This window comes from Corylus avellana, chromosome 5 (genome assembly GCF_965113065.1).
Source record: "Corylus avellana chromosome 5, dhCorAvel1.hap1.2, whole genome shotgun sequence".
Taxonomy (NCBI): Eukaryota; Viridiplantae; Streptophyta; class Magnoliopsida; order Fagales; family Betulaceae; genus Corylus; species Corylus avellana.
The window spans coordinates 8,660,791-8,804,969 of NC_142494.1; the positions used below are offsets into that span (position 1 = coordinate 8,660,791).

Below are 144,179 nucleotides of genomic sequence, written 5' to 3' on the forward strand. Positions count from 1 at the left end.
TCAATCTGCTTTCACCTACTCTATTAGACCAGTTATTGAACGTGCGGAAACCATGGGCAAGAAAGCAACTTCACTTCTGTCATCCTATAAAATAATACACATTTCCATTTTATGATCGTTTGAATTAAAAAATTAAAAAGTGCTCATTTTCGATCCATATTAACCTCCATGATTATACTAATTATTATTTCTGTCCAATATTATTGGTCACATATTACATTTTAGTTGTCTCAGAATATTGTCAAGTTTTAAAAAAAAAAAAAAAAAAAAATCAAAATTTACTAATTTATTAACTTTTATAAAAAAAAAAAAAAAAAATGACATGTATCATTTACATGTGAAAAACACGTGTTTTTTTTTTTTTTTTTAATTACAATGATAAAGTTGGAAGAAATTTTATTCCAAAAACATGTGTTTCTCACTCTTTTTTTTTTTTTTTTGAACAAATCTTCAAACTTTCATTAATATCATAGACAAAGCAATTGCTTTTCCAAAACAATATCACTAATACAATAAGGAGTCTCCTCAATCCAGAATGTATCTATGACTTGTTTAATAGGCACTTGGGCTAAAACATGGGCTTCTCTATTCGCTTCCCGACTGACATGTTGTATTTGCCAATTGGTAAAAGAATCTAGAATCACTAGGACATCATCCACTAGTTGCCCAAAATTACTTGCATCCCGTCCTCGCAAATGAATAGCATCATTGACCTGCTTGGCATCCCCCTCGATAATAATATTTTGGAGTCCTTGGTCATGGCAGTAACTCACTCCATAGAAAGCCGCCATCGTCTCAACTGCAACTGGTTCGACCAGTCCTAGTTTTGACATACTCTTTGCTGCTCTTACCTTACCCTTCGAGTCACGAATGACAATGCCAAAACCCAGTCTTCTCGTCGTTTTATTGAAAGCATCATCCACGTTTAGTTTGCACCATCCAACTAAAGGTTTCTCCCATTTTATTTTTCTAAGCTTATAAACACATTTTAAAAAAAAGAAAACCTTTTACAAACTGATGTGGCACAACATAATTGTGTTTTTCAAAATTTGAATTTATCTCATATCTAATCATGTTGTGCCACATCAGTTTGTAAAAGTTTTTTTTTTAAATGTGTTTATAAGCTTAGCATTCCTCTAAAGTTAAATATATATACCCTTTAAAAAAAAAAAAAAAAAAAAATCGGTATGATCCTCAAAACATGGAATTTTAGAAATTTTAATATGATTTAACATAAAATTCTAACGAATTGGTAAAATAAAATAAAAAATACACTAAATTGAGAATTTTTAAAGTTTAAAAGAGTAATTACAAAAATGACGGTAATTAAAAAAAGTTACGTAAAATTTCTAATAAAAAAAAGAAAGAAAGAAAGAAAAAGGACCTTAAAAAAGCATTGTCAAACTTCTATGATTGCCCCATGTTTATAGGCCCTTTGACTACCTTCTACTGACGTCTGTGCTTAAGTGGGATGTTTGTCCTTTGGTGAGGTATGGAGATCAACTGGTTTAGACACACACATACGTTATCCACTTGGAAGATATATACGTATGTGATTAATATGGGAAAACATGGTACAAAATTAAGGTTGGTTTTACATGTTACTTATGGTATTTTTTATTGATAGTGATAGTCCATAGAATGATAATATATATATATATTTTAGGGATAGGATTAATTTGTTGGTCACCCTCTTTAATTAGTGATTAACCTTTTGTTCCTAAACGCTTAGGAAAATATAAAAACCTCTTATCCCAGCAACCGGCTGCATCCATGGGGTAGGGCTCATGTGGAACAGGATCCTCAATCTCCAGTTCATTTGATTCAGTTAGTTATATTTGAAATGTATTTTTATCTTTTTAGTTTTTAATTGGATAAAAATATCTCTAAAATATAAATAATTGTATATTCTCCTGTTCAAACGAATTGAAAATGATCATAATTCCCCATTTACACCACTTCTAAGAGAGTGAAAGTGGGAGTGAGATGAGTCATCAAGAACCTCACTTTTCCCATAGCTTCTTCTTTGTATTTTTACTTTTACTCTAAAGATTATGCTAATATGGTAAAAATATACATGTAATAATAATGTTTTACATGTCTTACATGGTTTTTTATACATGTGACAAAAAATATGTAGTTTTTCAAATATTAATAATTGACAGAAAAAAAAAAAAAAAAAAAAAAAAAAACCATTATGATAAACGGTCAAAAAAAGTTGATCAAACCCAAAAGTCTTTTTTTAATTAATAAAAAAATTATTTTAAAAATAATAAGGAAAAATGGGTGAAGTGTAGTTAGTCTACCTCATAGATCTCAATTAAGAGATTGGAGTGTTGTAACTTGTAAGTCAAAGAAGCATCAACCACCATGGGAATATAATAGGTGTGTGGTGTCTATCACTAATTATTTAGTTTGAACACATGGCGTGGAATTCACAATTCACTTTGTCCCAATACTCAATAGAGTAGCATTACTTTCAGCAACTAGCCGCAAGCTTTGCTTTTGGGTGCAGGTTTGTCAAAACACACGTGCTTCGACATTTGTTTTACATTTCCCATTGCTTTTATCCTTCCAAATTTCCAATCATCACCTATGGAAAGCCATTAAAGTGATTGGGTGGTTGTGTTCTTCATTTTCAAATCAACGCATATTTCTGATCATGAATATTAACATTTACGATTATCCTTCTCTTAGCGCATTATGGAACGAGATTCTTTTCGGTTCATTTTATATTAAAGAATATTCACTTTATAATAAATTTTAAAGTCACAAATAAGACACGTATTCTACTACTAAAAAATAATAATAAAATATTATTTTATATTAAAATAGTAAGGGGTGACCATCTTTTTTAAAGATTTGGTCCTTAGGGTGGCTTCGGCCACTCAGACCCTAGCCCCCAACTGGGGTGATCCGGCCATCCCTTAATTTTTTATAATTCTGTTTTTTAATTATTTTTAAAATATATATAATATTTTATTATTATTTTTATTAATGGGACAAATGTCCTATTTATGGCATCACGATCTTTCTAGAGAGATCCTGACCATTAACTGGATATTCTCCAGTCCAAAATGGACTGAAGAGAATCATGTTCCACGCATTATTAGCCGTCTCACTAAATTTTATTCACAAAAATAATCAAATGTACACTTTTCTCTATTTTCACTACTTATTTTTTTAGAGCACTTACATCAACCTCACTATTTTAAGAATCTACTTTTATTATTTCATTTAAATATTATTTTTCAAAGATTTATTTATTCTTTCTCCAATTATTAAAGCAGCAAAGAGAAACCAAAAAGAAAAAGGGAGAGAAAGAAATAATTTTTTATTCAATTGGTGAGTGAAATATACTCACTATTTGCAATCTCACCAAAACTTTTTATTTTTTTTTATTTATTTATTTTTTTTATGAAAGTAGCTAAAAACTCTCATTTTTAGCCTCACCAAAATAACTAAAAATACTCACTAGTGAGTACTATTTACTCACTAATTGAATAAAAAAATGGTTTTTCTCTCCCAATTTTTTCTTTTATGTTTCTCTCTACTTCTTTAATAGTTAAAGAAAGAATAAACAAATCGTTAAAAAAAAAATTTTAATAGAATAGTGAAAGTGAATTTTTATAACAATAAGACTCTCGGGGATAATTAAAATAGGAAGAAAAAAAAAGTACTTTAGATGACCAAAAAAGAAAAAAAAAAAAAAAAAAGAAACTAAGGCCTCGTTTGTTTCGCGGAATGTCTAGTCCATTGGAAAATGATTAGCTACTACTGTGAATAGAAGAGTGTGGAATAGATTAGCTATTTCTATTCCTTTGTTTGGTTGTAATACTAGAATAGACTAGCTAATCATATTCCTTCGTTTGGTACAATGCAATATGTTGATGAATGGAATCATATTGTGATCAAATTTCCTAAAATACCCTTATAATACAAATACAATTTATATTATTAAGGACTTTCATTCTTTTTTTAAAAAAAAAACATAAACAACTTTACTATAATTTCTTTTTCTTTTTTGTTTTTAATTATGACAGTTATATGGCCTTTTTTTTTTGCAATTATGCTACAAAATTATTTATATAAAAAAAAATATAGTTGGAGAATGTACAGAGAATCAAAAGAAATAAAAAAACAGAATTTAAAAAAAAAAAACTAAGAAACGGTACAGAGAAGGGAGACGGCATAGAGAAAAGAAAAATTTCGTTTGCACTTGCAAAAAAACTGTACCAGAAGAATCAGAGAGAAAATAAAAAGAGAGATAAAAAAAAAGAGATAATGAAATATAGAGACGGAGAAAAGAGAAACGAAGATATATATATATATATATATATATATATATATATATATATATATATATATATATATAGAGAGAGAGAGAGAGAGAGAGAGAGAAATATAGAAGAATCAGAGAGATGACGAAATTTTATCCCACAAGTGGGGTTATTTTTGGCAATTTACATAATTAATTTAATCCAACAGGAAAGGATTAGCTAAGTCACTCGTTTTTTAGTGGCTTAACTAACCCTGTGTGTATGAGATTAGTAGTCCCATGGAAATAAATTATTATCAGGAATAGAGTGTTACCAAACAAAGGACTAGATATACCTAGTGTTAACTAGTCCAACCCAAGGATCTATTCCGTAAACCAAGCGGGGCGTAAGGAATCAAATTGAAGCCAAAACCATCCACAGAGATTTAAAAAAAAAAAAAAAAAAAAAAAAAAAAAAAAAAGAGTCAAACCAGTTTGGTTTTTATGGGTGAATTGTTTAGTCTAAATAAAACCATTTTCTTTGAATCGGGTCCGGGTTGGTAATTTGGTAGTGATAAGGCAGATATGTGGTTGCCAACTTGCCATTCTGTCTCTAAACAACCCTTTCATTTTCCTTTGAGGGCCCAAAAAAGCACAAAAAAAAGAAAAGAAAGAAAAAGACACTAGCTAGTCATTTTCCTAAGAAGTTTCAAACCTGTTTGTTCAAAGTCTCCGGCCTTCAAGTCCGGAGAGGGTGGGGTGGGGTCCCACCAATCTCTTTCCCCAAAAGAATCTCTCTTTATCTCTTTCACTTTGACCACCTCCAGAGTGGACTCGAGAGTAAAACATTTTTTCTTTTTCTAAAATTCATTTCCTACGCTTTTTGAATTTCCTAATCATATATGCCCTATTCCTTTTGAGCATTCACATTATACTATTTAAATCTTTCTTTTCTTTAAATTTTGAACACATGTCTACATTCACTTTCTTACCAATCTTTATTTTGAACGTATTAGAATATTATTATTATTATTATTTTTATATGTCCACATAAAGGAAGGGGAGGAATAATTCGAACTAGTGATCTCCGTTTCATTAGTCGTAATTCACAACCAATTGAGTTACCTCTTAGAGACAAATTAGAATATTTTTAATAGATAAATGTTTGGCATCTTTTTTTTTTTTTGCCTATTTTTTGTTTATTTTCTTATGCAAATTGTCTCACATATTCAATTATAGATTATTATGATTTTCTTTTTAATTTTCTTGTATATTTATTCACTTATCTATTAATATTAAAGTTTCTTGCTCACATCATATAAATATATAATTCCTTTATAAATATTAGGGGTGATAATTCGTATTTACGTGTTGGGTTCGGATCATGTTAAGGCGCGCATATGCATAAGACTATACAGGCTAACACTAACTCAACTCATTTAATTAAACAGGCCAACCCATCAACCTTAATCCTCTAATTTCATATTTAGTCCTTGTCGGGTTTATAGGTAATATCGAAATTGTCGGTCATTATGTCACGTATTAGGTTTGGATCGTGTCGAAGCATGTGTATAAAATTATATAGGTCCACTTTAACCAACCTGTATAATTAAACGGGTCAGACTTCTAACCCTAATTCTTTAATTTCATATAAAGTTCATATTAAAATCACGAATCGTGTCAAAAAAATTTCAACCCTATTAAATATCACTCTATTTTTGTCTCTCTGCTTCCATTATATATTTTCTACGTAGTAAAATAGGGTTCCTTCATATTGCTAATAATATGTAGCTTCTTCAACTATTTATTTTTATTCAACTGCCTCTTATTAAGCTAATAAAAAACTCTCCCTCTCTTTTCCTACTCTCTTTTATCCTTCTCTCTTTATAAAGAATGAGAATAAATACTTTAATAAAAAAAATTTAAAAATAAAACGTAGAGTTTTTCTTCGAATTGAGTTGGATGAATTTTTCTTAACTCAATTTATAAAAATGCATGTGTCTTTTCTTTTAATAACAAGTGAAATATTATTTATTTCAACTTTATTTATATTATAAAAAAATATTGTATCTCACATCTTCAAATTATATATATTATTTTTATAGGTTGAATTAGAAGGAGTTGTTTTAAGCATCTTTTTGGAAGAGAATTTTGTAAATTTTTAAATAAAAAACTTTAAAATTAGAATAAAATCTCTTTCTCCGTTTTTCCCTCGTAATCCACTGTCCAGTCCTCCAGGTGCACCTCCCAACAGGCCCCACCCCACCTCTTCTACAAAAATCCCACACTCCCCCCACACAACTCAGCTAAATCTCTCTCTCTCTCTCGATGTTTCCACTTCTCTTCCTCCTCCTCTTACTCTCTCCTTCGACGGCTGAGTCTCTGAGCCAAGACGGCCTTTTCCTGCAGCAAGTCAAGCGCAGTCTCTCTGACCCAGACGGCTCCCTCGCCACCTGGAACGACCGCGACGACACGCCATGCAACTGGTTCGGCGTCACCTGCGACAACGCCACCGCCGCTGCTCGCCGCGTCATCTCCCTCGACCTCTCCAACTCTCAGCTCGCCGGTCCTTTCCCGACCGTCCTATGCCGCCTCCCCTCTCTCTCGAGCCTCTCTCTCTTCAACAACCTCATCAACTCCAGCCTCCCACCCGATCTCTCCAGGTGTCAGCATCTCCAGTACCTCAACCTGTCGCAGAACCTCTTCGTGGGCCCCATCCCGGAGACCCTCTCTCAAATCCCGAACCTCCGGGTTTTGGAGCTCTCCGGGAACAACTTTTCCGGCGAGATCCCGGCGAGTTTTGGGGAGTTCCGGCATCTTGAAACGCTCGACGTGATTGAGAACCTTCTGAACGGCTCGATACCCATTTCTCTGAGCAACATTTCGAGTCTGAAGGAACTTATGCTCGCTTACAACCCGCTCTCGCCGAGCCCGATTCCGAGTGAATTCGGCAACCTGACGAGTCTAGAGTTTCTTTGGCTCGCTGGGTGTAATCTCGTGGATCAGATTCCGGCGAGTCTTGGCAGATTGACTCGCCTGAAAAACCTCGATTTGTCTTTGAACCGACTCACTGGGTCGATCCCGAGTTCGATAACAAAGTTGAAAAGTATAGTCCAGATTGAGCTATATAACAACTCGCTTTCCGGCGAGTTGCCGTCGGGGATGTCTAACTTGACGTCGTTGTCGATGTTCGACGCGTCGATGAACGAGTTGACTGGGGCGATTCCAGACGAGTTGTGCGGCTTGTCACTCGAGTCACTGAACCTGTACGAGAATCGCTTCGAAGGGTCTTTACCCGAGAACATAACTCGGTCAGCAAAGTTGTACGAACTCAGACTCTTTAACAACAAACTCAGTGGCCCATTACCGAGTCAGCTCGGCAGGAACTCGCCGTTGCAGCACGTTGACCTTTCGTACAATGGATTTTACGGTGAAATTCCAAACCATTTGTGTGAAAAGGGTGCGTTGGAAGACCTTCTTTTGATATACAATTCATTTTCTGGGAAAATTCCAGAGAGTCTGGGAAAATGCCAGAGCTTACACCGGGTTCGGTTGAAGCACAATAAGCTTTCGGGTACGGTTCCTGAAAGATTCTGGGGATTACCCCATGTGTATTTGCTTGAGCTTGAAGAGAATTCTCTGTCTGGAAACATTGCTACAATGATTTCCGGTGCATATAATCTGTCTTTGTTGAAGATTTCCAAAAACCAGTTTTCCGGGTTGATACCTGAGGAGATAGGGGCACTGAGCAATCTTCTTGAGTTTACTGGTAGTGAAAACAGGCTTTCCGGCCGAATTCCGGGGAGTTTGGTGAAGTTGAGTCAATTGGGCAGGCTTGATCTTCGCGATAATGAGCTTTCGGGCCAGATTCCGGTGGGAATTCGAGCTTGGAGGAAGCTCAATGAGCTTAATTTGGCGAACAACAAGTTAAACGGCGAAGTCCCAGGTGAAATTGGGAGCTTGCCGGTGCTTAATTATCTCGATCTTTCCGGGAACCTCTTTTCCGGGAAAATCCCACCGGAATTGCAAAATTTGAAGCTCAATTTGCTCAACTTATCGAATAACAGGTTGTCCGGAGACATCCCTCCTCTGTACGCTAATAAGAATTACAGGAGTAGCTTCGTCGGCAATCCGGGCTTGTGCGGTGACATTCCTGATCTTTGTCCTTCTGTCGGCGGAAGCAAAAACCAGAGCAGTTTGTGGATTCTTCGATCGATCTTCATGCTTGCCGGCATTGTTTTTGTCGTCGGCGTCTTATGGTTCTTTTCCAAGTATCGGACATTCAAGAAGAACAAGAAAGAAAGTGCTATTTCCAAGTGGAGGTCTTTCCACAAGCTTGGTTTCAGTGAGTTTGAAATCATTGGTGCTCTCAACGAAGAGAATGTGATCGGCACCGGAGCTTCCGGGAAAGTCTACAAGGTTGTGCTCAGCAATGGCGAGGTGGTGGTGGCGGTGAAGAAACTGTGGGGAGGAGGAGCAAAGAAGAAAGAGGACGGCGTCGGCGGCAGCGTTGATTCGGAGAGAGATGGGTTCGAAGCTGAAGTTGAAACATTGGGGAAGATCCGGCACAAGAATATTGTGAGGTTATGGTGCTGCTACGACACCGGCGATTGCAAGCTTCTGGTTTATGAATTCATGCCCAATGGAAGCTTGGGGGATTTGCTGCATAGCAGCAAGGGAGGCTCGTTGAATTGGCCGACAAGGTACAAGATTGCTCTGGATGCAGCCGAAGGGCTTTCCTATCTGCATCATGATTGTGTTCCTCCCATTGTTCATAGGGATGTGAAATCAAACAACATATTGTTGGATGGAGAGTTGAGAGCCAGAGTTGCAGATTTCGGAGTTGCTAAGGCTGTTGCACATGTCGGCAAAGAGGTGGACGTAGAAGCCATGTCTGTCATCGCAGGCTCCTGTGGTTACATTGCTCCAGGTTTGTTAGCATATTATGCAACTGTTTTTTTTTTTTCTTAAATAAATATATTTATATAGCATTTCTCATATGTTAACTTTAATTCAATTTTTTTAATTAAAAGAAATGCCGACTTTCAAGTCTACCCTTCGTCGTGGCATTGAAAATCACTATCGGATTTAAAATTTAATAGTAATTTTTACTGTCACGTTAGGGAGAAACATTTCTCTTTAATTAAACTGTCAAACACTTCATGTTGGGTTTGTGAGTCTTTGTCAAAATTTGCTAGCTTTAGTTAACATATGAGTAATGCTATATTTATATAGCATTACTCATATGTTAACTTTAATTCAATTTTTTTAATTAAAAGAAATGCCAACTTTCAAGTCTATACTTAGATGTGGCATTGAAAATCACTATCTGATTTAAAATTTAATAATAATTTTTACTGTCACGTTAGGGAGAAACATTTCTTTTTAATTAAACTTGTCAAACACTTCATGTTGGGTTTGTGAGTCTATGTCAAAATTTGCTAGCTTTAGTACCGAGTTTGGGTCGTGTCAAGTCAATGCATGAGTACACGATTATATAGATTAATCTTAATATAATTTATTTAATTAAACGAGTCATATATTTCAATTTTAACTTATTAATTTCGTGTTAATTTTATTTGTGGGTCATGTAAACTTATTTCTAATTGAATCTACTTTGATTTGAAACTGATGCAGAATATGCATACACGCTTCGGGTGAATGAGAAGAGCGACATATACAGCTTCGGAGTGGTGATTTTGGAGTTGGCGACAGGAAGGCTCCCGGTTGATCAAGAATTTGGAGAGAAAGACTTGGTAAAATGGGTGTATACCACCGTCGACCAGAAGGGAGTCGACCATGTAATCGACGCTAAACTAGGCTCTGAGTACAGGGAAGAGATCAGCAAAGTCGTTGACATCGGCCTTCTCTGCACCAGCCCGCTTCCCATTAACCGCCCTTCGATGCGGAAGGTGGTGAAGTTGCTGCAGGAGGCTGGCGCAGAGAGCAGGCCGAAGATTGCTAAGAAGGATGGGGAGCTCTCCCCTTACTATTATGAAGAGGCCTCTAATCAAGGAGCTGGAGTTTAAAGAATGAGAAATGTTATTTAGTAGATTGTTATACTTGTCATTGTCACGTTATTTAATTATATGACAGTCGTATAACAGTTTATTTAATAACATTACTCTTAAAGAATTCCCTTTATTCCAATTCCGTGGTGGTGCATGCTTTCATGGGGTGTAAGGAATTTGATGGAACCGATGGGAGAGAGATAAGAGAGTTCCACTTGAAATGATAGCTTAGGGCCCAATATTAGGACGTTAATGGGTGTAGCCATTAAAGTATAAAGTAGTTCCTCCTTTGTTAGGTGATTGTAACATGCAACTGAGAAAAATATCAATTATTATTATTGGGGACATATTTTCCGTGTTAGCTAAGGCAGTGACCCTCAAATCTGTCCTTGTACTGCTGTTGCTTTCCATCCTTTCTTTTCTTTTCTTTTTTTTTTTTTTTTTTTTTTAATTAAAAGGATGGGAAGGGGCGACCAATGTAGTTTTCTCCTTTGGGCGTGATCATCGGAGTTCTCATCCGCTGTGAAATGTTCGGTTTGAGCCATAGCTACTGCCTGGGAAGGCGAGCCCGTCATCACAACCCCACCAAAGTGTGAGCCGGTAGAGCCCCTTTATAGTAGCATTTAGTTCACGCATCTACTACCGCAAGCGGATTCGAACACGCGATAATTAGGTGATTGGAACATGCAAATGTAAGAAATGTCAAAACATGAATACTTGTTTTCATTAGCAAAAGCTGAGTTGTGATTCTCATGTCGTGTGAACTGTAAGAAAAGTAATACTATTTAACAGACTGTTATAAAAATTGGAACAGTTAAATTAACAAACAAAGGTTAATTTTTAATGTCATGTTATATTATAATAATCTAATAAATCCAAATTTTGGATATCTCATTTATGCCCTAAATTGTACTGTGAAATCACTAAGAGATTCCATGGCCGCCCTTCATTTAGTGAATTGGGCCCATTATTTAGCCTTGTGCCTTTGTCTTTGTCCCTCAGCAGTCAGCAGCAGTGGATTGCCAGTCCAATGGGTGAGAGATTAAGGGGGCTGTTGCTTGTTTTTATTTTCTTTGAAAATGACAAGAGGGGCACCAAAAAATGGTCCAAATTTGACTACCAGAGGCAATAAATTGTGGATCTGAATTCCCTAGAATTTCTTGGAGAATTCGAGATTATGGAATTAAGGATCCCGCCATTTATTTTAATTTAATGGTTATTGTCTTGTCACGTGTCCCACTTATAATAAAATAATATTTAATTTTTTTAAAAAAAATAATAAAATAAAAATAATTTACGGTTACTGGCTACCCCATATGGCAAGGAACCACCCCATTTTTGCCATGGGGCCACCCCCAACCGGCCTTTGGGGATGGCTTGCTACCCCAAAGTTTTTTTATTTTTTTATTTTTTTATTTTATTATTTCTTTTATATTTTATTTTTAAAATTTAAATATTATTTTATTATAAGTAGGATACGTGGCATAACAGTAGCCATTGAATTAAAATGAACAACCTAAATTCCTAATTTTAGAAACTAAAATTCTTCTAAAATTCAAGGGATCTACATAGAACTTTGTTTGGACAATTTGGTTGGCAATGAATGGAGTAGGGATTATCGTTACCATGTGGCATTGTTGGGTGCCATGTGGCTTTCAACTAGAACATTGTGCTTTGACAGTCAGTCAAAACGAAATTAACCCCTTGAGGAAATATATTTCAATTATATTTCTCATTTTAGTTTTGGGTTTTATGCAATTTAAGATTTTTGGTTTCGAATTTTCAGAAAGTATGATTATTTAATCCTTTAAATTAAAAAAAAAAAAAGAAAAAAAAAAAAGAGGATATTTTAAAGATGCCAGTCTCCAAGGCAACTTTTGGATAAAAGTATTTGAGGTTGATTCCATGTTCAAGCCAACATCAAATCCTTAGGCCTTTGTATGGCAAAAGCCAAAAGATTTGGTAGGGAGTTTGATTTGGAAGTGATTAATGGGATATAAAGTAAATATACATTTTGAATTTTTTATAAAAAATTGAAAAAGTTTTGTTTTATAGTGAGTTTTTTTATTTAATTAATAATAAAAAGTAATTGATGTGAGATAATAAATAAAAATATTAAAAAATTTAAAAAAAAAAAAAAAAAAAAAAAGGACAAGTTTTTGGCCTTTGCCAAACAAGGCGTTAATCTCTTTTGCCTTTTTTCTTCCCTTAATTTTGTCTTCTTTTCTCCAACTCTATCCAATTATTGCAGCATTTTTTTTTTTGGAGAAGTAAGTCCAATTATTGCAGTATATCAGCATTATAAGAGGAATTATCTTCAACCAAATGTGTTGGAAAATAAGATTTCTTATATGAGGTAAAAATAATCCTCATGGGAGAAATTATATCTAATACTATTGATGTAGTTAGGCGTGGACAGATTAATCGGTTATCGATTACCGAATTTAACCGAACCAATAGTAACCGTAACCGACAGTTATTGGTCGGTAATCGGTCAAAAATTTTATACCGATAAGCTTATCGGTCCGTAATTGGTCGGTTAATAATTTGTTATCGAAAAATTGATATGACCGATAAATTTTTTTAATTTTTAATTTTTTTTATAATTTTGTATTTATTATTGAAACCAAAACGACGTTGTTTTGGTTTTTATTTTATATTGTAATGGATCAATAAAATAACAAAAAAAAAAAAAAAAAAAGCTTCAATAAGCTATTTTAGTCAAAAATATACCCCAAAATAACTAATTTTTAATAACTTATTTTAGGCTTTAGCCCAACAAAACGTATTTGAGCCTCAAAAATAATTTATTTTTTGCCCAATTAGCAACCAGTTAAAGCCCAATAAAAGCCCACAAAAAACCAATTTAACCGACAAGTTAACCAATTACCGATATGACCGATAATTTTCGATAACATTTCTTATCGATCGGTAATTGGTTAGGATTTGGTTAACCGATAGCTTATCAGTTACCGACCGATAAGCCCATTAACCGGACCGATATGACCGATACCCAGCCCTAGATGCAGTAAACTGATGTCTATATGAATTTGAATATATGGAAGACACAACTTTATATAGATGGTAGAAAAATTATATTGAGAAATATTAGGTGTTCTCATGGTCGTAGGTGGATATTATTTTATAAAATTCAATTGAAAAAAATAAGGACCAGTTTTTTTTTTTGTTTTTATAAAATAATATGGGTAAAGTCCATTTAACCTCCTTAAACAACCACTCCAATAACAATTTACCCTTAAAACTATTAATTGCGACAATTTACTTCCCAAACTATTAAAACGATGACAATGTACCTCAAATTTTAACAAAATGATGAAACTACCCTTATTAAAATAAAAACAAAAATACTAAAAATTTTCAAGGGTAATTTCGTCATTTTGTTGGTACATTGTCATTATTTTGGTAGTTTATGGGATAAATTGTCTCAATTGATAGTTTGAGGGATAGATTATCATTAGAGTGGTAGTTTGAAGGGTTAAATAAACTTTACCCAAATAATATCCACCTAGGGCTGAGATAACACCTAATTTATTGGTCACCTTACATTGAACAATATCTTTCACTTCATTAAATTGTTTGATTTTATGAGTAAAGCATATGATGGGCCAGTAAAAGGAACCATGTCATACCCCCCTCTCTTGTCTATGTATCCAAAATGTCATTTTGATGAACTGGACTTTCAAGTTGAAAATCACTTGGAAAGAATAGTAACTAACAGTATAATAATGTCAAATAAATGTGGCTTTCCTACCAAACAAAACCATGTTGGGCAAAAAATCTATAACAAAGTTGTTAGGAAAACTTTACTTACATTCTCTCTCGAAGCATAAGTGATTTTGTAATCATAATTTTGAAGTTTAAAAATTTGCAATGTCGATTCTCGATATCCAATATTTTAGTTCCTTTTAATTTCGTCCATTTTTTGTTAAAATGCCTAAACTACCATAATTTTTTTAAAAAAAAAAAAAGAAAAAGAAAAATGGAAATTCTTTTAAAAGAAAAGAAAAAAAGTGAAAATTCTGGGTAAGTCGTGGCTGAGTCCGAGGCTCTTTTTTTTTTTTTTTTTTCATAATCATAAAAAGAGGGAGAATTTGGACATTTTTCCAAAACATGGGTGAAAGTGATAGAAACCGACCTCAACTAAATTTATGTCAAATACCAACTAAATTTCTGCCTTTGCGACTTGATAGCGGTCTCACTGTGTCTACATGGGCTTCTTTTACCAAGTTGCCCCTCTCACAGTTTTAGTATTCATCCTCTTTTACCTTCTCAAATCATCGTATGGATCCAGATCTACTATGAATAAAAAATTTATTCAGTCTTGATTATTATTTAACCATTATTTTTACTTCATCGTAATTATATATATCATATATTAGCCTACTAAATAGCATTATTCGTTTTTAAAAATTGAGCAATGTTATACAACTGTCATATAATATAAATAACTTTAATTGTGAAAATTAGTTATTGATTTTTTTTTTTACAAGCACTTATTGATAAAAAAACTAATTTTTATTAACAAATCATCTCAATTATATAACAAGTTTAATTACTATATAGCATGTCTCTTAAAAATTTATATAAGAATCATATTAAAAAAACAAAAAGTGATTTTTTATGTGCCTCCCACCTCCATATTAACTCGTTCCCCACACTCAACATGATGAGGCCCACCTATTAGACTTACTAGCCATGATGAGGCCAATGTCTGTGCACCAACCACAGGTGCGGCCTCACGTGTTTATCTTTTCCTTTTTCACGAAATTTTTTTTGCCTTTAGTTCTGACCTTTATGCATAACAAAGTACGTCCAACATCATTAGGTGACTAACCATTCATTAATCTCATCATAAAACCTTAACACAATCCATGGGTCTTCATTAGAACTCTTTAAATAGGGGGTTATTCATGCCAAACTAACAATATAACAAGGCCTTACCTACAAACATAAATTACCCATGCAATATCCAACATCTATAAGGGCATAATCAACCTAGAGGCTCGAAACCACAAGCTAAGAGCATTCCCAATGGAGAAGCCATATTTTTATGGGAATGCTCTAAGAGGCTAAGCTACGAAAATGAAACCAAACAATAGATAAACAACAAGATGATAGTCTAACAATACTAATAAAAACAAGGTCAGACTAAGAAAGTTATCTCATTTGAATAATAGACACATTCTCTCTCCTACCCCTCTCTCACACACACACACTGTATCCTTTTCTAAACTATAAGAAAACGTAAATGGAGGCTTAGGTTCATTGGGTTCTATCAACAGGCGAGCTAGGGCGAGTAGTGGGGCTAAGGTGTCCAATTTTTTTTTTTAAAAAAAAAACTTTCGGCAGACATCGGACGTTCGAATCCAATCTCGAATATTCCCATTCGATCATTCGAATCCAACTTCGAACGTTTTTCCCGACAAAAAATTCTTAAAAAGTCCAAGATCTTACACTTTATAAACCGATAACCATCCCTAACATCTTTAATTTATAATTAGAGAGTTTTTAATCCTAATTAAGCCTTAATGTAGTGAACAAAGACAAGTTGTGGGGTGTCGACATGCCTTGTTGGTTACCTGATTGAGGTAGTGGGTATGTGCTAGGTGGAACCCACTACTAGGAGCTGAAGACCTTGCTGGGGCTTATAAATAGAGGTTAAATACTTTATTAGTATTTGAGTTTGCACTTTTTTATTTTTATTTTTTATTTTTCATTTAGGGCTCAAATCGTATCATAAATGGTACTTGATGTACAGGAAAAGACAAACTTAATACCTTCATTAGGTTCCGTTAGCCCAAACTAATGGAATGCCATGTGTCGTCACTTAAAAAACTAAACCTAAAAGAAAAATTGAAAAATTTATGCCACCCCCATTTTGTTCATTGGGGGTGGCTCATCTAGGGGTGGCTAAACCACCCCCATAAATTTTCAATTTTTAATTTTTTAGGACACGTGACAGTTCTATGTGATGACACGTGTGACAGAACCTAATAGAGGTACTAAGTTGGTATTTTTCCGTAAGTCAAGTACCATTTATAATAAGATTTGAACCGTATGTGAGAAAAAATAAAAATGTGCAAACCCAAATACTAATAAAGTATTTAACCTTATAAATAGCTGCTTGGGAGTTTAGTTGCTGCTGTTGAGAATGTTGAGAGTGCTGCCAGAAGAGAGTTTTTGGTTGCTGTGAGAGCCCAAGGGTGTTGTGAGTGACTTGTGAGCAACATTAGAGTGTTGTGTGAGTGATGTATTCTCTTGTTGTCTCTTGTAAAGCCTTAGTGGCTAGTAGGGGTGGGAGTTGGATAATTCGGTTATGAAAATGAGGTTTTCGCATTTTGCACCGCCATTGTCGGCAAAATCGAAATTTTCACCGACTTATTCTGCCAACTTTTTGTTCTGTTACCAAATTGCGATTGGTAATGTCAGTAAGCAACGAAATTGAAAATTGGCCAGTAAAGTCGGTTCGGTTAGAAAATGTTATTCCGCCTACCGAACCGAGTTTGTCGGAAATAGAAAAAGTCTATTGCCTACCGGCCATCGGTTAAGCGGTGTCGGTCAGTTCTCGGTCAGTAGGCAGTCGATAATCGGTAGACGGTTAATTTGCCTACCCATAGTGGCTAGGCCATTCGAGTGCTCCATGTAAAGACTTGGTGGATGAGTGTAAAGACTCTAGTCACCCCTTGTACATTCGTTGGATTTGAGCGTAAAGGTTGTGAGGTATTGCTTTTATGAAATAGTTGTTGTATCCTTGTGTTTGTGCTGTGCATTGTAATTTACCTAACCTTTGTTGGTGAGAAGGCTTCCTAGGCACTGCTGTGTGCTTTGCTTGGGGAGTTGAGGGCTGCCTAAACATTGCTTGGTGATTTGGTCTAGGGCCATCAAGTGTCTCGTTTGAAGGTGAAAAATCAAACCTGTGACACCTACTCCAATGATAGTAATCTCGTAGAAGTAAACTCTTTTGTTATGTAATAAGGAAATTGATATACCTTGTATCCATCTTGTTGGCCTGGAGCTAAAGAGAGCCATTTTGGTTGAGCAATTAGACTCAAACCGTAGATCCTAGATCCTCTTGGGCCAAGAGGATCAGCCAGCCAGTTGTTCAAAGAGCAAAAGGGGAAGCATGGAGGGGATAATTCTGCTACCTCATCCTAACTATTCCAATATTCTCAAAAAAAGAATTAGGCAATGCTTTTAACCTGCTAGTAGGCACGTAGCACTACATGTCGCCTAATAACGATTATAGAACGCAAGGATTTCAACGCCACTACCCTGCCACGACCGTTCCTTACTAGCAAATGACACTTGATAAAGGACGTACACTACTATAGGACATAAACCGATTGCCACGCTTGACCAAGGTCGTAGCCTATCAGCTGGCGACACCGGCTAGAACCATACAAGGGGAAGAAATACTCTACGTAAGTAAGGAATGACAACCACTCTAAGTGCACATTCTACACAGCTTATTGTTATTACATTTTCGTTTCCATCAAAGAAAATTTCTTACAAATGTAAGCATCGAAGGTGTTCCCACCAAAATTTTGGGCAAGTCTCAGACATTTTCGGTTTGGAATTGGTTGTGCGAAATTGTTAAAAAATTAGATGCATATGAAGTATTTGATGAAAGTTTTTATTTAAATGAGCAAATGAAGTATTTACATATTGTTCATCATGCAAACTTAAAAGAGTTATTGAGCAAAAATTTGTAAGACACAATTTTTTTATGGGTTGACGAAGACTTGGGAGCTATTTCTTATGTGGGATTAAGACTAATGACCCGATAATTAATGTATTTAGGGTTCTAATAGAAGTATGACACAAACATGCTATTTTTGTATCCATTTTGATAATAGGGCTGATTTTATATTCCCAAAACAGGACAGATTTTGTGTTTGTTTTAAAAATAGAATTGATTTTCTTTCTACTTTTATCAACCTTTCTTATTTGAGCTATGAGTTTTGTTATTTCATGCTCTAGGCTTTGATCTCTCAACAATTTTAGAGATTTTTCTTCTTTCTTTTCTTTTGTTCCAATCACCTTGGTAATATATGGAAGCAACAAAAGTTTTGTTTCTTTTAATGGGTATTATACGAGGATCAAGTTGGTGGACTATTTTTGTCGTTTTGTTTTGATGGTTTCCTTTTCTAGGAGCTTCTTGCACCATTTAGGCCAAGTGGCTAATTATCTTTATGGTATATATATATATATATATATATATATAAATGCAAGTGCCTTACTTTATGTCACATCCGATTGGAAAATTTGTTTAATTATGATTTTTTAAATTATTTGAAGACTTAATCACAACCACACAAAACTTTATAGATTAGCCTAAAACTTCGAATGTCTTTCAAAAATCAAAGGGCTATGTTACTCTATAATTTAGTAGTGAAATAGTGTGCATTTATATATATATTTTTTTAAAATTAAATAATTCAATATCTTCGTAGTCGGGTTTTTACAACAAAAAAACACTTCAGATCTAAATCTAGATCGAAATCTTAAAGTATATTGACTTTGTTGTCATTTGTCTCACAAATATATATCTTTTGAATGTCGCTTACGACATTAAATTTTTTTCCTATGAACCACTACAACCAGCATCGTTGGTAGCTTTTCTGCAATCTCCTTTTATCTTGAAGAACCCTCTATGAGGTTGTTGGTGTTTTGATTTAATCTGGTTTTAGTAACTTTGTTTTGTTTCGTTGGCTGTCATAATTATTTTACTCGTTATTAAAAAATAAATAAATAAACACCCATTTTCTCGTCTCTCTCTCTCTTTCTCTTTCTCTGTGAAGGCTAAATTAACAGTGCCAGTGAAAAACCGTTTTCTGTCTGGTGATTTCCTTCCTCCTATATTTTGGTTTAGGGCTTTACTGAAGCTTCGGCATCAGAATTCAGAAGCACTGCTTCGGCCAGACACTTGGAAATGCTAGACCATCTCCCAATCGAGGTGATCGTCGAAATCCTCTCGCGGCTGCCGGTGAAGTCGCTGGTCAGATTCATTTGCGTTTCCAAGACATGGTACTCTCTGATCTCCAGCCCCCACTTCATTGCCACCCACCTCAATCGCGCTATCTCCGATCCCCAATACCCACCTTACCTTCTCTTGGGCCACTACGACGACGAGATGCAGAGAGCGCGCTTCACTCTTCATTCTTCCGATGACCCATTCCCTCGAAAGCATATTTACAAACAGGTGAACTACAGCTTCGCAGCACTGAATCAACTTCTGTATTATCTCAGAGATGAAGTAGAACGGAAAGGGGGTTTCTTCGAATGCGCATCGGATTTCACAGAATTCCATCGCCCGCCGAAGAGCAGCGGCCGATTTTTCAGCATAGTGGGTTCGTCTAACGGCCTTCTTTGTCTGGCCGATGACGTTTCCGGTTGCGATAGCTGTGAGTATGTTCTATGGAATCCTTCTATTCAAAAGGCCATACGCCTTCCGAGCCCTGAATCTCATGGCCCGCATATGCATTCTCTGGGTTTTGGTTATGATCCAGCAGCCGATGATTACAAGCTGGTGAGACTTGCGTATCTTGAGGGCAAGACTCGTATTCGTTTCAACACGGTTCCACCTCTGGTTGAGATTTACACGCTTCGCACCGGCGCGTGGCGCTCGGTTGCCGCCCCCGGCCCTCCCTATGTGATTGGCGAGCGGTCCTTTTCGGCTTTGGTGAATGGGGCGGTCCACTGGCTCGCACACACTCCGCTGTGCCAGCATGCTTTTCGCAATGTAATCGTGTCGTTCAATGTGGGGGATGATGCTTTTGGTGAAATGGCTGTGCCTGAGGAATTACAAGGGTATCTCTTGAACATGGCTGTTACGGTGCTTGATGGGTCTCTTGCGCTTGTCCCTTGTAATCGAAGGTCAGGAGACGAGTGCCATTCCGTGTGGGTGATGAAGGAGTACGGAACAGCAGAATCTTGGACTAAGCTGTTTGATATTGACATTGAAGGAGGATTGGAGAGGGTGATTGGCTTTACCGAGAATGGTGAAGTTCTTCTAGTCACCAAGGATGGAAAGCTGGTTTCTTACGAACCTAGTAGCCAAGAAACAATGGATCTTCACATTCGAGGCCTAACGGAGTCGTTTTATTTGGATACTTATGTGGAGAGCATTGTTCTGCTGAATGTAGCAGATGGAGTCCTGGGACGGCAGGCGACTCAGTCTGGTGCTAATTAAGCACAAAGAATAGCAAGTAAAGGCGAGATACTTGATCCTAGTTTTACTTGGTATAATGCTGTGGATATATTATGCTGGAAGTACACTGTTTTTTTCTTTGTGATGCCACTTGTTACTCACTTTAGTTTGTTTTTGGTTCTGTGCAATGTTGTCTTGGGTTGGGTGAATTTTGACAGATGCTGCTTGGTTTTTTTAGCATAATTTGCATCAATCAATGTTTTGGATAGTAGGTAATTGTTGTACATAAAAGTGTTCAGAATGTTTGAATGATTGTTGGTTGCTCAAGTAGTTTTTGTTCTCTTGGGTGTGGTAATCCGCAATGGAGAATGACAGGAATCAAAACCTTAAATTGCGTTGGAACTTGGACGAAAATGAATGTGGTAAATCATGCTCAAATTATGTCAGGTGTGTCTATCCTCTGACCAAAAGGAAGTTCCACCACTAAAGTAAGTAACATGTACTATAATGTTCTTAGTATCCTTCTAATGGTTGATGCTGCTAATTGTTTGTTTAATGGGCGCAGAGTTGGGTTTTTTTGTTGTCGTTTGGGGGATGGGATGAAGGTGAGGCCAAGTTTGTTGCAGCACCAGGGAGGTTTACTCTGATTTTTCAGAATGTTTTATGGTTGATTTGATACTTGGGAGTTATCTTAGATTCGTAATTGTGTGAGTGCATGCTTATGGTCTATTTTCCAAGGGCCAGTACATGTTCAGGCTGAATTCTCAAAACCACGCTCGTTGAATGTCTTTGTACATTAGTAAAACAGAGTATGAAGTTTACTGTTAGTTGATGTAGTTTTTGTTTTTCAAAAAAAAAAAAATCATCTCATGCGGTGAAAGATAGTTGCATGATATACTTGAAAAGTATTACGGTCATGAGCTCTCAGTCCTTATCCTTATCTTTGATGATGTTGCTTCACAAATATTGATTTTGTAGGGTCCTTCCATTTATACTCTTTTACTTTTGATGGTATTTTGGAAAGAGTAATGCTACAAATGCTCTCACTCCCCCACTTCTACTTCTACACTCCTTAATATGGCTTTTAAAATCACTTTTGAAACAAAATTTAATAGTGATCTATCTCAAATCCAATGATAATTTTAAAAGTCATATCAGGAAGTGAGAGTGTGTGTAGCATTTCTCTTTAGAAAATTGAGTGTTTTGTTATGTTTCTGTTCTACATCTTCTGAAATTCAGAAATAGAGCATTATACAGTGCCACCATTAAAGAATCTATCACTCTAGAGATTTTTTATTTTTTTGTTACAATAACTTTTATGCAGCAAAAAGTCTAAGTGGATAAGTCTAGAATATTTTGATTGTCTTTTGTTCATTGTATTCTAATCTTGACATTATACAAGATTTTCTGATTCTGAATTATGGGAAGAGGCCTAAGCTTGGAAGATCTTAAATTGGTTTTAGACATATTTTATACACTGTCCATAAGGCATAAACTTTGGCATAAGCAAGAGCAAGCGTTTTGATAATAATCACCACAGACTTGGCTCCTTATAATTATATATTACAGTGACAATCTCTGTAAGGGTTTGATCTGTGTTTCAACAATGCAATTGTAATCTTTTTTTTTTTTTTTTTAATTTGCTTGCATTAATTTTTGTCTATGTTGCATAATAACATGGATTGAGGCAGAATTGTCCAATTTAGGGAGCTAAAGAGTGTAGAGGTTTGCTCTGATGGTACTCCAGTTGTTCAATCCTCCTTTACTAGATGAGTGTAAACATGCAATTGTGAAAAAAAAAAAAAAAAACTCTACAACTCACAACATATTTTTCCATCAGCAAAAGCAGTGATCCTGTTGTTAGTGAACTTTGAAAAGATCCAAAAGTTTAATTCTCCCATTTCAACCCAGTAACTGTTAAAATATCTTGTAGTATAGTTGCTTTTTGCCCTTTATTGGGTGATTGGAGCGTGCAAATGTAATAAATGTCAACTATGAAAACATCGTTTTCAATTAGCAACAGTTATTCTCATAATTGGTTGATTTGGATAGAGCAATGGTACACTTTTAACTTTTTTTTGGCTTATTGACACGTGTTAGCAAGTTATTAATTTTTTTTAAAAAAATTAATATTATTTAATCACATATTGATACGTGTTAATAAATTATAAAAAATTTATAATTATGACGTCTTTCATTTGGAAATCTTGGATATACTCTCCGTTCATGTTCCTCTTGGCTTATATTGAAGTAGGGAAGCATCTATTGAGATAACGGTACGGATCCTACTACCTAATTAATCTGATCATAGTTGATCTAGATGACATTTATGATGGTAAAGGAGTCACCTTTGAAGATAACATTTTTTATTCGTAGGAGAACGATTCTTTCAATTTCAAATGAAAATGAATTGACAATTTTGCCCCTCTTAAAATAAGGAACCGGCTTCTTTATTTAAAATTAAATGGAGAGAATCCTATTCCTTATTCGTACGGAACTTACTTCTGAAATGTTAGATTTTATTAAATAAATTAAAATTATTTATTTTTTGTGTATTTCAAATAGTTATGAAAGATTTTTTCTACCCAAAGTTTTAAGTGCATTGTTGTGGGCAGTTAAAACTTAAAAGCATGTTTCATTTGCATGCTTCTCTTAGTGAGTTTTTATTTTTTATTTTTTATTTTTATTTTTTTTATGTAAGTACAAGAGACCTACAAAATCAAACCAGAAGAGAATGGTGGATCTTTCTCACCGACAATAGGAACAAAGGGGGGAGGAGGAGGAGCAGATGGAATGCTGCCAGAAAACATTTTGGCTGTGATTCAATATGCCATATGATGGGCACAGAAGTTTGCACTTTTATTAATTTTCCTAGCTTCCCAAGTGAAAAAAGCTGGAATAGTGTTGAGAATGTGGAAAATGATATGAGAGATTCTCCAATCTTGAACGATACCTCTTTCCTTGGATTTTGAGTGAACTGATTTTTGTTCTCCTTTTTTGTGGGCTTCGTAATTAGCCACGCCCATGCATATCTCTTAAAAATAATTTCATAAACTCCAGGTTGATGAGCTTTCAGTATTCCGAAAGCTTGAAAATGGTGGGTTAAGTTACACACTGTGTGTCCCTTTTAGTATGCAACAATTCCATCTCACTGGCCCTCACCCCCTCCCAACAAACAAAAAAAATCATAGCTCCACCACTTGCGAGAGATAGTGAAGTAAATACCTTTATAAGAAATCCAATGATAAAAAGAGGGCTAGCTACTGCCCACATTAAGCGGGTGGAAAATAAATTTTGGGTGCTAATAAGGCGTACTTTCGCAAGTACGCATCAAAGCGATGAGTATTGAGGAGTCATAAATTATTTCGAAAAATCAAGTAAAATGAAGTATCTCGATCAACCGAATTAGATCGATATAAAAACTCGAAAGCCTCGGTCGAAGTTTGTTTGGCTGAACTAGTGCAATACAAAAAATTGAGAGCTGATTGAAGGGATTACGATGCTAATTAAGGTGGCTATTAAGTGGGATATGGCTGTTATGGTTCATGACCATTAGATTGAATCAATTTGGGCCATTGAGATGAATCCAAAACTACTATAAATAGACCTTTTAAGGGTGTTTTCAATTACTCTAGAAAGTGTTATTCTAGATCGAGTACCCTTTGGAATTTATTGAATCATAAGAACGGTTTTGTCTAATCATATTGTCACTTTAGAAAGGGGACAATACGTTATAAATAAATCATCATTGTGATCAAGCCTTGAAGTCCTTAAATTTGTTGCCTTCATATTTTTCCTTTCCCTATCATATTTCTTCTACAATTTTAGAATGTATTTTACATTATGGAGGCTATATGCCGTCGATTCAAGTGATGAATCAGAACTTTGTTCGTCTTGATTGCTTTGATGGTCAAAACTTCACTCGACGACGCTTTGGAGACAATTCTCGATCATGCTCCAAAAGAAAGTGTCGAACCGAAGGAAAAGCGAAGAAAGAAAAAAGAGGTTGATTTCTTGTGCAAAGGTCATATACTCAACTCGTTGTCAAATAAACGAAAGATACCCTTATTTATAGAATTAAAAGAAAACAAAGAAAGAAAAATTGAAAAACAAAAAACACAAACACACCCACTGTGACGCCGTCGTGGGTCTTGAACTGACCCATAGCCCCACTTTCGCACGTACGTATCAAATCTTCAAAGTCTCTCACTTTCGTGTATCGAACTTTCTCTTCGTTCCAAATACCCTCTACCATTAGACATTGGAGTTAAATCAAACAGTAGAATGAGTAAAAAACCTTTATACTCAAAAATTTTTTAAAATTTTAAATTTACCCTTATTTATAAATAAAAAATTGTTATTATAATTATTATATTAAAAAAAAAGTGACCCATCAGAGGGTCACAAGTTTTGATCCTCCAATTGGTCACTTGGTGACCCACGGCGGCTCACAAGTTGTGACCCTTCATGGGTCACCTTAATGACCCTGGTGGGTCACAAGTGACCCACCGGGATCTTTCAAACTATTAGAATGTAGTGTTGTTCTGATTCGTGAAAGTGTTTGGATAGAATACCGGTAAATCCACTGGTCAAGAGTTTTTTTTTTTAAATATTATTTTTTAATAAAAAAAATTAACAGAAAATCCTGACGGAACGAAACGAAAGTTCAATATACCAAAGTGAGAGACTTTGAAGATTGTGGGAATGTTTGGAAAATGTGCATAAGTTCAGGGGGGTAAGTGAAGTTTTTCTTAATTATAATAATACTTTTTTTTATTTATAATTAAGGGCAAATTTGGAATTTTTAAAAATTTTAGGAGTATAAATATCTTTTACTCATTTTGCCGTTTTATTTAGCTGCAATATTTAACGGTAGGGGGTATTTAGAACGAAACGAAAGTTTGAGAGTTTTTGAACAATGAGGATGTCTGCAAAAAAGGGGAAAGTTTGGGGGTAAGTGAAGTTTTCACGAATTCTTTTTAGTTTTTTCGTTATATTAATTAATTAGTTTATTTATTTTTAAAATTTTAAGTTAAAGATAAATTTTTATTTTTATAAAAGTTACATTTTAATAAGAGGTATTTTTCTTATTAGCCGTTTAAGTGAACGAAAAAATTCTAATGATAAGGGAGAGATTAAAAGGAGCTAAAATATTAAGGGTATTGCAAAAGTCAACATAAATATAACAAGTTTTAACCATTTAAAAGTTTAAACTATGCATGAAAATATAATAAAATTAGGTCCAATTTGGCCCAAAATGGATAGGACCAATAGCTCAAAACAAAATCGTGGCCTAGCCCAAACCAACATTACTGACCGTAACCGATGGTCAGTGACGGAACGAAACACGTTCGACTGAAGTAAGTGAAATTACTGACTTCTCCAACTTTGGCGGAGTTCAAATCCTTAATTGTACTAGCCGACTTCAAGACTAACCATAATTAGAGGGCTATTATGCATTTCAACATTTTTTTCTAAATTTTATTTTCTAAATGATTTGGACCACACTTTCATTTAAGAAAAAAAAAAATATATATATATATAAATCTATTTATTTATTGAATGGACCAGATTATTTGGAAAAAGGAATTTGAAAAAAAATGTTAGGATGTATAATATTATCCTAATTGTAGGTTTTGTTTTGTTCTATTCTTTTTAACGATAAAAAGAAAAATCAGTAGCTTGGGGATCAAGTTTGGTTCCCCATTGTTTAGAGGTGTCAATCCGGTCCAATTTTTCGGCTTTTGGCCAAAACCGAAAACCAAAATCGGGATACCCCGATTTTCGGTTTTGAGAAACCGGGACGGGAGCCAAGACTCCGGTTAGCAGGGTTCCCGGTTACCAGCTAGTTTCGGTTTTATTCGGTAATTTTTGGCACCCGTACCATTGTCGCGTGAATTTCCCCATAAGAGAACCCCTGCTTCCTTCTTCAGCGCACGAAGCACGCTGCCCCCTTCCCTGTTGTGCTGCGACGCCGAGAGAGAGAAAAGAGAGTGGGTGGAAGGCCGGCCGGTGGGGACTGGAATTTCTCTTCAAGGTAACTCTCTCTTGTTTTAATCTTCTCTTCGCGTCCTCCGTTGCAAGCCCGTTTTCAAGGGCGAGTTTGTATCATTCATTCACTCGCTCGCTCGGTTGAAGGTGGAGTTGGGGTCTCCGTCCAAATCCGCTATTTCCCTGGTGCACCTTCTGGTGGTGGTTCCTAAGCCTCGTGGCTTCTGGGTTCGCCATTGCTGCTGAGAGACGAAGAAGCATAGTAGAAGAAGAGAAAGACTTCAGCTTTGAATTCCGTCTATCTCTGTGCCTGCTCCACTACCAGGTCAATTTCTTTTGTAAACCTGATTTTCTTCTTTCGGAGTTGTTGTTTGTGTTCTTGTGTGTTGTTTGGTTTGTGGGTGTTTCTTCTCTTTGGGGTTTAGATGAGGTATTTTGTATCTGAAAATTTGAAAGGCAAGGGCTTTGCAAAGGTACCCATTTTGGGGTTTCTTGTAGAGTTTATATCTTTGGGCTGTCATCGTGTGCTCACTGTTTGGTTGCTGGGGAAATTGAGGGAAAGTGAACAAAATGAGAAATTGGGTTTTATGGTTTCTTTTCTTGTTCTGTTAAAAAGAATAGAGGAAAAAAAAAAGAAAAGAAAAAAGAAGAAGAAGCATGAATTACTCTCTGAAACTCGTTTTGTTGGTTTCTTTCCTTGGTTGTTGAATCATGGCGAGTATGTGATGAGTAATGCTAGTCCTCCTTAGAAAAAAAATCGATAATGATCCTCTTAAATTTAATTGTGATTTTAAAAACCACATCAGGAGGACACAAGAGGACAAGAGTCCTCCTTCTAGCGTTACTCGAGATGGTGATATGACTTTTGATCTATATTCGGTTCTGTATTTCTGAGCAATGTTTTGGATTCTAATATGTGGGGGAAATGTGAAGGAAAAATACACATATCTCCCCTCACGATTGTTCCATCAATTGTCTCAATGTCCCGTGTCACTAAGGCTAGCAAAAAGGCAATAATGACTGTAAAAATTGTCAATAAGACAAATATATACTTATAAATTCAAAAAAGTAAAAATTAAAATAAAAAATTAAAAAAACCAAGCTACCCCTTGGCCAAATAGGTGTGGCTCGCTTTTTTATTTATTTTTATTTTTAAGATTCTTTTTAGATAATTTTATGAATGAAATTTTTGTTATTTGGGTGACATTGACATTTTTTGGTAATTTAGGGGAGAGACATTGACACAATTGGTAGTTTGGAAGGATATCGGTGGTAGTTTGAGGGGAGTATGGGTACTTTTTCCTGCACGGGAGAATTACATTTTACTTACCTATCAAAAATGTGTACTTTTTCTGAAAGTGAAATATTAGGTCTAAGTTGTTTTGGATTCTAATATATGCAAATCTCAGCTTATGTGAGCATGGTAGTTTTTAGGAAAAATTACACTTTATGCCCCCCAAAGCTTGGTGTGTTTTTCAATTCGACCTCCAACGTTTTAATTTTTGCAATCCACTGCCCCAAAGCTCCAATTTTTTGCAATTTGGCCATTCCGTCAGTCAAAGCCATTTTGACTGACGGAACAGTGATCACGTGACTTGCACGTGATCATTGCGGGCCTTTTTGTATCCAAAATGCCCCCACCCACACCTTACCCTCAGCAAACGACGTCGTTTGGTGTTGTTCCTTCGCTAGAGTTCGTTGATGGGTCACTGCTCGGAAATTTGCCTTTACCTGCAACAAGATAGCGAGCCCAAACGACGGAATCTCCTCCTCTGCCTCCTTTGTCGTTCAAAGACAGTCCCCTTTAACGGTAAATTAATTCAAACTTTGAATGTCCTTTTCTACAACCAGAAACCAGAGCACAACTCATTTTCTAGACAATATAATAACAAAAGAGTCTCCCAACTGGGAAGAATGTCCAAAATCTAGTGCCTGGCCAGGATGTTTCTTCAAGAATAATCTTATTCATTTTGTTGACATTCCTCCTAAAGGGATCGCACAAGTCAATTTGTTACTTGTATGTTTTGTTTGTCGGCGACATACAGATCTTCAGGAAACCATGTTCTGCATTTGGATTGGTTAGGTCTAAGCCCAAAGACAGATGTTGGGAGATGAGAGCATTCCAGAAAGTTAACGCGTTGCCCCATACCTTGTCCTCTTCCATGTGCTTGCCCCACGCCTTGTTCTCTTCCCATAGACGAGCCAAATCTAAGCAAAGCCAACCAAGTTCGAAGCCAGATTTTGGGGATTCAACGAACTCCGGCAAAGGAAAAGCACCAAACTTTGATTAACGAAAACCGTGATTCTGTGAAACTTGTAAGAATTAGAAAGCACTAAACTTGAGCATGAGATATTTGAGAGAAATTTGTTAGAAACTTAGACCATTAATCGTGTTACTTGTTAGAGAGAGATAGAGAGGGAGGGAAATAGAGAGACAAACCTGAGAACTGAACGGAAAGTTGGAGCGGTGGAGATCGGAGCGGCGTGGGTCACGTGGGTTGGGCGTGCGTGTGTGATGGAAAGGCATGGGGGCATTTTGGGCACAAAAAGCCAGCAGTGATCACGTGTGGTGCACGTGATTATTGTTTCGTCAGTCAAAACGGCTTTGACTGACAGAATGGCTGAATTGCAAAAAATTGAAACTTTGGGGGGGTGGGGGTAGATTGCAAAAATTGAAACATTGGAGGTCGAATTGAAAAACACCCCAAACTTTGGGGGGGTAAAGTGTAATTTTCCCTAGTTTTTAGTGTAATTTTTTTATTCTTGCAGGAAAAAATTATTTGGAATCATTGTCTGGATTAAGAATATAATAATTTTAATGCCAAGATTCTTATTTGCGTAATAATGAGTTGTAATCTTTGCCCTGCATCTTACAAAATCTTCATTTGCTTTTCCTTTTTTTTTTTTTTTTTTTTTTTTTTTTTTTTCTTAATTTCCTCCGTGAACTAGGTTCTATGTCCTCCAGAGTGTTTCCTACTCTTACTGCTGTTCTATGGAGTTAGTTGTGCTTTTCGGGCAATGTGACACTTTAATTATAGTCTAATGCTTCTCTTAAAGTGCTTCTGGCATTTTATAGTCTCTTGTAGACTTTTTGAAATAATTGAAAATATGTGGAAGACATGTGGCGAAGTGTGGTAATTACTTGGGTAGTCATGTTCATTAGGTCATTACCATGCATATGAAATTTCGTTAACATAGTCTATACATGTTCATTAGGTCATTACCATATATATAGAATTTAAAATATTTTTCTACTGTGTTAAACAGATTGACTTTTAAAGGGACAGGTGTGTGATCATCTGTTTCTTGCTCTTGTACTTTTGCCAAGATCCTTCTCTTTGTATTTTTGCATCGACTGTTTTACTAGAAGCACTTTTGTAGAGGCTGGTTGCAGATTTCTGTTTAGATTTGCATGCTATAATGTTTAACAATATTTTCACAGTGTCTTTGAATATAGTGTTCTACACAAAATGAGAATCTTCGAGTTTCTGTGGATATATAACATCAACTATCTTTATGGGCACTAAAAAAGTTCAGCTTTGACTCTGTGTTTTGTGGCCTTCACCCCTTCTATATTTTGGTTCAGGAATTCATTTAACTTTTTCTGCTTGAGCTTACCTAACCCCACTGTCTTCAATTGCCACAGAAAGAAAGACAATGTCAGAATATCTCCCAAACGAGGCGATCATTGAAATCCTCTCAAGACTGCCTGTGAAGTCGCTCATGAGATTCAGGTGTGTTTGCAAGACATGGTACTCTCTCATCTCCAGCCCATACTTTGTCGCCACCCACCTCAATCATGCTCTTTCCAATCCCCACCTTCTCCTTCACCATTTAGACTACCAACTTAATAAAGAAAGATTCACTCTCCATTCTTTCGATGAGCCATTCCCTCGCAACCATTTCACCAAACACCTGGACTACAGCTCCCCTGCCATACATATCCTCCTGCTTTCTCTCGATCAAGAAATAGAAGAGAAAGGGGGTTTCTTCGCATATCCATCAGATTTCATAGAATTGCGTTGTTTACATCAGAGAGTCAACAGTTTCTTGTACGTAGTTGGATCATCTAATGGCCTACTTTGTCTTGCGGATGATGTTTTCGGTAACAAAGTTGGGTTATTTGTTCTCTGGAACCCTTCTATTCAAAAAGCTATATCCCTTCCGGAGCCTAATATTGGATTTAGATCTTACGGTTCATTTATCCATTCTCTTGGCTTTGGGTATGACCGCAAGACCGATGATTACAAATTGGTGAGACTTGTGTATCTTGAAGGCACTACTAATATTCGTTTCAATGATGTTCCACCTCTAGTTGAGATTTATACACTCCGAACCGGCGCATGGCGCTCTGTTGAGGCCCCTGGTCCTCCCTATGTCATCGAGATGTGGTCCTCATCAGTTTTCTTGAATGGGGCAGTACACTGGCCAGCACACACTCCACGACAACAAGGTGCGTTTCATAATGTGATCGTGTTGTTTGATATGGAGGATGAGGCCTTTCTTGAAGTGGCTATGCCTAAGAGCTTGCAAGGAGCGGAACACTTGAACGTTACTGTGGCGACAGTTGATGGGTTGCTTGCGCTTGTCCCCTTTAATGAAAGTGGCAATGAGGAGTTTCACTCCGTGTGGGTGATGAAAGAGTATGGAGTAGCAGAATCTTGGACGAAGTTGTTTGATATTGACATTGGGGAACGATTGGAGAGGGTGATAGGCGTTACAAAGAATGGTGAAGTTCTACTGACCAAGGCTGGAAAGTTGTTTTCTTATGGACCCAGTAGCCAACAAACTTTGGATCTTCACATTTGTGGCCAAACAGACTCGTTTTCTTTGGATACCTATGTGGAGAGCCTTGTTCTACTGAATATAACAGATGGAGTTCTGGAAAACTAGGTGACTCAGTCTGGTTCTACTAAGCACAAGGTTAAAGGAGAGGTAGATAGATGATACATGACAAGTCTTAGAGGTTACTTTGTCATATGACTCTGGATGTTATGCTAAAAATACATTTATTTCTTTCCCATGCTCATTTTTACAAGGTGTTACTTTTTTCTTTTGTTTTGGTTCTGAGCTTTGTTGTGTTTGGGGGGATGAATTTTTTCAAATGCTGCTGGGTCTGTTGAGCATAATTTGTGTAAAATCCAAGTTTCGAATGATTGATAGGTAATCATGCTACAAAGAAAAATCTTCCTCATTTAAGATCAAGTATCCTGGATGTATTAATGATGATTGTTGGTTGCTCAAATATCCTGGTTAATTTCGAATGCATGAACACGTTTTCGAAGTTTTATATCCCTCTTTCCCATTGTGTTTCCTCATTTAAGGTCATCCTCAGGCATCCTGTCTTTCACTGCCTTAAATTTGAGTTCTTGTCACCATATGAAAGTGATTTTGGTTCATTGTTTTCTGCTATCATTTATAGTAAATATTGCAAGTCCATAATTCAAGTACATCTGGCTTGCTTCCCCCAGGCAGATAGAGAATGATATATTTTCATTATCATGCCAAAACCAGCAGATTGGTATAAAGTCGAGAGATCATTGGTGGGCCTTGAAGGGTATAAGAAACATAGAGAACATCAAATCATTTGAATGTGCTGTACACTTCTGCGCCTTTAGGGAAAAAAAACCAACTGAGAGAAGCATTTTTATTCTCCCTCATGAGAGAAGCATTTGTGTCTCCCCCATGGAAGTGCTTGCATTTTTGTGATGAAGATAATTTCATGAATATGCTAGAAAATATTAGTCCTTATCCTTGATGTTTCTTCCAAATATATGGATTTTCTGTGGTATGTTTCTGTTGTGCATTTCTGAAACTCAAAAGCAGTAGCGTTATAGAGTGGGTGTTTCCATTAAAGTATCTACTACTCCAGTTACTTTTTCCTCTTTTATTATGTGATTGTAGTATGCAAATGCGCAAAATGTATTTGTCTATCAGTAACGAACTGTGAACAGATGTTAGTTAGGATTGTGAAACTATGTATTCCTAGGCAAACAGCTTTATATCACTGAAGCCTTGATTTCCTTGTTATTATACATTTGTGCATGCATTTTCCCGTGTCTTTTGCAAGAGGCTTGACTGATTTGGTTTCAAGTCCCCCTCTACTACAAGTCCAGGTATTATAAGTCAAATCAATTGAGAGTCGTTTGCCATGTTCTGCAGAATATAGCAGATGGAGTTTTGGGAAGGCAGATGAGTTCGTCTGGTGGTAGTAATGGCACTAAGAATAGCAAGCAAAGGCGAGATATGCAATGCTGGTTTTACTTGTTTGCAGTTCTTCAATTAGTGTGCTTAAGATAATTCTGATATTGACCTCCATATCCCTTTATATGCACCCCTGCAAAATGCTTATCAAATTGCTGGTCCAAACCATCTGGTTTACAAAAATGAAGAAAGAGTACAGCAATGTGCATGGTTACAGTTTGTTAGGGGGGGGGGGGGGGGGGGGGGGGGGGGGGGAGAGAAGAGTTGGAGTCAAACTCAGTTGGTGTTGTCAGAATCTTGTATCCATAGGCGGCCGACCACCCTGTTGCGCCATTTGGTCATGCAATGGCACTGTCACATCTGGAAGTGAGGAGGGAGTAAAGGAGGGACTGTAGCATTACTCATTAGAACGGAATTTGTCTGATTCTTTTAGAATGTTATTGCTTTTCATTTTAGAAGGAGATGTTAAAAGTTATAGCAATGATTAATGAGGATTGTCTAATTCTTCAGTAAGTTGTATTGTGTTTTTTTAATAAATGAGAAGAACAAGGTACACCAAGACATTAAAAAAACAAAACACAAATACAAATGCCAAAAAAGAAACTTCTATTTTCACTGCAATCCAACCACACCCTTGGTGGAACTCCTTGTGAGTGGAGTCGTCAATTGGAAAAGCCGTTAGTAAAGCTGGTGGTTGTAGTTGCTCATGATGAAACATGTGGGTTCCAAAAAATGATACTTATTTTAACTTAACTCTTGTCCAACTTTTAAGAGGTAGATGTATAACAATGGAGGAGATATCTTCAAGGGAGGTGATGCAGGAAAAAAAATCAAGAATAAATTTTTTTAGGGCTTAGATTCAAATATGAAATTTCTCGTGCACCAAAAAATCTCCACATAAGAGAGCTAGAGGAGCTGTGATGAAAGTGATATGTTGTAAGAGATCAAAAGGGATGGCAGAGCATGTAGTCCACTTGCGGGGGTGAGACCGGTGGATGGTGGAGTGGAGGTCGGTGAAGGAGGAGGGGCACGGGGGGTGGTGAAAGTGGAAGGATTGTAGTGGATCTAACCTCTAATAACCCAAACAAAAGAAAATTTAGAGAAAAGAAAAAGAACATAATAACAAAGAGGAGACTTTCTTCACAAATTATTTTGGTTCTCAACTATCCTCCCCATTTGTTGTGCTCAACAATCTGTAGTACTTTTACTTTCAACACTGGAGTAGAAAATGGCGTCTTTGGGTATGCGGCTATTTTGCATTTTCTCAAGATGAGAAACAGAAGCACTACCGTGAAGAGTTCTAAAATAAACATCGGTTCTCAATGGTTTATAGGAAACAAGTGAGAAGATGGGTACTTTCTTTTTACTGTTAATGAATTTTCAAAATTAATACGGATATATATTTATTTTGTGGTTTGGGAATATTTTAAATGGAAGGTATTAAAAAATATTTAAATAAGGAAAGTCTCACAAGGGAAAAATAGAAAATCTAGTTGGCATTTATATACTTTAAGCATTTGCTTTAAAGCAATGCTTAGGTTTATGCACTTCTGCATATATTCAGAAATGTTAAAAATTATTATCTCAACTATCTTTGAACCATCTCTCTATAGTGAATGGGTGAATTTACCATTGAATTTTTGTAGGACCCACATGAGTCCACAAATCAATGGTGGATTAATTAAATTTGCAAAAAAAAAAAAGGTTGAGAAAATGATGTGTAGAATATCTCATAATCTAATCTAACAGTTTGAATTAAGTGTCCTTTAATTTCGTTTGTGTAAAACGCAATTAAACAACAGGAGATTTATGGGCTCTATTGTTAATGTTAGTTCTTGTGTTGGCTTAATTCAGTTCCAAAATGTAGAGACTACTGTTTATGGTCTCAAACATTGATATAGAATATTCAAAATCCAATCTCCACTGTTCATAATGTAGATTCATGTGTCATGAACGTCCTTGCAAAATTTCAGCACAATCAGACCACAAACGCCCATCGATCGGAGCTGTTGATCAAGGCTGGACAGCATTTCCAAAATGATGTTTTCTCCCCACTGCAGGCCATGTCCGGACACGGTGCTAGGCTGTCCGGACAGGCTTTCCAGAAACTCTATTTTTGCTCCGCAAGGCCCTGTCCGGACAGCCCATTAACCTGTCTGGACACCCCGTACCTATTTTGCCAAAAAATGTATTTTTAGTGGGCCTAGGTGTAGGGTGTAATGTACTGATATATATACATCATTATAGAAAAGAGGCATGAATTTTCGCCCCCAGAGAGTTCGTCAAAGGTTGTGCTAAGAGAGATTATATGTGGTTTGCGTTAAATTGAATCTCTTAAAGTTTTAGTTATTCCTTTGATAAATCTACGATTGAGAAGTCTATCAGAAGAGTTCGGTAAAAGAGAATCACATTGAAGAAGATTGTGAGCAAGGAAACGAGTTGTAGGCTTGTCGATCTTATAGAGCCAAGGTCTTGCAAAGGGTTGTAAGTGTTCCTAGTGTCTGTAATTTCTGGATAATCTTTTAATAGTGATTTCCTGGGTTTAGCTGTCCCGGAAAGGTTTTACTTTTATATCGGTTTCTAAAAGGTTTTCTCTTTGTAACCAAAATATCTGTGTCTGCCTCTTTATTGCTTTATATATTTTGGGTGATTGAATTGTTTATTGTTTCACAGTATTAATTCCGCATAAATTGTGATAAACAAGTTTTTGGAGTCGGCATAGCGTTTTTCAATTGGTATCAGAGCGGGTTCACTCTGTTTGGATTAAATTCCTGAGTGAGATCTGTTGACTCCTGTTTGTTATGAATACTTCTCAAGGGGAATATGATCTTATAAACTCCTTCAACAATTTGTTGGAAACATTTACTCTTTTGAGACATCAATACACAAATTGTTTGGAGGATTTTCAAGATCTTGAACATGTGAAAGAATCTATTGTTACTAAATTGTCTGAATCACATGCTTTAATTGATTTTTTAAAATATGAAAATGTTGTTTTAGGTTCTAAAGTTGATTTGTTAGAAAATAAATTAAAAGAGTCAAAAACTCAATTGGAACAATTCTCTAGCAATTCCCTTGAGAATATGTTGCATACTCAGAATTTTGATTGTGATAAATTTGAGTTAAGTTTTGATTGTCATGTTGCTTTGTCTTCTAACAATGATTCTACTTCCGAGATAATATTTGTTAAATCAGAAAAAATAGAAAACTCTTTGGTTAAAAGAGAAATAGCAGCTGCCTCGACCTCACAAGGTAAGAAAGTTAAGAAAATTCATATTGAACCTTGTGTATCTTACCCCAAGTATAGAGTCGTCCATCCTCCTAGGAATCTACCTCCTAAAAGGTTTATCCCTACCTGTCATCATTGTGAAAAAGTTGGTCACATTTGACCCAACTATTTTAAAGTGAAACCTCATGTGTATAAAAATAAAAATTATGTTTCTAGGAAAGAACCTTTGGGGTTATGCACAATGATGATGGGAGGTGTGTCTAGATTAGACAAGATTGAAAATGTTCACGTCTCTACACATTCTTTCAAGAAGGTTTGGGTTAGGAAGGATTATACCATTCATCTATTGAAAGGGGGTGGTAGTATCTCACCTAAATTTAGGTGAGTAAATAACATGTCTAGGAATGGTTATTTTGCTTATTTTTGAAAATCCTAGAGCATGTTGTTTTTCTTTACTTTGCATATTTTTGTTTTTGCTTTCTAGTTTATACATTGCAATTTTTTTTTTTTTTTTTTTTTGTTACACTTTTTGTATGAAGAGTGTATACATGTTTGTTTTGAGATTCTTGTTATGAGGCATATTCATAAAGGACTTTTCAAGAAATTCATATGTTATGATCTTTGAAAGGCTTATAGATGAGATATTGTGTGCGGACCACCAAGATTTTTGTCTACTTGCTAATCAAGTGTTCATGAATGTGTAATGTCTTGTGAAGACCTAGAAGTAGTTATTAAACCAAATCATTATTTTGTAGTGGGACCTATAAGATGTGATAAAAGTTTAATGCTAAAGAACATTCATGTATTGCCAGTTGTAATCTCAATTCAAATATGTTGTTTTTCTTTGCTGCCCTTCTTTGTGGTTTATTTGTGTTAATAAATTTTTGAGAAAGGAATTGGTGTTGCAAAGATGTTTGAAATGTTAAGATGGATATATGCTTTAAATGCTTTTTAATTGCTTAATTGGAAATCCTCTTAATTTATATACCTATGGAATACACTTATCATGCTTGAGTTGATTATCTTTATAATGAACTGACATTGATCCATTCAAGTATGTGTTATTGTGGTGCATTTCATTTATGCTATCTCTATGCACTTAAGCTTTAAGAAGGAATGTCAATCCATGACAAATTTGTTATGTTGAACAAACCATATGCTGGTTGACCAAATGCTGGTTAAGATTGACCAAATGCTGGTTGAACCTAGAACCAATAAATTCCAGTTCAAATCCTTATGTCTTGTACTTTAATTTTTATGAAAGACACGTTCTCAAAGAGAAAATCTAAAGTGAAATGTGCAAAATGCCAAAATATTCCAAAAATGGAATTTTCACTGTGTCAATTTTTTGTGCTTGGCTCATCTATAATTAAAATTCCGAATGTAGTTCTGAGCCTTGTGATAAGATTAAGGGGGAGAATATTAGATGAGGGTGACTAGGCCCTAGTAAGGTTTGACTTCTAACTTAACAAGATATGAATTTCTTTCATATGGTTTGGAAGTTTTAATGTGCCTTCTTTGTCAATAGATGTTTGTCCATTGCTTGACTCTTGACTGTGGCTTATCACACACAACACATATAGCATAAATAATGATGGTACATAATGGCATGACATGAGTTGCTACAATGATTTTGTTTATTCATCTTTTGATACTCTTGCATGCTTTGGGTATTTTTTTGGCACATTCAACAAGAGTTTCTCCTAATCTGTAATTTTTTATCATTTATTGGATATACTCTTCTTACGAATACTCTTGTTTGAAACATTTTTCCCTTGTTGATATTGAGTCACACATTGAGGGGGAGTTTTTAATGATGTTTCTTCATGATCTTGCATTACTTCATGCATGTTCTGTTATCTGTGATCATGAGTTTTATTTCTGTATTCCTGTTCCACATATGCCTTGATGTATTTAGTGAAGTGTTTTAGGAAACATGAAAACCTTTTGTCATTTTGTGACAAAAAGGGAGAGTAAATATGGGGAGATGATGGGATTGGCTCGGCATTTTGGTTTTGTCACCGAATTGCCAAAGTGGGAGTTTTTTAGTTTTTGTGTTGGCTTAATTCAGTTCCAAAATGCAGAGGCTACTGTTCACAGTCTCAAACACTGATATAGAATGCTCAGAATCCAATCTTCACCGTTTATAATGTAGATTCATGTGCCATGAACGTCCTTGCAAAATTTTAGCTCAATCGGACCATAAACGGCTATCGATCGGATTTGTTGATCAATGCTGGACAGCATTTCTAAAATGTTGTTTTCTCCCCACTATAGGCCATGTCCGAACACGGTGCTAGGCTGTTCGGACAAGCTTTCCAAAAACTCTATTTTTGCTCCGCAAGGCCCTGTACGAACAGCCCATTAACCTGTCCAAACACCCCGAACCTATTATGCCCAAAAACGTGTTTTTAGTGGGCGCAGGTCTAAGGTTTGATGTACTGATATATATACATTATTATAGAAGAGAGAGGCGCGAATTTTCGCCCCCAGAGAGTTCGTCGGAGGCTGTGCTAAGAGAGATCATATGTGGTGAGAGTTAAATTGAATCTCTTAGAGTTTTAGTTATTCATTTGATAAATCTACGGTTGAGAAGTCTATCAGAAGGGTCCAGTAAAGGAGAATCATGTTGAAGAAGATTGTGAGCAAGGAAACGAGTTGTAGGCTTGTCGATCTTACAGAGCCATGGTCTTATAAAAGGTTGTAAGTGTTTCTAGTGTCTGTAATCTTTGGATAATCTTTTGATAGTGATTTCCTGGGTTTAGCTGCCCCGGAGAGGTTTTACTTTTAGATCAGTTTCTAAAAGGTTTCCTTTTTGTAACCAAAATATATGTGTCTGCCTCTTTATTGCTTTATATATTTTGGGTGATTGAATTGTTTATTGCTTCATAGTATTTATTCCGCATAAATTGTGATAAACAAGTTTTTGGAGTCGACATAGTGTTTTTTCAGTTAATACTTTGAATACATTTCTGGTGAGAAAAATAATGGAAGAAAATTGAATTTTGATACTTAAATTTGCGTGTGACTATGGTAGGTTATAGAATTTTGATTTTAATTGTCTTCCATAATAATACGAGAAATGCTAAACATCTTCGGCTGTTGTGCAGAAGAGGAGATAAAATTGTTTGCGACTCTGGCAAGGAAGATTTGGTTTCAACGAAATTCGGTGCTTCATGGAGGCCTGTTTGATCACCCAAATGCTCTAGTCCACCAAGCTTTAGAATCGGTGGATGTTGCTGCTTCAGTTCACGAACGTCCAGTGGGAGGAGCAAGGAATGGGGTCCAAGTTAGCTGGCAAGTCCCACCTATTGGCTGGTATAAAATCAACTGAGATGCCGCAATATGTCACCAGCAGGGTAAAACGGGAATGGGAGCTGTTATTCGAGACTCTGAGGGGCATGTGATAGCCGTACGTTGCTTGGCGATGCATGGCTGTCTAGACCCTTTGTCAGTGGAGGCATGGGTAGGGACTCAAGCTATCAAGTTATGCACATAAATGGGACTCTCTAACCTCTATTTGGAGGGGGATGCGATGGGGGTGATAGAAGCTGTTAAAGCAGAAGCCATGAATTGGAGTAAAGTAGGACATTTAGTGGAAGTTATGAAAATATTGCTTTAAGGTTTCTCACAGTGGCGGATGCATGGAGTGGGTCGTATGTCCAATTGTGCCGCCCATACCATTGCTCGTCGTGCTGTTAGGGAGGGACTAGATATGACTTGGATGGGTGTTTATCCAGATTGTATTCGGGTTATTATCCTACGGGAGTGTATTGCTCCTGTAGTTTGATTGATTTATTAATACATACCCCAGATTTATCTCAAAAAAAAAAAAAAAATGCTAAACATCTCAAACTTTTGTTTCAAAAGTTGGTTTCCAAAATATGTGTCACTATCCCATGAGTTGGTGACATACTTTCCAAAATAATAAATCTTATGAGATTGTGATATATCATTTGAGAACTAACTTTTGAAAAAAAAAAAAAAAAAAAAAAATTGAGATGTGTAGCACTTCTCAAATAATACATTGGCCAACAAATCCAAGGGTTATGATATTACCGCATTAAATCTTGGCCTTTGATCATAAAAAGGTGTAAAAAGGAAAGTGTAAATTTCAATTTCAATTTCATATTTAAATGGTAAGGCCATATATTATTATATGGACAGAAAATGGTGCTAAGTATCTAAGCATTTAATATGCACATTAAATATTAAAGGTCATTATTAGCAGTTTACTAACTTTTTTTTTTTTTAACTGAAATGCGAGATTTTTATTAAAATCAATGAGCCAAACTAGATTGCTCAAGAGCAATGAGGTTCTGAATACAAGTAGGTGGACCTGAGGCCCACACCTTATCCATTAGTTGTTTCACTCCCATTCTCGTTAATTCATGAGCTGAACAATTCATCTGGGTAACCCCTTTATTTTTTTGGTTTTTTTTTTTTTTTTTTTTTTTTGAAATAAAAGTTGCGCATTCTCATTACGTATCAAAAGATAGAGCACTGATCTCCATTGAAACAAGGTCTTAAATACAATCAGGTGACTCATTGAGCTAGCACTTATCTAAATAAACTGATGTAGCCTCCTTAGACAAAGCATGAGCAACGCGGTTTCCTTCCCTATGAACGAACAACATCTTCCACTGATGTAGACTTTCCAACTCCCGTTTGATATCAGCCACCAAAAGTTCTGTTGTGCTCTAGTTCGTTTTTGTTAAATTCACCGCATTGATCACCACTTGAGCATCCCCTTCAAACTGCGTATTACGAAAGCCCATTTCCTTACATAATTTGATCGCCACCAACAGTACCCTTGCTTCCGCCACCGACGGTTCTAGACATCCCATCACGGTTTTACATAGAGCAGCTACCACATGCCCTTTCACATCCCGCACCACCACCCGAAAACCCAACCAGCCTTTGGATTTATGGATTGAAGCATCCCAATTAACCTTAAACCAGCTGGTACATGGGGCAGTCCAACGAATGGGCTGTGGTGCAGCAGACCTATAGGGTCTTACTTCTCCTAACCCAGTAGCCATGGAGAACTCTTCCATTGAACGAAGAGCTCTTTGGACCAAGATGGTACGATGGGTAAAAATACCTACATGTACGACATCATTTATGTGCAACCATATCTTCCGAGCAATTCCAGCAAAGCTGCGCACTTCATCTAGCCCACACTTAGCAAGAACTTTTTCGACAATTTGACAAAATTCAAGCCGTCAGTAGGCATCTTCTGAATTTTTGCATTCAGCACGCCCCAGACATCCACTGCAGAAGGACACTGCCAAAGGATGTGGATGGTAGTTTCCTCAGCAAGCCCACAGATTGGACATAAGGACTCTTCTATAATCTTTCGCCTATACAGGTTTGCTCGAGTAGGTAGTATATCATGACAGGCTCGCCATAAATTTTTTTTCTCAACATTGGATGTCTCAATCCCCAGATGCCACGCCATACTTGACATGCCTCGCTCCTCGTTGAGCATTCTGCCGCCCCCTTTGTTTCCAACTCCTTTTGTAGGTAATATGCACTTTTCACAGTAAAAAAACCATTTTTTGTGCCCCTCCATACTTGGCGATCCTCCATATTGGAAAAATTGATCGGCAAAGAGTGTATCAAGGTGACCTCCTCTAGTGTAAAAATATTTCCCAGCAAATCAGATTTCCACCACTTTGTATCCATGTCTGTAAGAGCACACACTCTAGCATCCGGATCCAGTATTCGTGGTGGAGATTGCACAAAACAAGTGGATTGACGAGGGATCCATTTATCCTTCCAAATTCGAACTTTTTCACCATTTCCAATCCTCCAAATCAGCCCCTCCTTAATTAGGTTGCACAAACTGTGGATACTCCGCCAAGCAAAAGAAGGGCGTGTCCCTAGTTGAGAATCTAAGAAATTCCCACCATGATAATATTTTGCTTCCATAATTTGTGCAAGGAAACTGTTCGGTGATTGCCAGAGTCGCCACCCTTGTTTAGCCAACAAAGCCTTATTAAAACTTCCAAAATCTCTATACCCCATCCCGCCATCGGTTTTTGATGCTCCCAATCTGCTCAACTCATCCAGTGCACTCTTGATTTATCTTGATGACCCCACTAGAATTTTTGCATGAGAGAATTGATTTTCATACATAAAGATTTGGGTAGCATGAACACGCTCATACTATACGTCGGAATAGCTTGGACAACCGCCTTTAATAAGATTTCATTTCCAGCTTGTGAAAGGAATTTTATCTTCCAGTCTTGAAGTCTCTTCCAAACTCATTCCTTGATACTTTTAAAGGCCGCCACTCTCGACTTACCCACCAACGCTGGGAGTCCCAAATAAGTATCATACCTTTGCGTAACTGGAATTCCGGCTGCTTCCACAATCCTTTCCTTATCCACCAAGGAAGTGTTCTTGCTAAAAAAGATGGCAGTTTTGTTATTGTTCAGCCGTTGCCCCGAAGACTCCTCGTAAATACGCAATAGGGTAGTTAACTTATTCTATTGAGTGAGAGTGGTCCTGCAAAAAAGTAAACTGTCATCGGCAAAAAATAAATGGCTCACACGGGGTTCGAATTTGGAAGTAGGAACACTCGTAAGTGACCCTTCGTTGTTTGCTTGAGTCAGCAGCGAACTGAAAACCTCTGCACAGAGAAGAAATAAGTATGGGGAGATTTGGTCCCTTTGCCGAAGTCCCCTTGTGGGAGAAATATTTCCACATGGATTACCATTCACCAAAAATGAGTATCTTACAGTGGAAACGCACATCATAATCAATTGTATCCACTGCTGTGCAAACCCCATTTTCCTCATTGTTTTCTCCAAAAAACCCCATTCAATCCCGTCATAGGCCTTACTTATATCCAATTTTATGGCCATGAAACCCTTCTTTCCTCCCATACGTGAGTGCATCGTATGTAGGGTTTCATAGGCTGCCAATATATTATTCGTTATTAGTCTGCCAGGGATAAAAGCACTTTGTGTGGGGGGTGGGGTAGAATTTTCTTAAGGCGGTTTGCTAGGCCTTTGGTATTTGAGGGTTAGACATGAGACTAAACATGAGACTAACGTTTTGTTTTTTCACCAAGGTTGGAATTAACGTTAAAAACTGAAATGGTGCTAAGTATCTAAGCATTTAATATGCACATTAAATATTAAAGGTCATTAATAGCAGTTTACTAACTAAGTGTAACTTTTTTTTTTTTTTTTTTTTTGGTTAAACATGAGACTAACGTTTTGTTTTTTCGCCAAGGTTAGAATTAACGTTAAAAACTGAAATGGTGCTAAGTATCTAAGTATTTAATATGCATATTAAATATTAAAGGTCATTAATAACAGTTTACTAACAAAGGGTAACCTTTTTTTTTTTTTTTTTTTTTTGTGGTTAAACATGAGACTAATGTTTTGTTTTTTTTACCAAGGTTAGAATTAACGTTAAAAATTGAAGAGCTAAGGTTGGCTTAGAAGAAGAAAAAAAAAATCACATCTAAACAAGGTTAGAAAATTTTAGTAAACCTAAAGAAGGTAAAGTTGATGAGTCATGTCAGAAGCAAACCTTTTTCTCTATTCTTTGTTTCTTAAGTTTTTTGCATATGCGGCTGAAAGACTATTGCTTTAGGAGGAGAAGAGATTTTTTGGCATATACGTGAAAACTGCTATCATATTAAGGTACTCTTCTTGATATTTTAACATTTGAGTCTTCGTGTTTTGGATAAATTTTATTAATTTTAATCTCTATTCAATTATCCCATTAACAGAGAGTTATCTAACATTTTGAATTTTTATTTTATTATTATTATTTTTTCTTCTTCTTCTAAGCCAACGTTAGCTCTTTACTTTTTATTTTTTATTTTTTAATCTAATCTGATGTTAGGTCTTCAGTTTTTAACGTTAATTCTAACCTTGGTGAAAAAACAAAACGTTAGTCTCATGTTTAACCAAAAGAAAAAGGAAAAGAAAAAAAAAAAAAAAAAAGGTTAACCTTAGTTAGTAAACTACTATTAATGACCATTAATATTTAATGTGTATATTAAATGCTTAGACACTTGATGCTAGGTGTTTTTCTAGTGTTCTCTTGGTGTCCTCTCAACTGTGATGTGACTTTTAAAATTACCGTTTATTAAAAGTTAATAATGATAATCTCAAATTCAACGATGATTTTAAAAGTCACATCATAGTTGAGAGGACACCATGAAAACATTAAAAAAAACACCTAACATTTTCCATTATGATATATGGCTGGCCACTAAGGATTTTGGTGAGAATTGGTTTTGCCATCTCACCTTACCTTTTATGTTTTTTTGCAATTTTCTTTTTAGTTTTTTGTTCCTTTTATTTTTTATTTTTACTTTTTAGAGGATAAATTTATATTTTTATAAATTTTGCAATAGGATAAGAGATATTTAGGTCCGTTTGTCAAACCATTTCTCAATCTTTTGCAGCCACTTTTTCTCAAAAAAATCAACATCAAAAAATATATATATATATATATATATATATATTTTTTTTTTCACTTGTTATGTCACATCATTTACTTTTTATTACTATTCAAAAAAAAAAGTACAAAAAAAAAAAAAAAAAAAATTCACTTTTCAATACAAAAAATTTAAAAGTTTATACTACATCAATCTATATTAGCTACCGTATCTAAGGAAAAAAGCTTTGCCAAATTGAACCTTACTACTAGTACTTATTAGTCGTTTGGGGTAAGTGAGTTAAAAAAAAAAAAAAATGTGGGTAGATTAAGGACCTTTAAAATAAAATAAATAAAAAGAAAAATGGGTAGCTTGGGGACCAAGTTTGGTCACTCTTGTTTAATAAAGGGGAGCCCCCGCTGTAGTTCTCACAAAATCCCTGCTTCCTTCTTCAGCGCCACGAAACACGCAGCCCCCTCTCCTGTTCTGCTGCGACAGCGAGAGAGAGAGAGAGAGAGAGAGAGAAGAGAGTGGGTGGAAGGCCAGTTGGTGGGGACTGGAATTTCTCTTGAAAGGTAACTTTCTCCTTGTTTTAATCTTCACTCGCTCGCTGGGTTGAAGGTGGATTCTAATAATATGCATGAGCTGAGCTGGAGCATGATAGTTTTTAATGTAATTCTTGTAGATGCACTTTTGTAGAGGTTGGTTGCAGATTTCTGTTGATATTTCATGCCGTATATTATCAACTATCTTCATGGGCACTAAAAAAGTTGAGCTTTGGCCGTGTATTTTGGTTCGGAATTCATTTCAACCACTGGTTATGCAGAAAGAAAGACGATGTCCGACTATCTCCCAAACGAGGTGATCATTGAAATCCTCTCAAGACTGCCTGTGAAGTCGCTCATCAGATTCAGATGCGTTTCCAAGACATGGTGCTCTCTCATCTCAAGTCCGCACTTCATTGTCACCCACCTCAATCGTGCTCTTTCCAATCCCCACCCACCCTACCTTCTCCTCCACCTTTACAGTAACAATATCATGAAAGAAAGCTTCACTCTCTATTCTTTCGATGACCCATTCCCTCGCAACCATTTCACCAAACACCTGGACTACACGTCCCCTGCTCCACATATACCTGGACTACACGTCCCCTGCTCCACATATCCTCCCGCCTTTCTCTGGATCAAGAAATGAAAGAGAAAGGGTGTTTCTTCGCACATCCATCAGATTTCATAGAATTGCATTGTTTACAGTTCCCCAACAATTCCTTCTACGTAATTGGATCATCTAATGGCCTACTTTGTCTCGCGGAGGATGTTTACGATGCTTAATGTCCCAATTTTGGGTTATTTGTTATGTGGAACCCTTCTATTCAAAAATCTATTTCCCTTCCGGAGCCTAACATTGGATTTGAGTATGACCGAAATTCTATCCAATGTCTTGGATTTGGGTATGACCCCAAAACCGATGATTACAAATTGGTGAGACTTGTGTATCGTTTCGACACTGTTCCACCTCTAGTCGAGATTTATACGCTTCGAACCCGTGCATGGCGCTCTCTTAAGGCCCCAGGTCCTCCCTATGCAATCATAACATGGTTTATATCAGTTTTCTTGAATGGGGCACTACACTGGCCAGCATACACTCCTGCACACCAAGGCACGTTTCACAATCTGATCGTGTCGTTTGATATGGAGGATGAGACCTTTTGTGAAGTGGCTATGCCTAAGAGTTTACAAGGAGTGGAAGACTTGACTGTTGCTGTTGCAGTAGTTGATGGGTTGCTTGCCCTTGTCCCTTGTAATAAATATGGCATGGCGAAGTTTCACTCCGTTTGGGTGATGAAAGAGTATGGAGTAGAGGAATCTTGGACGAAGCTGTATGATATTGACAATGGGGAAGGAGTGGATAGGGTGATAGGCTTTACAAAGAATGGTGAAGCTCTACTGATCAAGAATGAAAAGTTGTTTTCTTATTCACCTTGTACCCAACAAACTTTGGATCTTCACATTGGTGGCATATCATTATTGTTTTCTTTGGATACCTATGTGGAGAGCCTTGTTCCAGTGAACATAGCAGATGGAGTTTTGGGGAACTAGGCGGCTCCGTCAGGTGGTTGTGAGAGCGGAGGTGTAACGATCCGGATTAATTCTTAGGCCTAGCCTTGATAGATGAACTCAGAGTTGCGTTGGCTTGTTAGTGTGATCGATCGGTTTGTTCTATAAAATAGATATTTTCATGATTACATGATTGATTTAATATTAATTAGCATGTTGAGTACTAAGATGGCATATAAGGAGTTGGGGCCAATTCTCTGTAAAGCAAAATTTTATGTTTGCTCAAATACTACCTAATCATTTTGAGAAACCAAATAGCCAGCCCCACAAAATGCCAGTAACCTGCATCTTCTCACATTCACTTATTGCTCATGTACAAAGATGGTAATAATATAGAAAATATCACTTTTAGCATTTTCCTTTTGGAGGGTGCATCTATTTACATATTTCAAGCATTATATTTTAATTGAACTTTTTAATTTTTTTTAAAAGGCGATTATTAAGGTTATTAACCGCTAACCGCCAGCCTAGGTGGCTATGGTTAATGGTTATAACAGTAATAATCGCTAACTGTAACCGCCTTTTCACCCCTAACTTCTAAAATTTCTCGAGAGTTTTTTGACAAATTTGTCTTTTAACCCTATATAAAATGTCCACTAGGAGAATGATGTTGTAGATCCATGTAGTAGTTCAAAAGTTTGTTAAATTGGTATAAAAGTTTGGGAAGTCATCTCAAAATAAATTTTGCACTTTGAATATTACATCTTTTTATTGATTGATGAACAAGTTACTTATTTTTTAATCCTCCATTGCCACATTTAGACTTCTGCTTGAGCAAGACAAGTTTTTAAGTCTGCTTTTGTTTACCGCACATCGAAATCATGTCTCCGTTCGTTTCGGCATAAAATGATTTTTAGAAAATATTTTTTATATTTTCGAGTGTTTAGTGCGATGAAAAATAATAGTCAATGAAAAATATTTTCAGTTTGACCGAAAAGCTTCTTTAATTTTCGAAAAAGGGTTTACATTTTTGAAAACTGTAAACCATTTTCCGGACTTAAATAGTTTCTATTTCTTTGGGTATTTGAACCGTCAACAAAAAAAGTATAGATTCCTTCACAACCTCCTTTTGCTATGTTGGTCACTTTGTATAACCCATCATTGTTGGACAAACCTCGGACCTGTTCAAACAATGTTTACTTTCTCTAAATGATAAGAATGCCTACATCCTAGTAAACCTCTCTAAGTGAGATGCTGCATCCTGTTGGTATGATTTTGATATGACTACATTTCTCCTTCCAGTAAACTCTTCAAAATTTTAAGCAATTTCGTATAATTTTGCCCAGAAAAAAAAAAAGAAAAAAGAAAAAGAAAATTAAAATTATAAATTTTTGTGGAAGAGATGGTCGCATAAGGTGATCCCTTTCACGTCAGGAAGCAGCAAATATATTGTTAATTTTTTTTTATTTGTTGCCCCTTTTATTTCCCTTATATCGATCTTTCAAGTGACCATTTGTACACATAATTTGAAGCAAAAGTATCTCTTTAGTTTAGTTTTTTTTTTTTTTCTTTCGATTTTCTGTGAGAGAATTATTTTACTTTCTAATGGCTAGATGTCAAACTTGAAACAGTTATTTGATCAAAGACTTTGAATTTTAGGTGGGCGAATTGATGTTCTATGGCCTTTACCAAACATGATTGTTAAGTACTTGTTGCTATGATGTTGATAAGTACTTTCAATATAAATTGATAAATGTTTTGCACCACACTTTTATCTCATTTGATTGATGTGGCATTTCAAAATAGAACTTTTTTTTTTTGGGTTAAATTAATTAATGAATTGAAGGCTGATTTACAGTGTCACATAGGCAGAGTACGTAGGATATATAAAAGTATGGTGTATACTGTATAGCATTAGCATTATTCATAATTTTTTATTTTTTTTTAATTTTTTATTCAAACCCATGTTAGAAGTTTCATTGATGGCAAGAAGATTTGCCTTAACCTCACAAATTAAAGGATCTACTAAATAAGAGCTACTTTTCTTCGTTCATTCCATAGGAGTTACGACAAATAGCCGCGCACACGGAGAAGGAAGCGTGGATCGTTGTACTTTGAGTTCAGAATCATACTTATTTTTCACAGAAAAAAAGTTGGTGAAATTATAACGTTACTTAGAAACTGATGCGGCAATCAAGGGCGGAACTAGAATGTTTAGTTTGGAGGACAAAAAAAAAAAAAGAAATTCCTTGCGGGGACAAAAGTTAATTTTTAAATGTATATTTAATTTTTTTTTTTTTTTTAGGACCACCATTTGCCTTGATGGGGCTGAGCCCTCAAGCCAAGGGGCGGTTTCGCCCCCGGTGGCAATCCACAATTAGTGAAATAACTAAGAGAAATTAATAAGCTAATATTTTGTGCTTAATTATTTCATCAATTATGACTATTATATCAATTTATAAATAATTGTATAATAATAATAAATAAATAATAAATTAAAAAAAAAATTATAGTACCACTAAAATCATTTTTGAATTTTTCCTTTTGATCGGACAAATATGTTTGGATAGTAACCAAGTTAAAGCAAATGGGTAAGGTTTTAGACTCTGGTACTATAAGCACTGAACTGGATTGGTTATTCGATCCATTCCTATTTTTGGTTCATTGAAGTGCAAGTTTTTGACAATCAACCGAAATCATGATGCAAGAGTAATTCTATTTATCATTTCGATCCGTGCCTTTCCCCGTCCCTTATCCCATTCTTATCCCCTTAAAGCCTATATGACTTGATCCTTCAAATGTATTGGGGATACTGCATTGTAGAGTAATGTTATACATCACTCTTTCCGTCCCCTCCTATTTTCCCAAATGTTATAAAAAAGAACTATGTCGCATGAGCTTTGAGAAAATTACTCCATAGCGCAGTGTCCCAAGGAATTGACTCATTTTGAACGTTCAGTTATTACAGTTAAGTTAGTATCCAAATTCTACGGTTCAAAATCCAACCACTGCTAATTTTGAAAGAGAGAGAGAGAGAGAGAGAGAGGCTTGTAGGACAAAGCAAAATGAAAAGTTCACTATACCCAAGAATTTGGTGATACGTAGGTTAAAAAAGAAAAAGGAAAAAAGAAGTTATATGTATGCATGTGGCTTCTCCTTTATGTTGTCGTTAGCATGAATCTATCCTATCCTGAGGTTCCTATTAATCAACTTTAATAGGCCACGACCCCAACCATTAATCAACAATATTAGCTATAAAGATCAATCCCATATTCTTTCCTAAAAGGTAACAAATAATGGATTATATATGCTAGCTACTCAAATAAAAGGTAACAAATATGGGATGGGTATCCCATGCAATGTAAAAGTCTGTTTCGGCTCTACTTGGCTCGAGCAATCTGAGTAACTTGAGCGGGCGAGGCCTAAGTTATCTCAATACATGTAACGGACAACTTCGTTGCACTGAATTCTAGTCTCAATTCAAAAACGAATCCAATAAAAAATAAAAGTAGACGACACATAAGTTTGGGATTTTGTAATTGGTAAGAGAGGTCTTGCACGAAATTCACAAGCCTAAATCTTCAAAAGAAGGGAAAAGGAAAAATGAAGAAAAGATAAAGGAAGGAATAGAAAAAGAAAATAATTTAATTTACTAAAAAACTATACCAATCTTCTAATAAAGTTTCATGAGCAAGGCCATGAAACAGTACTAGGATATGAAAAAAAAAAAAAAAAACCTAGTGCTGTAGCTTGTACATTACCTTTACGCTTAGACAAAGGTTATGCAAGAAAAAATGGATTATTATTATTATTTATTCTATATTTTTTGTGTTAGTTTCAAGCTGACAATGATGTATCACATAAAAGCTACGTATACCCTAGCTGTATTTTGTTATTTATTATTATTATTATTATTGTTCTTTTGAATGAAGATCTTGGCTTTTACCCTACGAGAGGGAAAAAAATGGATAAAGGCTAAAAATTCCATAACCTGGGTCCACGAGTTGTCTATGAGATGCGAGGCATGATACACGTTGTAATAAAGAGTAACATCCTAATTAAATTGCAAAACTAATTCTGCTGAATTAATTAAACAGTTAATTGGGATATCATGATGGAATCCAATTCCACTTGTACGTACAAGAGTAGCTCATTCATTTCTTTGTTTTCTAGGCACTATTTCTTTGTATTTTTTTTCGTAAATTAATAATGTCTATGGCATGAAAATTTTCCCTCAATATCTAAGAAAGTTAAATGGCACTGATGAAGGTAACAAATTAAAGGAGAATAAAAAATAAAATAAAAATAAAAAAGATGCATATTAGTATATAATTCTTGTAAAATTAATGTTAGGGATATAATTCCTTCCTTAAAAAGAAGTGATGATCAGCGGTAGTTGCGGGATTTACTTGTCCTGGACAACTTAGAATGTAGGGTCTACTTGTTCGAAGCAGAAGACCAGCCTTACAACTCCCCATTCTTAGACGGCCACCTGAATTTATGTTTGAATTTTAAGGCAACCTAATAACAAAGGGTCTTGATCCATATCATGACATTCTAGTATAATTTTTGGACTTTTTCAATATCCATCTTACTCTTTCTCCCTAGATCTCTCTTATCATACCCAGATTTGAATCTTATTTATTTATTTTTGTCAAAGATATATAAGAATGGAGTTAGGGGCGGACCCATATATGTAATATTAGCTTAATTAATTAGGGGGCTTAATTAAGCCTCCTAAAATTTTATAAATTCCTTTCAATTAAATACATATTTTTTATAAAGTGAACCCTCAAAATTAAACTGTATTTTTATAGTTTTACGTCCGCATCAAAATTTCTGATTCCGCTCGCAACCTGACAGCAATAAGCAACTTCCAAAATTAGTTGAAGGTATAATTGAGATTAATTGTTTCTAAACAAGTTTCGAAATTACTTCTATTTCAACTCAAACTTCTGAATTTGCAATTGATATAAAAGAAAAATCTAAGATACATAACACATCTCCTAATGCAAATCCATTAGTTTTGTTTGTTTGGAGCGCAAGTTAGAAAGTCGTTGTCCTGGTTTAGGTATGCATATATAGACGAAATAGTCTTGGATTTAGTTGTTGGTTCTTATAATTTTTCTTCAAACCTTTTCCTTTCTTTTTTTTTTCCTCACAAATAATTTCAAATACTATATATATATATATATATATATATATATATATATATATATATATGCAGAATATTCAGGAGGTTATTATTGTCTCTTTTCTTGCTTCTTGTAATTAATGACGTGTGTGTACACCAACATTAAGAAGAAGATATATGAGACAAGAGAGGTTTCTTCACTTGCATGAGAAGTCTACGTGAAGGAATAGAATTGTAGTTGGCTGCTAATATTTGCCTTTCTTTTTTGGTTTTATTCTGGAATTCATATATATTTTAGCTTTAGGTACACTCTAGGACGACATTGGACCTAATTAACTCTCTCTCTCTCTTTCATGTTTGGTTGCCCCATCGCAACTCAAACCCTTTTCCCAACTGTTGTGTTTATTGTTTTTTTTTTTTTTAAAGATTTAAACCCATTTTAGCAAATGAAATTTGCCTTTAGTCAGAGTTAAAAGGAACTAAATTAAACTACTTTTATTCTTCTACAAGCTTTTATACTTATATAATATGTGCAAGCAAACCCAAACTTAAGATCCAAGCAACACTTTATTTTTCTCTGATATCTTTTCCCTTGCTATATATCAGAAAATAGATTTTCGTTTTGATTTTTTCTCTCTCTTAGGAATGAAGACAAGGAAGTTTATGGGAGGATTGTATTCAATCATAATTAAAAAGTAGAGGACTAAAAAGCGAGGAGGAATTGAATTCCTTCCCAACCCTCGAGAAGAACATGCATGAAGGGAGCAAGCTTTAGAAGAGACAAGTTTTGCTTTTCATTCCTTTTAATTATTCCCATCTCTCTCTTTTCTTAGGATTTTGTCTCTTCGGAGTGTCAGTGGAGGACGAACCAAGAAATAAAGAAAGATCCTCTGTGGGATGAACAAAAGAGGAAATTAAACAAGGAAATGACTCAATGCGATGATGACCAAATAATCATTGCAGCAAAATGCAAAGATAATCTCATAAGAGCTTGTCCTTCATGTGGTCATCAGATCAAATGTCAAGATAAGCAGGTACTTCTAAATATTCTTCAATCTCTCTCTCTCTCTCTCTCTCTCTCTCTCTCATTGTTTTTTGGGAAAGTCAGATTATTTTTTATGAGTTTTACATATAAATCATAAAAATAACTATATATACAGACTGGACTTCATGATTTGCCGGGGCTACCTGCTGGTGTGAAGTTTGATCCAACTGATCAAGAAATTCTTGAACATTTGGAGGGGAAGGTGCAGTCTGATGCTTGTGCTCACCCTCTCATCGACGAGTTCATCCCTACAATTGAAGGAGAGAATGGTATTTGTTACACCCACCCAGAGAAGTTGCCAGGTGAATTATTATTATTACAATTGTTTTTGTTTAAATAAGGTATAGATAGAATTATATGTATATGCATGGTGTTGTTTGTTTCCCCATGCAAAAACAAACGGAAAAGTTGATACTTTACAATATGGGGTTTTCAACAAAGAATTTAGCCAACATGATTATATTATTCTTCATTATATTGTGAAAATAATGAAGCAAACATGATTAATGTATTACATGTAACATGTAAGCACGATTTCTCGAAATTTAGTAAATTTCTAATTAGCCAATGAAGCCTTAGATTGCGCAGCAGAATTTGAAATAGATTAATTACCACAATTTTCTGAAGGAAAAGACCTCTAGCTAGTCTCCCATAGAAATATGCAAAACTCACTCAATCAATTTAATTGAAAAGTTAATCCATGTCTTCGTTTGAAAAATCCCTTCAACTAACACTAGTGCGCACATTTCTCATTAGAAATGAATAAACCTTCCAACTAATTTAATTACCATATGCATGCCATTTATATACCCTCTTCAAAATGAAAGAAAAAAAAAATAAAGACTCTTCAACTAACCTTAATAGGACAAGGTATATAGTATAGTGTCTTTGGAAGCTTAATACATTATTTCTATCGGTTTAAATTTTTGAAATAAATTGTATGAAAACAAAGATTCAAAACACTATCTCTGTCATTTACCTTCTTATTTCAATTAAATAATTCACTTGTTGGGTTAAGCTCACGTAAAGGGAAAAGTTAAAGTGTAATGATTAAATACACCAATTTTTATCGGCTCAAGCTTTTAGAAAGTGGTGAAACGCATGATTAACAAGTGATCATAAGCTCACACATAAAAGGAAACGTTAAAATTTAATGATTAACTACATCATTTTTTATCAACTTAAACTTTTAGAAAGCGGTGAAACATATGATTAACGTGTACGCTATTATTTGATGCTCCATTAACGTGATAATGCAGGAGTAAGCAAAGATGGCCTAGTCCGCCACTTCTTTCACCGACCTTCCAAAGCGTACACGACCGGAACTCGGAAACGGAGAAAGGTGCACACGGACATGGAAGGCGGCGAGACCCGCTGGCACAAAACAGGCAAGACTCGGCCAATTTCGGTCGGCGGCAATGTGAAAGGGTTCAAAAAGATACTTGTGCTCTACACCAACTATGGGAAGCAAAGAAAGCCTGAAAAGACAAATTGGGTGATGCACCAATACCACATAGGGAATAATGAAGAAGAGAAAGATGGAGAATTAGTGGTCTCAAAAGTTTTCTACCAAACCCAACCAAGACAATGTGGTTCCTTCATTAAGGACTCACTTTCTTCAAAACTAAAGGGACAAAATGGGCATGAGGGTGGCCTTAGAAACAATGCACTTTTTGAGTACTATAATTCATCTTTGATATCCTTTGATCAGGGCAGCCAAAATAGGGGAAGCAGTACTCCTCAACTACTTTCTCATTTTGCAGTCCATGATGGGTCTTCTTTTGTTTCTTGAAAGAAAGCTCAATGGAAAGAGCTTGATGGCAATTAAGAAGAGGAGGCATGGCAAATGATGCTTCCATCTTTTATATATATATATATATATATATATATATATATATATATATATGCAGTGATACAGTAATCTACCTTATATATTTCTAATATCTTTAGGAGGACAAAGAAGTGGGGGAATAAGCAGGACAATATCATGTAATATTGCTGAAGATTAGGCTATAGTTCTCTCTCTCTCTCGTGTCAGAAAATGTACATTCAAAGGGGTAATTACCTCTTGATGCCAGTGCTGACTTTAGTCGAATGGATTTTTAACTTGGTCTTTGGTATTTGATGTGCACTTTCTCACTCTTTGTAATGATTAAAATAAAAGTGTTAAGATTAAAGTACTTTTTTCTAGGGAGTACAATGAACTAGTACGATTGATGGTGAAAATGACTTGTTAATTAGTTCTCTATAATTAAGTAGAGTAACCACGTTTTTCTTTTTAATTTGTAATGTACCCTTTTTTGTTCCGTAAAAAAATAAATTTTTTTTGAGAAATTTCAGTAAGTCCTTCGAACTTTCAGCCGGTTTGACAAACATCCCTTGAATTACCAAAACTCTAACTTAGGCCCCCTAAACTTTGGTTTGCTCTCACTTTGGACCATTCTGATAGTTTTCAACGTTAAAGCCAAACAGTTTTTTTATGCCCATTTTACCCTCATCCCAAAACTACACCGTTTTGTACCCTAAAACTACAACACCTACCTAGCCCAAAACGACGTTGTTTTAGGCATTAAAATTTTTTTTTTCTTAAAAAAAAAAAAAAAAGAAAAAAGAAAAAGAAAAGAAAAGGACCAAATCGGGGTGGCTCCAGTCACCCCCTAGCTGGTCTGGGGGTGGTCGAACCATCCCCATGGCCAAGGGGGTGGTCCAGCCACCCACAAAAGGCCAAAAAAAAAGGGGGGGGGGGGGGGGGAGGGGGGGATCGGGTGCTTTTGGGGGTGGCCAAGGGCCTAGGGGTGGTTTCAACCACTCCTATACGACCGGTAGGGGGTGGCCGAAACCAACCCCGCGCCCCCCCCCCCCCCCCCCCCTTCCCTTTTTTTTTTTTTTTTTTTTTTAATATTATGCTCAAAACGACGTTGTTTTGGGTTGAGTGGTGATGTATTTTTGAAGCCTAAAACGGTGTAGTTTTGGTTGAAGGTATAATGAGCACAAAATATCAGTTTAACGGTGAAAACTAACAGATGGGGGAAAATGATAGAAATTGAAAGTTTAGGGGAGTAAAGTGAGAGAGTTTGAAGTATAAGGGGTGTTTGTCAAATCGGCTGAAAGTTTGGGCGAGCTTACTGATGTTTTCCCAATTTTTTTTAAAAAAGACTAAAATATCATTAAATTCAAAGAAAAAAAAGTGAGTCTTATGACCCACAGCAGTGTCATGGGTCTTGCAAAGACTCAACAGTGGTGGGTTAGGTGAAGACCAGTCAATTGTATATACCTACAGTGGTTGTGGGTATCGTGAAGACCCACTTTTTTATTAGGGAAAACTTCAGAAAACCCCCCTGAACTTTCAGCCTTTTTGAGATACTCCATCTGAATTTTCAAAACTCTCACTTAGGTCCCCTAAACTTTGGTTTTCTCTCACTTTGGACCTTTTTAACTTTTAATACCCATTTTACCCTCAATCAAAACTACGTCGTTTTGGACTTCAAAACTACACCGTTTTGGGCTTCAAAACTATATCACTACCTTACCCAAAACGACGTCGTTTTGAGTATAATATTTTTTAAAAAATAATAATAATAAAAAATAAAAAAAGAAATCGGAAGCCACCATCTTGGCCAAAATGGGGTGGCCGGACCACCCCATTTTTGGCCAAGGGGGTGGCTGAGCCACCCCCTGGCCGGTCTAGGAGTGGCCTCTGGGGGTGGCCGGACCACCCCCTTGGCCATGGGGATGGTCTAGCCACCCCCAAAAGGCCAAAAAAAAAAAAAAAAAAAAAAAAAAACCGGGGGGGGGGGGGGGGGGGGGAGGGGGAGATCGGGTGCATTTGGGGGTGGTCTGACCACCCCCAAGGGGCTAGGGGTGGTTTCAGCCACCCCATACGGCCGGTATGGGGTGGCCGAAACCACCCCAGCCCCTTGGGGGTGGTCCAGCCACCCCCAAAAGCACCCCGATCCCCTTTCTTCTTTTTTTTTTTTTGCCAAGGGGGGGGTGGCTTCAAATTTCTTTTTTTTTAAAAAAAAAAAAAAAAAAAATTTATTTATTTTGCTTTTCTTTTTTTTTTAAAAAAAAAAAAAATTAATGCCTAAAACGACGTCGTTTTGGGCTGGGTAGGTGTTGTAGTTTTAGGACACAAAACGACGTAGTTTTGGGAAGGGTAAAATAGGTATAAAAAGTCAAATTGTTTGACTTTAACGTTAAAAGGGTCCAAAGTAGAGAAAACCAAAGTTCAGGAGGACTAAGTGAGAGTTTTGAAAATTCAAGGGGAGGTATGTCAAAATGGCTGGAAGTTCAAGAGGACTTTCTGAAGTTTTCCCTTTTTATTATTATTTTTATTTTGTTTTTTTTATTAAGGGTACTTTTATTATTTTGGAGATATTGCAAATTTTTGGTATTTTGAGGAAGGAAGACATTGATGCAATCTTTAGTTTGGAAAAAACATTATCAATATGGTGTTAATTAGTTTAAGAAGAGTATATGTACTTTTTTCATAAAAATATAAATATAAAAAAGAAGAAGAAAAAAACGGGTAGAGGGGAGCAAGGTAGTGGGCCAATCCCAAATTGGCTAGAGGGGGCTACTGAACCAATCCCAAAGCTTTAGGAGTGGTTCGATGTGACTAGTCTTTTGAGGTGATAACACAGATGTGGCTAACGCTTTTCCTTGAGTCGTTACAAATGATATCAATGCCAATACCCAGCCTGAGATAGGGGGAGTGTGCACAAACTCATGAGGGTCGCCAACAAGAATGCTGGGTCCCAAGATGGAGTGATTGTGACGTCCCACGTTGTTTGGGTGTGAAAAAGATAATATCTTCATATAGAATATGCACTCTCTAAATGGTATGACCCTCATTTGGGATAAACCCAATAACAAAACCGTGCACGCTAAGGCCAAAAGCAGACAATATCATGTCACTTAGAGCAAGGTGTTACCTATGGTATTAGAGTCGAAGCCCAGCTTGAGATGGAGGAAACATGTACAAGCCCACGAGGGTTGCCAACAAAGACCCTAGGTCCCAAAAGAGGGTGATTATGACTTCCCACATTGTCTGGGCGTAAAAAAAATGATGTGTTTATATGAAATATACTATCTTTAAATGGTATGAGGCTTTTGAGGGTAAACCCAAGGACAAAACCATGCAGGTTGAAGCCCAAACCACTTGGAACGGGGTGCTACATATGATATTAGAGCTAAAGCCAAGCCTGAGATTGAGGGAACGTGCACAAGCCCATCAGGGTCGCCAGCGAGGACGCTTGGTCCCAAAAAAGGGTGATTATGGTATCCCAGATTGACTGGGTGTGAGAAATGAGGTATGCTTATATAAATCATGCTCTCTTTAAATGGTATAAAGTCTTTTGGGTTAAACCCAATAACAAAATCGTGAGAGGTAAGACTCAAAACAAACAATATCATATAATTAGAGCGGGGGATTACATTTTCTCTTTGGGACGAAAACCTAAAAATTCTTTATAACCCATGGTGCTCAGTGGGTCAATTAGAATAGGTTTGTAAGGGTAATGAACGAATTTTCTCCCATTCTTCGAACGGACAATATTTAAAATAAAAATAATTAATTAATTAAAAAAAAAAAAACCTGCCCAAAACAAGTGAGTAGTGGGTGTGGTTGCAAACACCACATGCATGCCTATTTAATATTATATATTATATAACTTATGTCTAATAAATTTTATATATATATTCCACTAAGAGAGAGAGAGAGAGAGAGAGAGAGAGAGAGGAGGAAAATGGTGGTTTGATAACTCTATCAATTTCGGCGTTTACAAACTGCTGGTAAATGGAATTAGGCTTTTATTGGCATCTGTTACGCCGGGAAATATAATTATTGAAAACACTATTAAGATTTTTGTATTTTATTAAAAATATTACTAAATATAAAGCTACATAATGTTTGGAAACATAACCATTCAAAAAATGTTAAGACAAGAAGCAATTAACTACAAAAGCTTTATTTTCTAGGAAATCAAAAATTTGTCCAAGCATCAAAAACATTTGCTCAGTACTCTCCAAAGCCATATACAATTGTCCAAATAGTCATGAGAATACTCCATTACAGCAGCCTCCAAATAGCCAAACAGCCATCACTCAAAGAACTCTTACACGACTGTCTCCTCGTCCTCGCCCTCAAACTCATCCTTATTCTCATTGTCGTCACGATTTTTACCTGCTATTGAACATTTACAAAAAAAGAAATATGTTAATTGAAAAAACAGAAGAAACGTGTATCATAGAAAAGCCAATAACTTATATATGCTCAACCCATTTAACATGACCAAATAGAAAAACGGCATTATAAAAGATGAGCATGTAGCATTAATCCAACAACACAAAAGAGGTTGTAATAAAAGAAAACCCAACAATCCAATGATTCTAATTCTTACATTGAACTTTATGTGAGGCAGAAATTCTTTTGATAAAATGACAACAGAATTTACCACAAGCTCAGAGCTTGAGAGTGAGAGGTTCAGTTCCCAACAGGAATACACTCAAAAACAGTGTAACGACCACACACATGTATATAAATCCACAATAAAACGAGGCTCAGATTGAATTTCAATTGAAAAAAGAAAATGGGGAACAAAGGGAAATGATAGACAGAAAATAGAAACATAGCAACTCCAAGCAGTGTACTGAGGGTGAGAGCTTACCTGGACAAGGAAGAGAACTTAACAGCACTACCAAAAAAAAAAAAAAGCCATCAATCTTCCCACAAAACGGCCATATAAATGTTGTCAAAATGGCAGTACAAAAAACCAGACAAACTCTAATTAAATAGCCTGTCTTCTCACAGAATTACCAACATAGTATTCCAGCAGCCAACAAAACAACATCCTATCCTATTGAGTTGCCCTCAGTATGACTGCTTTTTTTTTTTTTTTGAAGTTCTTTTTTTTGTATTCCCATTACTACATGCAAACCTCACAAACTCAATAACACCATTGAAATATTCTTTCGACTGTCGAGGCGGCTTTGTCATCCAACTTTATTCATAGCTTAACAAACAACATTTAAAATAAGAAAGAAGATTGGGATTAAAAAGTGGGATGGATTACCAATGTGGAGAGGAGTCTATAAATAATGCCTTCAAGCACTCTCATCACTTCCTCCGTGGGGAGAAGAGTTAGACGTATTTTCCTTTCAATTTTCATTTTAAAACATATCAATGTTTAGCAATCCCTTTATATGCGTCTTTAGAAAGGCATCACAAACTAACAATTTTTAATCTTGAAAACTTAAAAATTGCGGGACAAGAAGAGGCAACAAGATCCTAAATTTGAACCCTCATATTACATTCGTCTAATTATGCAGTCTATAAGAGGTATCATATCACAGCAGCGCCTATTCTGGGACAAGTTGGAACAGGAGTTGGTCATATTAAGGCCGACTTTTTCTATGTTTGCAGTTAGCAGAGTCATTTCATCTGTGTTGACAAACATAAATGGGAAGGCTCATGGCCATATTAGCAGCTAAAGTGAAAGTGACACCCCCAACCACGTCTAGATTATGAACCAAAGTTTTAGCTTATTTGAGTTCAAACCATCTTTTAGAGATATTGGAATTTCTAAGAATTGATGGGAAAGTGGATAGGGAATCTAGGCTGGTGGTGTCTTCGGCTGAGCCCCAATTGGCTCAACCAATGGCTTGCTCAGGTGAGTGCAATTAAGGAATTTGCACTGGTCTTACTCAAGTGCTGTATAGCTAAAAACACCTTTTCTGTGTTACCTTCGAAAAGATCCAAACAGGAAAAAGTAGAACCAAATAAGAAAAATTTGGAAGCATATCATGATTTGGGTCCGGAAACAAAGCACTTGATATTGACACGGATATGACAATTCAAAGAGTTCAAAAATCAAATTTGAACATGTTGGTGGCAACAAGTTTGAATGCCACAATTTCAGAGATGATCACCAAAATGCTTCAACTATTTTCAACATGGTGAATGTGTCAAGAATATAAGTTCATTACATCTTCCCCAATAGGGGAAAAAGGTTAACATACATACATATCATGATGTGCAAAGAGCCAAAGTGGTAATCAATGCGTTATCTTCTATGCAACCTTAGTGCTGATCCCCTATTTTTCCCTGGAGAAGACAGTAGAATGAAAATGCCAACACTACAGTAGTGCATTAGTCGAGTAATTGAATATATACATATTTGGTTCATAAGATTTGAACTTAACAATTACATGATTTGAGGAATTTTTGCTTCCATTATAACATAAAGTCTTGAGAGCAGAACCAACACTTGCATAAGAGCTAAAAAAATTGAGAAAAACTAACATAAAGTAACTTGCCTTCTTGCACTTGAAGCAGATCTATTTGCCAGCCCTCCCGGGACTCCATTTTTTGCGTTTAGAAGAATAAGGCTCTCTATGTATTTATCCAAATAAAACCAGCTCTCCACAAACCAAATTTTAGTTTCCAAGGAAGAAAATTTACAAAATCCCAGCCGAGTTTCTAGTTGGGTATTTGGTTCATACGAAAGAAGCTCTCCACATCTGTCAGTAACAAGAACTTCACCGTTTTTCCTGAAGCCTACCACCCTCTTTAATCCACCGATATGAATGTTGAATAGCTTAGTCCAAGATTCTCGAATGCCATACTCTTTCATGACCCATATATAAAAACACTCTTTCTCTTGTTCCTCCTCTCGTTCATTAAACCCTCGTTCATTAAACGGGACAAGACAAAGTAATCCATCACGCACCGCAACAGTCATATTCAAATACAATTTCCCAACAAAGCAGTTGGGCACTGCAATCTCACGAAAGACCTCATCACCCATATCAAACGCCACTATCACATTGCGAAAAGTAGGCTCATTTGGTGGAGTATGGGCGACCCAGTGGGATGCCCCATTGACAAAAACGGATAAGCAACGCTCATTGATAATATATGATGGAGCAGGGGAAGTAACAGCTCGCCAGCAGCCAGTGTTAAGCGTATAGATCTCGACCAGCGGTGGAACCTTCATGATATGCGGCTCATGATATGCAAGTCTGACCAGCTTAACATCATTGGTAGAGGGGTCATACCCAAATCCATGGGAATGCTTCAATATGCCGTCTGACTTTGACGAGACCAAGTTAGGCTCTGGAAGGCTTACAGCTTTATGAATGGAAGGGTTCCATAAAGTATAGCAATAGCCGTAAGAAGGATGATAATATTTCAAGCAGATTAGCCCATTCCACGAACCCAACATGTTGGGAAAATTGTTAGGAAAAACAGCTCTTTCAAGTGGGCAATTCAACTGGATGAAGTTACCATTATAACCAAATGACCCATCATCGGATCGCAGACTCAATTGCTCGAAACATCTAGGTGGTGTAAGACCAGTCCCTACCAATTGTCCGTACCGAAACAGAATCTTATTGTTGCCATCGCTTCGAGAAAGGGATCGGTTGGTGTGGGCGGCGATGAAGGCGTTGCTGGAGATCAGAGACAACCAGTCCTTGCAAACGCACCTGAACCTCACCAGTGACTTCACAGGGAGTCTTACGAGAATTTCCAACACAACTTCGTCTGGGAGATAATCTAACATTCTCCCTTTGCTTCTTCCTCTTCTTTCTTTGAGAATCCTCTAGTTTCGAAAATTACTGCTTCAATTTACGAATCAAAGCTCAAGTGCGCAGAGATTTAGGGGTGAGAATTCAGTTTTCTTGTGGGTAAAGTAAACGGCAGGAAGAAGAAGAAGAAGAAGAGAAGTTGAAAACAATGAAAAGGTATTGCGGCGGAGAATAAATCAAGTCTTTACAGTGATGGAGCGGCCTGGGCCGAGCTTTTCAATTGGACTGATTTTAAATAAGAAACCTCGTTTAGAGCATTCCTAATAGAAAGACTAAATGTTACTTTTATCTAAAATAGCTCTTCAAATATTTAAAAAACTCTTACATTGAATTAGTCAAAAGAAAATGTAAAATAGATATTTGATTGGAAGAGCTAAAAAAAAGTTAAATGTAGCAGCACTTTTCAAATGAGCTATTTTATTTTTCACTGTTTCTCACCTTTTTTTTTTTCTTTTTTTTTTTTTTTTTTTTTTTTTTTTTTTTTTTCAGATCTTTTCCTACTTTTTCTCTATATGTTCTCTTTTTCCTATTTTTCCTCTCACATGTTCTCTTTTTCCCAAAACTTTTATTGCTTTTAATAATATTTTAATAGAATAAATAGAAATATAGCTAATCGGATGTAGAGACATTTAAAAATGGTTTAACTAAACTAGATAAAAGTAAGTTTTGAAAAATCATTTTACTGGCTTAACTTAAACTAGATAAAAATAAGTTTTGAGAAGTCATTTTACATAAAAATATAGCTCCTCCATTGGGAATGCTCTTACAACCAACCAACTTAGTAAATTTATTTATATTTTTCTATTTTAACTTTTATTTTAAAGCATTTATATCTGACTTTTTATTTTATTTATTTATTTATTTTCACTGTTTCATTTTAATATTATTTTTTAATAATTTCTTTATTGAGATGAGAGAAAATATTAAAGATAATATATATAATATATATATATATATATATGCTTTATTTTTTATGAGTGATCAGATTACCAAATGTTTTTTCAAATTATTAAGACCAACACGGCACCCTTTACTCTTACGTTAGCATTCCTGCTAACCAAATGTTACTTGACTAGACCGATGAGAATGCCCTAAGTCCATTGTACTAGTTTTGCTAGTTTGTTGTGTCATTTAAAATACGTTACATCAACTTATGTGAAATAATGTGATAAATGAGTGTAAAAAATAGCATTATTCAAAAAAAGAAAAAATAAAACATATGAACTCTTGTGGGGTGTACCAAATAATAGTACTCCTTAATTAAGGGTATTTTTAGTATTATTATCGAAGACATTAACAATTTTTTGTAGTTTATGAGAGGTATTGACACAATCGATAATTTGGGTGAACATCGATAATAGAGTAACAGTTTGAGGAGGGTATGTATATTTTTCCAAATTTCCCTAAAGATACTTAGATTTGCTCGTTATATTAGTATAGACATATATACCATCTTTTGATAAACAAACCTTTCCCAAATCTGTCAACAAATAATTCAAAACACAAAATATTTTTAAATATAAAATCCCACTAAAAAACACTTTATCTCAAAACACATTTCAAAATCATTATCAAGCATACTTCTCTTTAGTCTTTTGTCATATATTATGTATAGGGTCGAAATAGTTTGGCCTCCTTAGGAAACTTTACATTGTTTATAATATCCAATACATATGAAATTAAGGACTATTGAGCATTTGAACTTTGTACACCTACGGATCTAATTCGTTTGACTTGGGAAAAATAAAGTAGTTTTATTTGGTATCCATCATTTACTTCATTACAAATCCATTTCTTTTATCATTTTTTGTTATATATACATAAGAACAATTTTTATGTTCAAATTCTAAAAGAATCATGCTCAAATTTCTAAGGCATATATAATCAATGATTTTGTATTTTTTTCTCTTTCATTTTTTCCTTAATAATTTATCTTTAGATCCAAAATAAGCGAGCAGCACTGTAGTAGGTTAAGGAACAAGATACTCTTTAGTTCAAATAGTTTATTTGAACTTGATAATATCTAGTTAATTATAGTGTAGGAGTATTTTTTTTATTTTATTTTTTTCACTTTTTGAGTGGATAAAAATATTCCTCCAATATAATTATCCAGTTCAAATCAACAAATCAACTACTCATTCCCCCATTTAATATTATATTATTATAATATAATATTAAATGGGTATACCCGTTTAATATTATAATATTAACCCTTATAAGTATACCCGCTTTTTCGATCCTGCCTCCAATATTTGAAAAGTGGCAAAAAAAAAAAAAAAAGGGTCCAAAATGTCCCCATTTTCCTTAAAAAATAAATGAATGTGGCTATCGTTGAAAGAAACTAATAATGCAGAAATAATAAGATAGCGACACGGAGATTTATGTGATTCAGTTTATGACCTACATTCACAGGATAAATCTCTAAAGCTGCATTAATCTCTTATTTCTCTGAATGAAGATTACAATATAACATGCTCCTATTTATAATACAATCATGTTGAATACAAATAAACTTTTATTCTAATTAGGTTAGCTAGATGATAGTCTTTAACTATAGCTAGACTTCAATTATAACTCAGTAATATTTTCAAAAGTGAATTTGAACTAGTAACTTTCACTTCATGAGACATAATCTTCAACCGATTGAGCTATCCTTGAAAACAAATAATTAAAAGACAAATGACGTAAAAATAGTGGCTTTTTTCTTGGTGTTTACAAAAATGCCAAAAAAAAGGTATAATATATCGGTGTTTTATAAACGCGGGAATGGTATTAATATGTCAACGTTTCGTAAATGTCACTATGTTGTCCACATTTTGTACATGCTGCTAATTATTTTGCATTTATAAATGCTGCTAATTCGTGAATTTTTTTTTTTTTTTTAAAAAAAATGCTGCTAATTTGTCGATGTTTATTCATTTTTGGCATTTACAAGTATTTTATTAAAAATATTTGTTTACATTCAATGTTGCTCTGTACATCAAGAATCCATTCATTCATTTGTTCAACAGAAGACTATTAATCAGAGAAATAAAAATGCTTGGAACTACCATCATATTACTAAATATAAGCTACTAAATGTTATGGAAACATAAACATGTAGAAAATGTTAGGGCAACAAGCAATTATCTACAAAAGCTTGATTTTTTTGGAGAAAAATAATAATAATAATAATAAAATCTGTCCAAACATTTGCTTAGCACACCCAGTCCAAATTAGCTCTTACCTTAGGCTAACCCTCTTTCTCATTGTCTTCATGATTGTTACCTGCAATTAAACATTAAAACTAAATAAATATTTTAACAAAAAAAATCTGACGCTCAGATTGGATTTCAACTGAGAAAAGAAAAGAAAAGAAAAGAAAAAACAACAACAAATGATAAACACTGAAGAGAGAGGGGCTTTAGGGGTTTGAAAACCCTACTGCCTACACACTCCAGAGTGTAAAAAAAATAAACCAACCATATAAATGTTGTGAAAATGGCAGTGCAAAAAACCATACAAACTCCCACTTAAACAGCCTGTCTTCTCACAAAAAACAGTTCACTAATATAGCATTCAAGTTGCCAACAAAACAACATCCTATCCTATTGAGTTGAGTTGGCCATAGCATGACTCTGTTTTTTTTTTTTTTTGGGGGGGGGGGGGGTTTGGGGGGTGGGTGGGAGAGGGGGAGGGGGAGTTCTTTGTTTTGTATTTCCATTGTTATATGCAAAGCGCAAAAACTCAATAACACCATTGGAATACTCTTTCGACTGTCGAGGCTTTGTCATCCAACTTTTGTCTATAGCTCAACTACACTAGAAATAAGAAAGAAGATTGGGATTAAAAGGTGGGATGAATTAATAATGCAGAGAGGGGTCTAAATAGTACTTTTAAGCACTCTCATCACTTCCCCCGTGGGGAGAGGAGTCAAATGTATTTTCCTCTCAATTTTCATTTTAAAAACCTACAATGTTTAGTGATCCCAGGTTATTTTTCTCCCTTTAGAAAGACATCAAAATAATAATTTTTTAAATCTTGAAAACTAAAGAATCACGAAACAAGTAGAGGCTACAATTACAAGATCCTAAATTTGAACTCTTTTATTACATTCTTCTAATTATGCAGTCTATAAGATGTATCATATCACAGAGCCCGTGCTGGAACAAGTTGGAACTGGAGTTGGTCATATTAAGGCTGACTTTTTCAACGTTAGCAGAGTCATTTCATTTGTTTTGACAAACATTCTTGGGAAGGCTGTCTAGATGATGAACCAAAGTTCTAGCTTATTTGAGTCCAAACCATCTTTTAGAGATATTGGAATTTCTAAGAATTGATGGGAAAGTGGATAGGGAATCTAGGCTGGTGGTATCTTCGGCTGAGCCCCTATTGGCTCAACCAATGGCATGATATTGACACGGGTATGACAATTAGAAGAGTTCAAAAATCAAATTTCAACATGTTGGTGGCAACAAGTTTTGAATGCCACAATTTCAGAGATGATCACCAAAATGCATCAACTATTTTCAGTTGATAAAATGCCATTTCAAATCCTAGGGGTTCCTATTACACAAACAACTGAAGACGTGAGAAGTTTTGAGAAAGGTAATCAAAGAGCAAGATCAAGCTGATAATATAGTGTTAACTTCCGATGTTCATATATTTAGTATTGTTGCCAAACCTGCAGACGCAGGCTTAATTGCTACAATTCATCCATTACCTCAGTTCAAACAAACAGAACTCTCAACATATTGAGAGTTCTACACAGGAGAACACATTTGAGCAATTAGTAATTGTCAACACTCTTTACAATTTTCTGTTACGAAGCATGATCACACACTAATCAAAACTTGGACTCGTCCAACCAGGCATACGAAACACAGAAAAGGGGAAGTTCGTCCTAGAAGCAAATCCACTAAAGAAAAAATGGCATACGAAATATATAAGCGAGTAGATTAAGTACAACATACAATTTAAGGGAGAACAACATGGTGAATGTGTCAAGAATATAAAAACATCAAATAAAGTTCATCACATCTTCCCCAAAAAGAGGAAAAAAGGTTAACACATATTATGATGTGCAAAAAGGCAACGAGGTACTCAAGTATGCAATTTGTAGAACTACAGACTACCATAATTAATGTGTTATCTTCTTATGCGACTTACTACTGATCCCCTAGTTTTCCCCTGGAACTCTTGGAGAAGACAGGAACTAAGTACCTGTAGAATGAAAATGCCAACACCACAATAGGGCATTTAGTCGATGAATTGTTTGTGTATATATTCATATTTTGGTTCATAAGATTCGCACTTTACATTTACCCCAATATCATCTCATGCCTTTCTCACTCGACACAATGATATTATATGAACCCATTTACTTAAGAATTTTTGTTTCCATTATTGTGTCAATTCTAAAATACAAACTTTTTGCAGAACTATAACATTTGTGTAAGTGCTAAAATAATTAAGAAAACTAACATAAAGTAACTTGCCTTTTCTTCGGAGTTTTCTTGCACTTGAATCAGAAGTATTTGCATTTAGTAGAATGAGGCTCTCCATGTATTTGTCCCAATAAAACCAGCTCTCCGTAAAACAAGTTCCACTTGCCGAGTGCCATGACATACCAAATCCCAGATAAGTTGCTAGTTGGATATTTGGTTCGTAAGAAAGAAGCTGCCCATTTCTGTCAGTAATAAGAAGTTCACCGTTTTTCCTGAAGGCTACCACCCTCTTTAATCTTACACTGATAGGAATGCTGAATAGCTTAGTCCAAGATTCTCCAACGCCATACTCTTTCATGATCCATATAGAAAAGGATTGTTCCGTCTCTCGTTCATTAAACGGGACAAGACAAAGTAATCCATCACGCACCGCAACACTCATACTCAAATACAACTTCCCAACAAAGCAGTTGGGCACTGCAATCTCACGAAAAACTTCATCACCCATATCAAACGCCACTATCACATTGCGAAAAGTGCCCTCATCCCGCGGAGTATGGGCGATCCAATGGGATGCCCCATTGACAAAAACGGATAAGCAACGCTCATTGACAATATATGATGGAGTAGGGGTATCAATGGGTCGCCAGCAGCCAGCGTTAAGCGTATAGATCTCGACCAGCGTTTGAATCTTGTTCCGATGCTCTTCACGATATACAAGTCTGACCAGCTTAACATCATTGGTAGAGGGGTCATACCCAAATCCATGGGAATGCTTCAACATGTATTGTGAATGTGATGAGAAGGTGAAATTAGGCTCTGGAAGTCTTAGAGCTCTATTAATGGAAGGGTTCCACAAACTATAGCCATTGCCGCAATTAGGATCATCATAAGCAAAGCAGAATAGCCCATTCCACGAACCCATTATGTTGGCAAGAACATCCAAACAAATATCCGTTTTGAACGGGAAGTTCAAGTCGATGAAGTTACTATTATGACCAAATGATCCATCATCAGAGCGAAGACTAAAGTGCTGGAATTGTTTAGGTTGTCGAAGACCAATACATGCCGATTGTCCGTACCGAAAGAAATTCTTATTGTTGTCATCGCTTCGAGAAAGAGATCGGTCGGTGTGGGCGGCGATGAAGGCGTTGCTGGAGATTAGAGAACACCATTCCTTGCAAACGCACCTCCAACTCACCAGTGACTTAACAGGGAGTCTTATGAGGATTTCGAACACAACTTCGATTGGGAGATAATCCAACATTTCGGCTGCTTCTTCTTCTTTCTTTGAGAACCCTCTTGTCTGGGAAATTATAGCTGAAAGTGCGCCAAGATGTAAGTAGATGTGAGAATTCAGTTTTACAGTAAAAGGACGGTAGAAGAAGAAGATGACACAACTAGGGCTGAGTTGGATTCGGTTTACACTTATTGAGTGGGCTGGGCCGAGCTTTCCAATTGGATTGATGTCACTATTAGCATAGGCCCATTCCTTTATAATTTATATGCGTAGCTCAAGCCTTTTGTAGTTGTATTGCAAAAGTTTAGACAATTTGTTGTGCAACTCTAGTTTGTTAGAATTAGTCGAGGATGCAATGTTAAAAAAAAAAAAAAAAAAAATTAATTAATTGAAGATGCTTAGTCAAAACCATAAAATAATAATAACAATGACCATATAATACGATTCCATAATCTTCTATTATCACCATCACATAGATTACTAAACCTAAGAGGTCACAATATGTAATTAGCTCTCTTACTCTTCTAGTTTTATTGTAACTCTAATACTTGTATTATTATAAATATTAATACAAACCACCAAAAGTAGTAATACGTTCAAAGCATTCTACATAGAGTTTATTAGTCTTTATAAGGAAAGTGAACTATATATCATCATTGTCCCAATGTTGTTACTTTAGTGGCTTCAGATAAATTCTTAAATTTGTTTGGAGTGAAAATTTGACTCTTGAAATAAGAATCGTCAATCCTATTAGTATTAGTCGTCTTGGATCTCACAGATACCCTGATAGGGCTGGGTCAAACTATGACTTAATCGAACTTGATGAAGCGCCTACAATTTTTTTTTTTTTTACCTTCTAAGCCCCCTCCTCATAGTGAGCAGGTGCTACTATTTCTTCTTGCTTAGAAATCAAATCAACACATATCATCCTCAATTTTTGTTTTTGTTTTTTTTCTTTTAATTTAAATTTACTTTGAAAATTTTTTCGGGTCAATTTATAAGACGTAGTCATAATATATTAATGGATATGTTTTGGGAACGATGATCATTGGTCCATTTTCATATCTAAGCGCTAGAATGGTATTAATATGATGACAGTTTCTAAATGTCGCTAGGTTGTCAGGATTTTGTAAGCGCCACTAATTTTTACGCTAAAAAAAAAAAAAAAAAAAAAAAAAAAGAGAAGAGACTTTTATCGGCATTTTGTAATGCATTTAACGTTGCTGCGTATATCCAAAATCCAAACATTCATTCAACAAAACACTATTAAACATGGAAATAAAAAACTGCTTGAAACGACCTCCATATTACTAAATATAATTATAAGCTACATAATGTTCTGGAAACATAACCATATAGAATATGTTAGATAACAAGCGATTAACTACAAAAGCTTGATTTTCTAGGAAAAAACAAAAGTCTGTCCAAGCACCCCAAACATTTACTCAGTATTGCCCAAAAACCCATATACACAATTGTCCAAATAGTCATGAGAATACTCCATTATAGCACCCATCTGTCCAAATAGTCTTCAGACTCATCACTCTCATTAACCTGCAATTGAACATTAAAAATAAAAATAAAAAAAAGAAAAAAGAAAACACGTGCAATATAGAAAAACCAAAAACTTGTACTTAACATAACCAGAAGGAAAAGCCGTGTTAAAAATAAAAAAAAAATAAAAAAAATAAAAAATAAAAAAAGAAAACAACTACCACCTCTTTTGACATGCTCCTCTCAAACTTCAAAACCTCTCATTTGGAACTGCTGAACTTTCAATTCCTATCACTTTGAACCCCTCAGTCAGTTTTAGCCATTAACTTTTAACCGCAAACCCTAAAAAGACTAAACTACTCCAAATTTTAGATTTTTTTGAGAAGAAAAAGTAAAAAGATCCGTGGGTCAGGCCAGACCCACGACTGGGTCTCAGCTGACCCACGGGTCTCCTGGCCTTTGAACCTCTTTTCTTTTCTTTTTTTTTTTTTTTCTTTTTTAATTTTTAATTTTTAATTTGAAATTAAGGATAAATTTAAAATTTTATAAAAAAGTCAAGGGTAATAACGTTATTGTCTCACTTTTAATATTCTAAAACTAATAGAGGGGTTCAAAGTGATAGAAATTGAAAGTTCAGGGGCCCAAAGTGAGAGGTTTAGAAGTTTGAGGGGGGCATGTTAAAAGGGGTGGTAGTTTAGGTATCCAAAGTGAAGTTTCTCAAAAAAAAAAAAAAATCGAGCAACCAAAAAGTAATTGAAAAGATTATACTAGCCGAAAGAGTGAGAGACTCAGTTCCCAACAGGAATACACTCAAAAACAGGGTAACGACCACACCCATGTATAATCCAACAATAAAATGAGGCAAAAGATGCAAAACCCAACAACCAAATGTAACAAACACAATCAATCATATAACTGTTGTCAAAATGGCAGGACAAAAAACCATGCAAACTGCCAATTAAACAGCCTGTCTTCTCACAGAATAACCAATATAGTATTTCAGCTGCCAACATAACAACATCCTATACATGCAAACTGCAAAAACTCAAGAACATTTGAAATAGGAAAGAAGATTGTTGGGATTAAAAGTTATAGGATGAATTAATAATGCAGAGAGCAGGGGTCCCTTGCTCTGCAGGGAGCGGATTTATATGTATTTTCCTTTCAATTTTCATATTAAAACATACCAATGTTTAGTGATCCCAACTTATTTTTCTCCCTTTATATGCATCTTTAGAAAGGCGTCACAAAATAATAAATTCTAATCTATCTTGAAAACTAAAGAAGTGCGGGATAAGAAGAGGCTACAATCACAAGATGCTAAATTTGAACTTTCTTACTACATTCTTCTAATTGTGCAGTCTATAAGATGTATCATATCATAGCGCCCATTCTCGGACAAGTTGGAACAGGAATTGGTCATATTAAGGCCGACTTTTTCTACGTTTGCAAAGTCATTTCATCTCTGTTGACGAACATACTTGGGATCCATGTCTAGATGACGATCCAAAGTTGTAGCTTATTTGAGTCCAAACCATCTTTTAGAGATATTGGAATTTCTAAGAATTGATGGGGTATCTTCAGCTGAGCCCCTATTGGCTCAACCAATGCCTTGCTCAGGTGACTAGGTGAGTGCAACTAAGGAACCCGCACTGGTCTTACTCAAGTGGTGCATAGCACAAAAGTTTAAAACACAAACAAAAAGTCTACGAAGATAAAGCATTTCATGATATTGACATGGATATGACAATTAGAAAAGTTCAAAAATCAAATTTCAACATGTTGGTGGCAACAAGTTTTGAATGCCACAATTTTAGAAAGGATCACCAAAATGCATCAAGTATTTTCAGTTGATAAAATACAATTTCAAATCCTAGGGGTTCCTATTACACAAACAACTGAAGATGAGAGAATTATTAAGGAAGGGTAATCAAGAGCAAGATCAAGCACATATTACTCCAAAAAGTACAACACACAATGGAAGGCAGAAGAACAACATGGTGAATGTGTCAAGGATATAAAAACATCAAGTAAGTTCATCACAGCTTCCCCAAAAAGAGGAAAAAGGTTAACATATATTATGGTGTGCAAAGAGCCAAAGAGGTAATCAATGTGTTATCTTCCCCAATTACCCTGTAGAATGAAAATACCAACACAACATATTTATATTTTATACATATTGTGGTTCATAAAACAATTAAGAAAAAACTTGCCTTTTGTTGCACTTGAATCAGAAGTATTTGCCAGCCCTCCCGAGACTCCATTTTTTGCATTTAGGGTCTCCAAGTATTTATCCCAAAAAAACAAGCTCTCCAAGTGTTTAGGTCCCGAGGATGAAAATTGACGAAATCCCAGCTGAGTTACTAGTTTGATATTTTCCGGTACGTACGAAAGAAGATCCCCATTTCTGTCAGTAACAAGAACTTCACAGCTTTTCCTGAAGGCTACCACCCTCCTTAATCCTTCACTGATATGAATGTCGAATAGCTTAGTCCAAGATTCTCCAGCGCCATACCCTTTCATGATCCATATAGAAAAAGACTGTTCTTTCTCTCGTTCATCGAACGGGTCAAGACAAAGTAATCCATCAAGAGCTCCGTTGATGTGGGTGTTGATGAAGTCGTTGCTCGAGATTAGGGAAAACCAGTCCTTGCAAACGCACCTGAACCTCACCAGTGGCTTCACAGGGAGTCTTACGAGGATTTCAGACACAAGTTCGAGTGGGAGAAAATCTGACATTTCCTTTGCTTCTTCTTCTTTCTCTGAGAATCCTCTAGTTTTGAGATTTCAATTTTACATTGGGTAAAGTAAAGGGAAGGTAGAAGAACAACAACAACAACCAGGGCCGAGTTGGATTCTCTTTACGAGTGGGCTGGGCCGAGCTTTCCAATTGGATTTATTTTAACATTAGCGTAGGCCCATTCGAAATAAGAAAGCCCACTGATTATAATATGAACTCTTGTGGACCAGATAATCTTTGGTCTGTGGTCCTCAATTTTTCTTTTTATTTATTTAGTTAAATCTATTTCGAAAATTTCTGTGTGAATTTTTAAGACATGCAGTCATAATATATTAATGGGCATTCAACCTTTTATCTAAGGAATCAACGCAAACGTTTCCCATAGACGATGCTAATCAGTTGATCTGGCACCATATTTCAAGTTGACATAATTTGCTTCGGAAAAGAAAACAAACACGGGTGACCTCGTCGGATGTGCTGAGAGAACACAAGGGTTTCGCTTAATATATATATATATATATATATATATATATTCCATTCATTGATAGCACTTTTTTAAAGTCATGGGTTTAGGATAAACTTCATTTTGAATCTTAACTCACTCATACAAGTGGAAGCATATATTTCCAAAATTTCATTCATTTTTATCAAGTGGAAGCATAAACTTCTTTTTGAATCTTAACTCACTCATACAAACGAGACTATGTAACCTTCTAACAAGAGACTGATAACATAGGATAAAAATGCTACATTTACCAAATTTTTTCGCCAAAAGTTAGCACACAAATAATGTGTCACCATCTTATAAGATAGTGACACATTTTTTAAAATAAGAAATCTCATAGAACGATAAAACATCACTTAAAAACTAACTTTTGGAGAAATTTTTTAGTAAATATAACATTTCTAACATAGAATATAAAATCTCACGCTTACCGTTGCCAACTTTTCGATTCTAGAGTAAATATTGCATGAGATGCTTTTGATTCAAGTATAAATATTGCATGAAATGCGTATGGTGTCATTCTTATACGCATTTCTTGTCCATATTTAAAAAATAAAAAAAATAAAAAAAATTCACCATTGAATATGTGGATCCTTATTTAATGATGAATCTGCACATTTCTTGTACGGATATTGACAAGAAATGTGTAGAAAAATGAAAACAAACATTTCTCAATATTGCATATCAATGCAAAGAAGAAACTGGCATGGATGCAAATAAACGATGTCTAGCCTCAACAGAACCCGGAGAAACTGCACAAATGAAATCATCAATGTAAAATGTGATAAATCATCAAACCAAAAGAAACAATAGCTATTAAAATCATCATTGTCAACAGGAATCCCATCACAGTACAACACAACCTAATGTTATGGAAACATAACCATATAGATTATAGAATATGTTTAGACAACAAGCGATTATCTACAAAGCTTGATTTTCTAGGAAAAAACATAATCTGTCCAAGCATCCAAACATTTACTCAGTATTGTCCAAATAGCCATGAGAATACTCCATTACAGCACCTATCTCTACAAATAGTCAAACAACTACGTGTCCACGTCTTCATACTCATTACTCACTCTCATCTTCATTGTCGTCATGGTTGTTACCTGCAATTGAACATTAAAAATAAAGAAAAATTTTAACCAAAAAAAAAAAAAAAAAAACAGAAAACGTGTAGCATAGAAAAACCAAAAACTTATACTCAACCCATTTAACATAATCAAATGGGAAAAACCACGTTAAAAAAAATAATTAAAAAAATAATAATAATAAAATAATAAAAAAATAAAAAAATAAAAAAACCAAGAAAACAACATCCTATACTATTGAGTTGCCCTCAGTATGACTGCTTTTTTTTTTTTTTTTATACGTTCTTCGTTTTGTATTCCCATTGTTACATGCAAACTGCAAAAAAGCAGTAACACTACTGAAATACTCTTTCAACTATTGTGGCTTTGTCATCAAACTTTTGTCCATATCTCAACTACATTTGAAATAGGAAAGAAGATTGGGATTAAAAGGTAGGATGAATTAATACTGCAGAGAGGGGTCCCTTCCTCTGTGGGGAGAGTAGTTATATGTATTTTCCTTATTTCCATTTTAAAACATACCAATGTTTATTGATCCCAACTTATTTTTCTGCCTGCGTCTTTAGAAAGGCATCAGAAAATTTAAAATATTAATCCTTAAAACTAAAGAATTGCCGGACAAGAAGAGGCTACAATCACAAGATCCTAAATTTGAACTCTCTTCCTATATTCTACAAATTATGCAGTCTATAAGATGTATCATATCATAGGGCCCATTCTGGGACAAGTTGGAACAGGCATTGGACATATTAAGGCCAACTTTTCCTACGTTTTCAGAGTCATACCATATATGTGTTGACAAAAGTTCGTGCGAAGGCTCATGATGACCATATTAGCAACTATAGTGAAAGTGAAATCCCTAGTCCATGCCTAGACGATGATCCAAAGTTGTAGCTTATTTGAATCCAAACAATCTTTTGGAGATACTGGAATTTCTAAGAATTGATGGGAAAGTAGATAGGGAATCTAGGCTGGTGGTATCTTCGGCTGAGCCCCTATTGGCCCAACCAATGGCTTGCTCAGGTGAGTGCAATTGAGGAATCTGCACTAGTCTTACTCAAGTGGTGTATAGCACAAAAGCTTAAAACAAGGACAAAAAATCAACAAAGATGGAGGTCAGGAAATAAAGCACTTCATGATATTGACAAGGATATGACAATTAGAAGAGTTCAAAAATCAAATTTCAACATGTTGGTAGCAACAAGTTTTGAACGCCCACAATTTTAGAAAGGATCACCAAAATGCATCAACTATTTTCAGTTGATAAAATACAATTTCAAATCATAGGGGTTCCTATTACACAAACTAAAGATGAGAGAAGTATTTAAGAAGAGTAATCAAAGAGCATGATCAAGCACATATTACTCCAAGGCAGAGTTCTACACAGGAGAACACACTTGAGAAATTAACAATTTTTTTTTTTTTTTATAAAGAAAAAGGCAAGCGGGAGAGACCAATTGTGACTATTTATTTGGGTGGAACTATAATAGCATCTACCCGTTGGAAGCCGCATAGGAGGGACCTAAACGGTGGGAACCACGGTGCTCCTTCAAGTTCGACTTGAGCCATAACCTGACCTAACCACACTATGCTATCAATGAGAACCAAAGTGGTTTATACTAATCAGGCATGAAGATTCTCATTGTGGGATTCGAACCCATGCCCTAGTGTGTACCTAACCACTTTGAAAATTTCCTTAGGGCCATTGAACCACCACCCTAGATGGTTTGAGAAATTAGCAATTACCAACCCTCTTTACAATTATTCTCTTACAAAGCATGATCACATACTAGTCAAAACTTGGACTGGTCCAACTAGGCTTACCAAAGACAAAAAGGGGGAAGTTTAGCAAATCCACTAAAGAAAAAATGGCACATGGAATATAAAACGAGTAGATTAAGTACAACATACAATTTAATGGCGAACAACTTGTTGAATGTGTCAAGAATATAAGAACATCAAATAAGTTCATTACATCTTCCCCAAAAGAAGATAAAGGTTAACATATATTATGATGTGCAAAGAGCCAAAGGTAATCAAGTATGCAAATTAAAGAACTACATACTATTATAATTAATGTGTTATCTTCTTATGCTACTATCTGCTGATCCCCTAGTTTTCCCCAAGTACCCTGGAGTAGACAGGAGCTAAGCACCTGTAGAATGAAAATGCCAACACTGTAGCAGTGCATTAGTCGATCAATTTTTGCATGTGTGTGTTCATAAGATTTGAACTTTACATTTACCCAATATCGTGCGCGCAATGCAATGATATTATATGAACCCGTTTACTGAAGAATAACATGATTTCAAGAAGTTCTGTTTCCATTATCACATTAAAGTGTGTGTGCGCGCACGATGCAATGATATTATATGAACCCGTTTACTTAAGAATAACATGATTTAAGGAAGTTCTGTTTCCATTATCATATTAAAGTCTGGAGACAGTAGCATATTATTGTGTCAGTTAAACATCTTGCAGAACAAAAATTTGTATACAAGTGCTAAAACAATTAAGAAAAACTAACATCAAGTAACTTGCCTTTTCTTCCTATTTTTCTTGCACTTGAATCAGAAGTATATGCCAGCCGCCCCGAGACTCTATTTTATGCATTTAGTAGAACAAGGCTCTCCAAGTATTTATCCAAAAAAAACCATCTCTCCACAAACCCATTTTTATTTCCCGAGTATGAATATTTACGAAATCCAAGCTGAGTTACTTGTTGGATATTTGGTTCGTACGAAAGAAGCTCCCCATTTCTGTCAGTAACTACAACTTCACCATTTTTCCTGAAAGCTACTACCCTCTTTAATCCTTGACTGATATCAATGTTGAATAGCTTAGTCCAAGATTCTCCAATGCCATACTCTTTCATGATCCATATAGAAAAAGACTGTTCCTGCTCATGTTCATTAAATGGGACAAGACAAAGTAATCCATCACGCACCGCAACAGTCATATTCAAATACAACTTCCCAACAAAGCAGTTGGGTACTTCAATCTCACGAAAAACTTCATCACCCATATCAAACGCCACTATCACATTGCGAAAAGTGTGCTCATGTGGTGGAGTATGGGCGACCCAGTGGGATGCCCCATTGACAAAAGCGGATAAGCAACGCTCATTGACAATATATGATGGAGCAGGGGCAGCAATGGGTCGCCAGCAGCCAGTGTTAAGCGTATAAATCTCGACCAGAACCTTGAAATGAAGTCCATGATATGCAAGTCTGACCAGCTTAACATCATTGGTAGATGGGTCATGCCCAAATCCATGGAAATGCTTATAAATGCCGTGTGATGAGACCGTGAAGTTAGGCTCTGGAAGGCTTAGAGCTCTATGAATGGAAGGGTTCCATAGCCTATAGGCGCTGTGAGCAGGGTGATCAAAAGCAAAGCAGATTAGGCCATTCCATGAGCCCACTATGTTGTAATAAACATCGAAGAAAGCACCTTGATGAGGGTATTTCAACCGGATTAAGTTACCAAATGATCCATCATCAGAGCGCAGACTAAAGTGCTCGAATTGTCTATGTCCTAGAATATTAAAGAAAATCACTTGTCCGTACCGAAATAGAAGTCGGCTGCTCGTATTGTTGTCACCGCTTCGAGAGAGAGCTCGGTTGGTGTGGGCGGCGATGAAGGCGTTGCTGGAGATTAGAGAACACCAGTCCTTGCAAACGCACCTGAACCTCACCAGTGACTTCACAGGGAGTCTTATGAGGATTTCGACCACCACTTCGTTTGGGAGAGGAGCTAACATTTCCTTTGCTTCTTCTTCTTCTTCTTCTTCATCCATTTCGACCCCAACTTCGTTTGAGAGATCTTCTTCCATAAAGAATCTTCTTCTAGTTTTGGAAATCAGAGAGAGTAATCCCGAAAGCAGCAGCTTCAATTAACAAATTAACATCTTTGGAAATTGGAATCCACGAATTGGAAGTTTGGGGAAGATGATGATGACAGATGTTCGTTTACCAATGAAACAATGGAGGTAGAAGAAGTCTGAACTTCCAGAAGGCATTGGGATTTGAGGGGCTGGCGGTGATGGAGTGGGCTGGGCCGAGCTTTCCAATTGGATTGATTTGAACATTAGCAAAGGCCCATTAGTTTTTATTTTTTAACTCAAGCCTTTTCTAATAAGAAAGCCCACTCTTGTGGGCTGCACCGCGCTATTATGTAATTATCAGCGGTCCATTTTGCGAATTTTTTATATTTCATCGAGCTCTTCAAATGCAGTTATCGTCGGTGCACTCTTATTTTCAGCGATTCTTTGTTCAGACTACATTGGTTACGAGAGAATTAGGCTGAATTGAGGAGTCATGCAGAATAGATGATCCAACTTCATCTCTTCAAATAGAATCATGGTCGCATTGACTTTCTCTCTTTGTCTTTTGCTTGGCCTTCTAGTCATGTACAGCTTGCTGCTGTTTACAACACCATTGTTGTTAATATTAAAAGGGATAATAAACCTCGCGTAATAAACTCTGCAAGATGAACAAAGACAGAGCACACATATAAACACAAAGACTAATTGGCCTAAAATATAATTCTTTTTATACAAAGAACTTGCTTTCAGTATTAATTTAGTTGGCTGAACCATCATAGAAATCCTTGATGGGAAAGTAGATAGGGAACCTAGGCTGGTGGTATCTTCGGTTGAGCCCCTATTGGCTCAACCACACATAGAAAGGAAACATGCATTGGGGCAAATTTGAAGAGCCGCATGGCTTTTCAGCATTTAGATAGAATCATAGAAACCACATTCATTATCATATCCTTAATTCGACTATATAATAAGAACACTCATGTAAAAGTTATTGTAGCTAGCCCTGTAGCAAAAAATTCTAAAAAAAACTCCTTATTTAATTAGTCAAAATAACTAAGGATTTGTTGAATTGATCGATATGGTGCTAAATAAATTTGCTAAGTATGTTAGCTCAATAACGCATAATTTATATTAATTAAAAAAAATCATTATCTTTTTATTTTTTCTTTTTCTTTTTTTGTGAATAATGAAAATAGATAAAGAAAAGTGAATAGATAAAATATTGAGTCTAGGTGGTTTAAACAAGTGGAACTCACAACAATGTTGCGGGTCTTGCGAGGAACCACGGTGGCCATGGGTATGGTTAAGACCCACAATATTTGTCACAACTTTTTCCTTATTATTATTATTTTTTTAAAAAAAAATTGTTAAGGATATTTTTGTTATTTTGGGGACATTGCAAATTGTGTTAATTTGATAATGGGGTATGTGTATTTTTCCCATTAAAATATATGGGAAAACTTTACAAAACTCTAATTAACTTTCACACGTTTTGAAATCAACCCTTGAAGTTCAAAAACTCACAATTTAGGATATTGAACTTTTAATTTTTTGCAATATCCTACTTGGATAGATTTTCCATTAAATATTTTTAAAATTTCCAAAATACCACTATTTGTTTTGATAAAAAATAAAAATAAAAAATTACAAAGATTCAGGTGTATGTATTTTTACAAATTCCAGTCAAAATAGGTGACCGAACCACCACAAAACTTCAAAAGTGATTCGACCACCGACAAAAATTTGGCTTTTTTTAATATTTAAGGAAGATCTCTCTCTTTTTCTCTCTTATTCATTTTTTGTTTTTCTTTATTTCATTTTTTGCCAAATACATCACAGGTTAAATGAATGGGACGTATAAAAGTACTTGTCCAATCAGTGGCGGAGCCACGTGGTACCTTGGGGGTGCCGTGGCACCCGCAAGGATTAATTTTTTTTTTTTTTTAAACCCACAGCACCCTCAAACTTAACACACATCACATGTTTGATGTAATATCTCAATGATGTATAGTTGGTCAAATTTCCTTTGTTTTTCTTGGAGTGATTATGGCCAGAGACCGTAAAGTGCAGTTTTAGACACTTTTTTTTTTTTTTTTTTTTTTGTATTTTTATCTTTTTGATATAGTGTCGACATGTTACATTTCTAATATATCAATTTCAGCACATATTTATGAACTTTTATAGATATTTTGTGTGATACATATATTGTGTGAATTACCAAATTTTTTAGGGTGAAGAAAATTTTTAGGACGCAAAAAAAATTTTAGCGGCACCTCCAATATAAAATAGCTGGCTCCGCCACTGTGCCCAATGGAGGTGGATGCAACTCTCAGCCCCATACAAGTAGGCAATTCCTAAAATCGACCCCCCATGTGGAGTCATATAGCGCCGACAAAAAAAAAAAAAAAAAAAAATGTCAACCAAAAAATGCCAACTCTTATTCCTCGGTGCGTAAGGATGCCCGCAACAAAGATGTTAGGGAAAAGTAACCTTCTAAACTCATTGTTCTTTAACATCTTTACCACTATTGCAGCCACGGAGGGTGGTGCCTTGCCTAGTTAGGTTCTCCGTTAACTCTAATTCCACTCACCAAACCCATTAAAAGTACAACAAAAAGTAATAAGAAGCCCAAAAAAAATTTACATCTCTCAACAACCCATAATTCCTCCGTTCATTAATATTCCATAACAGGTTTGAAATTGTGAGATGCAATAATGTCACTTTTTTAACATGGACGGCTCTTAGAACATACGATACGTAGTGCAATTTTGAATACTACAAAAGGCTTTAACTTCCCTTATTAGATACCAATTAATTTATAGATAAAATGATCAAAGATCATTGATTCGAGTAGAATGATTACTTTATTTTCTATGATCTTAAGTTCTTGGTGTAATTATTATTTTGTCCGATACTTGCATCAATTTTTTTTTAAAGATTTGACATGATTGCTTTAATTTTATGACCCAAAAAAGTCAGCGCAAGTCTATCGCCGACAAAATTTTAGAATTACTAGGGTATGGTTTTATTTTATTTTATTTTTAAGGGGAAGACATTTTATACTCATTCATTTATGAAAAGATCGCGAGCAAAAGCTCTTATAAACAAAGCAACAAGCCCTGAAGCAAATCATAGCCGAAACTACGAGGTTACAAACATCAAGGATACATACATTATAAATTTAACATTCAAGACCTATTAATGACATCAACATCCGCTAACCTATGACTAGTTTTCAGTTTTAACAACATATCTGCTCCAGATAGACTCAATCAAATATATAGGTACCTCTTATTCCATGGCCCTAAGAGCAGAAAACCCTCATGCTGAAACTCATCATCTTCGACTCCATATGCAGGATACCGTTCACATCCACAACCCAAGGGTCTGGACCAAAAGCGAATACCCCACATATCATCAAGCGGGCAGATCAAGAGAGAGAATAGAACCTTATTACAAGCAACAAAAACAAGAACAAAAAACCACAAGAAAATAGAAGAAACAGGCAGGAAACGAATAGGGAAAAAATGGAAAAGAAATACAAGGAAAAAAGAGACAAAAGCCGAAAAACCCCAAAAATAGAAAGTGAAGCCGGAAGAAAACAGGCCTCAGAGCGAGGCTATTGGAAAGCGACGCAAGAAGGCGATGGACATGGACGAAGCCGGAGAGCTAGTGGGAAGAGCGCGAGTCGACGTGGGTTTGACGGGGATGGTAGATCGGACTTAGACCAGTCAAATCCAAGAGCCAATCCAGAATCAGAAAATGACTTGGCAAATCTAATCTCAGGGGTTGTAGGTGTAGTGACCCAAATAATTAATTAAGATTTGTGTAAGTTTTAATTATTGGCTAAATGTTCGGTGATCAAAATGGATTCAAAGTGTGCCAAATCACTATGGCGTCTGGACGGGACTCATAGCCGTTCGGATGGGATTTCGAAATCGTACAATGAATTTCTCCCGAGAGCCTCGTCTGCAACCCCGTCTACAAGTCCGTCCGAACACGCCGCACCAAAAGAACGGAGAAAGCGATGTTGCCCTAAAGCCCGTCCGAACAAGCCCATTTACCGTTTGAACGGCTCGTAGTCTGCTAGGTTTAATTTAAGTGTAATTGAGTCCTAATTAGACTAGGGGTCTTTGTATTATATATATAGATCTCTACAGATCTGTAAAAACGTGAATTTCTGCATTTAGAATTCGCTGTCGTGTGCTAAGAAAGTTTATGATATAGAGAGTCAGTTCTCTCTCTTAGAGTGATCGTTTGTTTTTACTTGTTGATTGTTGAAATGAAGTCAACCAGAGTTTCAGTGAAGGGAGATCATGTAGAAGAATTGTGCCAACTGTCTCTGGAAAGGGCTACTGCGGTAGAAGGCAAGTGGGTCGCTTGTCTTATACAAGATCGTGTCAATTGCAAAGGTTTTGTAAGTGTGAACGTCTTGTAATCTTTTATTCTTTTACTGAGTTAGTTGATTTCCTGGGTTTGGCTGCCACGAAGAGGTTTTACAATTAGAGAGTTCTCTAATTGGTTTCCTCTTTGTAACCAAAATATATGTGTTCTTTATTGTTCATTGTATATCTGTTTTTGGTTAATTATTATTTGTTAGTCCGTTAATTTATCATGTTGCTTTCATGGATTTAATTCATTGCGTGTTTGAATATTCTAAATATGTATGAGATAAAAAATTGTTTCAATGGACTTGTTTTTGTGGTTACCTAAAGCTTGAACGTATGTGGTACGTTTTACCTATGCTTAATTCTTATGCACACTTAAGCTTAATTTGAGATAATTTTTTTTAAAAAGTGAGGTATGTTAGGTAACTACATGAGGTGTTTTTGACTAGTCATATTTTTTTTCAAATTGACTATATGCTAGTTGAACTTAGGGCTTACAAATTCCTACATTCTTTCTTATGTATAAAGCACCAATTGTTTAAGGACACTCTCTCAAAGAAAAAAAGAATCAAAATACTGAAACAAAATCAAAAGAACATGTTTCTTATGGAATTTATTTTCACTATGTCAAACTTGTGTTATTTTTTTTCAAAAGAGGATTGTATTGGATAAGAGTGGCTAGGCCCTAGTATGATAAGGTTTGACTTTTGATTGAATTTACTTGTCAAAACCTCGTGTTGGTGAAACTTTCTCCTCTTTTTGTAAACTGGTATTTTTTTTTTCTCATTAAATGGCTTACATACACAACACACAAGCATGGGTTGAATGGATCATTTTTCTTGGCTTGGGCTAAACAATATGAGTTTCTTACTATTTCTAGTCTCATGTATATTTTGCATATTTGGAGTATGTTTGAGATATTCATTGCTAAAATACATGAGTTGTTGATGTGTGTATCATGTGTGTTCATTTGACTTTTGAGGGGGAGAATTTTTTTTAAAAAGTTTCTTGTTGATTATTAAGTCTTATATTGAGGGGGAGTTTCTGTTATTCATGATCTTGTTGTATTCTTCATGCATTTTCCTATATGTGATCATGAGTATTTGATTATTGTTTTTCCTGTTCCATATATGCCTTGATGTTTTTGTGTTGAGTGTTTCAAGAAACATGATACCTTTTGTCAATTTGTAACAAAAAGGGGAGTATAAAATTGGGGAGAGGATGGTGACTCGTCCGATTGATTTTGTCTCCGAAATTACCAAAGGGGGAGTTTGTAAGTTTTAATTATTGGCTAAATGTTCGGTGATCAAAATGGATTCAAAGTGTACCAAATCACTATGGGGTCCGGACGGGACTCGTAGCCGTCCGGACAGGATTTCAAAATCGCACAATGAATTTCTCCCGAGAGCCCCGTCTGCAAGTCCGTGCGTACACGCAGCGCCAAAAGAATGGAGAAAGCGATGTTGCCCTAGAGCCCGTCCGAACAAGCCCATTTACCGTCCGGAGGGCCCGTAGTCTGCTAGATTTAATTTAAATGTAATTGAGTCCTAATTAGACTAGGGGTCTTTGTATTATATATATAGATCTCTACAGATCTGTTAAAACACGAATTTCTGCATCTAGAATTCGCCGCCGTGTGCTTAAAAAAGAGTCTATGATATAGAGAGTCAGTTCTCTCTCTTAGAGTGATCGTTTGTTTTTACTTGTTGATTGTTGAAGTGAAGTCAACCGGAGTTCTGGTGAAGGGAAATCACGTAGAAGAATTATGCCAGCTGTCTCTGGAAAGGACTACTGCAGTAGAAGGCAAGTGAGTCGCTTGTCTTATACAAGATCGTGTCAATTGCAAAGGTTTTGTAAGTGTAAACGACTTGTAATCCTTTATTCTTTTATTGAGTTAGTTGATTTCCTAGGTTTGGCTGCCCCGAAGAGGTTTTACAATTAGAGAGTTCTTTAATTGGTTTCCTCTTCGTAATCAAAATATCTGTGTTTTTTATTGTTCATTGCATATCTGTTTTTGGTTAATTATAATTTGTTAGATTAGATCTATTTTCGCATAATATTGTGTGAAACACCTATACATTCAGAATATGTGTCGTTTGGCGTCGTATATAGATTTTTCAATTTGGTAGCTTAGTTAGAGGGTTAATTTGGGCTTTGAGCCACTAGGGACAGCTGTAAAGGCATTTTGAGAATTTTGGACTTTAGGACCGGATGTACGCTAGGAGACCACCGTACGTATGCTCTTGTCTTTAAGTGAGAACGTACACCCGGGGACCATTGTACGTACGCTCTTGTCTTTAAGTGAGGACGTGCCCTGGGAGACCATCAGACATATTTTGCCAATAGTACACCGTACTCTACAAATAGTATATGGACGTACGCCTATATAACACTAGACGTACGCTACTTTTGGGTTAACCCCTGGATAATACCTGGACGTACGCTACAGCCTTTGGACTACTAGGTAAATAGTATCGGACGTACGCCCCTATAGTACCGGATGTCCTCTACTTTTCAGAATAGTTGCTAGCGCCCTCTGCTTTTTCTCACCTATAAATACCCTTTTACCTTCGACCTCTGACACCCATTTTCGCCCCTAGGCTCTCTAAAACCCCTGTGTGAGTGTCTTTGTGAGTCTTGGAGAAGGAGAGGTGATTCTTGGAGGTTTTAGTTTTAAGGAGGTAATCTTCTAAGCTTAGTTTATTCCTTAGTCATTATATTGAGTGCTTTTCATAGTTAGCTTAGTTGTTAGTTTGTAGCTTCTACTTATGTTGTTGCTCTTAATCTTGGTTTAAGCATGGGTTAGCGTTTTGATTCTTGTTGGGCATATTTCCTTTTGCATGGAGGTGTTATTTTAAGATAGGAGGCCTTAGGAATCCTTTTGGTAACTTTAGAACCAGTTTGGGAGGATAGGAGGACGGTTGAACCAAATGAGGTTCTACCTGAACCTTCTGGGCGAACGTACAGCCACGAGACTGAACGTACGGTCGTGGACTCGAACGTGGACGTATGGTCAGAAGTGTTCCAAGGAACGCCACTTTGGTCAGTCGTCCGATAGCCTCTGTTTTCATGGTCTAGATTCGTTTTAGTTGGATTTAAAACTAATGATAGGTCTTTTCTCAGTATTCGAGGTTATGGAGCCTTAAGGGAATTAAGCCTTACGACCCGGGTGAGTACAAACTCACATGGATGCTTGTTGTTACTTTTCCTGCATTGCACGTCTATTTTATATATATTAAACATGCATATTTTGCAACTCTCATGAAATACATTTTGGAACTACTGTGAACTCTCTTTTATGAAAATGTGTGTTGATTAATAAGATAACAATGAGAAAAACTATGCATGTAAAAGACTAATAAGATTAATTGCATTGTATAACATGGTACATTGGTACGTGCGGGATAACGGCCATGGGTTTACTATACAAGTTAGCTTTATGGTCAAATATGTGTGTGTGTGGGCTTTGGATCCAATGGTTTCGTGACCAAGCGAAGCCATTCCTTAATGGATGGTCACTATAGGACGTACATCATTAGTGGTGTGGGCCACCTGAAATTGGACTCGGTCGTACCACTAATATTACGCATGGTAGTGTACAATATCTGGGGCACCGGTGTTGTATTACAGGTCCCTCGGAACAGCGCTAACTCTGTTGAGAAGTGGTAATATCTTAGATAGACCATCTTGTTGAACTATTACTGTTACTCATGATTATAAGCATATATTATATCTATATCATATCCATGATAAACTGTCATTTCATAATGTTACATGTGCTTTATAAACAATTGAGTTTACTATTTAATGACGGGTACGTCCTATACATTTATACTCACTAAGTCGTCGGACTTACCATTATATTATTTCTCTCTTTTCTCCATATGTACAACTATGCGGTTATAAATAGTTTAACAGATGTGGATACCATGAAGCATCTAGTTATTGTGGAGGATTCAACCCAGGAGATGCTTGAAGACTTATTATGAGCTTAGTCGGTTGCTCATGGTAATTAGTATGTTGCGTTATGTTGTAGACTTAGAACTTTTATGCATGTCTGCATATTAAGGTATAATATGAATCCATTGTAAAGATGATGATATATATAGTATTTTAGCTACTTTGATGATCGGCAGCAGAAGATGAGGGGAGGAGGGGGAGATCGAAGGTTCTCCTCCTCCTTCTGTGCGGCACTCTCTGATAGGAGAAGAAACCCTTAAGTTACAATAATGAAAAGAGAAAAGTTAATGCCCGTTTAGTTTTATAAATTACCAACACTTATAAGCATCGATAAATGCTTTTGTGCCATAGCTTGACAAATCAGCATGGTACAACTCAAAAAAAGAAGAAGCAAAAACACCACATCTTTCCTTTCCTTGTCAATCACTCCTAAGCGTTAAAAAAAAAACCATTTGTCTTCCTTTTACTCTCTTCCTTTACCCACCGCCACCTAGCCAAGATGCGGCTACCTAGCTAGGATGCGGATGCCTAGCCCATCCACCTTTTCCCGCCGCTTGTCCCTTGCTGCCACTTCACCCGAACTGCCGTCTTTGCAATCAGTACCTCCACGGTGACCGAGATAGATAGATAGAGAGAGCGAGAGAGAGGGAGAAATTAACCGGTGTGGGCGGCGTTGTGTGCCTTAGGCGGCGTAGAGGAGCAACGGTGAAATTGGCGGTGGAGCAAAACCGGCTGTGATTCTTAGATTCCAACTGTGGGCTGTTTCGTTTGGGCTAGCCAGCATCATTTGGGCCAACTGGACAACATCGTCTAGGCTGGGTGGCGACAACCAGGCTGGCGGCGATGGGGGTAGATGAAGAGGAAGAGAATAGATGAAAATTTTTTATTTATTTATTTATTTTTAACGCATAAGGGATTGAAGATGAGAAATTCCTTGTTTGGGAAGCAAGATTTTCCAACTCAAACTCAATTTTTTTTCTACATTCATGTTTGACAATTTTTTAAACTCAACTCAACTCAACTCAAAAATTTTCAACTTAACTCAAAAACTTTCAACCCAATTAATAAAAATCATAAATAAGGATTGAAAAAAATAAATAAATAAATTTAGAGTGGCCAAAAGACCTCAGGTGGTAGCTAGACCACTCCTAAGAATCTGAAGGTGACTGATCCACCCCCAAAGGTGGATCGGCCTCCCTTGAAGGCCAAAGTTAATGGGAGTGGTTGAGCCACCCCCACCCTGTCTAATTTAGGGGTGGCAAACCACCTCCAAGTAATGGCTAGAGGTGGTTGAACCACCCCCATTAGCTTCGGGGGTGGTCATTCCACGCACTAGGGGTGGATCGACTATGTCCAAATAGCCGTTGGGGGTGGCTCAACCACCCCCAAGTAGTTTTTGGGGTGGCTCTGGTGGTGACTTAGCCACCTTTAGACACTTAGGGGTGGATCAGTGGTAGTTTGGCCACCTCTAGGGGTGGTTCAAAATTGCCCATAATTTTTTTTTAAAAAAGTTTAATTTTGTTTTTTTTAATATTTTAATATTTTTTTTAATTATATATATTTTTATAATTTTTACACAATCTCAACTCTTTTTTCTCCTCGATATTCACATTAAAAAAAACTCAAAAATGAATTGAGTAATGGGCCAATTTTTTCCCATTATCTGGACAGACTATATATTTTTTTCTTACCAAAAAAATGCCCAAATCAAGCTAGTAGCATGATACGGGCATGCAGTTGCATTATATATAATTTAGGAAAAAATATAAAATGCCCCCCAATCTAACAGTCATTTGCGACAGAGCTCCACAATGTTCAAAAGGTACTAAAGTAGCCAATCAAACTACCAAAATGTATCAAAAATGCTACTTATTTTTTTTTATATTCATATAATACCCATATTCTTTTAAAAAAATAAAATAATTAAATAATTAAAAAAACCAAATAATTTTTTAAAAAGAAAAAAAAATGGGCGAATAAATACCAAAAAAAAAAAAAAAGGAATAAATAAAAAATTAATCACTGTAATTAGCCTAAATTACAAATCGCTTCATATTATATGAAAGTAAAATCAAAGGTTCTTGAGATATTCCAAAAAAACAATTTAGTTTCTGGAATCAAATTTCGTTAAAAAAATGTGGCGAATTCTGTTAAATGTGACGTCAATGCCAATAAAAATGGCGACATGTGTCATTCTTGATAATATATATATATTAAACTTAAAAAAAAAAAAAAAGGGAATGCCACCCCTTTCATTTTTTTTCTTCGTTCTTTTGCTTTCTTTAAAAATAAATATATAGTTTTTTTATTTTTTATTTTTTTTTATTTTATTAATTTTTTATTTAAGTTTTTAAAAGAATAAGAGTATTATTGGAATATAAAAAAAAATATGTGGCCTTTTGGATACACTTTGGTAATTTGATGGGCTATTTTAGCATATTTTGAATATTGTGGGACTCTTTGAACACCGACCGATAGTTTGGGAGAATTTTTTATATTTTTTCCTATAATTTATGTATAATAGAACTTATATATATATATTAAAATATCTTCCATTAGAGAGGGAAAATGTAGGCCGAATCGAAGTGAAGCTACGAGGAGTGCTGGTGATAAAGGCTCGGAGAGAACTGCATTTGGAGGAGCTGAATTTGGGGAAGCTTGTTGAAGCTCTAAATGCCTCAAGCCGTAAGCTCTCTTCAATGGGCTTGATAACTCTATCAATGGCTCCCTTAGTTTGGTTCAGCCACATAATCACATAGGTCTTTTTGGGTTAATTATCCTTTTAGTACCTAAGTTTTTTTTTAAATTTTTTTTTTTTTAAATTTAATTTATTTATTTTTTTTCATATAGGTTTTAAATCGTATCACAAATAGTATCTAATTTATAAGAAAAGACCAACTTAGTACTTCTGTTACATTTTGTTACCCAAACTAACGAACTGGCACATGTTATCACATAAAAATGCCACATAGGGTAATCCGACTACCCCATTTTGGCCAATAGGGATGACCAGCCACCCCCCAGAGGCCATGGTGGTTGTCGAACCACCCTTGCGGCCGATCTGGGGGTTGTTCGACTACTCCCATAGCCTCTGAGGTGGCTTTATCACCTTCATTGGACTATCGGGTAGTTCAGCCACCCACAGATTGGCCGCGAACCACCCTCATTTAGCCAGTTTGGGAGTACTATGGCAAAAGGGAATGACTCGGCCATCCTCCACTTATATATATAATTTTTGTTCTAAGTTTTAGGTTTACTTTAGTTTAGTTTTTTATTTTAATTTCTTTTTTTATTATTATTATTTTTTATTTTTTACTATTTACTTTGTACATAAACGTTTTGTTTTAAGTTTAGGTGACTCAACCACCCCAAACACATTTGGGGTGGTTATGGTCACTCCCATTTTGACATATGGGGTGGTTCATGAACACGAGTGATACCCTATACCGGCTGAATAGGGGTAGCCAAGCCATCCCGACCAAATATTTTTATCTACATTTAACGTTGCTATGTACATCCAAAATCCAAACATTGATTTAATAAAACACTATTAAACATAAAAAAAAATAAAAATAAAAAAATCTGGCCAAGCATTCAAACAGTTGCTCAGTACTGTCCAAATAGTCATATACAATTTGTCCAAATAGTCATGAGAATACCCCATTACAGCAATCATCTGTCCAAATAGCCAAACGACAATCATCACTCAAAGAGCTCTTACTTGTCACGGTCCTCAAGACTTACTCTCATCTTCATTGTCAGCATGATTGGTAATGGTACCTGCAACTAAAGAAATATTTTAACCAAAAAAGGAAAGGAAAAAACCTGTATTATAGAAAAACCAAAAACTTGTGCTCAACCCATTTAACATAACCAAATGGAAAAACTGCGTTATTAAAAAAAGAAAAAAACAAATCGAGCAACCAAAACAAAAAATAATTGAAAAGATTATAGTAGCCAAAAGTCTCTCATGAGAGACTCAGTTCCCAACAGGAATACACTCAAAAACAGGGTAACGACCACACACATGTATAATCCAACAATAAAATGAGGCAAAAGATGCAAAACCAAAAGCAACAAACACAATCAATCATATAAATGTTGTCAAAAAGGCAGGACCAAACTGCCAATCAAACTGCCATATGTGCTGACAAACATACGTGTGAAGGCTCATGGCCATATTAGCAGCTACAGTAGTGAAAGTGAAATCCCCAGTCCATGTCTAGACGATGATCTTTAAGAGATACTGGAATTTCTAAGAAGTGTAGGAAAATAGGATTGTGGTATCTTTGGCTGAGCCCCAATGGCGTGCAAGCACAGATATAATTGTAACAGTTCAGCCTTATATGTTTTAGGGTTTAATATAGGATTTCTTGTTCACTACTTCTTCTTTCTCTATAAATAAAAAGCTATGTAAACATATCAATCAGACTCAATACAATATAGTCTTTATATGCTTTCGCTCTCTCTTCTCTCTCTCCGTCTTCCGCTATCCAATATATATTTAACAATATATTTAACACAAACAAACAAAGCTTAATTTCAACATATTACTCCAAGGTAGAGTTTCTACACAGGAGAACAATTTAAGAAATTAGCAATTATCAACCCTCTTTACAATCTCATACAAAGCATGATCACATACTAGTCAAAACTTGGACTGGTCCAACCAGGCTTACGAAAGACAGAAGAAGGGGAGAGTTCGTCCTAGAAGGGAGAACAACATGGTACAGAGAATATATAAGCGAGTAAATTAAGTACAACATACAATTTAATGGAGAACAACATGGTGAATGTGTCAAGAAAATAAAAATAAAAAAAAAAACATCAAATAAGTTCATCACATATTCCCCAAAAGAAGAAAAAGGTTAACATATAGTATGATGTGCAAAGAGCCAAAGAGGTAATCGAGTATGCAAACTTGCCTTTTCTTGCACTTGCATAAGAAGCATTTGCCATCCCTCCCGAGACTCCATCTTTTGCATTTAGTAGAACGAGACTCTCCAAGTATTTATCCCAAAAAAATAAACACTCCACAAACCTAGTTTTAATTTCCGAGGCTGAAAATTTACAAAATTTTATCTGAGTAACACGTTGGATATTTGGTTCATACGAAAGAAGCTCCACATTTTTATTAGTAACTAGAACTTCACCGTTTTGCCTGAAGGCTACCACCCTCTTTAATCCACTTATATGAATGTTGAATAGCTTAGTCCAAGATTCTCCAATGCCATACTCTTTCATGATCCATATAGAAATAGACTGTTCCTGCTCTTGTTGATTAAACGGGACAAGACAAAGTAATCCATCACGCACCGCAACAGTCATATTCAAATAAAATTTCCCAACAAAGCAGTTGGGCATTGCAATCTCACGAAACATCTCATCACCCATATCAAACGCCACTATCACATTGCGAAAAGTGCGCTCACCTGGGGCAGTAAGGGCGACCCAGTGGGATGCCCTATTGACAAAAACGGATAAGCAACGGTCACGGACAATATATGAGGGAGCAGGGGAAGTAATAGCTCGCCAGCAGCCAGTGTTAAGCGTATAGATCTCGACCAGCGGGGGAACCTTCGGGATAGGCAGCCCATGATATGCAAGTCTGACCAGCTTAACATCATTGGTAGATGGGTCATACCCAAATCCATGGAAATGCTTACAAATGTGGAGTGACTTTGACCACAAGGTGAAGTTAGGGTCAGGAAGGCTTAGAGCTCTATGAATGGAAGGGTTCCATAGACTATAGCCATATCTGCGATAAGGATTATCATAAGCAAAGCAGAATAGCGCATTCCACGAACCCACTATGTTGGGAAGAATATCTAAAGTTGAAGTTATGTCGAATGGGTATTTCAAGTGGATGAAGTTTCTATTACGACCAAATGATCCATCATCAGAGCGCAGACTAAAGTAGTGGAAGTGTCTAGGTGGAAAATATTTCAAGAAAACCGTTCCGACGTACCGAAAGAGAACTCGGTTGCTCTTATTGATGTAATCGCTTCGAGAGAGAGCTCGGCTGGTGTGGGCGGCGATGAAGGCGTTGCTGGAGATTAGAGAAAACCAGTCCTTGCAAACGCACCTGAATCTCACCAGTGACTTCACAGGAAGTCTTATGAGGATTTCTTCCACAACTTCGTTTGGGAGAGAATTAACTTTTTCCTTCTTGGAGAATCTTCTTCTTCTTCTTCTTCTTCTTCTAGTTTTGGAAATCAAAGAGAGGCGCGAAAGCAGCAGCTTCAATCTACGAATTAACATCTGATGATGACAGATTCGAACACCCTTTGTGATTACCCTTTCAACACTTGAACAGGGGGCGTTCTATATATGGAGGTGGCCGATGAACAATAGCAAATGTGCAAGGGAAGATGTAGGTGTGAGTATTCTGTGTTAGTCTTTACAGTGATGAACCTTAAAAAGCGCTCTGAAAAAGACTCTGTTTATTTGTTAATTAAAAACCTCCACCTCCACCTCTGGTCTCTTTACACTCTGTTTATTCTTTGCTTTTTATTTATTTATTATTTATTTGTTTTTGTTTTTCTTTTTCTTGGAGTTTTGAATTATTTATTATTTATTTGTTTTTTATTTCTTGGAGTGTTGAAGATCAGATCTGCAATCACCCATCCACCTTTGTCATCCAATGCCTCTTCTCTTCCTTTGCGGGTATGATCCTAACAATTATGATATACCACATGCGTCACATTGGCCAGCATGAGCTTCATAGTCTCTTAACTCTTTTATGAACAACATTTGGGCTTCAACGAAATATACCTCTCTATCTTAGAAAGATATCTCACAACTCTTGTAAATATATCTCTTAGTCAGAGGCGGAGCCACATGGCCCATTGGAGGGTTGCTCGCCTTGCTAAGGGGCCATGTTTTCCCCAAAAAAATTTTTAAAAATTAAAATTTTATCCCTAAATTTTTTAATTTTGCCCCCTCAAAACTTTAAATGCTAGTACCACCCATGCACTTAGTACTTTCAATTCCCTTGAAAGTTGGTAAGGAAGTAAGAACTTGTTATGGAAATATCCATCATGGGCTGCAACTACTAGTTTCACTGGCTGCATTCCTGCTTGGCTTCTACCTTCAAAGTCTCTATGCAAAGCGGTAAAATGCTAGCTCTCTGTCTAGAATGGTGTTTTTCATTTATTTGCTTGTATTTTGCGTTAATAAAAAATACAGTTATGTAGTTTGGAGGTTAGGGAGTAGGGACTATACAATCAGTCCATTTCAATTTCTTTTCTTTCTCAGTTCGAATTCCAAACAATATAATTTCAGCCCTATCTTTCTAAACTTTCTTATCTTTTTATATTTCATCTGCCTTTTAAAATGCAGTCATAGTCAATTTACCTTTATTTTCAACCGTTGTTCCACCAGACTGCATCGCATACATTATCAAGGTAACCCTTTTCTCAGCCTTTTGATCAAAGAATTATGAGACTAGATTTGTATGGAGCCGGTTACCCTTTTTATTTTAGTTTTAACCTTCCTATTATAGATTTTTTTATTTTTTTATTTTTTAATGTTATCACTTATCATTGTCTTGCATAGGAAAATAAAAGTATACTATGGTTAATATATTTATCATAATCTATTCTATAGCCATACAAATTATTATTGCCAATTTGCCGTCTCGTGCATTATTCACCGTTAAAAAGTTTACTCAGGTTTGTTCGTTATATATGCGTAGACATCCTCCTTCTTTGATAATGGTTTTTAAAATACTTTTTCTATTTTTAAAACCAAAAAACTCACTTTTTTCTAAAATCATTAACAAACAATTCAAAACACAAAACATTTTTGAAACGTGGATTAAAAAAAAATCTCATCTAAACACTTCTCAAATTCATTATCAAACACACTTGTTCTACCTGTCTCTAGTCTTTTACATATTTATGTATAGGGTTGAAACAATTTAGGCCTTCGGCAGGGACTTTGACAAATTACATTGCTTAAAAAAAAATTAAATACATAAGAAATTAGGGATTATTGAGCATTCAAACTTTGCACACCTAATAGATTCGTTTGATTTGGGAAAAATAGAATATGTTTATTTGGTATTTATTTACTTCATTATAGTTCCATTTGATAAATAATCAATCTTTCCCTTTTCCCCCTCTCCCGCTTTGATTAAATAATAATAATAATAATAAATTTTTTTAAAAAAAAGATAAATAATAGATCAATGTTTTATCATTTGTTTTGGTTACATATATACTAACGAAACTTTTTTATGTTCAAATTGTAAAAGAATATATAATCAATCACATAAACTCCCACTCTCATATTTCCACTTTCACACTTCCTGACATGGTTTTTAAGAATCACTATTGCATTAAAATTTAATAGTAATCCATCTGAAATCCAATGCTACTATTAAAAGCACCGTCAAGGAGTGTGAGAGTGACAGTGTGTCTAACATTACTCTTTCTAATCACATGGACTTCTCCAATAGGCAATACAGAACTACCATTTCAGAAACTCTTATGTGGTGCTTTTTAAAGTTTAATGGTCTAAGTGCAAATAGACTAGCTGTCACAGAATCTAGGTTTTCTCCCAAGTATCAAAACTACCCAACAAACATGATGAAGAAGAATTACAATAAAGCTCCATGGTACGTAGCTGCCATAAGACTAAACCTCTTCTTCACTTTTTAGCTCCAAGCTATTTCATCGCTTCATACCCCAACTTATGCTCAAATAAACATACTGCAAATACTCGGTGGAAGTTTTTTCCTTTTCTTTTCTTTTTTCTTCATGAGGATACACACACTTGACACACTCTAAGCTTGAGAATATCTCTCCAGTTAATTTTCTTCAAAGGTTCAAATCAATTAAATGTTCTGATTCTTGTCATTTGACCATTCACAAACATAAAATATCATTCTAGCTGTGCTTACATATTCTTTTATTATTTCTACATTTATGGATTACATGATCCCTGTCATTGACGAAAAAGAAAAAAGAAAGTAACGAATGCATTACTGCCAGTCTGCAACCGATTATGGATAGCTTACCTTTTCCTGCTTGCTCGCATTTGACCCATGGCATTTGTCCCAACCTGGAAAGACAGTTAACCCACATGAGAGAATACAGAATGAAAACGCTAAAACTAGAAAAAGGGGCATGTACTGACAGATCGGAGGAAATGAAAACGAATACAATAGTGAGTTTTTATGCTGGATACATTTTGATTTTCGCATAAGCCCATCAATCACTGAAACAAAGTCCAAGACCTGAAACTGAAAATGTTCCAACTCCTAAAACAATGGAGCAAAGCTGACATCTGTATCTTCGTTTTTCTCTTTCTACTTTTCTTTCTCCTTGTGCTAACCAAAGGAAGATGAAGTCACCTACCCTCACAAAACTCCACCTGCAGACTGCTACATTCAGTAGAACAAAGCTCTCCACATAAGTATCCAAATAAAGGAGGCTACGAATGTGAAGATCCAAAGTTCGTTGGCTACTAGGTATGTAAGAAAACAACTTTCCATCCTTGGTCACTAGAACTTCACCATTCTTTGTAAAGCCCATCACCCTCTCCAGTCCTCCCCTCAAAGAGATTTGACACAACTCAAACCTTTTATGTGCAGCTTTATCATCACAACTTGATAATATAACACACATATCCATCCAAACACACTGGCTTCTTCAAGTTGACTCATGCCTTAGGTGCTAAGGCCTGAGAGCCCGTTTGGTTTGCGGAATGGGTATTCCATTCGGAAAAAGAATAGGTATTACTGGGAATATAAAATGTTAGAATGGAATAATTATTCCAATTCTTTAGTTTGGCAGCAGCACATATTTCATAATTGGAATTGAATTAAAATAACTAAAATGCCTATTTGATTTCTAATTTTTTTTAAAACTCAAATTAAAAAATAAAAAAGAAAAAGGGTTAAACGTGTGGTGGACGACCACCCCAATGGGTTGACCGGCCACCCACAGCATGCACTGGGGGTGGCTGCCGGTGCCATCAAGGGTGGCCACAACCACTCCTGGAGACCTTTGGGGGTGGTCGAAGACACCCCTAAAGGCCGTTGGGGGTCGCTGCGGCCACCCCCATTGTGAATCGAGGTGGCTAGGCCGCCCAAGAATTTCACCGAGGGTGGTCTTGGCTCCCCCAGTGGCCCTAGGAGCGGCCACCCCCAAAGGGCCTCACCAGTCCACTGCGAGGCCCTCTGGGAGTGGCCGGCCACCTATTTGGGCGGTCGGCCACCCACCTGATTTTTTTTGCTTTTATTTTTATTTTTTTAAGTTTGAGGAAAAAAAAAAGAAGTTATTTTTGGAAAATCTTGTCCTTGCCCTTAGGAATAGCATGAGAGGAATGACTATTCGTGTGTATAAGGGATTATTGATTCCAATGGGAATCACTATTCCTATGAATAGACCGTTGTCAAACAAAAATATGATTATTTCATAGGAATAGCTATCTCATTCCAAGGGGCTATTCCGTGAACCAAACAGGCCCGAGAGCCTCACCACCAAAACTTGCTATGACCTAACTTCCGGTAAAAAATAAGACAAAGTTTACCACTATAATATCCAATAATAAGGGGGCCAATTGTGTGGTTACTATTATCCAAAAGCTTGCTCTTACTGAAGTATTTTATGTCCTCTCAACAGGGTATACGGAAACAATTGTGAATGAGCATAATTACCGAAACACATGATAAATTGGTCATCCATTCAATTGTCCAGCCAGATACATTCTTTGATCCCCATAGAATGAGCATGACAAGCACACTCATATGAATTCTAGTCGAGTACAGCAGGTTCTACCGTACTTCTAGACCCAAAAAAGCAAGGATTTTTTGTTTAATTGGCACAAAAGGCAAGGATTCGATAGCACAAACAAAAGAACAGCTAGCAATTTCTCTCTCTCACTCACACAATGCATCCGCACTCTAACTCCAATACGGAAAAAAAAAAAAAACATAAATTATATTAGAACATTCTACTATGATTCAAGATGCAAGAAAAGGAAGGGTTCAATAAAGCAACTAAAACACCAGCAATGCCTTTTGGATGCAGCATAAGAAACAAGCAGCCAATAGAAGCAATTACATGTTGAAAGAAAATTAACCATATTTACTAGTGATTAACATCTAAAACCAATTCAGCAATGATCTACCTTCCAATATTATACCGAATATCAATAAATCTTCTTCCAAGGAGGTGGGCAGATTAGAAATCACGAAAAATATTGGAGTAAAGAAAAAAAACGTACCTGGAGATGTAAATCCAATCTTGAAACGAGCGGCCAGCACTAAGAGCTCTAAAACAATACAATAGTGCATTAGTCTATTTATGTTTTGTATATATACATATTTTGGTTCATAAAACAATTAAGAAAAACTAACATCAAAGAGCTCTAACTTGTCCTGGTCCTCAAGACTGAGTCTCATCTTCATTGTAATCATTGCTAACTGCAACTGAACAATAAAAATAAAGAAATATTTTAACAAAAAAAGAGAAAGAAAAAACGTGTATCATTGAAAACCAAACACTTGTGCTCAACAGCCTCAACCCATTTAAAAATAACCAAATGGAAAAACTGCGTTATAAAAGTAAATAAAAAATGAAACAAATCGAGCAATTAAAAAATAATTACAGAAATTTCCTCCAAATCGATATGGAGCAAATATCTTTCAACCCATGTAAAATAGTGTCAAATGTCTATAAACATTTAAAAGGTACATTAAATTCTTAATCTCATTAATAGTAGTTTACTAATTTAGATTAAATTTAACATGCTTTTTAAATGTTTATAGACACTTGGCACTATTTTACATGGGTTGGAGAATATTTCCTCTATATCGGTTTGGAGGAAATTTCTGTCCAAAAATAATTGAAAAGATTATACTAGCCAAAAGAGTGAGACTTAGTTCCCAAGAGGAATACACTCAAAAACAGGGTAACGACCACAGCCAGGTATAATCCAACAATAAAATGAGGCAAAAGATGCCAAACCCAACAACCAAAAGCAACAAACACAATCAATCATATAAATGTTGTCAAAAAGGCAGGACCAAAAACCATACAAACTGCCAATCAAACTGCCATATGTGCTGACAAACATACGTGTGAAGGCTCATGGCCATATTAGCAGCTATAGTGAAATTGAAATCCCCAGTCCATGTCTAGACGATGAGCCAAAGTTGTAGCTTATTTGATTCCAAGCCATCTTTAAGAGATACTGGAATTTCTAAGAATTGATAGGAAAATAGATAGAGAATCTATAGGCTGAGCCCCCAATGGCTTGCTCAGGTGAGAGCAATTAAGGAACCTGCACTAGTCTTACTCAAGTATGTGTATGGCACAAAAGCATAAAACAAGGACGAAAAATCTACAAAGATGGAGGTCAGGAAATAAAGCACTTGATGATATTGACACGCATATGACAATTAGAAGAGTTCAAAAATCAAATTTCAACATGTTGGTGGCAACAAGTTTTTAATGCCACAATTTTAGAAAGGATCACCAAAATGCATCAGGTATTTTCAGTTGATAAAATACCATGTCAAATCATAGGGATTTCTATTATACAAACAACTGAAGATGAGAGAAGTATTTAAGAAGGGTAATCAAAGAGCAAGTTCCAGCTGATAATTAGTATTATATTTAGTATTATTGCCAAACCTGCAAACACAGGCTTAATAGTTACAGTTCAGCCTTGACCTCAATTCAAACAAACAAAGCTTTCAACATATTACTCGAGGGTAAATTGTTTCTACACAGGAGAACAGTTTGAGGAATTAGCAATTATCAACCCTCTTTACAATTTTCTCTTACAAAGCATGATCACATAGTTTTGACTGGTCCAACCAGGCTTACCAAAGACAGGAAGGGGGGAGTTTGTCCCAGAAGCAAATCCACTAAAGAAAAAATGGTACAGGGAATATATAAGCGAGTAGATTAAGTACAACATACAATTTAAGGGAGAACAACATGGTGAATGTGTCAAGAAAAAAAAAAAACATCAAATAAGTTCATCACATATTCCCCAAAAGAAGAAAAAGGTCAACATATATTATGATGTGCAAAGAGCCAAGAAGGTAATCAAGTATGCAAATTATAGACCTACACAGTATTATAATTAATGTGTTATCTTCTTATACTACCTTACTACTGATCCCTAGTTTTCCCCAACTACCCTGGAGAAGACAGTAACTAAGCACCTATAGAATGAAAATGCCAACACAACAGTAGTGCAATAGTCGGTGAATTATTTGTATATATTCATATTTTGGTTCATAAGTGAAAAACGCTTTGCCGACTCCAAAAACTTGTTTATCACAATTTATGCGGAATTAATATTATGAAGCAATAAACAATTCAATCATCCAAAATATATAAAGCAATAAAGAGGCAGAAACAAATATTTTGGTTACGAAGAGGAAACCTTTTAGAAACCAATCTAAAAGTAAAATCTCTCCGGGGCAGCCAAACTCAGGAAATCACTATCAAAATATTATCCACAGATTACAGACACTAGGAACACTTACAACCCTTTGCAAGACCTTGGCTCTGTAAGATCGACAAGCCTACAACTTGTCTCCTTGCTCACAATCTTCTTCAATGTGATTCTCCTTTACCGGACCCTTCCGATAGACTTCTCAACCGTAGATTTATCAAAGGAATAACTAAAACCCTAAGAGATTCAATTTAATGCTCACCACATATGATCTCTCTTAGCACAGCCTCCGACGAACTCTCTGGGGGTGAAAATTCGTCTTTCTATCTTCTATAATGATGTATATATACCCCCAACAAAACCCTAGACCTAACCCACTTAAAATCATGTTTTTTAGCCTAAAACTTACAGGGTGTCCGGACAGGTTAATGGGCAGTCCGGACAGGGCTTTACGGAGCAGAAATTTAGTTTCTGAAAATGCGGTCCGGACCTGGGGAATTGCGGTCCGGACCCAACCTGTCCAGTCTTGATCAACAGCTCCGATCGATGGGCGTTTGTGGTCCGATTGAGCTGAAATTTTGCATGGACGTTCATAACACATGAATCTACATTATGAACGGTGGAGATTGGATTCTGAGCATTCTATATCAGTGTTTGAGCTCGTGAACAGTAGCATCTGCATTTTGGAACTGAATTAAGCCAACACAAGAACTAACAAACTCCCCATTTGGCAATTCAGTGACAAAACCAAAATGTCGAGCCAATCCCATCATCTCCCCATATTTACTCCCCCTTTTTGTCACAGAATGACAAAAGGTCTTCATGTTTCCTGAAACACTTCACAAAATACATCAAGGCATATGTGGAACAAGAAGACATAAATAAAACGCATGATAAAAAACATGACGTAGAATGCGTGATCATAAAGAAACATCAGCAAAACTCCCCCTCAATGTATGGCTCAATTAACAACAAGAAACTGAAAATGCAAAGCATGTTTCTCCCCCTCAAAAGTTAAATGAACACACATGATAACACATCAATGACTCATGTATTGCACAATGAATATCCAAACATGCTCCAAATATGCAAAATATACATGAGACTAAAAATGGCAAGAAACTCATATTGCTTAACCCAAGCAAAGAAAAATGTTTCATTCATCTCATGCTTGTGTGGTGTGTGTGTAAGCCATCCAAAGAGAAAAAATTTTAACTTACAAAATGAGGAGAAAGTTTCACCACTATGAGGTTTTAACAAGTATATCAAATCAAAAGTCAAACCTTATCATACTAGGGCCTAGCCACTCTCATCCTATACATTTCTCTTTGTAAAATATTTTGCACAAGTTTGACACAGTGAAATAAATTCCTTTTGGAATATGATCTTTTGATTTTATTTGTTTCACTATTTTGTTTATTTTTCTCTTTGAGAAAGTGTCCTTAAACTTTTGGTACTTATCACAAAAGAGAAAGTAGGAATTTTTAAGCCCTTGGTTCAACTAGCATATGGTCAATTTGAAAAATATGACTAGTCAAAAACCTCATATGGTTGCCTAACAGACCTCACAAATAAAGTGAAACAAAACCTCAATTTAAGCTTAACTGTGCACAAGAAATAAAGCATAGGCAAAAAGTATCACATAAGCTCAGGCTTTAGGTAACCACAAAAACAAGTCAATTGACACAAATTTTCATCTCATGCATATTAAGAACATTCCAGGACGCAAGGAATTAAATTCATAAAAAGCAACATGAGAAATTAATGAACTATCTAGATGCATAAGACAAAATAAAGAAAAGAAAAAAAAAACAACCAAAGTAAAATATTTTTGTCTTTTTGTTATTTTTCACAAAAGAAATGCACACAAACAAAATACAATTTCAAAACAAAATAAAACAAAAATGCCATGAAAAATGAAAAACAACATGCTCTAGGATATGCAAAGATATGCAAGAAAATCAATCCTAGGCATGTGGGTGACTTACCTAACATAAGGTGAGATCATCACCACTCCCCCTCAAGGGGTGAATGGTATCATCCTTCCTAATCCAAACTTGAGAAATCTTAGGTCTAGACTTATGACTTTGCTCAAACTTATCTAGCCTAGATAGCACTTCTCTCATCATTATGACCAAACCCTCACTTTCTTTCCTAGAATAGGAATTTTCATTTATATGCACATGAGGTTTCAAATTAAAACAGTGAGATCGAATGTGACCCACTTTGCCACAGTGATGACATGTAAGGACAAACCTTTGTGAAGGTAATTTCCTAGGAGGATGCATGACTCTAGGTGTAGGGCAAAATGCATGAGGCTCAATGTAGATTTTCTTACCTTTATTACCTTGAGGAGTCGGAGCAACTACTTACTTTTCTTCACTTGAAGATTCTTCTACTTTCACTGGTTTAACAAAAACAGTCTTTGAAGTAGAAGCACGGTTAGAAGACAAAGAAGCAGTTTTATCAAATCCTAAGCCAGATCTGTCGCTAGATTGCTTTTGAATATGCAACATTTTATCAAGCTTTTCACTAGAGAATTTACTCAAGTGATTTCTAGATGCAATCAAATCATTTTGAAGGGATTTATTTTTAGCAATTAACACATGATTTTCAGATTTGAGAGTATTGCAAACAACATGTGAATCACTCAAAGATTTCAACAAATTATCCCTTTCAAGCTCAAGATTCTTAAAATCCTTAACAATTTTCAAGTTAGTATTTCTAAGCATAGAAAACTTTTCCATTAAATTGTTAAAGGAGTTTTGAAGATCATTAACCCTATTTGATTCATTATCAGGGGCAGACTGAACATCTGATTGATTAGAATCATCAGAATCATAGGATGCAACAAAAGCCATATAATTATGAGTTTCTTCCTCATCAGTGTCACTCAATGTAATATTGAAGGCTTTTTGACCTTTTGGCTTATTACTCTTGAGGTTAGCACAATCCTTTTGCACATGACCATAGCCAGAACACTTATAACATTTTGGACCACGTGGGTCTCTTTCATTTCTTCCCTGAGTACTCTTTTTTTGTTTTCCAAATTTCTTGGAAATTCTATGTTCATTCCTAAAATACTTTCTAGCTATCAATGCAAGTTCCTCATCATCTAGTGAATCCTCATCAGATAACTCATCAGAGTTCTTCCTAAGAGTTCTAAAGGCAATATCCTTATTTTTCCTAGGTTGAGGCAAGGAAAACTCATAAGTTTGAAGAGCACCAACTAACTCTTCTATCCTCATGGTATTAAGATCAGTGCATGACTCAATAGCAGTTACCTTCATTCTTAATCTTTCAGGGAGTGATCTCATAACTTTTCTAATAAGCTTAGTGTCAGAAACTTTCTTTCCTAGATTTATCATGGAATTTCTAATTTCACTAAGTTTACTAAAAAATTCATTGAATGTCTCATCCTCTAACATTTTAATATCCTCAAACTGAAAAACTAACATTTGAAGTTTTGAAGCTTTAACAAGATTAGTTCCTTCATACGTAGTTTCTAGGATCTCTCATGCATCCTTGGCACTATCACAATTTGAAATTCTGGAGAACTCAATTTGTGAAATTGCCAAGCATAGAGCATTCATAGCTTTGTCATTCGCCATACGAGTTTGTTTTTCAACATTAGACCATTCAGCTGTTGGCTTATCTGGAGCTTTAAATCCAGATTCAATGACATGCCAAACGTCTATAGATTTTAAGAAAAATCTCATACGGGATTTCCAATAGCCATAATTTGATCCATCTAAATTAGGCACAGTGTTAAGGGTTTGAGACATCTTAAACAAGAAACAAAGATCACACTCAGGAATTTAATCCTTCACGGAGTGAACCCGCTCTGATACCAATTGAAAAACGCTTTGCCAACTCCAAAAACTTGTTTGTCACAATTTATGCAGAATTAATATTATGAAGCAATAAACAATTCAATCACCCACAATATATAAAGCAATAAAGAGGCAGAAACAGATATTTTGGTTACGAAGAGGAAACCTTTTAGAAACCGATCTAAAAGTAAAACCTCTCCGGGGCAACCAAACCCAGGAAATCACTATCAAAAGATTATCCAGAGATTACAAACACTAAGAACACTTACAACCCTTTGCAAGACCTTGGCTCTGTAAGATCGATAAGCCTACAACTCGTCTCCTTACTCACAATCTTCTTCAATATGATTCTCCTTTACCGGACCCTTCCGATAGACTTCTCAACCGTAGATTTATCAAAGGAATAACTAAAACTCTAAGAGATTCAATTTAATGCTCACCACATATGATCTCTCTTAGCACAGCCTCCGACGAATTCTCTGGGGTTGAAAATTCGTCCTTCTATCTTCTATAATGATGTATATATACCCCCAACAAAACCCTAGACCTAACCCACTTAAAATCATGTTTTTTAGCCTAAAACTTACGGGGTGTCCGGACAGGTTAATGGGCTGTCTAGACAGGGCTTTACAGAGCAAAAATTTAGTTTCTAGAAATGCGGTCCGGACCTGGGGAATTGCGGTCCGGACCCGGCCTGTCCAGTCTTGATCAACAGCTCCGATCAATGGGCGTTTGTGGTCCGATTGAGCTGAAATTTTGCAGGAACGTTCATAACACATGAATCTACATTATGAACGGTGGAGATTGGATTCTGAGCATTCTATATCAGTGTTTGAGCATGTGAACAGTAGCATCTGCATTTTGAAACTGAATTAAGCCAACACAAGAACTAACAATAAGATAAATTTACATTTATTCCAATATCATCTCATGCCTTTCTCATATATATATATATATATATATATATATATATATACATAACAATAACATGATTTCAGGAAGTTTTGTTTCCATTATGACAAAAAGTCTTGAGAGAGTAGCATATTATTGTGTCAATTTTAAAATACAAACTTCTTGCAGAACTAAATTTTGTATAAGTGCTAAAACAATTAAGAAAAACTAAAATCAAGTAACTTGCCTTTTCTTCCTATTTTCCTTGCACTTGGATCAGAAGTATTTTCCTATATTTATCCCATCTTTTGCATCTAGTAGAATGAGTCTCTCCAAGTATTTATCCCCAAAAAACATGCTCTCCGCAAACTTATATTTATTTCCCGAGGATGAATATTTACGAAATCCCAGCTGAGTTACATGTTGGATATTTGGTTTGTAAGAAAGAAGCTCCCCCTTTCTGTCAATAACTAGAACTTCACCGTTTTTCCTGAAGACTACCACCCTCTTTAATCCTTGACTGATATGAATGTCGAATAACTTAGTCCAAGATTCTCCAATGCCATACTCTTTCATGATCCATATAGAAAAAGACTCTTCCTGCTCATGTTCATTAAATGGGACAAGACAAAGTAATCCATCACGCACCGCAACAGTCATATTCAAATTCAACTTCCCAACAAAGCAGTTGGGCACTTCAATCTCATGAAATACTTCATCACCCATATCAAATGCCACTATCACATTGCGAAAAGTGCGCTCATGTGGTGGAGTAAGGGCGACCCAATGGGATGCCCCATTGACAAAAAGGGATAAGCAACGCTCATTGACAATATATGATGGAGCAGGGGCAGCAATGTCTCGCCAACAGCCAATGTTAAGCGTATAAATCTCAACCAGTTGTGGAACCTTCATGAAATGCCCTTCAAGATATGCAAGTCTGACCAGCTTAACATCATTTGTAGATGGGTCATACCCAAATCCATGGAAATGGTTAGAAATGCCGTGGGATGAGACATTGAAGTTAGGCTGTGGAAGGCTTAGAGCTCTATGAATGGAAGGGTTCCATAGACTATAGCCATATGGCCCATATCTGCGATTAGGATCATCATAAGCAAAGCAGAGTAGCCCATTCCACGAACCTACTATGTTGGGAAGTGCAGTAAAAGAAGAATTTGTGTTGAATGGGCAGTTCAAGTGGATGAAGTTACTATTACGACCAAATGATCCATCCTTAGAGCGCAGACTAAAGTTGTGGTATTGTCTAAATACAACCATATCAAAGAAAACTGTTTGCACGCACCGAAAGAGAATTCGGCTGCTCCTATTGATGTAATCGCTTCGAGAGAGAGTTCGGCTGGTGTGGGCAGCGATGAAGGCGTTGCTGGAGATTAGAGAAAACCAGTCCTTGCAAATGCACCTGAACCTCGCCAGTGACTTCACAGGGAGTCTTATGAGGATTTCGACCACCACTTCTTTTGGGACATAATCTAACATTTCCTTTGCTTCTTCTTCTTCTTCTTCTTCCATTTCTTCCTTCTTAGATAATCTTCTTCTTCTAGTTTTTGAAATCAAAGAGAGGCGCGAAAGAGCAGCTTCAATCTACGAATTAACATCTTTGGAATCCGCAAACTAGTAGTTTGAGCAAGATGATTATGACAGATACGAACACCCTTTGTGATTGCCCTTTCAACACTTGCACAGGGGGCGTTCTATATATGCAGGTGGCCGATGAACAATAGCAAATGTGCAAGGGAAGATGTAGGTGTGAGTATTCTGTGTTACAGTGGGTGAAGTAAATGGAAGGTAGAAGAAGAAGAAGAAAGAAGCTGAAAAGGGATGAGGTGGTGGACCGAATAAACAAAGCCTTTGTTGATATTTGTTAAAAACCTCTGGTCTCTTTACACACTGTTTATTCTTTGCTTTTTATTTATTTATTATTTATTTGTTTTTTTGGCCTGGAGTTTTGAAGATCAGATCTGCAACCACCCATCCACCTTTGTCATCAACGTGCCTCTTCTCCACCTTTTATGGGTCTCCTCTCTTTCACCCTATGTCTCTAGTCCTAACAATGATAGCTTCACGTGCCACCACTACCATGAGTCTTTTACAGCAGATTCGTACTCTTTTGAATATCTCAAATCCGGATCTGGGCTTCAACAAAATTCAAGCTGGTTAGGCTTCAAACTCACTATCTTTGAAAAAAAATTAACGACTGTTATAAATATACCTCTTAGTATTTCCAATTCCCTTGAAAGTGGAAAGGAACTATAAGTTATATAGGATTCTCTTGTAATTAGTACTTGCTATGGAAATCTCCATCATGGGCCGCAACTACTAGTTTCGCTTGTTGCATTCCAGCTCAACTTCTACCTTCAAACTCTCTCCCCGAAGCAGTGATGTGCTAGCTCATTTCAGCCCCTATCTTCCTAAATTTTGATAATGGTTTTGAAAACACTTCTATTTTCAAAACCAAAAATCACACTTTTCTCAAAACCATTAGCAAACAATTCAAAACATAAAACCCTTTTGAAATGTGGATTAAAAAAAAAAAAATCTCATCTAAACACTTCAAATTCATGATCAAAATACTTGTCCTACTTGTCTCTAGTCTTTCACATATTTATGTATAAGGTTGAAACAATTTGGCCTTCGGCAGGGGCTTTGACAAATTACATTGCTTAAAAAATCCAATACATAAGAAATTAGGGATTATGGAGCATTCAAACTTTGTACACCTAATAAAATCGTTTGATTTGGAAAAACAGAATAGGTTTATTTGGTATTTATTTACTTCATTATAGTTCCATTTGATAAATAATAAATCAATGTTTTATCATTTTTTTGGTTACATATATTATATCTACATACGAAAACTTTTTATGTTCAAATTCCAAAAGTATATATAATCAATCACATGCAAACAATCATTAATCCATTATGTTCACAATCTGGGAAGCAAACCTCTGTTGTAAGAATGCAAACAATCTCATTAATCCATTATGGACACAATCTGAACAGCAAACCTCTATTATAAGAAGGCAAAAAGCTCCTGCCACTTTGCTGCATAATAACTAAATGCTTCATATGCTGATACGCTGTAGCAGACCATCAAGAATCTGTGCAATTTGATTAAGGCGCCGTTTGGTTTGCGGAATAAACTCTTGGAATGAACTAGCTAATCCTAGGTATAGCTATTTCTTTATTTAGTAACACATTATTCCTAGGAATAGTCCATTCTCATGGAACTACTAATCTCATACACACAGAATTAAATAATCCTCTAAAAAATTAGTGGCTTTGCGAATCATTTTCTGTGGTATTAAATTACTAGTGTAAGTTTCCACAAAACCCCCACCCTCTCGACACCCACATCCGTCTTCTCAAACTGCAACGTCTTCTCTACAAGGTATGTCTTTCTCCATCTCTTCTATCTCTCATCTCTCGCTATTTCGAACAATTTTTTTTTCTTACTTCGATATCTTTTCTCTCTGTTTCGTTGTCTCTTTTCTTCTTCTCTATTTCGATCTCTCTGTTTCTCCGTTTCTCTACAAAGAAACACTTTTTCATCACTCTCTCTATTTCTCTACCAGTTTTTTTTTTTTTATTTTTTTTTTATTCTTTTTTTGTGGCATCCTCTGATTATCACATACCAGTTTTTTTGATGATCCATTTTTTGATTACTGGATCAAAAAAATTGATCTGTGATGTTTTGATTCTGTGATGGTTTTTTTATTCCATGTTTTGATTATGTGATGTTTTTTTATTCCTAATTTGATACTGTTTTTTTATTTTGTTTCTACTATTCCCATACACAAGGGAGCTCTAGGGGGAATTCCTCACATACGGGAAACAGAAACAGAAGCACACTATTCCTCACATACAGGAACGAGAAATGAAAACAGAAGCATGTTGTTGTTCAAGCAGAGAGGAGAAAGACCCATACGTATTTGGGGTAGGGACGAGCTTGAGGAATACTAGGCCACTAACTTTTTTAATTATATATTTTAATTAAAAGTAATATAAATGGTGACATCAGAATTCAATAACAATTGTTGTTGTATATATATTGTTAGAAGCAAAAAAACCTCATGAATGAAATTTGACTCTAGTGTGTGTTGTTTGTGTTCTTATACCTTATAATATAGAAGTGTGTTGTTTATTTACAGTTATGGGATGATTAAGTTTTGTTAGGGGTAAACACCAATTTTAGATGCTCATTAGAATTAATCTACCCCTCTTTATACAAATTAAATAATCACACAGTAGCAAAATAATAATCAAGCAAAACCCACAAGCAAGACACCAAGATTTTTATGGGAAAACCCTCAAATGCGAAGATAAAAACCACGGAACCTAATCCAGTTAAATCCTCCACTATCAACAATAATGAGTTTACAATTGTCTTCCCTATAAGAATATCTAGAGGTTATCACCACATCAAGAATACATGCATTCTTGGATTAAACATAAATTCATCACCCTAAAGTGGATTCCAACAAGAATAAAGAAAGATCTCACCAGGTAGGTATTAACAACCAAGCGACTAGAGAGGAATTCCAACGATCGACACTAGTTAATATGTAGCTTTCGTCGTCAGGAGCAACACTCTAAAATTGCATCAAGATTGGACCACAAATGAACCTTCGATCTCTGACAAATGTGGTTAGGCAAACCCTTTTTCTTTTTCTTTTTCTCTCTCTCTCTCTCCCTGTGCCGCACTCTTTCTTTCTTCTCCTTATTTTTCTCTTCTTTTGTCTCACTCAAGAAACACACGTATAAGTGTTTCTTTTATACTGCAAAACAAAAACCTATTGTTTTGTTATAGGCTTATAGCCCATGTGGTCCCCACATAAGAGGGACCACCCAATATCTCCCCATCCCAACTATGTGGGGGGCTCCACCAAGCCCACCACACTTCTGCAAATTTCAAGCTTTTTGTATAGACAACAATTTTGTCATCATATCTGACCCATTTTCATCAGTATGAATTTTCTCAATCTGTAACAGCTTATCCTCCAGTGCATCACAAATCCAATGACACTTAACATCGATATGTTTCGATCTTGAATGAAAAGTTGAATTCTTATTAAGATGGATGACACTCTGACCCTCACAGTAAAGCACATACCTCTCTTGCTGTAGACCCAGTTCTTGTAAGAACTTTTTCATTCATAACAATTCTTTGGTCGCTTAAGTGATAGCAATGTACTCTTCCTCTATGGTAGACAAAGCAACACACTTTTGCAATCTGGGCTGCCATGACACTGCTCCCACTGAATAAGTAATCAGATACCCTGAAGTAGATTTTCTAGAATCAATATCCCCAGCCATATCTGCGCCTGTAAACCCATCAAGCACCTGTTGACCACTGCCGAAGCACAAACATACTCTTGAAGTACTTCTGAGATACCTGAGAATCTATTTCACAGCTGCCCAATGTTCTTTGACAGGATTAGAAAGGAACCGACTAATAACTCCAACAGCATGAGCGATATCAGGCCTCGTACACACCATGGTGTACATTAAGCTACCCACGGCTGATGTGTAAGGCACTTTCTTCATTTCATCTTTTTCTTTCTCACTTGTAGGACTTTGCTTTGAACTCAACTTCAAATGACCTGCAAGTGTAGAGCTCACCGGTTTTGCCTTACTCATGTTGAACCTATCCAATACCTTCTCGATATAACTCTCTTGCAATAACCACAATTTTCCTTTCTTCTTATCACGAGAGATCTTCATACCAAGGATCTACTTTGCGGGTCTCAAGTCCTTCATATTAAAGGACTTACTCAACTCTTTCTTCAGATTGTCAATTTTACTAGTGTCACGACAAACTATCAACATGTCGTCCACATATAGTAAGAGAATAATAAATTCTCCATCAAAGAATTTCTTCACAAATACATAATGATCTGTTGTAGTTCTGTAATACCCATGATCAACCATAAAGGAATCAAACTTCTTATACCACTGTCTCGGTGCCTGCTTGAGTCCGTACAAGCTCTTTTTTAACCGACACACTAGATGTTCTTTGCCTTTAGCTGTGAACCCTTCTGGTTGCTCTATATAAATTTCTTCTCCCAAGTCACCATGGACGAAAGCAGTTTTCACATCAAGCTGTTCGATCTCCAAATTCATTTTGGCAGCCAAACCCAAAACAACTCTAATAGAAGACATCTTTACCACGGATGAGAAAATTTCATCAAAATCAATGCCCTTCTTTTGACCAAACCCTTTTACTACCAGTCATGCCGTGTACCTTGGTTGTGATCTGTTTGGTTCAATCTTGTATCTGAATGCCCATTTATTCTTGAGTGCTCTCTTGCCCTTAGGCAGTTCCACCAAATCATATGTATGTGTGATTCTCATGCAAGGATTTCAACTCGTCTTACATGGCTTCTAACCATTGATTTTTCTGGTTATATAGCATAACCTCTTAATAACTTTCTAGCTCTCCCCCATCAGAAAGCAACACATACTTATTAACTGAATACGTTCTGGAAGGCTGTCGGTCTCTGGTAGGTCTCCACAAAAGAATCTCAGCAGATGGTTTTGAAGAAGCTTGCTCTAGGTGCTCTTCTGACTCCACATTATCAATTGCAGGCTCATCATTTTCACCAACTGTATCAACCTGTTCTTGTACATCTCTCATGTGTTCACACAAGGAGGAATAACTGGATCCAAATCAACACGATATTCACTGAGAGACTCTGCATTTTTCTGATCCAAATCTTCAATGGTTTGATTTTCAAATAATACATCTCTGCTTAGTATGATTTTCTTATTAATTGGATCCCACAATCTATAACCAAACTCCTCGTACCCATAACCCATGAAGATACATTGCTTGACTTTGCTATCAAGCTTTAACCTCTCATCTCTATGAATATGGACGAATGCCTTGCAACCAAACACTCTCAAGTGCTCAAAAGAAACATATTTTCCTATCCAAACCCTTTGAGGAATGTCACCATCCAAAGGAACTGAAGGAGAAAGATTTATCAAGTCAACTGTTGTCCTAATTGCCTCACCCCAAAAATGTTTAGGCAATTTTACAAGAGAGAGCATACACCTGATTCTCTCACAGATGGTTATGTTCATTCTCTCTGCTACGCCATTATGCTGCGGAGTCTTGGGCACAGTTTTCTCAAGCTTGATCCCATGACTTTTGCAATACTCTTCAAATGGTCCTCTGTATTCACTACCATTGTTTGCACAGACACATTTTAACTGCCTTTTAGTTTCTCTTTCAACCTTCATATGAAAGACTTTGAATACACCCAATACATGATCTTTGGTTTTCAAAGCAAACACTCATACCTTTCTAGAGTGGTCATCAATTAAAGTCACATAATAAAGTGCACCACCTAGAGTTTTAGTGTTCAAAATGCAAACATCAGTGTGAACTAAATCAAGAATAGTAGACTTTCTTGATGAAGAAGATTTTTGAAATGAAACTCTTCTTTGTTTTCCAACAAGACAATGAGTACAGGGCGTTAGTGACGTACCTTTATTATTAGGTAGGAGCTGTTCCTTGGCAAGAATATAAAATCCCTTCTCACTCGTGACCAAGCCTCTTGTGCCATCGCTGAGTGGAGTTTTTATTCCTAACAACAATCGCATATCCCTTGACTAGTCTTGCATCTGTCTTGTAGAGAGTGTTAGTCTTCTTTCCCCTGGCCAAGATAAGATAACCCTTGCTCAGTTTCCACTGTCCACCTCCAAGGTAATTGTGGTAGCTTTCATCATCAAGTTTCCCAATAAAAATCAAGTTGAAGTGCATTTCAAAAACATGTCTGACATTCTTAAGAATCATTTTACACTCGATGCTGGTTTCTAGCTGTATATCTCCCATGCCCCCAACTTTACACTTTGCTTCATTTCCCATCCTAACCCAACCAAAATCGCCACTAGTGTAGTAAGAGAAGAAATCTCTATGTGGAGTAATATGAAAAGATGTTGTATCAACTACCCACGTAGACTCATCACATGCGAGATTTGTATAAGCTTCATCAAAATCAAATACTACATCACCATCAGATGCAATTGTTGCAGTGTCTTTTCCTTCTTGACGTTCTTCGTCTTTTCCTTTCAACTTTTTCCCTATAAACTTTCTGCAGTTTCTTCTTATATGTCCAAGCTTGCCACAATGAAAACATTTTATGTTTATTTTTTAATAGAACTTTCCTCTTGACTAGTCACGGTTGTCATACTTGCGAGGTTTTCTGCTTTTACTTCTCCCCTGCCTTTCTATAACAAGTGCCTCTAAATGAGAAGAAATACATTGTTCTTTTCTTCTTGCTTCTTCATTGAACATGCTGTCTTTTACCATACCCATAGTTATCATACCGTTGGGAGCCGAATTACTGAGCGACACCACCAAGGTTTCCCAACTGTCTGGCAAAGAATTCAACACAAGTAATGCTTGCACCTCATCATCTAATGCAAGTTTCATGGTAAACAACTCATTCAACAATTCCTGCAAATTACTCAAATGCTCTGTAACACTATGCTCATCTTTGTACTTCAAATTCTCAAGACTTCTTATCACAAAGACTGTTTTGAGCAGTCTTTCGTTCAAAAAGACTCTAACTTCTGCCAAATATTGTAAGCATCAACTTCTTTGACTACATGATGAAAGACACTTTGATTAACCCACTGCCTAATATATCCAACGGCTTTCCTATTCAATTTCTTCCAACCATCGTTGATTGTAGCAATTGTTTTGACACCTTTCAACTCAATGGGGTCAAACAACTCCTTGCAATACAAAATATCTTCTATCCTAGTCTTCAAAATTGAATAATTGGAAGCTGTGAGTTTAACCACGCTATTAGATGACTCTTCTATTTAATATACACAAGAACTCCACACTGACAATGAACCAAAAGCTCTGATACCACTTTGTTAGGAGTGAACACCAATTTCAGATGCTCAACGGAATTAATCTACTGCTTTTTGTGCAAATTAAATAGTCACACAGTAGCAAAATAATAATCAAGCAAGACACCAAGATTTTTACGTGAAAAAACCTCCAATGCGAATGTAAAAACCACGGGATCTAGTCTAATTAAATCTTCCACTATCAACAATAATGAGTTTACAATTATCTTCCCTAAAGAAATATCTAGAGGTTATCACCACATCAAGAATACATGCATTCTTGGATTAAACATAAATTCATCACCCTAAAGAGGATTCCAACAAGAATAAAGAAAGATCTCACCAAGTAGGTATTAACAACCAAGTGACTAGAGAGGAATTCCAATGATTGACACCCGTCAAAACGTAGCTTTCGTCGTCAGAAGCAACACTCTAAAATTGCATTAAGATCGGACCACAAACAAACTTCCAACCTCTGACGGATGTGGTTAGGGAAACCCTTTTTCTTTTTCTTTCTCTCTCTCTCTCCCTGCGCCCCACTCTTTCTTTCTTCTCCTTATTTTTCTCTTCTTTTGTCTCACTCAAGAAACACACGTATAAGTGTTTCTTTTATACTACAAAACAAAACCCTATTGTTTAAGCCTATGTGGTCCCCACAAAAGAGGGACCACCTAACAAGTTTAGCTACAAGGAACATGATAAAGAAAAGGAAGACTTCGGTGTTGATGTTTTAGATAGACATGTTCTCGGTTGTTGTTGCTTTCTTTGAATTGTTGTGTTTTGGTAGAATGCCATATTCGAAAGAAATCATTGAATAATTTTTATTCAAGGCAAGGAGATCTTTACCTTTTAATATATGAGGATGATGAAATTTGTCATAACCATTTAAGAATGTGGATAGAAATGCATTCAACAGTTTATGCAATATGCTTGAAGCAAGAGGTGGATTAAAAGCCACAAAACACATGCTAGCAGATGAGCAAGTTGCAATGTTTTTATACATCTTAGCTCATCACGTAAAGCATAGAATTATAAAACGTCAATTTAGGCGCTTAGGATAGACAATTAGTAGGCATTTCAAAAGCGTATTGCATGCAGTTATACGGTTACACGCAGAGTTTTTTAAGAAACCGGAGCCAATTCCCGAAAACTCTATAGATAAATGGTTTAAGCTATATGATAATGCACTTTTTGCTAAGTTTATGTCATCCAACTAAGATATTACATACTTATATTTTGTTTTTATATATAAAGAATTGTTTATGTGCATTAGATGGAACACATATTAGGGTGAGGGTACTTTTAGACGATAAACATAGATACCGCAATAGAAAGGGAGAGATCACCACAAATGTACAAGGCGTACGCTCACAAGACATGCATTTTATCTACGTTTTAGCTGGTTGGGAAGGCTCTGCTGCAGATAGTAGAGTGCTTCGAGATGCAATAAATAGGAGAAACGGATTGATAGTACCTCACGGTAAGGAAAATACATTTTCCAATTTAATTATTTTAATAATCATTCTGTGTACTAAAGCCGTTTTTTTTTTATTATTAAAAAAACAAAAAACATTTATAGATTACTACTATATTGTTGATGTTGGCTACACAAATTGCAAGGGTTTTCTTGCACCGTATGGAGGGTAGCGATACCACCTAAATGACTAGAGAGTTGGACATCAACCAACTACTGCAGAAGAATTCTTTAACATGATACATTTGTCGGCTAGGAATACTCTTGAGAGATGTTTTTCGTTGCTTAAATTACATTGGGCTATTTTAAGGAGTCCATCATTTTATCCAATTAAGATATATAATCAGATTATTACAGCAGTTTGTCTTCTGCATAACTACATATGAAGGGTGATGCCTATAGATCTATTAGAGGAAGAATTGGACCAACAACCACACACATACCAGAAATAATAATGATCTAATAACACAAATTGAGGCTTTAGATGAATGCAATGCATGAAGAGCAACTATGGCAAATGAAATGTTTAATTCGTTGAGGGGAATTAGGCTAGGCAATAGATCATGTTACAAAATATTACCAGATGTAACAATTATTTAAATATGTTATGTGTGGATGGCAATTGACCATGTTACGATGTACTATATTATGGGTCAGTCTTTTTCTTAAAATATTGAAACTTTTCTTTGGATGTTGGCAATTGGTCTCTATTGTTGATGTTAGCCATATTAGTATGCATATTTTCTTTGATAATTATAATTTTATTACTTTATGTATCATTGTTCTTCATTTTTTTTTTATAGATATGGTTTCATCAACATTAGATTCTCAAGATTCTGTTAGAAGGAAATTGGCTTCTTAAGAAATCAAACATGTTCAGGATTTGGTAGAGCACTACAATGAAGGAAACGATGGACAAAAGACTAGGCTTCAACCAGGTTATCTTAGAATTTTGGAGGTGAATCTCTCGAAGACATTACCAAATGCTAGAATTAAAGCAAAATCACATATAGAATCAAGACTGAAATCTTTGAAAATGGATTTTGAAGTAATCCATGCAATGTTGTGTGGTCTTGATACAAGTGGATTTGGGCGGGACAATGTTAGAAAATGTGTGGTTCATGAAGATGTTGTGCGGCAAGTATATGTGCAGGTAAATTTTTAACATGTTGCGAATTATATATTTATAATCTTATTATGTGTATAATATATTAATTGGAAATTATCATATTTGATGGTTTTATATAGTCATAAAGGGGCAGCTACTTTTAAAAATAAATATTTTTCTTATATGAGGATCTTTGCATTGTCTATGTAGAAGACCATGCTACTAGCAGATATGCTCAAGCACACATTGACATTTGTGAAGAGTTACAATATGAGAAATGTGATGAAAACAATATTGGCCAAAACAAGAAAGATGGGTTGGAAGAGTTTAACTAAGACGTGTTGTGCACACAGTTGCCCACCAATGGCAATGGAGAAGGACTTTCGGGTCGAAAAGGAAAAAAACCTAATAAGAGTACCAAAAATAACATTGCCCACACAATTCGAGAAGATGGAAACCAACTTGCGACGAATTTAATTACTGCATTAAATAATCTTAGCAAGGCAGTTACAAGGACGGTAGAGCGAGATAATAAATTAAAAGTTAATGAGCTATCAAAAATAATTGGTCTTAAAAGTAAGGATCATCTCAAAGCAGCAAGATTGATTGTTTGTCAGCATGAAATAATGGATCTATTCTATTAAAAGTTAATGATGAGTTTCAAAAATAATTGGTCTAAACAGTAAGGATCATCTCAAAGTAGCAAGATTGATTGTTTGTTAGCATGACATAATGGATCTATTCTATTAAAAGTTAATGATTAGTTTCAAAAATAATTGGTCTAAACAGTAAGGATCATCTCAAAGTAGCAAGATTGATTGTTTGTCAGCATGAGATAATAGATCTATTCTTCAACGTTCCAGATTATGACAAGGAAAAATTGGTGCGTAGAATTAGTAATGACGCACGAGGAGTTGCTGAAAAGCACATAAACCATCTTGATACTATTTTGTAGGAACTCAATTCAAATCAAGTTGTTGCTAATGCACCTCACCAAATTGTCACCTAATACTCAATATAATTTAAAAATAAAATAAAATAAAAAACAAATATCAAAAAATCACTTATGATCACCAGACATCTTAACCATCAAAAAATGGTATAGCAATCGTTCTTAATTAAAAAATGTAAACATGCATGCAAACTAAAAAAGCCAATTTTCAACAACTCATGTGTCATTAATAATTCCACGCACCAATTTTTCCTTTGTCATAATCTGGAACGCTAAAGAGTAGATTCATTATCTCATGCTGACAAACAATGAATCATGCTGCTTTGAGACGATCCTTACTACTAAGACCAATTATTTTTGATAGCTCATCATTAACTTTTAATCTATTCTCTCGTTCTACCGTCCTTGTAACTGCCTTGCTAAGATTATCTGATGCAGTAATTAAATTCGTCGCAAGCTGGTTACCAACTTCTCAAATTGTGTGGGCGATTTTATTTTTGGTACTCTTATTAGGCTTTTTTTCTTTTCTAACCGAAAAGTCCCTTCTCCTCCATTGACATTGGTGGGCAACTGTGTGCACGACACGTCTTCATTAAACTCTTACAACCCATCTTTCTCGTTTTGGCCAATACCGTTTTCATCACATTTTTCATGTTTTAACTCTTCACAAATGTCAATGGGTGCTTGAGGATCTCTGCCAATGGCATGGTCTTTTGCATAGACAATGCAAAGATCCTCATATAAGGAAAAATATTTATTTTTAAAATTAGCTACCCCTTTATGACTATACAAAACCATCAAATATGATAATGTCCAACTAATATATTATACACATAATAAGATTATAAATATATAATTCACAACATGTTAAAAACTTACCTGCACATATGTTTGTTACACAGCATCTTCAGCAACCACACATTTTCTAACGTTGCCCCGCCCAAATCGACTTGCATTAGGACAACACAACATTGCATGGATTACTTGAAAATCCATTTTCAAAGTTTCCAATCTTGATTCTATATATGATTTTGTTTTGATTCCAACATTTGGTAATGTCCTTTGAGAGCTTCACCTTCAAGATTCGAAGTTAACTTGGTTGAAGCCCAATCTTTTGTCTATCGTTTCTTTCATTGTAGTGCTCTACCGAAGCCTGAACAAGTTTGATATCTTTTTCAGGAGCTTATTTTCTTCTAACGGAATCTTGAGAATCCAATGTTGATGAAACCATATCGAAAAAAAAAAAAAATGAAAAACAATGATACAAAAAGTATAAAATTATAATTATCAAGGAAAATATGCATACTAATATGGCTAACATCAACAATAGAGATCAATTGTCAACATCCAAAGAAAAGTTTCAATATATTAAAAAAAAGACTGACCCATAACATAGTATATCGTAACATGGTCAATTGCCATCCACACAAAACATATTTAAATAATTGTTACGTATAGTAATATTTCGTAACATGATCAATTGTCCCGCCTAATTCCCCTCCATGAATTAAACATTTCATTTTTCATAGTTGTTCTTCAAGCACTCCATTCATCTAAAGCCTCAATTTGTGTTACTGGATCTTGTTGGTTCAATTCTTCCTCTAATAGATCCATAGGCATCACCTTTTGTACGCAGTTAGGCAGAAAACATGCTATAATAATCCGATTATGTATCTTAATAATATAAAACGATGGACTCCTTAAAATAGCCCAACGTAATTTAAGCAACTAAAAACATCTCTCAATAGTATTCCTAGTGAACGAATGTTTCATGTTAAAGAATTCTTCTGCATTAGTTGGTTAATGTCCAACTCTTCAGTCATTTAGGTGGTATCGCTGCCCTCCATACGGTGCAAGAAAACCCTTGCAATTTGTGTAGCCAGCATCAACAAGATAGTAGTAACCTATAAATGTTTTTATTTTATTTTTTTTATTTTATATATATATAATGGCTTTAGTATAAAGAAGGATTATTTAAATAATTAAATTGGCAAATGTCTTTCCCCTATTTATTGCATCTCGAAGCACTCTACCATTTGCAGCAAAGCCTTCCTAACCAGCTAAAACGTAGATAAAATGCATGTCTTGTGAGCACACACCTAGTACGTTTGTAGTGGTCTCTCCCTTTCTGTTGCAGTATCTAGGTTTATCGTCTAAAGGTACCCTCACCCTAATATGTGTTTCGTCTAATGCACCTAAACAATTCTTTATATATAAAAACAAAATATAAGTATGTAAATTATAATTGGATGACATAAACTTAGCAAAAAAATGCATTATAATAACTTAAACCATTTCCATCTCTCATCTGAAGAGTTTTCAGGAACTAGCTCTGGCTTCTTAAGAAACTCTACATGTAATTGTATAACTGCATGTAATACGCTTTTGAAATGCCTACTAATTGTCTCTCCTAATCGCCTAAATTGACGTTTTATAATTCTATTATTTACATGATGAGCTAAGATGTATAAAAACATTGCAATTTGCTCATCTACTAGGATGTGTTTTGTGGCTTTCAATCCACTTCTTGCTTCAAGCATATTACATAAATTACTGAATGCATTTGTATCCATTCTTAAATGGTTATGGCAAATTTCATCATCCTCATATATTAAACAGTAAAGATCTCCTTGCCTTGAATATGCCTCGAATAAAAATCAATCAATGATTTCTTTCGAATATGATATTCTACCAAAACACATAACAATTGAAAGAAAGCAACAACAACCGCAAACATATCCATCCAAAACATCAACACCAAAATCTTCCTCTTCTTTATCATGTTCCTTGTAGCTAAACTTAATCGTGCCATAACTGTAAACAACACATGTCTATATTATAAGGTATAAGAACACAAACAACACTCACTAGAGTCAAATTTCATTCACGAGGTTTTTTTGCTTCTAACAATATATATACAACAACAATTGTTATTGAATTCTAATGTCACCATTTATATTACTTTTAATTAAAATATATAATTAAAAAAGTTAGTGGCCCAGCTCGTCCCTACCCCAAGCCAAGCAGAGAGGAGAAAGACCCATATGTATTAAGAGAGTTTTCTTTGTTGGAGATGAAGTTTTAAGAATCACAATCAAAAACAGCGTGCTTATGTTTCTGTTGCCCGTTCCTGTATGTAAGGAATTCCCCCTAGTGATCCTTTGTTTACGGAAATAATAGAAACATAATCAAAATAGGAATCAAAAGCATCACAGAATCAAAACATGGAATCAAAAAAAACATCACAGATCAAGTTTTTTATGCAGTAACCAAAAAACAGATCACCAAAAAAACTGGTATGTGATAATCAGAGGATGCCATAACAAAAAACTGGTAGAGAAACAGAGAGAGATAGAGAAATAGAGAGAGAGAGGGACAAAAAATTGTTTCTTTGTAGAGAAACGGAGAAAGAGAGAGAGGGAGATCGAAATAAAGAAGAAGAAAAGAGACAACAAAACAGAGAAAAGAGAGATCAAAGTAAGAAAAAAAAATTGTTTGAAATAGAGAGAGGGGGTGAGAGATGAGAGATAGAAGAGATGGAGGTAGACATACCTTGCAGAGAAGATGTTGCAATTTGAGAAGACGGTTGTTGGGTGTCAAGAGGGTGGGAGTTTTGTGGCAACTTACACAAGTAATTTAATCCCACAGGAAAGGAAAGGCCACTCATTTCTTAGAGGATTAATTGTGTGTATGAGATTAGTAATCACATGGAAATAGACTATTCCCAGGAATAGTATGTTACCAAATAAAGAAATAACGATACCTAAGTTAGCTACTCCATTCCATGGGTCCATTCCGCAAACCAAACAGGACCTAAATGGAAATCAAGAAAATACAAGAGTAAATCGGGAATCAAGAAAATATTGAAGTAAGAAATAAAATTCAAAAAGCATACCAAAATTTGGCATGATATCACAAAAGGTTTGTGTAAGTTGTGGTGAACTCTATAATATCATCATTACAAACACAGAGGTAAATAACAAGCCACTTAAGTAGAAATTTCACGAGTCAAAACTTTATAATGTCGTTTGCAAAACTTATGAAAATGACACAATTGCATCCTAATTGATAAATGCTACACGCACACCCGCTCCCACACTCCCACTCCCACTCCCTAACGCAACCTTTAAAACCACTATTGGATCAAAATCTAACAGTAATCCATCACAAATCCAATGATAATTTTAAAAGCCACGTCAAGGAGTGTGAGAGTTAAAGTGTATATAGCATTACTCTTCCTAATCACATGAACTTCTCCAATAGGCAATAGGAAACTACCCTTTCAGAAACTGTCTTATGCCTTACTACACTGTGTACCATGTGTTCAATCACAGTAAGTAAAAGCCCAAACGTTGTTGCGAGACAACATAAATTATTCCTTATTTATCTAGCTGATGATTATCCATCTACAATTGGCTTATGAGGGATTATCCCAAGTGTTGCAACTAGGCCGCCTTAGTTCTTTTCCTAGATGACAATGTAACAAGATTGCTCTGATCTTCCAGCTTCATTATTTATCCATCTACAATTGGCTTACGAGGAATTATCCCAAGTCTTGCAACTAGGCCGCCTCAGTTCTTTTCCTAGATGACAATGTAAAAAGATTGCTCTGATCTTCCAGCTTCATTATTTATCCATCTACAATTGGCTTACGAGGAATTATCCCAAGTCTTGCAACTAGGCCGCCTCAGTTCTTTTCCTAGATGACAATGTAAAAAGATTGCTCTGATCTTCCAGCTTCATTATTTATCCATCTACAATTGGCTTACGAGGAATTATCCCAAGTCTTGCAACTAGGCCGCCTCAGTTCTTTTCCTAGATGACAATGTAAAAAGATTGCTCTGATCTTCCAGCTTCATTATATGATGCAAAACAAAATGGTAGGTGGACTGTTGTTATCACAAAGAAAGAGACAAGGATGGATGATGGGGCCAAGTAGTTGATTGTCGAAAACCTAATTGTGCGACACAGGAGATCCGGTGGCAGCATCTATCTGTCTATATCACTATATAGAGCAGCAAGTTCTATGGTGACATAATTTTCGGTCCATTTCAATGCCATTCTAACAGAGGGTGTAACTTAAAATCAAAAAGTAGTTGAAGAGGTGGAGTGCCACTTTTTAAAGTTTAGTGACCCAAGTGCAAATAGACTAGCTGTCACACAATCTAAGTTTTCTCTTTAAGTATCAAAACAACCCAACAAACATGATGAAGAAGAATTAGACTAAAGCTCCATGGTAGCTGGCATAGGACTAAGCCTCTTCTTCACTTTTTTGCTCCAAGTTATTTCATCACTTCATACCCAACTTATACTAAAACTGCAAATACTCCGCTAGTGGAAGTTTTCTCCTTTTCTTTTTTCTTTATGAGGATACACATACATGACACACTCTAAGCTTGAGCATATCTCTCCAGTTAATTTTCTTCCAAGTTCCTAAACAATTAAATGTTCTGATTCTTGTCATTTGACCAATCACAAAGATAAAAGCATTATAGGCTTCTAGCTGCTAACATTTTCTTTTATTATTTCTACATTTATGAATAACATGATCCCTGTCATTGAAGAAGAAAAAAAGAAAGTAACAAATGTATTACTGCAAGTCTGCAATCGACTATTGAACTAGAGAAAAAGGGTTACGTACTGACTGAGGAGATGAAAACGAATACAATAGCGAGTTTTATGCGGGATACATTTTGATTTTCACATAAGCCCACCAATCACTGAAACAAAGTCCAAGACCTGAAACTGAAACATCTATAAAAATGAAAATTTTCGAAGGGCTAAAACAATGGGGCAAAGCTGACATCTGTATGTTTCTTTTTCTCTTCCTACTTTTCTTTCTCCTTGTGCTTACCAACAGAAGACGAAGTCGCCTGCCCTCCCAAAACTCCACCAGTAGACTGCTACATTCAGTAGAACAAAGCTCTCCACATAAGTATCCAAATAAAGCAAGCTACGAATGTGAAGATCCAAAGTTCGTTGGCTACTAGGTATGTAAGAAAACAACTTTCCATCCTTGGTCACTAAAACTTCACCATTCTTTATAATGCCCATCACCCTCTCCAATCCTCCCCTGGAAGAGATTTGACACAACTCAATCCTTTTATGTTCTTTACCATCACAACTTGATAATATAAGAAACATAACCATCCAAATATATTGTCTCTTCAGAATGACTCACGCCCTAGGTGCCAAGGCCTGAGATCCTCACCACCAAAACTTACTATGAACTAACTTCCAGTAAAAAATAATATCCAATGATAAGGGGGCCAATTGTGGGGTTACTATTATCCAAATGCTTGCTCTTGCTGAAGTATTTAATGTCCTCTCAACAGGGTATACGGAAACAATTGTGAATGAGAATAATTACCGAAACACATGGTAAATTGGTCATTCATTTAATTGTCCAGCCAGATACATTCTTTGACCCGCATAGGATGAGCATGACAAGCACACTATATGCATTCTAGTAAAGTACAGCAGGTTCTACCGAACTTCTAGACCCAAAAAAGGAAGGATCTTTTTGTTTAATTGGCACAAAAGGCAAGGATTCGGTTGTACAAACAAAAGAACAAATACAAAAATAACAAAAGTTATATTAGAACATTTGCGTGACACAGGTTCTACTATGATTCAAGATGCAAGAAAAGGATTCAATAAAGCAAGTAAAACATCAGCAATGCCTTTCGGATGCAGCATAAGAAACAAGCAGCCTATAAAAGCAATTACATGTTGAAAGAAAATTAAAATTAACCATATTTACTTGTGATTAATATCTAAAACCAATTCAGCTATGATCTTCCAATATTATACCGCATATCAATAAATGTTCTTCCAAGGAGGTGGGCAAATTGGAAATCAAGAAAAATATTGGAGTAAAGAATAAAACGGACCTTGAGACGTAAATCCAATCTTGAAACGAGCGGCCAGCACGCCAGAAAGGGTCATAACTATCATAACCATCAGATCAAAAGCTTCTTTTGCCTCTGCCAGCATCCCCTCTTTGCGAAGCGCGTCCCCAAATATGCTGACAGAGGCAAAAGAAGTTTTTGATCTAATGAATCTATGAAACGCAATTCTCTTAAATCTCCTTGGAATGGCGGTGGAGGAGAGAAGTTAGGATGGGTATTAGGGTTTAGAAAGAACGGAATTTGAGGTGGGTGCCGGCGAGATCCGAGAGCGCCATATATTTATAATTTATTATTAATCGGTGACTTAATTTTTGAATTTAACTAAATATCTTTTTGTTAAAGATTTCTATCCTACTTTATAATTGTCAAATTATATATATATATTGTTAAATTTATTAATTTTAAATTTTGATAATAAAATAGATATTATCATTTTTATTTGAAATGGAGATGAATCTTGTTTAGGGTGAGATTTTAATTTCTTATAGCCAAAAAAAAAAAAAAAAAAAAAATCTTATATATTTATTAATAGGTGATTATTCAAATTCAACTAAAGATGTATTTTCTTTTTTCTTTTTTTTTTTTTAACTAAAAAGATGTATTTGTTAAAGATTGCTCTCCTTTTGGAACTTTATCATAATAATTCGAGTATTAAAGTTAGATTCTAAATCACATTCAAGGCTTTTTAACAGGTAAAACAAATCTTTTTAAAAAAACAAAAACAAAAAAAACAAAAAACAAAAAACAAAAAAGGAGGAAAATAAATCAAGTGGTTTATTAATTTCTCATATATTTATTAGTCGGTGACTATTTGATTTCAACTAAATAAGTATTTGTAAAGATTGCTATCCTTATGGAGCTTTACTTGAATTCAAGTAAATATGTATTTGTAACGATTGCGATCCTTATGGATCTTTATTTGAATTCAACTAAACATGGAATGGAATGAAAAATGAAAAGAAAAAAAAAAAAGAATTCAAGTAAATATGTATTTGTTAAGATTGCTATCCTTATAGAGCTTTATCATTATAGTTAGAGTCAGATTCTAAATCACATTCGTGGCATTTTTTGATAGCTTATGCATTTTTTATAGTGCTGTAAAAAAATAAAATAAAATAAAAAATAAAAAGTGTAATTTTTTTTTAACCATTCAAATTTGATTTTAATTTTTTTTGTGAAAAGAAAAAAAAAATTGACATTTTTTATAAGACATTATATCTAGCCAAACATGTTAAAAAATATTTTTTTATCATGCACAAGAGGAGGAAATGGATTCGAACTAGTGATCTTCGTTTCATTAAGCGTGGTCACAGCCAATTGAACTACCTCTTTGGGATGCGAAATCGTAATTTTAGTTTAAATTCGCGTTTTTTTCAAATAAACATCTTATAGCCTGCTTATAGAAATCACATTTTTTTTTTTTCTGTTTTAAATTAATTTATTTTTAAATCGCAATACCAAATGACTTATGTTTGTGATATCTTTTAAGAACGCAAATTATTCTTGCGAAATCGCAATCCCAATCGCATCAGATTGTTTCTCTAAGCTTCTTTTTTTTTTAGTATGCTTAAACACGAGCCAAACTAGGCTCAAGAGATGTAACTTATTGCATCAACCCCATCTCCCGGTCAGAAAGTCATGATTTTTCCATTGTTGTATTTGAAAAATTAAAGAATTTGTGAATTTGTGAGCTTCTTTTAAAGAGTATATTACTGATTTTTGTTTAAACTAATAACTTCTATTCAGCATATGCTCTCAAAAGCATTAAAACAGATTTTTTTTTTTTTTTAACATGCATGCACAAGAGGGGAGAGATAAATTCAAACTGCTGATCTCCGTTTCATTAGGCATAGTCCCAGCCAATTAACCTACCTCTTGGGAACATAATATGTTATTTTAATTCCACTATTATCTTATTTTTGCATTTGATTATGATTTTCTTAAGTCATATGAGCACTAGCAACAAATACCCAATAGCATTTCCTCTTCCTTGTATATAAGGAAAATCTTCAAAAAAAAAAAAAAAAAAATCACAAAAAGTATCCTGCATCACTTGGAATGTTAGAGTGCTTTCCCATGCATTGAAAATCACTTTAGCTTCCTTTATTCATATTTTAATACAAACATTTTTCTCTCCTCTTTTTACTTTTTATTGGAGATTATGTTAAAATTTTATAAAAAAATGTGAAGGTAAGTTGGAAACTTATATTTTAGAGGAAAATTCATACATCTCAAATTACCACCTAATTGATAATGCCTCTTCAAAACTTTTAAGTACAACAATGTCCCCTCAAACCCAAACTACTAAAAATTGTCAATGTCCCACCCAATGACGAAAATACCCTTAATAAAAAAAATGAGTGAAAATTAAAATTAAAAAATAATAAAAAAAAAAAATCGTTTTTTGTTAAAGAAAGAAAAAAAAAATCAAATTTAATTTCGAAAAAAAAAAAAAAAATTGGACCATTTTTGTCTTTTCCCTACTTTGGGAGACATCAATTGTGTGATAGTTTAAGATGAGTATTTTGACTTTTTCATATATTTTATAAAGAAATAATATTTTAATAGTATGCAAAGACACGGGAAATTAATCAAATTATTGTAGTATATTTGGATAGAAAAAGAAAAAGTAGTTTTGTTTATTAAATTTAGGGAAAATAAAAGAGAAACTGCAGATAGTGCCCTAATACCTTCATATTCAAACCATTTTATACACGTGATGGTGCTTGCTACTAAAGAAAAACATGTATAAATCCAGTCGAAATCCCTAAAAGATGCTCAGAAAAAAACCAGATAGAGAGAGAGATTTTGGTTGAATTTCACATGTTGCAACACACTGCCAAAAAAACACTTGCAGAAAGCTTTTTCAAGCTTTTGCAGTCACCCTTTTTTTTTTCACCGCATTTAGTGCATAAATAATGCATCCTGAAAATAATTAGGGTGCCTACTGCTACAATAAGAGCATATTCAGAGCCTCTTACCTTACCCAAACTCCAACCAAATTGAGCTGCAAGTTGAATTGAGAAACAATCCTGCCCTAAAATCAAAAGACAAAACAAAGAAGATTCACCAACCAAAGACAACATTTACTTTTGACATAATTCAACTTGCATAGGATGACACAATCATAATATGAACTCTGCTATTCAACATTTTACCCTTTTCAGAACTGTTTCTGCCATAGATACTCTTCCATCAAATTTACAATTTACAGGAGCTTGACTGAGGATAACTCTAAAGTTGAATGTCTACACCACCATACACAATCAAGCACCAGATTCTATCTTTAATTTATAAGCAATACCTCAGAAATGCATTAAAACACTCCATTGTGCAACATTCGCTCTAAATTAAAATAACTAGAGCTCCTAGGACCTGAAGAGGATGATAACCAGAAAAAGGGTACACAGGACAAGCCATGATCATTTCGATTCTAGTTTCTTCCTATTGCTTTACTCCAAGAACATGAAAGCCTACGCTAATTCATTTAATTATCCTTCACCATCTAGCATGTATACACTAATACACATTACCAAAATATGTATAAAGAAATGTATGAATAGGATAAATAACTGCAAAATCAATTACAGATTCCAATGCTGCCGCCTCTGGGTGTGTTGGATCACAAAACTAACAAAACTAGATTAACAATTCTTCTCAAAACCAAGAAAAACAGATAGAAAATTACTTATTTAACTTATATGGTAAATAGAGTCGCAATCTCATTCGAACAGGACTACTAACTTGCTCAGACAAGTAGCACGATAATTCTCCTCCAGACAGGACTACTAACTCGCTCGGACGAGTAGCACGATACTTCTCCTCGTCTGGACTTGTTCCGAATGAGCTACCAAACCACCATCTCGGATCCATTCCAAAAAAAAGCTACCTGGACCCTTTCTAGGGTTCTCCCTATAAACTCGTTCGGACGGGTTTTAGACCTCTTCCAGACACCAATGTCCTTCCTTATTTTCCTCCTGAAATCAAACAACAACTAGTCTACACCATATTCACTCGGTTAGAATCAGAGTAACCTCAAACAGAAGTGTAGAACCAAACCCAACAGCATCAAACTTACAATTTTTGGAACAAGCTTCAGAACCCAGGAACCGGAAAGGAAGAATTATTTACTTAGCTAATCAATTTGTTGTCCTAAGGTGGAAGTAATGCATTTAGCTATATCCTTAATTTTGCTCCCACTGATTCCAATTTATCAGAAATTTCCAGAATCTAATTGCACACACTCTAAGAAAATCAAATCACAACACCCAATTCATCTCCGATTTGCAATTCACAATTATAAAAAAATCAAATAGCAAATTCCATCAAGATTCCACAAAATTTACCAAACGCGGCCAGAGGGCTACTAACCCTCCTTCTTCTTCTTCTTTCTCAGAACATAAACATCGGCTTCCTCGTACGCGTAGTCCGGGTGAAGATCCTGGTGCGGAACCTTCTCGATATCAAACACTGTCTGGCACAGCTCCCAGAAGAGCTTGTCGGCCTCCGGGGATCTGAGTTGGTAGCCGAGCAAAACGACGCCGTCGTCGGCCATAAGGGACTCCATGGTGGACACGAGCGGGACCACGGTCTCCTCGATGTAAACGACGTCGGTGGCGATGACGTAGTGGAAGGGCGGGTTAAGGGACTTGATCTGGTCGGGGTTGTTCCAGTAGAGGATGGAGTGCTTGAGGGTTTTGGCGAGGACGGGTTTGTTGCGCTTGAGGTTGCGTTTCAGCGCGGGCATCACGGGGGCTATGTCGGTCAGCACCAGGTCGGTGAGTCCCAGGAGGTGGAAACCCATGCCGGCGGCCCCGCATCCGGCACCCAGTTCCACGGCGCGCTTGCCGCGGAAGTCCAGGAGGTCGGAGTAGGGGTTTTTATTGGTGGGAGTTGGAGTCGAGGTTGGGATTGGGGTTGAGGTGGGTGGGGCCCAGCGGTCGGCGAACTTGACGAGAACGAGGGAGCAGGGCCACACGGAGGTGCCGACGTGGAAGGAGCCGTTGTCCTGCTGGATGGAAAGGAGGGAGTTGCGCACGGGGAGCTCGATTTCTGGGGAGTCTGTGAACTTCATTTTCTTTGTCGGGGATCAGTTGCTCGGTCTGACTTCCGACACCGTTAAGGTGGCTTCAATTTGTGCGTGGTTGCGGGATGCGGATCCACGTGGACCACGTCACTTTCATAGTTTCACTTCTTCAAATTGCTATTTTGGGCAGTTTAGATAGAGGCGGTGGAAGTCTAGAGCAGAATTGGTATCCACCGTAATTACTTGCGTAAATTGCTAGTAATTTAGGTGTTGATCGGTAAACAACAATGGCTTTACAATGCACTGTTTATGATTGGTGAAAAAAAATATGAGTGTAATAATTAGTATAGAAAAGTGAAAAAGTTGTATTGAAAAGTGAAAAAATTTTGTTTTGTAGTAATTTTTTTATTTAAATAGTAGTAAAAAGTGAATGATGTGAAATAAAAAGTAAATTATGTAATATAAAAAGTGAAAATGTTTTTATGTTGATTTTTTTGAAAAATGAGATGAAAGATGTGGGGAAATGTGATATTGTTTAACAAACAACACCTTAGGCAAAATTGTTACCAAAATTAAGCACTTAAGTTAATTAAACACTTAATTGCTAGCAATTTAAACACTTAATTGCCTAGATTTCAATCCGTCTAGAGCAGGGACCCGGACCTGAACAAGTGGGTTTCGCAATCTATTACTAGATCTATGCAATTGTTTAAATCGCTAATAATTCAGGCAATTAAGTGTAATAAATCTTTGTTCATGCATGCAGGTGTGTGTGATGTGGTTTTGAGGTAATGGGTGGGGTGGGGTTTTTTTTTTTTAAAGGGGAAGGGGCGACTAATGTAACTTTTTTCCTTAAGCATGACCATCGGGGTTCGTGTAGGGTGGGTTTGGAGAAGATATATACATGCCAACGGTTATTAATCGTAACAACTATTCACATACGAAGATGCGGTTAGCAAAAACAATTGAGAAGTGTTAGAGAGTTAAACAAATGAACTTAGAAAAATTTTAAAACTAACGTGGCAAATCGTGAGCGGCAGACAAGAAAGAGAATTGCTTCTTCTTCTTTTTTAATTTAAAAACCATTGTTACGTTAATTTGAAAATTTTTCTAGATTCATTTATTTGGGTCTCTCGCACTTCTCAAAACAATTAATAGCATATGCTGATGTGAATATCAATTTTAGGCTATGCGGATGTGATTAATAACAGCATCTGCATTCCCTCTTATATATATGTTAGAATATCTTATATTATTTTTTAGGATTTATTGTATTTTCTATTAGGGTTTATTTCCTACCTTAATTAGTATAGGGTTTTTTTTTTTTTTTTTTTACATGTCCACACAAGGGAAGGAAGAGAGAAAATTCGAACTAGTAATCGCCGATTCATGAGGCGTGATCCACAGCCAATTGAGCTACCCCTTGGGGACTAATATAGGATTTCTTGCTTATCACTCATAGCATCTTTATAAATAGATGCTTCTGTAATTTTTTTTTTTTAATTTTAATTTTAATTTTACTAACTGCCCTTTGTGATTTGTATGTTTCTATTTTATGGATGTACCCATTATGGGATGTTTGTATTTTCTTTGTTATTTTTTAAATTAGAATGTGGAATTAAGATATGAATTTCATCTAAAACATTAGGGCTTTAAAAAAAAGTTAAACATGCCCAAAAAACTAAAAACATATTCAAAATTGTATAAAATATTTCCTAATAGCAAAAGACCGAAAGAATGCCCAAAATATTAAAATAGGCCCAAAACGTCCATTACCTTATATACAAATAGTGATTGATAATCACATGATGCACATGTCGATGCAATTATGTGAAAATGATAACCACATAATACACACTTCTTGGAGAATTTGAAGGGAAATAAGTAGGCCCGTGTCTGATTTGGGGCAAGGGGATTGGACTTAAGGTTTGTACGAGGCTTTCATTAGTGAGAGTGGTGAAAAGGTTTTGGGTTTGGGGTTCGGCTTAACAAAGGGCTTGGTTTGATGATGGTGTATATATCTCATTCTCTAATGGACCAGGTTTGAGCTTTTAAGCTCTTCAAGCTGAGAATTCATAACATTAGGGATTAGCATCGCACCACTTCCCTTTGAGCTTTTAAGCTCTTCAAGCTGAGAATTCATAACATTAGGGATTAGCATCGCACCACTTCCCTTTGCTTCAAGCACAAATCCTTCAACTTCTCAGCCTCCAAATCCTATAGAATATTGTGGTATAATCAGCTTACAAGTAGAAGAGAATGCTGTAACAGCATATTTGGAATTGTGTTTTTAGAAATAGAGCTTTTAAGTCTTTTCACACAATTTGCCGGCCACTCACACAGATTACACGAGAGGATTGCTCAAACAGATTAACTTAGGGAGAAAAACACTCTTTCTTCTTTTCTGCTTTTTTTCTTACAATTTTTTTCATGTATCTATTTACATATTTTTTTCCTCTCTTATACCTCTCTTTCTCTATTCCTCGGGATCTGTTCTGTCGCTGCACTAGACCTCGACACGTGTCATCTGGAGATTGGGAGCTAGGTGAGCGAGTCAAGTCCGTCTGACCTCCGTACAGACGCATGGATCCTTCTGCGTATGGCAGGGCTCTGACAGGACAAGGATGTGACAGAATTCGTCTGACATGATAGCTCCTTTATCCTAATTAGACGTTTACTTTCTCTTTTATCAAGGTTCAGCTAACCCTCTCAATGAGCCCCTCTTGTGAACGTGATGCCAGAGTTGGATTTTGGCAAAGGCTTCGGGGTTCGCAAAAGTAGCGAGCCTGACATGCAAACCTGGACTTTGGTGTTTCGCTATTTAAGACGGACGTGGGTGTGAGTGGCTTTTGGGGTACCTGGTCTTGCATCCTTGGGCCGCTGGGCCGACCTATGCTGTGGATAGGGCCCTTACGCCATAGGCGCTTTGGGCCTTGCGAATGGTTTGGGCCTTCCATAGCTCGGGATGTCTAGGTCCAGTAATTCTTCTGTTGGGCCAAGTCAAATGAAGCTTTTGTCAAAAGTGTGTTTTGATTATTTTTGAGCTTTTTGAACATTTAAAAGTACTTTCAATTTTTTTTACTAAATAGATACTGTTTTCTTCGAACGAACTTTTGAAATGTTAAACGCACATTTAGGCTCCTCAAACACACACCCAAACAGGCCCTTAAGCTTTTGCTAAAAGTGAGCTTTGGCTATTTTTAGGTTCTTTAGACCTTTAAAAGTTTAATCTTTTTTACCAAATGAGTACTTTTTTTCTTCAAACGGATTTTTTGAGTATTAAACGCATTTTTAAACCCCTCAAATACACACCTAAATATACCCTAATACAAACATCAATGACATTCAAACATTTTAACTATTGTCTCAACACATTGTGGAAACCCAAGGAAAGTTTTGATTGCAACCGATTTTTGTTTTTATATGGCAATATATAAATGAAATGTAAAGATATTCCATTGAATAAGACACTGTTTGGTGGATCTGGAAACCATGGCACTTGCAGTTTCATTTGGGTTTAGATTTGGGTTTGGTTTCAAAATTGCAAAACCCAATGTATTATATAAGTTTTAGGCCGCAATAATTTGAGATGTTTTTGGGCCTGTACTCAGACCATTTCATCCGGGCTCAGAATCTGGTTTCAAAAGGCAGTGACAACCATGAAATTCTGGGCTGGCCTTTAATTAATTTGTCAGCCTGATACAACAGGCCGCTCAATGAATGTGCGGGCCGGTCGGGTACAATTTTTGTTGAGTAATAAATCTGCTTCTACCAACCCAGTACCGACCTACGCCAATTCAATTTTACTCGTTAGTCACCCTTAATCTCATATCCCCATGCACTCAGTTTTCTTTTAATCTGACATTTCTGCGTTTTTTCTTTTCACACCTAGTTAATGTGCCAGCATTTGTCCTTTTTATATCCAACGGCTACAATTGCTTTGATTTGCGGGCTACTCATCCTTACAGCTCTCCTCAGCCGCACATCTATATCCAACGGTTCTAGGTGCCTCGAATTGCTGTATGTAAGAAAACAAAAAAAGAAAAAGAAAAGAAAAAAAAAATTCCAACGGCCAAAGGAGATAAGACTTGCGCGAGATAAAGCTGGCAAGTTAAGATTTGTTGAGATTTGGAAATCTTTCTCCCTTGGAAAGTGGAGCGATGCGCATGTGATATTTACTGATGGTATAATCCCATGTGATGCCCAATAATCAAGTCATCCAATAGGATTGGCTACTATTGTTGATCTAGTTTGATGGTTTAACATCTGAAGTAGTATATTGTTGTAGCCATACACGTGTAACAATTAAAAGTGAATGCAATGCTATGTCCACACTGTAACCCAGCTCATCCTCAATTGAAAAAATTTGACAACTGCCTCCTCGATTCTCTTAATTTACCCATAATCGTTGGATTATGCATTTTCCATGTGTGCCTTTGTTAGCCGTCTGATTATGGTTCACTTACAATGCTTATAATGCTCACATGTAGCATATCATCTTGTCTTTACCTGGTATACTCCACTTACGGCAAAGATGGCTCCTTCAAATGAAAATCTAGCATCCAACGGTTGATGATAAATTGTGAACATAATTAACAAAATTTCCACAGTTACGTTAATAACCCAAAGTAAACGATTGAGGATGACATACTTAAACGATGCGTTTAAATTTCCTCATCTCTTTCACGTATACAACTCTTGCATTCAAATATATTCCTTATTGCATCAAATCCTCAGTTCGTACCCCAAACCTTTCCCTTCACCATCCTCTCAGTGTCTTCTCTCCAATGCCTAAGCTGTATAAACCGAGGGCGTCTTCTCCGCCGTCCCTACTCTGCATAACCTTACAACTTAATTACTCCCTACATGTACGGGAGTTGAGTTGATGCGCACAGTAATCTTGAGGTGTTCTTAATCCCTTCGTTCCCACAAGTCAGATACAATGGTTGAATCCTCCTGCACTTGTAGCTGTCATAGTAAAGTTGGTCGTAAGCGTAAAACTCGCAACTCGGCCACCTCAACCGTTACAGCACCGAGGACACGATCGTGGAAGGTAAGGTCCACAATTGCATCCTCTCACTGGACCTTTTTCTTTGAATTTGTTTTTTTTAAAAAAAAAAAAAAAAAAATTGAGGTCATTGTAACTGTAAACCTTTGATGCCATTCTAACACATTCTTACTTACATTGGTAGGCATACTGTACCAGGAGCACGAAATACAATCGCCCTTTTGTTCCATCGACACCGCCCTCGAAAATCCGCAAAATGGTTCCAACTTGTAGTAAATATAGCCTTGAGTTGTTTAGTATACTGTAATATTATCATGAATATTTTTTTCAATTGTGTTTGCCTCTGTCGATTTATATGTTGAGATTAAAGCTATGTTAGTAATTTTGTCTAGTGTATGTAGGAAAAAATTTGAATTTTGAGCATAAATAATTTTTTTTTTTTTGGTTATCCCTTCCATGACTTCAATCCCCACTAGATGGCTAACCAGGATGCATCATGGCCTCTCAATATTGAGACGAAATTCGTTGAAATGTTGGTGGAGCTCATGAACCAAGGCCGACTAGTGGATGGCCATAAGCACCCAAATCAATGGTTTCCCATTGCCTCACAATTGTCGGACATGTTTGGAGTGACATACACTGCAAGACAATGCAGTGACAAGTATAAAAGACTGCGGATGAATCACCGTGAATTTTCTGACCTTCTGATGAGCGAAACAGGGTTCGGATGGGACCCTATTTCAAACACTGTTACCGGGACTGAGACCCAGTGGCAGCAGTACATGAGGGTAAGTGTACCAACACCTATCCTCTTTACTTATAGATTTTTTGACCAATAGGTAATTCCTTTTAATATTGTATCCCGTAGGTAGGGGTGGGCAAATTAACCGTTACCGTTTAACCGGCCGTCTACCGGCTTCGACCGAACCGATATAAACCGTAGCCGATATGCCGATATCCTTATCGGTTAAAAAAAGTATACTGGAAATTTGGTCCGGTCCGGTCCGGTCCGGTTAAGATTTGCTTATCGGTTAACCGGTTTAACCGATAAGAACCGGTATACTGTTCACCAAGGGAAAACGGCGCCGTTTTAGTGTAGTTTTAAAATCCCATTTTTTCGGTTTTTGCCCTCTCACTCTGTGTCTCTGTTAGTCGAATAAGTGAATAAGAAATTAAAAAGAATTGCCGAATTGGATATCGTCAAATCCCTAACTCCCCAGGACCCCAGCTGACCGTCACCCACAAAGGCACAAACCCACTCTTCCACTTTGCGCCGCTCTCTCCCCAGACCCAATCGGCCAGTCCCCACTCCCAGACTCCCAGTCCAGTCCGGCTGAGTCCCCTCTCTCGCCTCTCTCGCAACTCGCAACTCACAAGCCGGCGAAGCCGCGTCTCTCAGACTCTCACTTTCTCGGTCGCTCGCCTCTCTCGCGGCATCGCCTCTCGCAAGCCGAGTCTCTCAGACTCTCACTCTCTCGGTCTCTCCCCTCTCTCGCCAGACTCGAAGTCTGGAACGGTGGAACGACTCGAACCCACTCAACCCATCCTTCTTTCCTTGGTGTCACATCAGCGGAATACTCTTATAGAGGGAAAGTGCACCTCACAAGCAAGAGAAGCTCGAAACGGGACGGTAATGATTTCTTTTTTACTCTGTTAGATTTTTCTTTAAAGCCCAGCTGAGTCTTAATTCTCATTTGTTGTTTCCTTTCAGACCGATCTTTCTGTTCGAGATCCAGAACTCGTAACTAGCGCTCAGACAAGGAGGGAATCGGGCTCTAAGCAAGAAAAGCAGTTCTGTGAACCCACTGTAACTTCGGTGCACCGTGCATTGCTCACTTGCTCAGTTGCTGAGTCGCCTCTCTGTTACAGAACTTACAGGTAAACCCATTACAATTTACACATGCATCTTGAATCATTGATTTGCATTTTGCACTATTAGGTGAAAAACTCAGTTTTATGAACACCATAAATCAGCAAATTAATTTTGCTAATTAAAACCAACCATTAGTTTGAGTTTTAGTCATAGCCCATAGGTCAAACATTGTCACATTAGCTAATTAATTTCAACTATTACTTTTTACTTCAGTTCATATGGCTGCACCTCGACCTTCGACATCAACTAGTGCTTCTTGTCCCATAGGCATAGATGATAGTGAAACCTTTGATGAAGACACATTTGATGAAGAAATCTTTGATGATATTGATGAATCTGATGAGCTTGATACCCAAGGGATTAGATGTGCTTGTTCTAGGGGTTTTAGGGCAGCACCTCATGGTCGTACTCGTGGTCGACGACCCCCAATCCCTTGTAAAAAAAGATTAAGAACAAAAAGATCTTCAGTATGGGACCATTTTACTAAAGATGCAAATAGTTCTGAAGAGGCTCCTATTGCAAGTTGTAACTATTGTGGGGCTCAGTATAAATGTCATGGGACAAACAATGGCACCTCTAGCATGTTGTACCATTTCAAAAAATGCCAAAAGTATAAGAGCTTAAAAGCAAAAACAGATGGCTCTCAATCTAAATTCACCTATATGGCCGGGCAGAGTCAGAGTGATGGTAGTATTGGTAATAACTTAATTGTTAGGAAGTATTCTGAAAAACTTATTAGGGAGACTCTTTGTGAAATGATCATTGTTGATGAATTTCCCTTTTCAATTGTGGAGAAGATGGGTGTTAAGAAAATGTTTAAGGTTCTTGAGCCTCGTTTTGAGCTTCCTTCTCGCTACACAGTGATGAAGGATTGTGTTAAGTTGTTTATGACCAAAAAAGAAATAATCAAAAAGAAGTTGATGATGGTTGGTCAAAGGGTTTGTTTGACAACTGACACTTGGACTTCGATTCAGAATATGAATTACATGGTTGTAACGGGACATTTTATTGACTCTACTTGGAAATATCATAAAAGAATATTGGCATTTCGCCAAGTGTCGGATCACAAGGCAATAACGATTACTAAGGAAATAGAGCAATGTTTGGTGGAATGGGGGATTACTCGTGTGTTGGCGATAACACTTGACAATGCAAGTGCTAATGATAAAGCAATGAGTGAGTTTAGTAAAAGAAATATGTCCAATGATGATGTTATTTGTCGCCATGAGTTTGTTCATGTGAGGTGTTGTGCCCATGTTCTAAATTTAATTGTGAAGGAGGGTATGAAGGGTGCACATAATTCAATTGAAAGGGTCCGAAATATGGTGAAATATGTGAAGGGATCCCCCCAAAGATTAGCCCTCTTTAAGTCTTGTGTAGAAAGGAAGAATCTTGGGTGTCGGTCTTCCTTGACTCTTGATGTTTCCACTAGATGGAACTCTACTTATACCATGTTGGAGGCGGCACAAAAGTATGAAAGGGCATTTAATCTTATGTTAGATGAAGATTCTAATTTTGTACATTATTTGAATGATGATTGTGGAGGGAGGGATGTGTTGGGGGCTCCAAATGAAGATGATTGGAATAAGGTTCGACACATTGTTAAATTCTTGCGTGTATTTTATGACGAAACAATTCAGATGTCGGGTTCCTTGTATTCAACTTCTAACTTGTTTTTTGGTATTCTTCAAAATGTTTATCATTGTTTGGATGAGTATTGTGAAAGTAGTGATTATTCATTGAGTACCATGGCAATGCAAATGAAAGAGAAATATGATAAGTATTGGGGAAATTTTTTGTCTATTAACCCCTTGTTGTTTGTTGCTTCGGTGCTTGATCCACGTTACAAGATAAATGTCTTGGAATTTTGGTTCCAAACGAATGTGGGTCTAGAAAAAGCAGAAGAAATTGTTACCAAATTAAAGAATGTCTTGAGCCGGTTATATGAGCAATATGCTAAGAATGAAAGTGGAAGTGGGGCTAGCTTGGCTAGGTTTGGAAATGAAGAGCGTAGTTGCACAAGTTCCGAAAGTGTGGGTACTAATAAGAAAGATGCTTTAGCTATTTACCATTCATTTCGGGCGTCCAAAAATGTGATGATGTGTCGGACAGAGATAGAGCAATATTATACGGAAGAGGTGGAGACTCCAAGTGACAACTTTGATATTTTAATGTGGTGGAGGGTAAATAAGGTAAAGTTTCCGGTTCTTGCCGAGATAGCACGAGATGTCCTGGCAATTCCACTTACTTCTGTTGCTTCTGAGTCGGCCTTTAGCACCGGAGGTCGCATCATAGATCCTTTTCGGAGTTCTTTGGCTCCGAAAACAGTGGAAGCTCTTATTTGTTGTCAAAATTGGTTGAGATCTTCTCCCAATTTTCAGTATGTTGAGTCACTCTTGCCTGACATTGAAGATGAAGAAAGCTACAAGCTTGAGTCGGGTAATATTTGTTAATTTCAAATTTATTTATTATTCTAATTATTTGATTAAATTATTTTTACTAATCCTTTAAAAATTTCATTGTGGTAGAAATTTTGTCTAATTCCCTCACATTTGACACGAATTAAGGCTTAATGGATGAACTTTGCGGGGTAATGTTTTGTTTAAAGTATTTGGTAAGTTTTTTGGATCTTATTTTTTTCTTATGTGATATTTATTTCTTACTCTTTAATATTAATTACTAATAGTGATTCACTTTATTTATGTTTTGATTTGTTGGATTATTGAAGGAAGCAAATTTAAGGAATTGAAGATAATCTATGTTTGAGGTGGCTCAAGGAAATTATTCTGTAACCGTGTTGATGTTGATGTTTATTCATACTGATCACTATCTTTATGTTTTCTTGCTTTTATATTTGTGTAATGGTGTTGCCTACTTGCCCATGAGGCCATGACTTATTTTCCTTTTGCTAAGTGACTTTAATTAGTTAATACTTTGTTTATTATTCATTAATGAATTTTATTTTAATTTGAGTTTGGGTAGGTTTGATGTTTTTTTTTAAGTGATGGCATTTGATGAGATTTCTTTGCATTTGATGGTTTTTGTTGGCCTTGGATTATGGAACCTGATAGAGTTCCTGTTTTGAAATTTTTCTTGTAAGAATTTCTTTTGCTGGTGTATATATTGGCTTTCTTTTTCTGGTGAATTTCTATATCTCATGGGCCTTCACATGATCAATTTGGCTCCTAACATGAATATTTCCAGAATCTGTGTACAATACCACATGGTAAACTGGTAAACATCTTTCTTGGCTCTTCAATCACCAAATTTCATTCAAAACCGGGAGACTTCAGGCTTCAACACATTTAATTTCATTCTACAAAAACCATAAATTATAACAAACTAATCCCACATTAAACTGACGAGATCCAAAAAAACCAGACCTGTGGGGAGGAGGGAATTAATCGGTTAACCGGTTTAACCGGACCGTTTAACCGTGTACCGTTTTAACCGAAATTATCGGTTAAAATTCTTATTGGTTTGATATCGGTTAATAAACCGTTTAACCGAAAATTATCGGTTAATAACCGATAAAGTCCTTAACCGGACCGTTTTGACTGATACCCAGGCCTACCCGTAGGTTAACAAAAAGGCCAGTCGTTTCCGTAGGAAGGGATGCCCAAATTTTGAGTTGTTGGGGGTACTATTCAATGGGTCCACTGCCAGAGGTGTGTTGAAGCACTCATGTGCACAGGATCCGCCCAATATTGATGAGGAGAATGAGCTGGATGACGAACTAAGGTTCGGTATGCTTCTAAGCTCGGCAGGGAGTGCCGGCGGCAGTGCACCCCGAGGTAGTGGTGGTGCTGAAGTTGTGGACCGTGGCAACCCTCATGCCTCTCCTAATGGCGGGGTCGTGATAAATGGTAGTGGACGTTTGGGAAAGCGTCCAGTAGTTGAAGCTAGTAGTGGGTCTGGGAGTAGGTCTCGCAGGAAGGGTAAGGAACCCGCATCTTCTTACATGAGTGATGCAATCAAGGAGTTTATTGAGGCAACCCGACTGAAAAAAGACTTGATGATGGCTGAAGCCATTAGGGGTAGCCAGGATGCCGGTAGCTCAGCTGTATTTGACCCTATGACCAAGTGTATTGCACTCCTGACTGAAACTGCACCTGAACTTGATGATGACCGCTATTTTAAGGCGGTTGAATTGCTGAGGGACAAGGAGTTACAAAAAGCATTTATATCCATGCCCCCAGAAAGGAGGCTTTCATGGATTTTGCGCCTCTAGGCTAGGTGGTAGTTGCTGGAAAAAATGGTCAATAGTATGTTATGTTGTGGTCTGTTGTGCTGCGTAATGTTTGTTGCTTTATGGAACTGCTATTTGCTTTCCTATCCTTTATTTCAAGGTTGTCATGTATGCTTAATATTTATCGGTTATGTGTAACGGAATTATTATCCGCTAGCAATTATATTGCTGGCAATTTTCTGTAATATTTGCGTATTTGCTAAGTTAATGTTTGCTTGTTATTTTATGTGTTACTTTTTACTTGTGTTCACTTATGAAATCTGCAATTATATGTGATTTCCCACTTGCTAGTGTTTGTCGCTATTTGATATGGTACCGTCTGTTGGTACTAGTATTTTGTATTATTTCTTTTTTTTTTTATATATATATATAGTTATTAAACAATTTTGATTTTCATAGTAAAAAAATTAAAACACAATTGCATCAATGCGTGGCTTTTGTTTATTGAAATGGGCAAAACCTGTGTGAGAGTTTTTATTCTTCATATGTTTTAAAAATTAATTTGTTCAATTGGTCATACATCTAAAGAACTTTCTATATGTGGTGGTGTTTTAAAGCTCCTATGGTAATGAAATTGATGCTCGTTTTGTATTGATAAATATTTTTTTCATCTTTGTTATTAAACAAATATAATTTTTCTAATACAAAATAAACCAAACGGTCAAATTAGATGGGGTGAACTTTGTTTCTTGAAATGGTCATTACGAGTGTGTGGGTCTATATGTTAGTTAAATTATATTTATTCTAAAAAAAAAAAAAAAAGTTCATTACATTCATTGATAATACATCTACATCATTTTCTGTATATGAGGTGGTGTTTTAGACCTCATACGGTAGTATCACTTTTTGCAGTGGCAGAGCCAGCCTTTACATATTGAAGGGGCCGCTAAACTAAAAAAAAATTTCTTAAGTTTTTTTTTTTTTGATTATTACGATTTTTTTTTTGTTGCACCGTGTAATGAACTAGTACTTTTTTCTATTCTTTATTCTTTTTCTAATCACTGGTACTTAAATACAATGATGAATTGAGCTTAGAATTGTGTCACATTCTCTAGTTAAATGTTTAAATTCTAACAACCAATATTCTCAATATGTGAGTTATTTTGCATGACTTTTGTTTATTGAAATGGGCAAAACCTGTGTGAGAGTTTTTATTCTTCATATGTTTTAAAAATTAATTTGTTCAATTGGTCATACATCTAAAGAACTTTCTATATGTGGTGGTGTTTTAAACCTCATATGGTAATGAAATTGATGCTCGTTTTGTATTGATAAATATTTTTTCATCTTTGTTATTAAACAAATATAATTTTTCTAATACAAAATAAACCAAACGGTCAAATTAGATGGGGTGAACTTTGTTTCTTGAAATGGTCATTACGAGTGTGTGGGTCTATATGTTAGTTAAATTATATTTATTCTTAAAAAAAAAAAAAAAGTTCATTACATTCATTGATAATACATCTACATGATTTTCTGTATATGAGGTGGTGTTTTAGACCTCATACGGTAGTATCACTTTTTGCAGTGGCAGAGCCATCACTTTTTTTTTTTTTTTTTGATTATTACGATTTTTTTTTGTTGTTGCACCGTGTAGTGAACTAGTACTTTTTTCTACTCTTTATTCTTTTTCTAATCACTGGTACTTAAATACAATGATGAATTGAGCTTAGAATTGTGTCAAATTCTCTAGTTAAATGTTTAAATTCTAACAACCAATATTCTCAATATGTGAGTTATTTTGCGTATCGTTGATTAACATCATATTCTCATATGTGATGACGCAATTTAGGATCAAACTCCAATGAACTAATTTCAAATTCATTGACAATGAACTAATATGAAATTTACATACTAAAGCCCTAATTTAATAAAGTCGAAACCTGAGAGAGTATTTGATTTGAGAAATTGAGAGGGATTTAATCAGTAAGGGAGAGAGAGGGAGAAGAGAAAGGGAGAGAAGAAGCCGAAAGCTTGAGAAAGGGAGGGAAAAAAAAAAACAAAAGAAATAGAGTGGATAGTGGGAGACAAAGAAATAAAGTAAATAATATAAAAGAAAGGAAAAAGAAGGTTGAAGCGCGAGATTCCACGTAGGGGTCGCTTATATATTTTTCTCTTAATAGTTTGAAGGGGGCCCAGCCTGTGTAGAATTTTTTTTTTAAAAAAAAATCCCACGTAGGGGCCGTGGCCACCTCTGGCCTCCATGTGGCTTCGCCACTGACTTTTTGCATCTTTGTGTTGATTATTACTATTTTTTTAATTTAGAGTTTTTATGATGAAAATTATTTAGAAAAAATTATTTAATTGGTAATACAACAACGTAATTCTCTGTATATGAGGTTGTGCTTTAGACCTCATACAGTGATGCCATAGTTAGTTTTTTTTGTGTTGATAAATATTGTACAAACTTGGATCCATGAGGGTGTATTTTTTTTGTTTCTTGAAATGGCCATTACGAGTGCGTGGGGATGTATGCTGAAAATTATTTAAAAAACAAAAATCATTGCTAATACAACTAAATTTTCTGTATATTAGGTGGTGTTTTGGACCTCTCACGGTAATGATGTCACTGGTTGCATCTTTGTGTTGATCATTATTATTATTATTTTTTAATTTAGAATTTTTATTATGAAAATTGATTAGAACAAATTATTTAATTGGTGATACAACAACGTAATTCTCTATATATGAGGTTGTGTTTTAGACCTCATATTGTAATGTCATTGGTAGTTTTTTTTGTGTTGATAATATATATATATATTCCTTTACAGTTTGTAATTAAACAAATATAATTTTCATAATAAAAAATTTAAACAAAGTTGGATCCATGAGGGTGTACTTATCTTGAAATGCCCTATGAGTGTGTGGGTATGTATGTTGAAAATAATTATTTAATTACTGATACATCAACATAATTTTTAGTATACTTGGTAGTGTTTTGACCTCTATTATAATGAAATAACCTTAGATGGACTTATTTATAGTAGCCGGCAACCACCATAGTCAATTGTTTCTATATAAATTATATGGATTATGTATATATTAAAATAAATAGGGTGTGATCCACATCCTATTTATATCTGCAAACCGTGGACTATATACAAAAGTACAGACATGGTTTGAGATAAAAGAAAAAAAAAAAACCAATTGTTAGTGATTGCCATTATATTGTTTACCAAACTATTTTTTACTCAATTTATTCTCAGATCGTCAATTATATGTTAGTTATCACATTCATAAGCGTCTTCAACTATGTGTACTATCGTTTATTTGGCATCATTATTATTTATAAGTAACATCATTTAATTAGTAACATTATTGATAAAGGCTGCCTTTGTTGAATTTGTATCTAGCATCCATGGATGGGCCGAATTATGCTGACTTCATCTTCTTTGGTACATCGATTCCATCCTTTGATGACCATGACTGGTTTGAAGAAATGTTTTTACTACTCTTACAACTTCAAAACTTGGTGATCGAGTCTACACGTATAGAACGAGTCCCACAGCGTACCCCAGCTCTTCGTGGAAATGACTTCATCCACGAGATTTTGTTCGGTCATCTGGGCACGTGCTATGAACTATTTAGGATGAAGCGGGATACTTTCAACTCACTGTGTACTACCCTACGAGGTGGGTACCTAGCAGACAGCCGTCTGTTACGGGTGGAGGAGTCTTTAGCCATATTCTGCTTAATAACTGGACATCGACAGGGTATGCGTGTTGCGGCGGATCGTTTTCAGCACTCGACTGAAACAATTTCCCGTCATTTCACAATG

At 35.9% G+C, this 144,179-nt stretch overlaps 11 protein-coding genes, 1 long non-coding RNA gene and 1 pseudogene across 16 annotated transcripts; 5 read left to right on the forward strand and 8 right to left on the reverse strand.

The window, feature by feature from the left end:
- Positions 1-6,575: 6,575 nt before the first annotated feature.
- LOC132181157 (uncharacterized) lies at positions 6,576-10,402 on the forward strand. Its single transcript, XM_059594244.2, has 2 exons — positions 6,576-9,188; positions 9,896-10,402. Exons 1-2 carry the CDS (start codon positions 6,587-6,589, stop codon positions 10,285-10,287), a joined length of 2,994 nt encoding a protein of 997 aa, XP_059450227.2. The 5' UTR covers positions 6,576-6,586; the 3' UTR covers positions 10,288-10,402.
- An 8,660-nt stretch (positions 10,403-19,062) lies between these two features.
- Positions 19,063-20,770, forward strand: LOC132181420 (F-box/kelch-repeat protein At3g06240-like). The gene has a single exon (XM_059594628.2). It carries the CDS (start codon positions 19,223-19,225, stop codon positions 20,480-20,482), a length of 1,260 nt encoding a protein of 419 aa, XP_059450611.2. The 5' UTR covers positions 19,063-19,222; the 3' UTR covers positions 20,483-20,770.
- A 5,437-nt stretch (positions 20,771-26,207) lies between these two features.
- On the forward strand, positions 26,208-31,636 carry LOC132181071 (F-box/kelch-repeat protein At3g06240). 2 transcript variants are annotated; one of them, XM_059594125.2, is made up of 3 exons: positions 26,208-26,477; positions 26,579-26,756; positions 30,078-31,636. In XM_059594125.2, exon 3 carries the CDS (start codon positions 30,089-30,091, stop codon positions 31,322-31,324), a length of 1,236 nt encoding a protein of 411 aa, XP_059450108.2. In that variant the 5' UTR covers positions 26,208-26,477; positions 26,579-26,756; positions 30,078-30,088; the 3' UTR covers positions 31,325-31,636. The 2 variants fall into 2 exon arrangements, with proteins under 2 accessions (XP_059450108.2, XP_059450109.2); XM_059594126.2 differs by lacking the exon at positions 26,208-26,477 and having other exon boundaries at positions 26,490-26,756.
- Positions 31,637-40,564: 8,928 nt separating this feature from the next.
- Positions 40,565-40,921, reverse strand: LOC148585347 (uncharacterized). Its single transcript, XM_088516719.1, has one exon. It carries the CDS (start codon positions 40,919-40,921, stop codon positions 40,565-40,567), a length of 357 nt encoding a protein of 118 aa, XP_088372845.1.
- A 4,065-nt stretch (positions 40,922-44,986) lies between these two features.
- On the forward strand, positions 44,987-46,669 carry LOC132183002 (F-box/kelch-repeat protein At3g06240-like; annotated as a pseudogene).
- Positions 46,670-52,150: 5,481 nt separating this feature from the next.
- Positions 52,151-54,375, forward strand: LOC132182674 (NAC domain-containing protein 73). Its single transcript, XM_059595982.2, has 3 exons — positions 52,151-52,496; positions 52,623-52,809; positions 53,767-54,375. The coding sequence occupies exons 1-3, from the start codon at positions 52,389-52,391 to the stop codon at positions 54,297-54,299; spliced, it is 828 nt and encodes a 275-aa protein (XP_059451965.2). The 5' UTR covers positions 52,151-52,388; the 3' UTR covers positions 54,300-54,375.
- Positions 54,376-58,452: 4,077 nt separating this feature from the next.
- On the reverse strand, positions 58,453-62,259 carry LOC132181144 (F-box/kelch-repeat protein At3g23880). Of its 2 annotated transcripts, none has more exons than XM_059594231.2 (2): positions 60,824-62,259; positions 58,453-58,691 (listed from the first exon to the last, which is right to left on the reverse strand). In XM_059594231.2, the coding sequence occupies exons 1-2, from the start codon at positions 62,068-62,070 to the stop codon at positions 58,688-58,690; spliced, it is 1,251 nt and encodes a 416-aa protein (XP_059450214.2). In that variant the 5' UTR covers positions 62,071-62,259; the 3' UTR covers positions 58,453-58,687. The 2 variants fall into 2 exon arrangements, with proteins under 2 accessions (XP_059450214.2, XP_059450213.2); XM_059594230.2 differs by having other exon boundaries at positions 58,453-58,694.
- Positions 62,260-65,140: 2,881 nt separating this feature from the next.
- On the reverse strand, positions 65,141-68,958 carry LOC132181770 (F-box/kelch-repeat protein At3g23880-like). The gene is made up of 2 exons (XM_059595006.2): positions 67,573-68,958; positions 65,141-65,362 (listed from the first exon to the last, which is right to left on the reverse strand). Exons 1-2 carry the CDS (start codon positions 68,786-68,788, stop codon positions 65,328-65,330), a joined length of 1,251 nt encoding a protein of 416 aa, XP_059450989.2. The 5' UTR covers positions 68,789-68,958; the 3' UTR covers positions 65,141-65,327.
- Positions 68,959-74,271: 5,313 nt separating this feature from the next.
- Positions 74,272-78,570, reverse strand: LOC132183286 (F-box/kelch-repeat protein At3g23880). Its single transcript, XM_059596688.2, has 2 exons — positions 77,136-78,570; positions 74,272-74,612 (listed from the first exon to the last, which is right to left on the reverse strand). The coding sequence occupies exon 1, from the start codon at positions 78,427-78,429 to the stop codon at positions 77,200-77,202; it is 1,230 nt and encodes a 409-aa protein (XP_059452671.2). The 5' UTR covers positions 78,430-78,570; the 3' UTR covers positions 74,272-74,612; positions 77,136-77,199.
- Positions 78,571-91,595: 13,025 nt separating this feature from the next.
- LOC132181771 (F-box/kelch-repeat protein At3g23880-like) lies at positions 91,596-93,201 on the reverse strand. Its single transcript, XM_059595007.2, has one exon. The coding sequence runs from the start codon at positions 93,027-93,029 to the stop codon at positions 91,596-91,598; it is 1,434 nt and encodes a 477-aa protein (XP_059450990.2). The 5' UTR covers positions 93,030-93,201.
- Positions 93,202-95,584: 2,383 nt separating this feature from the next.
- LOC132180830 (uncharacterized) lies at positions 95,585-96,434 on the reverse strand. The gene is made up of 2 exons (XR_015912184.1): positions 95,961-96,434; positions 95,585-95,834 (listed from the first exon to the last, which is right to left on the reverse strand). It is a non-coding gene; the product is annotated as an uncharacterized LOC132180830 (long non-coding RNA).
- Positions 96,435-105,180: 8,746 nt separating this feature from the next.
- LOC148585348 (F-box/kelch-repeat protein At3g23880-like) lies at positions 105,181-106,455 on the reverse strand. Its single transcript, XM_088516938.1, has one exon. It carries the CDS (start codon positions 106,442-106,444, stop codon positions 105,191-105,193), a length of 1,254 nt encoding a protein of 417 aa, XP_088373064.1. The 5' UTR covers positions 106,445-106,455; the 3' UTR covers positions 105,181-105,190.
- Positions 106,456-126,962: 20,507 nt separating this feature from the next.
- LOC132180831 (S-adenosyl-L-methionine-dependent methyltransferases superfamily protein) lies at positions 126,963-129,404 on the reverse strand. Of its 3 annotated transcripts, none has more exons than XM_088516923.1 (2): positions 128,592-129,404; positions 126,963-127,277 (listed from the first exon to the last, which is right to left on the reverse strand). In XM_088516923.1, exon 1 carries the CDS (start codon positions 129,317-129,319, stop codon positions 128,612-128,614), a length of 708 nt encoding a protein of 235 aa, XP_088373049.1. In that variant the 5' UTR covers positions 129,320-129,404; the 3' UTR covers positions 126,963-127,277; positions 128,592-128,611. The 3 variants fall into 3 exon arrangements, with proteins under 3 accessions (XP_088373049.1, XP_059449785.2, XP_059449786.2); XM_059593802.2 differs by having other exon boundaries at positions 126,964-127,282; XM_059593803.2 differs by lacking the exon at positions 126,963-127,277 and adding an exon at positions 127,786-128,222.
- Between the last annotated feature and the right edge of the window lie 14,775 nt (positions 129,405-144,179).

Coding starts and splice junctions, on each gene's coding strand:
- LOC132181071 (XM_059594125.2), top strand. CDS start 30,089: ATGTCAGAATATCTCCCAAACGAGGCGATCATTGAAATCCTCTCAAGA.
- LOC132183286 (XM_059596688.2), bottom strand. CDS start 78,429: ATGGAAGAAGATCTCTCAAACGAAGTTGGGGTCGAAATGGATGAAGAA.
- LOC132181770 (XM_059595006.2), bottom strand. CDS start 68,788: ATGTTGGATTATCTCCCAATCGAAGTTGTGTTCGAAATCCTCATAAGA. Junction 65,363..67,572: donor AAGAAAACTCCGAAGAAAAG/GCAAGTTACTTT, acceptor GTTTAATTGCAG/GTAACAATCATGAAGACAAT.
- LOC148585348 (XM_088516938.1), bottom strand. CDS start 106,444: ATGGAAGAAGAAGAAGAAGAAGAAGCAAAGGAAATGTTAGATTATGTC.
- LOC132181420 (XM_059594628.2), top strand. CDS start 19,223: ATGCTAGACCATCTCCCAATCGAGGTGATCGTCGAAATCCTCTCGCGG.
- LOC132181771 (XM_059595007.2), bottom strand. CDS start 93,029: ATGTTAATTCGTAGATTGAAGCTGCTGCTTTCGCGCCTCTCTTTGATT.
- LOC132181144 (XM_059594230.2), bottom strand. CDS start 62,070: ATGTTAGATTATCTCCCAGACGAAGTTGTGTTGGAAATTCTCGTAAGA.
- LOC148585347 (XM_088516719.1), bottom strand. CDS start 40,921: ATGGAAGAGTTCTCCATGGCTACTGGGTTAGGAGAAGTAAGACCCTAT.
- LOC132180831 (XM_088516923.1), bottom strand. CDS start 129,319: ATGAAGTTCACAGACTCCCCAGAAATCGAGCTCCCCGTGCGCAACTCC.
- LOC132182674 (XM_059595982.2), top strand. CDS start 52,389: ATGACTCAATGCGATGATGACCAAATAATCATTGCAGCAAAATGCAAA. Junction 52,497..52,622: donor TCAAATGTCAAGATAAGCAG/GTACTTCTAAAT, acceptor CTATATATACAG/ACTGGACTTCATGATTTGCC. Junction 52,810..53,766: donor CCACCCAGAGAAGTTGCCAG/GTGAATTATTAT, acceptor GTGATAATGCAG/GAGTAAGCAAAGATGGCCTA.
- LOC132181157 (XM_059594244.2), top strand. CDS start 6,587: ATGTTTCCACTTCTCTTCCTCCTCCTCTTACTCTCTCCTTCGACGGCT. Junction 9,189..9,895: donor CTGTGGTTACATTGCTCCAG/GTTTGTTAGCAT, acceptor AAACTGATGCAG/AATATGCATACACGCTTCGG.